The 132,494-nt window shown below is 36.6% G+C and overlaps 14 protein-coding genes and 1 non-coding gene across 20 annotated transcripts; 9 read left to right on the plus strand and 6 right to left on the minus strand.

The window, feature by feature from the left end:
- Nucleotides 1-7,628: 7,628 nt before the first annotated feature.
- LOC113758593 lies at nt 7,629-9,082 on the minus strand. Its single transcript, XM_027301377.1, has 3 exons — nt 8,549-9,082; nt 8,132-8,363; nt 7,629-7,975 (listed from the first exon to the last, which is right to left on the minus strand). The coding sequence occupies exons 1-3, from the start codon at nt 9,080-9,082 to the stop codon at nt 7,629-7,631; spliced, it is 1,113 nt and encodes a 370-aa protein (XP_027157178.1).
- Nucleotides 9,083-13,741: 4,659 nt separating this feature from the next.
- Nucleotides 13,742-31,072, plus strand: LOC113764051 (phosphatidylinositol 4-kinase alpha 1). Its single transcript, XM_027308086.1, has 27 exons — nt 13,742-13,876; nt 14,145-15,211; nt 15,343-15,684; nt 15,779-15,940; nt 17,289-17,474; nt 17,603-17,761; nt 17,864-17,991; nt 18,081-18,387; nt 19,485-19,653; nt 19,785-20,002; nt 20,638-20,796; nt 20,896-21,078; nt 21,714-22,229; nt 22,337-22,696; nt 23,777-23,991; nt 24,640-24,823; nt 24,969-25,105; nt 25,193-25,343; nt 26,673-26,939; nt 27,344-27,421; nt 27,538-27,585; nt 28,029-28,201; nt 28,316-28,511; nt 28,945-29,085; nt 29,710-29,918; nt 30,323-30,484; nt 30,565-31,072. Exons 2-27 carry the CDS (start codon nt 14,243-14,245, stop codon nt 30,821-30,823), a joined length of 6,078 nt encoding a protein of 2,025 aa, XP_027163887.1. The 5' UTR covers nt 13,742-13,876; nt 14,145-14,242; the 3' UTR covers nt 30,824-31,072.
- Nucleotides 31,073-34,153: 3,081 nt separating this feature from the next.
- Nucleotides 34,154-37,790, minus strand: LOC113761242 (polyol transporter 5-like). Its single transcript, XM_027304133.1, has 3 exons — nt 37,495-37,790; nt 36,843-37,205; nt 34,154-35,528 (listed from the first exon to the last, which is right to left on the minus strand). Exons 1-3 carry the CDS (start codon nt 37,646-37,648, stop codon nt 34,456-34,458), a joined length of 1,590 nt encoding a protein of 529 aa, XP_027159934.1. The 5' UTR covers nt 37,649-37,790; the 3' UTR covers nt 34,154-34,455.
- An 11,601-nt stretch (nt 37,791-49,391) lies between these two features.
- Nucleotides 49,392-54,676, plus strand: LOC113761392 (pseudouridine kinase). 3 transcript variants are annotated; one of them, XM_027304356.1, is made up of 9 exons: nt 49,392-49,511; nt 49,675-49,800; nt 50,279-50,381; nt 50,855-50,902; nt 51,757-51,854; nt 51,972-52,086; nt 52,680-52,762; nt 53,160-53,718; nt 54,257-54,676. In XM_027304356.1, the coding sequence occupies exons 1-9, from the start codon at nt 49,440-49,442 to the stop codon at nt 54,313-54,315; spliced, it is 1,263 nt and encodes a 420-aa protein (XP_027160157.1). In that variant the 5' UTR covers nt 49,392-49,439; the 3' UTR covers nt 54,316-54,676. The 3 variants fall into 3 exon arrangements, with proteins under 3 accessions (XP_027160157.1, XP_027160156.1, XP_027160158.1); XM_027304355.1 differs by lacking the exon at nt 54,257-54,676 and adding an exon at nt 53,925-54,105; XM_027304357.1 differs by lacking the exons at nt 49,392-49,511; nt 54,257-54,676 and adding exons at nt 49,872-49,961; nt 53,925-54,105 and having other exon boundaries at nt 49,717-49,800.
- On the minus strand, nt 54,665-57,237 carry LOC113758602 (putative pentatricopeptide repeat-containing protein At3g18840). The gene has a single exon (XM_027301383.1). It carries the CDS (start codon nt 57,235-57,237, stop codon nt 55,189-55,191), a length of 2,049 nt encoding a protein of 682 aa, XP_027157184.1. The 3' UTR covers nt 54,665-55,188.
- Nucleotides 57,238-58,505: 1,268 nt separating this feature from the next.
- Nucleotides 58,506-62,653, plus strand: LOC113761393 (HVA22-like protein k). The gene is made up of 8 exons (XM_027304358.1): nt 58,506-58,756; nt 59,558-59,616; nt 59,946-60,043; nt 60,645-60,696; nt 60,785-60,848; nt 61,530-61,625; nt 61,900-61,972; nt 62,214-62,653. The coding sequence occupies exons 1-8, from the start codon at nt 58,724-58,726 to the stop codon at nt 62,306-62,308; spliced, it is 570 nt and encodes a 189-aa protein (XP_027160159.1). The 5' UTR covers nt 58,506-58,723; the 3' UTR covers nt 62,309-62,653.
- Nucleotides 62,654-66,486: 3,833 nt separating this feature from the next.
- LOC113763416 (arabinosyltransferase RRA2-like) lies at nt 66,487-69,597 on the plus strand. Its single transcript, XM_027307228.1, has 2 exons — nt 66,487-66,902; nt 67,954-69,597. The coding sequence occupies exons 1-2, from the start codon at nt 66,720-66,722 to the stop codon at nt 69,067-69,069; spliced, it is 1,299 nt and encodes a 432-aa protein (XP_027163029.1). The 5' UTR covers nt 66,487-66,719; the 3' UTR covers nt 69,070-69,597.
- A 578-nt stretch (nt 69,598-70,175) lies between these two features.
- On the minus strand, nt 70,176-72,866 carry LOC113758613. Its single transcript, XM_027301392.1, has 6 exons — nt 72,759-72,866; nt 71,852-71,969; nt 71,601-71,701; nt 71,098-71,172; nt 70,691-70,816; nt 70,176-70,418 (listed from the first exon to the last, which is right to left on the minus strand). Exons 1-6 carry the CDS (start codon nt 72,864-72,866, stop codon nt 70,329-70,331), a joined length of 618 nt encoding a protein of 205 aa, XP_027157193.1. The 3' UTR covers nt 70,176-70,328.
- A 3,081-nt stretch (nt 72,867-75,947) lies between these two features.
- Nucleotides 75,948-80,339, plus strand: LOC113761559 (deSI-like protein At4g17486). 4 transcript variants are annotated; one of them, XM_027304608.1, is made up of 4 exons: nt 75,948-76,144; nt 78,159-78,413; nt 78,865-79,152; nt 79,648-80,339. In XM_027304608.1, the coding sequence occupies exons 2-4, from the start codon at nt 78,203-78,205 to the stop codon at nt 79,896-79,898; spliced, it is 750 nt and encodes a 249-aa protein (XP_027160409.1). In that variant the 5' UTR covers nt 75,948-76,144; nt 78,159-78,202; the 3' UTR covers nt 79,899-80,339. The 4 variants fall into 4 exon arrangements, with proteins under 4 accessions (XP_027160409.1, XP_027160411.1, XP_027160410.1 ...); XM_027304610.1 differs by having other exon boundaries at nt 75,950-76,054; XM_027304609.1 differs by lacking the exon at nt 75,948-76,144 and adding an exon at nt 76,672-76,720.
- Nucleotides 80,340-81,553: 1,214 nt separating this feature from the next.
- LOC113760381 (probable NAD(P)H dehydrogenase (quinone) FQR1-like 2) lies at nt 81,554-84,635 on the plus strand. Its single transcript, XM_027302935.1, has 2 exons — nt 81,554-82,408; nt 84,210-84,635. Exons 1-2 carry the CDS (start codon nt 81,843-81,845, stop codon nt 84,469-84,471), a joined length of 828 nt encoding a protein of 275 aa, XP_027158736.1. The 5' UTR covers nt 81,554-81,842; the 3' UTR covers nt 84,472-84,635.
- Nucleotides 84,636-91,564: 6,929 nt separating this feature from the next.
- On the plus strand, nt 91,565-98,568 carry LOC113763484 (dolichyl-diphosphooligosaccharide--protein glycosyltransferase 48 kDa subunit-like). The gene is made up of 13 exons (XM_027307313.1): nt 91,565-92,056; nt 92,652-92,788; nt 92,977-93,102; nt 93,552-93,605; nt 93,713-93,826; nt 95,184-95,239; nt 95,316-95,357; nt 95,644-95,719; nt 95,898-95,969; nt 96,059-96,184; nt 96,279-96,383; nt 97,598-97,681; nt 98,272-98,568. Exons 1-13 carry the CDS (start codon nt 91,777-91,779, stop codon nt 98,317-98,319), a joined length of 1,320 nt encoding a protein of 439 aa, XP_027163114.1. The 5' UTR covers nt 91,565-91,776; the 3' UTR covers nt 98,320-98,568.
- Nucleotides 98,569-100,201: 1,633 nt separating this feature from the next.
- LOC113764281 lies at nt 100,202-100,339 on the minus strand. The gene has a single exon (XR_003467560.1). It is a non-coding gene; the product is annotated as a small nucleolar RNA snoR83 (small nucleolar RNA).
- Nucleotides 100,340-108,068: 7,729 nt separating this feature from the next.
- Nucleotides 108,069-109,294, plus strand: LOC113758620 (adenylate isopentenyltransferase 5, chloroplastic-like). Its single transcript, XM_027301395.1, has 2 exons — nt 108,069-108,537; nt 108,933-109,294. The coding sequence occupies exons 1-2, from the start codon at nt 108,069-108,071 to the stop codon at nt 109,292-109,294; spliced, it is 831 nt and encodes a 276-aa protein (XP_027157196.1).
- Nucleotides 109,295-117,633: 8,339 nt separating this feature from the next.
- On the plus strand, nt 117,634-119,870 carry LOC113760445 (UPF0496 protein At4g34320-like). Its single transcript, XM_027303017.1, has 2 exons — nt 117,634-118,192; nt 118,473-119,870. The coding sequence occupies exon 2, from the start codon at nt 118,490-118,492 to the stop codon at nt 119,600-119,602; it is 1,113 nt and encodes a 370-aa protein (XP_027158818.1). The 5' UTR covers nt 117,634-118,192; nt 118,473-118,489; the 3' UTR covers nt 119,603-119,870.
- A 2,953-nt stretch (nt 119,871-122,823) lies between these two features.
- LOC113762463 (probable 1-acyl-sn-glycerol-3-phosphate acyltransferase 5) lies at nt 122,824-127,486 on the minus strand. Its single transcript, XM_027305922.1, has 4 exons — nt 127,186-127,486; nt 125,240-126,072; nt 124,766-124,896; nt 122,824-123,420 (listed from the first exon to the last, which is right to left on the minus strand). Exons 2-4 carry the CDS (start codon nt 125,809-125,811, stop codon nt 123,011-123,013), a joined length of 1,113 nt encoding a protein of 370 aa, XP_027161723.1. The 5' UTR covers nt 125,812-126,072; nt 127,186-127,486; the 3' UTR covers nt 122,824-123,010.
- Between the last annotated feature and the right edge of the window lie 5,008 nt (nt 127,487-132,494).

The raw sequence follows: 132,494 nt of genomic DNA on the forward strand, positions 1-132,494 counted from the left end.
TAGACAGTTGTTAAGAATGTTTCTCATCTTTACCATTTTTATCATTTTATGCAGCCGTTCCCTCGTTCTATGGTATTATCTTCTTTTCTTTTCCCCTACCTGGTGCGTGTAGTATAATTAGCCTTATTTTGCAACTTCATTTCAGAGTTTTGTCTTACCTTGCTTTGGTAAGCACGACAGATTTCAGTGCGGGGCTTGTTTCTCTATGACAGTTTTGGGTCTCTTTTGTTTAATTCTTATTTCTCTTGCGGAAAAGTTAATTCGAGGGTTATCGGATATACGCAGACAGTTTTTTGATTGTGGTTTGCACGCATGATAGGAAATTCGTTTGTTTTGTCTTAAATACCAATGATACATGGTTAAGCTTTTGGTACTTATTTTTGGGATTTAACTTTTGATCAGTACGTATTTGGGTTTTGTTTGTATGCATATCTGACAGGATAGTATTTGTAATTGTATATATACACTAAGGTCTTGTTTAAAAAGCTTTTTTTCATCAAACAAATTCTACGTTTTCAGTTAACAAATTTTCTAATTACCTTTTCGTCTCATTTATGTATATCAAATCGTTACAGTGCATTTTTTATATTCCAGAAGAAATTAGATTTGGAGCATCTACTTACTTTTCTAATTAAGACTAGTTTGGGAACTGAATTAATTGGTCTCATTTCGCTGCACATAAAAAAAGTTTATTCTGTATTTGGGTTTTCTTTTCTCTTTTTGCTGAAGGCCAATTTGCAAATAAATAAAAACTTTTTTGTATTATCAGCAATATTTTACAGATTAAGAATCAGCGGATGATTGTTTCTTATTTTTCACCGGAGGTACGATCCAAGAAAAAGAAAATGCATGAGATTTCCAAATGGTACAATATATATATATATATATTTATCAAAACGGCAATACTTTGTTAATAGTCTAACCTAGATTATATAAGAGATGAACAACTGCCCTTACAATCTGCTTTTGTGCTAACTCAAGCAGCCAGACTGGGAAGTCATCCGTCCATTTAGCAGATTCCTTCAAGTTAATAGCCATCTTAGCTAATTTATGACTGACAAAGTCGTTTACCCTTCTAGTAAAGGTAAAACAACATTCATCAAAGTTGGACTTAAGTTTCCTGATATCAGATGCTACTGTTGAAATGATTACATCATCTTTCTCTCTACTTATCCCATTCACAACCTGCATACAATCTGTTTGAAATTCCATTATTCTCCATCCTTGATGCTTCGCCACTAGCATAGCAATTCTTAACGCCAATTCTTCCTCTAGCTTTGGATTTTAACAGCTTGAGTTTGGAACTACCCAAGCTCCCAGTACCTTCTCTTGCCAGTTCCCCGCAATTATTCTTCAACCTACTTTATCAATTTTTGGGGGTAGAGCTGCATCAGAATTCATCTTAACCCAATTCTCCTTTGGTTTCTTCTAACCACTCCGCACTTCTTCTTTGCTCTCAATACATCCCCTAATTTTCATCTCTGCATCCTGAGCTTCTTGGTACTTCCTACGTTCCATTATCGCTTTATTAGCGGCTACCATTGGGTCCCTTCCTTTGTCATTAAATTGCCTCTCGTTTCTTGATTTTCAGATTTGTCAAAGCAAATTTGCATTCAGAACAATACGCTTTCTTCCATTCTCCTTGTTCATAGCCTCTTTTACTTCTTCCCATCAGTGCCAAAAGTTATTATTGTAAACCTCCAGACCCTTCCAGCTCAGTGAAACAGCTTTCCAGATAGGCTTGGCATTGCTACAAAAAAACAACATATGTTCAATGGTTTCTAGGCTTTCCCCACAACGCTTGCACATATGATCTCCTTTTGAGCATCTTTCCTTTATTACTATATTCACTGGTAAAATTTCTTGCAGGCATCTCCAGATGAAATGCTTAAATTTATGCTTTATGTTCAATCCCCATAAAAAATTCTAACTCTGTGTTGCACTTCTACTTCTGTAGCTGGATTCTGCACCTGATTTCCACTGACCCTCCCTCCTTTTCCTGTTTTTTGCCAATATGTATCTTGATTTTACTGTATACACCCCAATACTTGACATTACCCAGTATATTCTATTTTTCATAGGTTGCACACTGAGTGGAATTCTCATTATTTTTCTCCCTTTCTCCTCTTCAAAGACCTGAGCAATCAGCTCCTTATCCCACTTCCCATCCTTAATAAGCTCATCACTCTCTGAACCTTTATACCCTCCACATCCCTAGCCTTGACTATTCCATCCTCAGTTTCTGGGAGCCATCTATCCTCCCATATGTTTATAGATTTTTCATCTCCCACTCGCTTCCTTATTCCTTACTCCAGTAGATCCTTTGCATTCAAAAAATTTTTCCAACACCATGAGTCAGCACCAGAACTCTTTATCTTCCAAATAGATGTTCCCTTAAAGTATCTAGCTTTCATTATTTTGCTCACCAGTAAATGAGGCCTAGCCAAAATTCTCCAAAGCTACTTTGTCAACAATGTCAAGTTAAATTCATGTAACTCTTTAAAACCTAACCCTCATTCTGCTTTGACTTTTGTCATCCTTCCCTAACTCAACCAGTGAACTTTATGTTCATTTTCCTTCTACCCCCATCAAAACTTTGTCATTTCTGAACATATTTCCTTGCACAAAACCTTTGGTAAAAGACAACAGGACATGACATAAGTAGGCAATGCCATTATGACATATTTGAGCAACACTTCTTTCCCTGCTTGACTCAATAATTTCTCCTTCTATCCCTTTAGCCTTGCAATTGTTTTTTGCCTTATAAAGTCAAAAACTTGTCTCTTGGATCTTCCAATGACCAAAGGCAACCCCAGATAGTTACTTTGCAGAACATGTTTCATTCCCTGCAGCTCTTTCATCACCCTTTCTCTTTGCCTATCTTTCACATTCCTGCTGAAGAACAGTGATGATTTCTTTACATTGATCAGTTAACCAGAAGCTCGTTCATACACATCTAGTATTCTCCTCAGTTGCCCTGCCTCTTCAACACTTGCTTTACAAAAAATCAACGAGTCATCTGCAAAAAATAAGTGAGATAGGCTATGAGCCCCTTGAGCAATCTTCATTCCTATCAGTCTTCCCTATACATTTGCTTGTTTTAACAAGGAGGAAAATCCCTCAGGACAAATTAGAAACAAATAAGAGAATAAAGGGTCCCTTTGTCTCAAACCCTCGTTGGCCTAATGAAACCAATTTTCTCACTATTAATGTTTACAGAATAGGTTACACTAGTAGTACACTCCATAATCCATTATATCCACTTGGGACAGAAATCCATTTTCAATATTATTTTGGCCAAAAACACACATTCTACTCTGCCATAAGTCTTAAACATATCTAGTTTGATAGTCATATAACCATCTCTCCCAATCCTATAATTTTTTAGGAAGTGAACCCTTTCATGAGCAATCAGAATATTATATAAAATATGTCTTCCAAGAATAAAGACAAATTGGGAATAACTAATGCAGTAGTTCAAAACACTCTTGAATCTGTTTGTAAGTACTTTAGAAATGATTTTATAGATAACATTGTATAATCTAATAGGTCTAAATTCTCTGAATGTTCTAGGGGAGTCAGTTTTAGAAACAAGGCTTATCAAGGTCTCATTGATAGATTTAAGAAGATGACTAGAATGAAAGAAACTTTGCACTGTATTAACAACATCAGTTTTAATAATTTGTCAAAATTTTTGAAAGAAAAAAGGGGACATACCATCTGGCCCTGGAGACTTGTTTGGATGCATCAAAAAGACTACATGACTAATTTCTTAATCTGTGACTTTCTAGTCAACTTCCTGTTCATCTCAGCAGGGATAGTATGTGGGACTCATTGTAAAATTTTTACAAAGTTATATGATTTTTCTGAAGTAAAAATCTGCTTAAAATAGTCTATGATCTCCTGGCAAGTTTCCTCTTCATTCTCACACCAATTCCCATTCTTTTTTTGTAGCACACTAATCCTATTCATTTTCCTCTTGCCAGTCATTCTAGCATGAAAATAGCTAGTATTCTTGTCCCGCTCCTTTAACCACTTTACCCTAACCTTTTGACTCCAATATAGTTTTTCCCTTTTATAAGCTTCAGCCAGTTTCCTCTTAAGACCAGCCAACTTAATCCTGTAACCATTAGTTTTACTCTCCTTGATTTCTTTAATTTCCTTTTTAACCTGTTCTATCTGTTTCTTAGAGTTGCAAAAGCATCCTTTACTCCAATTAAGCAAATCCACTGATTTTTTTGATTTTACATTGAACTTTATATAACCTGGACCCCGGTTCGTGTTCTCTTGCTGTAACCACCTTCTATCAAACATAAATATTTTTTTCATTTCTTTCCCATTGGCTTAGTATCCAGAACTAGTATATAGTGATTAGATGCCTCAGTTTCTACATGTATATATTTTGCCTTATCAATCTTTTCTATCCAGCCTTTAGTTCATAATATCCTATCCAACCTCTCTTTTACCTCTTCCTCATTTCCCTAGTTATTGCTCTAGGTCCAAGGAATTCCTGCAAATCTAATGTCAACCAGTTCATCATTATTTATGAAGGAGTTAAAATCTTTGAACCTTACCTCAACTTTCTATTTACCTCGCCATTTTCACCATTAGAGGTGATGTTATTGATATCACCTATTATAGCCCAGTACTTACCCCACATTATGCTTCTTCTAGTTATAACTTTCACTGCTCTCTTTTAACATCTGCATCTGAACTAGCATAAGCACGTATACACCACCGGTCAATCTTAACTTCATTGTCCTCTATTAGCAATTCAATAGTAAAACTTGTAAACAAAACCTTTTTCACCTGCAATTCATTTTTTCATAATACAGCCAAACTCCTAGCCATACCAATTGGATCAACAACAAACACATTGTCAAATTTAATCCACTGTTTCACTTTATTCAAATAGTTTTTTTTCTTCTTTGTTTCTGACAAGAACACTAATGAAGGAGAATGGAATCTAATGACTTCTCTCAGTTGAGGAACTGTCAAGGGGTTCTCCACACCTCGACAGTTCCACACCATAGCCTTCATTTAAACCTTGGAGCCTCATTTAGGGTGAGCTCCAATCCCTTAGACAGTTCCATCCAGTCACTATTTTCATTCTCAACTCTGATTTTCTTCCAATTTTCCTTCCCTACTTGCACCTCATCTCTTTTTCAATCCATAATTTCCATCTTCCTTTTCTCTTTTTCAGTTCTAGTAATTCTTTGTTAGCCTCTACCTGTGGTTTTCTCCTGTCACCTCCAACACTAGTCTTTTCCACCTCTTACTTACCATTTGATTCCCTTTAGCCCTACCCTTTTGCTTTCCTACCTCCATTTTACCTTTACCACCCTCAGATGTTATCTCACCTTTCCTCCCTTCTATTATTTCCTTAGCAATCTTATCCTTATTATTCTTACTCTGGACACCATCAATCCACATCAAATCATCTGCTTCTTCCATTGTTTTCTCAAAACTTCCTCCATCCTGCTGTTCCATTTGCATCCTTTCTCTTCTACTCCCCTTTCTCTTTCCAATGTCCCTACCTCCTGCCTTACCTAATCTTTTTTCCCATGTCTCCCATCTCCCTTCCCATTCTCAACCCCTTCAGTCCCACTCTCCTCATGCGTACTCTTCACCTTTCTACTAAACAAACTAGTATTCATAGTCAACTCTTTCTCAGAAGTTTGTTTTAGTTCCTCATCCTTATAGAATTCCTCTGTATAGGTTAGCAGCAACTTATGTTCATCTCTTTTTACATTCCTATTGTCCTGAGTTTGGTGTCTCTCTTCTTTAGCACCCCCAGTCCCATTTCCATTTCCATGTTTCTTAGTACGATTTCGAGGATAACTGGCTCTCAACCAATTTTCATACTGAAGTTTCCTTCCTATATTCATTCCTTTTTTACTACAGTTTCGTTCACTATGCCTAATCAATTCACAACCAAAATAGAAATTTAGATATTTTTCATATTTAAATTCAATCCACCTCTTAATACCATTACTATTGGCCATAAACCCTCTAGGTAATGGAATAGAAAGATCAATTTCAGCCAAAATTTTTAGATGTTTACTTTCTTTTCCTCCACTCTGCGGAATGATCACCTTATTTACTTTTGGAAATATGCTGCCAATCTTCCTTCCTGGTTCCTTCGTGACCCAGTGTAAGGGTATATTCTGGATTTGGGCCCAAATTAATGTTTTACTCAGAGCTTCTTCATCTTCCTCCAAACTAGTTTTCCACTGCAGTAGAATTAACGGTTGACCATCATAGATCCATAGCCTCTTGCTCATCACTACCTCTATATCATTCTCCTTCTCAAAAATAAAGTGGAACAAATTACATCCAATCTCTATTACTTTTAGATTATTCACCTGTGATCACATACTGTTTGCGAAGCTCTTAACTCCTCCAATATTTGCCTGCTTTCCCCCCCAAACTTTACCAATCAAGCTCAGTTTGCATTCCAGAACACCTTTAGCCATTTCTTTGTCGTCCAAACGAACTCCATCTCTTTCCTCCTCTGAGAATTTGAATCTTCTTAATACCTCTTCAGTATTCTCCATGATCCTTCCCACAAACCTCACGCTATAGTTTCCAGTATGCTTCTAGTCCCACACAGATTCGGACCTAATCTGAGTCCTTGTAATACCTCCCAACAAGTTCCCAATTCCAGTTACTCCTAATTCAAAACAAACAAACCAAAAACAAGATTAGAAGCAGAAATAACTAAGGCTGCGTTTGGATTCTCTATTTTTGGAGGTGTATTTCAAAAACTCTACTGTAGCAGTTTTTGAAAAACAACTATAGTCGCTTGGATTGAAAAACTCCATGCATTTGAAAAAATCTGCGTTTGGATTGACCTGTATTTCAAAAACACCTTTTTTTTTTTACTTCAATGTCTCATCAAAATTGCATAAGAATTCGTGTCAAAATTAGAACCTTGTGAAAGCTATGCTACAAAATTTTACTGACCTGGAATTTAATACATCAAAACTCATTACAAATAAATACACTACACAATGGCTCATTTATGTGCCATTTGACTAGACTTCAGGGCCGGTAGCAAATAAACTACCAAGGCCTCGATTTACTTGAGCAGAAATTTGATGCCCTTGTAAAATCTCGCCATCTACATTCCATACGCTCTCCTTCCCGAAAGAAGTTGGGATGGAAAAATTTGGACTCGACTTGTTGAAATAATTTGGGATCGACTGGAAAGCTATTGCACATATTCGAACCATGATTTGCACCTTAGCTGGAATAAATATGGATGCACAAGATACAACCAATTCTGGTCTCAATGCCATGTCTAACTACAAGCTATTGAATAAGACATGGTATAGGCGCATAAAAAGCTGCATATTAAGTTTAGGCTTGATTATAGGTGCCACAGCTGGAACTAGGCCATTCGATTAGTACCTCCCCAAAGGTTAACCTTTGTAAATACAAATAAGACAACATGACAAATTGTTTGGTTGTCAAATTATAGGAAGCAAGCAAAGTTTCTACTTAGTAGTACTACACGCTAGACATAAGCTTCTTTAAGCACCATGCCGATTCACATACATATGAACTGCAATTGCCCGCCAATTTTCGTTCCAGTTCTGTATACCCTGTTGCGACATATCGATGGGTTAGGCTTCATGGATTTCATTTCCTCCGTCCTGGAGATCTAGTTGGGCTCCGAGGGCAGCTTCTTCATCGTTATGCGCATAATCTCTCATGAAGTTGTGGAGAGTACAACATGCAAGCACGATATTGTTCTGAGTTGCTATGAGGTAGTTCTGCATTGGACCCTTCAGTATCGGAAACCGTTTCTTAAGAACCCCAAAACTTCGTTCAATAATATTTCTAACAGAAGCGTGTCGTCGGTTGAATAAAGCTTTAGCGGCCCGCTCATGCTGCGTGCTCCTCGCTGCCCTAAACGGTGCCATGAACCCGGGCATGTTAGTGTAGGCAGCAACCACCATATAATATTTTCCTAACATGTGAGAGCCCCAAATCCATGTCAGCATATTTCAAACTTTATAACTAAACAAACCTTGAAGCAATACTAAAAAGTCTATTAATCTATTCAAGACTCACATATGAAAATCACTTGTTTTACTACAAACCTTTATATAAAAGAAAAGCATACCTAGAGGTGGCATTGGAAATCCTGAATTTGGATGGTGCAGTGTTTCCTGAAGAATTCTGGCGTCGTGTGCACTGCCCTCCCAACCGACTCGAACGTAAACAAAACGCATGTCATGATTACAAGCTGCAAGCACATTTTGAGACAGCCCACCGTGCCTATTTCTGTATCGCTCGCTTATCTCTGTTCGACACCAAGCTGAGATGTGGGTTCCATCTAAGGCACCGACGCAATCCTATGAATTTTGAGGCAAATTATTCAAAGTCATGGCAATATTAGCTAATAAACTATTCATATGGATGTTTTAGCAGGAATACAATGTTCTTTTCATATATATGAAAAAATTATCAAGACAAATTACCGGAAATCATAGATATGAACTTCATAGTCCTACCAAGAATTGGGTGTTTGTGTATTTACCTTGAACCACGGGTAAAACAGTCCGTTGTTCAAAATTCTGGGGTGTGTCTCACCAACATTCCTCGGCCTAACAAAATCACGACCGAGTCGCACCAATGCTCGCAGAACTCTTCTTACATGCCGATCAATTGTCTCCGTGGAATGTTGAAAACGCTCGGCTAAAACCCGATGACGCTCATCATGGCTCAAGCACATTAGAGTTAGGGCAACGGATTCATGAACCCCAACCCTCTGAGAATGATATGCGTGCCAGTACCCTCGGTCAACCAAGATGTCGCACAAGTGTAGGAACAGGGGCACAGAGAGGCGCATATTCTCGATAATTCGATCCGGATGGCCGTTTAGCACCTCAAGTACATAATCCCTGCCAGAGAGTGCACTATCTCGGATTCTTCTCCTTCTTGAAACATGATTCAGTCTAGGGTCAAAGAAAATCAGTCCCATGACAATGACCGCCATGAGTATGTTATCGATGTCAAGATCGTCCGTCTCATCGTCTAATTGTCCGCCCTGAACGTGGAGCTCGTTATCCATCAATTGAGATAACCCTTGAGAATGATGTCAAGACTAGTGTTATCCCAAGCACAAGCTGATATGAGTAAATGCAAATAAGAGAGACGAGAGATCAGGCTATCGTTTATATTCAGGAAGTAACTCTTGCTTTATTGACATACTAATAGGCAAGTTTATGATAGTCTCGAAGATGAAACCATAGTAAATGTTAAAAATCTCATTTTTGTGTAAGGACAATTAAGGTAGAAGTAGGCGTAATCACCAATACATGCTAGCTATAGTTTATAGGAGGTCAAAATGTAGCCTATTAGTTTAATATGAAATTTTGAAAACAAAATGCACGTGCTGCAGTTTGTGCATGAAAGGAGATATTATGAGGAGACAAATAAAGAGTGCAATCGAAACAAAGCACTGACAATTAGCAATCAATGGAGAGAGAGAGAGAGAGAGAGAGAGAGACTCGTTACTTTGCGGAGACGTACTGTTGCTAGAGCTCCAGAAAATAGCCAACCTGCATCCACATGGAAATGCAATATCAATCGAATACAGTTTTCCAAAAAATAAACTGGAAACACTAATGAATGTAGAAGATTTCGCCTCTAGACTCATAGTACATATGGATTACACCCAATAATTCCCATGCATGCAAGTGGATAGACATTTTCTATATAAGTGCAATATATTTCCAATCTCGATATTATATTTCCGTCAAATTACAAGTACATGCAACCATAAGACAACATAGTAATGGGATAGGAGTTAACAACATACAGTATTAGCTAATCAATGAAGTACAGTAAAAGTTGATATGAAAAACGATGTTAAGATTGATGGCTTCTACACTTTGAAGCACGGCCAGTTCCAAGATGGATTGCTGTGTACACACAGGATGGATACACAGGACACCTAACATCCATATGAGATATTACACAAATGCACCAATAAGCATATTAAAGTTATGGAAATAAACGTAACAAGCGTAACCCTTGCGTACATAGAAAAGTTTAAAACCCGAACAGCTGTAACTATAAGCAAAGCACTTAAATTCCATAAGTTAAATGCAACACTAAAAAAATCAAGACAATTAAAGGCAACATAAAAATCTAATAAACAATTGTTTCATACAAGCGTGTGCGAAAAAAATAATGAAAAACAGTTTTTCGGTACAACGGCATGATTGCTACTAAAGTTAAGGCATAGTCATACTCATACCAAACCTACTGCCAACTCAATACTCAAATGGCAGCGCAGGGAGGAAAACACAAGCATTTAACAAGCTCTAATAAGCGTAACTATAATAAAACTGGACTGGTCTCGATCTACTCAGGGGGTAAGAACCCTCTGCACCTCACAAATGCAAGACGAGCAGTATCAGTAGTGCAAGTATTCCAAATCGCCCGCTCTGAAGAATCTCGTAAAATATCAGCAACGCCCAAATGCACATTTATGTCTAGATTCAGGGCGAGGAGCTGTGCCAACGCGGCCTTTAGCTCAGCATCAGCATCCACAGGGCGATGTGTAGTTTTCGACAGTGAACAGACCGAACCAGTCATGCTATCTCCCTTTTTACCACTCAATTTTGTGTCAATGCTGTCTAGCACACGCATATACTGTTGGAATTCCCTTGAAGAACCTGAGAAGAATGAATCCTCTGACATGTCTCCTGATTTGCGCTTTTTTTTCTCCTTAGTCACTTTCCCTTTCCCTTTCCTAGCCGAGGGCAACTTAACATCTTCACCCGATGAACCAACGTTAACAACATCCGAGGGCTTAACACTTCTCGCCGCATTCTTCATTTCCAACTCCTCATCGGTGTTGAGGGGTGATTCTTCATGTGCCCCACTGTAGTCCCCTGTAGCGCCTTAGTTCATGAAGACTTCCTCAAGCAAATGAAATACATAGCATGATCTATTATAAAACCTTGTGAAGTCACTGTTCACCTTCAAAAAATACATCACAAAAAGCATTATATAATGCATAAAACACCCAAGACAGCGGCTATATTGCTTTGGTCGTCAGCCAGCAAATAATCGAAAGGAAATTGAAATGAAAAACTGATTTCGAACAGATTTATGTACTGATAAATAATAAAGGAAAATATCGGAACAGAGTACAAAAGGAATTGCACAACCTGGTCACATAGGCAAGTCTACAAAATAGAAAAATAACCGAAATGAAATAGGAAATATAAGTACAAGTTAGCCAACCTGGAGTAGATCAGCCCAGCGGCCATCATCCATCATGAAAGTGTATTTCGAAGAGTCCCAACCCATACCAGTACCTCGCCTCTTGAATGAAATATACAGTTTGGTCAGGCTCTGCAGGGCATAGTACTTCGATCTGATGGCGTTTTTGGGAAAGGAAGTGCCGAATGTAGCGTTAAGCGTAGCCATGACTTCGGGGATGACATGACTCCCGATGGTGGTAGGGGTTATTTCTCCCTTCCTATGCATACTCAATAGATGTTGGGCAAATGCAATTTCGTGTTGTTCAGTGAAAGTATTACGCTGGGAATACTTTGCTCGTGGTCGACTCATCTTTTTTGGATTTAGGATGGAAACAATGCATGGCAAAGGAAATTTTTTAGCTTAAAGAGTTTGCATGGCATAGTTTCTTTCTAATCTATGGCATTCAACCAGTTTGCATGGCTTAAACAGCTTTACCTTGAAGTAGTTGGTGATGCACAGCTGCAAATCGTTCTCTCCACAAGCTGACTTCGAAGAATAACTACCTAGGTGCCTACTTTTTTGAAAAGCTGGACAGCGAGAGAAGTTAGCGTTATCCATCAATGAATAAATACTTATATAATCTAATAAAGACCCCAAGCGTGGAAGTAGTTCATACCCTTCCAAGCACGTCGAGTAACAGGGGGCATGTAGTTGCAGTAGGCTTCTAAAAAGTATCACCTAAATGGTTCACCTCAAAGTGAAGAAGGTTAACCGTAGAAATCTGAGCTAAACTTAATACATAAAAATACTAGTATGAGGCTATTTAAGTTGCGGAAACAATTGAACTGCTGTTGCCATAAGACTCTTAACAGTGTCCAAAAGCCATATTAGATACCAGTGTTATGGGTTACTGCACATATTACCATCTATTTAAATGAAGAGACCCAAGCGGGAGCTTTTGAAATGAAGGCAGATGCAAGCTCAACCGACAATTTTTATTAATAACTACTTTCCAACTCTTAATTCATAGAAATTGTAGAAGGTGCATGTACAGAGGAACAGATACTAATGGATATCAACTTCCAGTGTGTGAAAACAAAATCCTTTCCCTCTAAACAAGATCTGTCAAGCAGTAAACAAGATCATTGCTAAAAAACAGACTTGAAATGCAAAACATACTGTCGAGAAGTCATTCTGATAGTACTAACCTGATGAGCTGAGACGACCGTTCAACACTGTAGAAGAAGGTGCCTCAAGTGATTTGATTTTGCCGTAGATCTGGAGCCGCAATGGTCGGACAACCTCGCCGCAAGTTGAATGTCCAAACACAGGTTGTTCGAGGGCAACAATGGCGGAAATAGTGCAGCTTCGGCAACAGTAGTCTTACTGGAGGATATCTCTTCACCCACCGTAGGTGGCCTGCATTAGCCGTACAATCGGTGCCGTCTACAGGGAGAAGCTCGGCTCAAGTTGAATGTGAGTTCTGCGGTTGTTCCAGAGCAATAATGGAGGAAAGGTGAACCTTGGGCAAAGACAGCGAGAGAAGAGGAAAGTGCTCTTTCTGACACTCGTTCTGTATTTGGGACACAAAAACAGAGGCGAGATAGAAATTAATAAAACGGTGTCGTTTTCTAAAATGTACACTGTAGATGTTTGAAATTTTCCTGCCATGTTTTTGGACTACAAATACAGTTTTTGAAATATTTGGGGATCCAAACACAGCCTAAGACTAGCAAAACACAACGAAGACGAAAATTGTGATTAGATATGAAAGCTATCACATCTTATTCAATAGGAACTGGAAAATAGAAATAGTTATGGCTACTGTCACTAGAAAATCCAACGCTATTCCAGAGATAATGGATGAGATCGGTAAATTTCCTTGAATGAAAAGTTTTAAGATTGGCGTCTAAATTGGTAATTCAATTTTTGAAGTTTTCAAGAAAGTATGGACATCCACAGAGGGAGATTTTCTCTCTCTAGGATAGAGAGAAAATTGCTCTCACAGTGAGAGACTCGTCTTCCAAATGATACAATAAAGATGAATTTTTTTGTGTCTTTGCATGTATGAAAGTTGTAAAAATTTTATTTCTCTTTTCTTTTCACCACAACTCATTAAAGTATTAAATAAAAATTCGTTATACCATGTTTTATCAATTTGTAACTGTATCTTTTGTATGTATTAACAATTATGAAACACTAGTTCAAATTTCAATCAATCATGAAAGTGGGCTTTTTTCCTGTACCCGTGGTGATTCATATGATTCCATCGAGCACCATAGAAACCGAGTTGGACCCCTTAATCATCAGTTATATTACCCGGGACCAAGGCCGCCTTGCGGCCTTCGAGTTTGTTAAAAAAAAAGGGCAGAAAATTACCAAAAAAAAAAAAGGGGCGAAAAGAACCAGAGGCAAAAAAAAAAAAAAAGGAGGAGGTGGAGCGAAAAAAAGGCATTCGAGACCGAACATTAGAATTTAGAAAGGTAGGAAAATATTAAAAAAAAAGGAAAAGAGCGAGAGAGACAGAGAGGGGCGCGAGACGTTGCAGAAACAACAAAAGGTTGCAGGAACAACAGCGACGTTACGACGCCGCATAGATCATCACGACCCAGTACCACCTCCGGTCGTCCCTTCAACTACAGCCGCTGTAAACCCTAATTTCACATCTTTTTTCTGCAATTATCCGACAGCATTATTTTTTTAAAAATGCTTTTTACGTGGATATTTTTTTACTCGTGTTACTTTGTCAATTCTCTCTCCTTTGACCCCTTGCAATCCGAATTTTTCCTCTCATATGTGATCTAGTTTCTCTGATGCAATTTCGCGGACAGCTCGAATTTTCTCTTCAATTGTGTGTAGTTTTGCTATTTATTCAACTAAGAGTGATTTCACCAAAATCTTTGAACATAATTCAGATGGCGATCATGGCGCAGAAGAATTCAATTTTGCAATGCGGGAATGAGCTAATTTATACGTTGATTTGTTAGTGCCTTCTGGTCTTAAATTTGCGGAAATGGAATCGTTGATCGAGCTGTGTGACTTAATTGCTGAAAAACCCGAGCAATTCGCTGACAAGTTGGTCTGGATATGCGGCCGGTGTCCTTCGGCGGAGTCTCTCCTTACCGGATCTCCTAGGGTTTCGAGATCTCAGCTCAATGCCGTCCTGGCAGTGGCTCGTTTCCTCTCCAAATGCCCAAATTACGACGATCAACGGCCTAAATCCCTCCTCCTTGCCTTCTATCGCGCAATTCCATCCTCTTTCACCCCTTCTTTCTGGCCCCAATCATTTGGCAATGACGCGATTGCCTCCTTCTTTAACGACTACTTTGCTTGTATGTGTAGAGCTGCGGAGTCAGCCTCTGATTTTGCAACTGACATTGCTGGCTTCACTGGAGAAATTGTGATCTCTGCCACAGGCAATGTCTCTGGGGATTTGGGGATTTCCAGGGTTTTCTTGAACGCCTTGGCCTTGAATTTCCCGCCTATTCTTTCGTCTGATGCTAACAGGTTAGTTTCGTGTCTTCTTGAACGGCTTGAAATCACGGTTCCCAATTCACCGAGGGAGCTTATTTCTTCCGAGGCTGCTTCAAGTCAGAGTTCACCCTTGAGTTTGAACCATTTTCCATATCACTCTAATGAGAGGGCAAGTCCAGGGAATGAGGTGAGTAATGCCTCCGGATCATCTGGCAGCGTTGCTGATGATGCGTCGTCATCAAAGGGAATTGTGACGAATGGGGGCAGCGCTGGCTGGAAGAGCAATGTGGATATCTTGAACGTAAGCACAGGGCTAAATGATGGCGGTGGAGGCAAGGGAATTCTTATATCTTTTGAGCAAGAGTCCTTGGAGAACCTTGAAAAACAGGAAATTGCTTTTAAATTGATAAGGCATGTATTGGATAAGGCCACGGTTGATTCCAAGCTTTTGGAACAAGTGAGACTTGTCACAAAGGAACAACTCCAATCAATGTTAGCATTTTTAAAGGTAGGATTTCTGAATTATTCATCTTTTAGTTTTTGTAACTCGTTACTAGGCCACAAATTGATTTTTAGAAGGAAAAGGGCAGTGCTAGTGAAAGAAAGTTGAGCCGGTTATCTTGTCTCTTCTCTGGGCAGATAAGAAAGCGTGACTGGTCTGAACAAGGGCATTTATTGAAAGCAAGAGTCAGTACCAAGCTATCTGTTTACCAAGCAGTGGCTAAGTTACAGATTAAGATTCTTGCATCTGTTGACCTTGACGGAAAGTCATCAAAGAGGTTCTTGCATGGAACTCTTGCATTGTTGATAGAGGCTGCTGAGGCATGTTTATTTTCAGTGTGGCGGAAGTTGAGGATTTGCGAGGAGCTATTTGGCTCTTTACTCGGTGGAATTTCCCAAGCTGCTGTTGCACGTGGTGGCCAGCTGTTGCGAGTTTTGCTTATTCGTTTCAAGCCCCTAGTGCTGACTACTTGTATTCAGGTTTACCATTTATTTGAGTTGTGATGGTCTAAGTTCTAGTGCCTTGAATGCGTCACTTACTGAAATGTTGGTGCATTTTCATTTTTTCAAACAGGCTGACACTTGGGGCAGCAGCCAGGGTGCAATGTTTCAGAGTGTCTTGAAAGCAACTTGTGAAATAATTGAATATGGATGGATCAAGGAACGGCCGCCTGTGGATACTTTTATAACGGGATTAGCTACTAGCTTTCGTGAACGTAAAGATTATGAAGAAGAGGTAGGTTGATATGCAACTCATTGACATTTTGAATTGCAAACTGTTTAAGTTGCTATCATGTACATATTGGACATGAATTTGCATTCTTGAAGTTGCAAAAGCATATGCATGTTTGTCCACTAGTCAACTATCCGTTTAGTGTGTGTCTTTACATTTTTGTCTTCATGCATGAGCTATGAGATGGGAGCCTAAATTCTTCATTTTCTGATACGTGGGCTTAGTTTGGGAGTTTGGAGAGAAACGGAAAGAAGCGAAGAGAAACGTAAACATAAAGTTATGAAAGAGAAGAAGGGAAGAGAAAATGATTTTGGATTGATAATACGTTAAATTTTTGTTCGTGAGCATTTGATGATTAAAGTTGGTTTTCAGAAAAATTTTACAAGGGAATTGTCAACTTTCTTTCATTTTCTCTCCATCTTTTGAGAGAAAACCTTTTGCCCATTTTATTCTTCCATTTTATCCCTGTTCTCTTTGTCTCTTTTCATTTAAAGGTTCTCAACAAAAGAAAAGCTTTCTCTTTCCCATTTCTTCCCTTCTAGGCTCTTGCCACAGCAAGGATGTTTTTTCTTCTATGCTGTCCTCATCATCGTTCCCCACCATTATTGCCTAGGTTCTTGATAACTTTTTAATTCAACTCAATAGAATTCTTCTCTGGTGCACTCAGCGGCAACTTTTGGTAAACATCCTCTTGCTCGTTTTCCTCTAAAAATCGAATGATGCGGAAGGCCATTTTCTCATTTCCCTTTTGATATTCCCTACTTGCCTTTTGGGATCAGTTTTATCTTTAAAGTTGAAGTCGTGGAGATACAGAGAGTTATTGGTACAAATGCTGTTATGTAGAGAACCCATTTGTTAATCATGACAGATCTGCAGATGAGGTGGTGCATGCATAGTATCAAGAGATATTTTTGTGAAACTAGCCCTTCTGGGCTCTTAATCCATGGCAGCTCTGTGTGCTGGTTGCCCTTTAGGTGAGCACATAGGACAGTTTCATTTATAGCGTTTTTTGTTTGACCTTTTACTGGTGCATGCTGTTAAAGCATTGGCAGCTATAAGAAGTGTAACATGTGCTTGTCAGGATGATAAAAACAGTAGGAAGGGAGCTGGGTTATCTTGGCAATTCAAGGTCATGTTTTCATATTTGAAAGTGTACTCAAACTACAATTGTTGTATTCTGCTGGTAGTACTATAATCAGGAGACTGTATAGGCATTAGTCATTCTTCCTCGCCTGATTTTCACATTGGCCTTGAAAAGTGGTTTATGGATATAAAGGCCCAATTCATTTGCTCCTTTACCAGAGTGATATGTTTTTGATAGATTATGTGGTTTGTCTTTTAATTGTTGTAGCTTCAGCAATCGCATGATGCAAAAGATAAGCAGGCAGCTTCTGCTGGGCAACTTAACATGATTCGCTTACTTGCGGATTTAAATGTTTCTGTTAACAAGCCTGAAGTGGTTGACTTGATATTACCACTATTTATTGAAAGTTTAGAAGAGGGAGATGCCTCGGCCCCAGGCCTACTGAGACTCCAGGTATAGGGTTTATTAGCGATCATGTCGGGTCTTTTAGATACTACATGACTAGCATTACTACTTTGCTAGCTAGCTAATATTGAACCTACAGCATCATCTCTCAACCTGTTTTTGTTGAGTTACTGCAGCTTCTTGATGCTGTTTCTCGCCTGGCGAGTTTAGGTTTTGAGAAATCTTATCGTGAAGCTGTTGTTCTATTGATCCGAAGCTACTTAAGTAAACTCTCTGCTGTTGGCTCTGCTGAAAGTAAAACTGTGGCACCAGAAGCCACGACAGAACGTGTTGAGGTACGCTGTTCCCTTTGGATGTGAGAACTTGTCCATGTATCTTTTTTGCTATGATATTTTGTCATCTTAAATGCTATGCTCACTGGTTCAATCACATTCTAGACTCTTCCTGCAGGATTTCTTGTGATTGCTGGTGGCCTAACCGATACCAAATTGAGGTCAGATTTTCGTCACCGTCTGCTATCTTTGTGTTCAGATGTAGGCTTAGCTGCTGAATCCAAAAGTGGAAGGTGAGACATTCTGATATTAGATCCAAAATAGTATTGTTTGATAAAATGTGTTTGGATATTGTATGACCACTAATGCTTCACATTTGCAGGAGTGGAGCAGATTTTCTCGGTCCTCTACTCCCTGCTGTGGCTGAAGTATGCTCGGATTTTGATCCTACTATAGATGTGGAACCTTCACTCTTAAAATTATTTCGCAATTTGTGGTTCTATATAGCTCTTTTTGGGCTAGCTCCTCCAATACAAAAAGGTCAGGTGACGACAAAGTCAGTGTCCACTTCTCTAAATAGTGTAGGTAGCATGGGTGTAATTGCAGTCCAGGCTGTTGGTGGACCGTACATGTGGAATGCTCAGTGGGCTTCTGCAGTTCAGCGCATCTCTCAAGGGACTCCACCCCTAGTAAGTTCATATTTTCTTTATACACACGCGCACACACATCTTACCTCATTTGATTTCCATCACATCCTGTATTATTTCACAAACTTAGCTAGAACTCTTTGGATTTTGGCTGAGCACAGCTCAGTTATTAGTTCAATATATCTGCCTGTTGCTTATTGTTGTTTTGTCAAAATTTTTGGATGTATGAACATTTGAGGATGTTTGTTGTGTTAAATGCGTGCAATTTCTTGTCAGTGTAAAGGTGTCTTCTATTTGTGCCATTATGTAACCTTTAAGCCAGGGCCGTTTACTGGGAATTTCTTTTTTTACTGGGTTGGCATGATGTCGGTTCAGACTACCTAGTGAACACATTTACATCCATTTTGCTTAAGCTTTAAGCATGATGGTCTTGATATCATATTAGATGGTTCTTCATTTGTGTTTATTGTTTATAAGACCCGTGCAGCTATAATTCAATTCATTAAGTGTAGGGCAACGCTCTCCTACAAATTGTTCTTGAAGTATATTCTAGGGGCTATTTTGGTATTCACAATATAGGGTTTTAGGCTTGATCTGATCATTAAAATGAGGCTCTTTGCATTCAAAAGAAACAGCTGGATTTGAGAAAGGAGGTGATAGAAGAACAGAGCATGAGTGGATAATGCAATTAAACAAATGGAGAGTGCCTTATGTCATTATTCACCACTGTTCTTGAGTTAAGATACGTCTTCTGAAAGTCATAGTTTTTCTAAGATTAGTTTTTCTAAGATTTAATAGAATATAGTTAATAGACCACTAATTGTCTCTTGTAGAAACATCTAGGATGTCAACTACACGTTATGTTACTCTTGAACTTGACAATGGAACTGATTTACTCTGGTTTATTTTCAACAATAAAATATTTCAACACAAAATCATGCTTAAAGTTAGTTTCAAATTTTAGCTTATAAATAAAAAGTTACTGCATTAAGAGGTGATTCTTAAGATCTTTCAGTATATTATTTTGAGTAGCTCTTGAAAGACCCTTACTTTTACACTTTTTGGGTTGATCTTTCATCTTTCGTCATTTTCAATGCTTTATGTTTGAAAAAGGGTCAACGATTTTTTTTCCTATCCAGGTTGTTAGCTCTGTAAAATGGCTTGAAGATGAGTTGGAACTTAATGCTCTTCATAACCCGGGTAGCCGGCGAGGTAGTGGCAATGAAAAAGCTGCTGTAAGCCAAAGATCTGCTCTTTCAGCTGCTTTAGGCGGGCGCGTGGAGGTTTCGGGAATGGGCACAATCTCAGGTTTGATGAAATTCAGTGGTACTATTAGCATCACTATCCCATGTTATTTGCCAATCAGTATTGAGAAAAGTTAATGGCATTATATCCTCTTTTGTATGCTCTTCTGATTCTTTCTGCTCTGAGTTCTACAGGTGTCAAGGCAACTTATCTTTTAGCTGTAGCGTTTCTAGAGATAATCAGATTCAGTAGTAATGGTGGCATGCTCAATGGTAGCCCTAATTCAACGGCTTCTCGAAGTGCCTTCAGCTGTGTCTTTGAGTATTTGAAAAGTCCAAATCTCATGCCAGCTGTCTCTCAGTGCTTGACAGCAATTGTTCACCGGGCCTTTGAAACAGCAATACTTTGGCTGGTATGCTCTCTTTCATTACCTATATGGGTTCAAACCCCTTTGTCTTGTCCACCATTTATTTCTTTGTATATATTAGTGTGTTCAATTTTTTAATATTCAAACTAATATATTTATAAATGAAGCTATATATGAGTTTGCATTCATTTAGTGTGGTAGTAATTCTCGTATCTTAATTTTTTTGATAGTTTATAAGTTTGGTAAGTTGTATTAACTTTTTCTGGTGAAATATGGTTAGCTCAAACGAGTCTATGTGCAAGGTTGAGAGATTGGTAGTTCTGGACCATTATGGGAAGATAAGAGCAAGGGAAGAGGAAGCAAGTTTTAGCAAGGGGCTTGTGTATTTTGTTATTTCCTGTTTTGTTTTCAGAATTTTTTTTCCCATTTTTTCTATGCCATTGTGTACTTATGCAGCTATATCTATCTTAGTATGAAGGTTTTACCTTTTCAGCACTTCTGTCTAAGTTTTTACTGGAATTTTAAAAATAAAACTTGGGAACTTGGTCTCTGCCACCTGCACCTATCCCTGCCCACCCCAACGGATATATCCTAAAAAGAAAGAAAGTTGGAAGAAACTTTTCTGCATTTACATGACAGACTGAACGTCAGAAATATCTGTTCCTTGCTTCTGGATGCAGGATGAACGGGCTTCTGAGACTGGTCATGATGCTGAGATTAGAGAATCTGCCCTTTCCATCCATGCATGTTTTCTTATAAAAAATTTGTCTCAGAGGGACGAGCATATTCGTGATATTTCAGTAACTTTATTGAATCAACTCAGAGATAAGTTTCCGCAGGTTAAAGTTTTTGGTGATATAGATTGAATAAAATGTTCAGCATTGCATGATTTTTTCTTCAGATTCTGAGATTACTTGAACCTTTGGTACTTGTTACAGATTTTGTGGAATTCTTCTTGTTTGGATTCCCTACTTTTTTCTATCCACAATGATCCACCATCAGCTGCCGTTCACGACCCTGCTTGGGTTGCTACTGTCCGTTCTTTATACCAGAAAATTGTTCGCGAGTGGATAGTTATTTCACTCTCATATGCGCCATGCACGAGTCAGGGCCTTCTTCAGGTTTCTTTTATTATGAACTTTGATCTTATCATTTATCACTTCACATGTTTGCCTTTCAATTGTTAAAATAGTTCAGCACTATAGTTTCTCTGGGTAGTGGCATGCATCATTGCAGTTATATTATGTCCCTATATTGAACTCGGCTATCTTCTTAATGTCAGGAATATGGTTTTCTTTTTTATCACAATTCTGTAGTTGATATAACTGATTTTAGCTGGTTTCCCCCTGACAAAAGAAACAAGTGCATCCTTAGAAGCACCAATACTTTTGTTCCTTTCAGCTTAGTGGAATAAAATATTAAGAATGTGATTTATCACCTCCATACTCAATGTTAACAACTTTGTCAAACTTATGGGTCGCTTCTGATTATACAGCACCATTATCGCTTTGGGAAAAAAAGTTGCATATCTGTCCTTCAACTTATTAACAAATTGTTTTCCCCATCTTAGTTCTATTGCTGCTTACGCTGATGCACATGGTTGTGTAGTCCTTGAAGTTGTTTGTCAAAAGTAGTCATATGGTATTGCATCAGAACACAGGCTACTTCTCTAGTTAATTTCTTGTGACCTTTGGTATAATATTTCTCTAGCCACTTCATTAATAGATGTTGTTTTCATGTCAATTGGGAACTGCAGGAGAAGATCTGCAAAGCAAACAATTGGCAGAGAACACAGCCCACTGCTGATGTGGTTTCTCTATTATCTGAAATTCGGATTGGTACTGGCAAAAATGACTGTTGGAGTGGAACGAAAACTGCAAACATTCCTGCAGTCATGGCTGGTGCTGCTGCAGCTTCTGGAGGCAACTTAAAATTGACAGAGGCATTCAATTTGGAGGTTCTCAGCACTGGTATGGTCAGTGCAACAGTTAAATGTAACCATGCTGGTGAAATTGCTGGAATGAGAAGGTTATATGAGAGCATTGGTGGCCTCGACCCTAAGCCCGTTACAACTGACCTTCTAGCTTCTGATTCTGGAGTGCTGTCCCAAAATTTACATCCCAAAAATGAATCCTTCAATGAAGTATTACTTACCAAATTTGTGCGTCTGCTTCAACAATTTGTCAATACAGCTGAGAAAGGTGGCGAAGTGGACAAATCATCCTTTCGGGACACTTGTTCTCAAGCGACTGCATTGCTTCTTTCAAATCTGGTCAGTGCATGCATCTTCCCTCTTTACATTTTTTCTTATAATACTGGGCAAAATAATGTTCATATTTCCTTTTGGTTGTGTTATATGACAGAATTCTATTTCTCCAGGAATCTGACATGAAATCGAATATAGAGAGCTTTTCACAACTTCTGCGCCTTCTTTGCTGGTGCCCTGCTTACATTGCCACGCCTGATGCCATGGAAACTGGTGTGTTTGTCTGGACATGGTTAGTTTCTGCAGCGCCTCAGTTGGGTTCCCTTGTCCTTGCTGAACTTGTTGATGCATGGTTGTGGACCATTGATACCAAACGAGGCCTTTTCGCTTCTGAGATGAGGTGTGCTGGACCGGCTGCAAAGCTAAGGCCTCACCTTTCTCCAGGGGAGCCAGAACTGCAGCCTGAAAAGGACCCTGTTGAACAAATTATGGCTCACAGAATATGGCTTGGTTACTTTATTGATCGTTTTGAGGTATGTTGCACCTTTGAACCTGCACATCTGTGTGCTGATAGCACCGGTATACTCGGTATCAAATCTTGTGTTTTATCTTATCTGTATAGATGGTTAAGAGTATGGTTGTCATGTGTATGCTGCTGCACATTTTTATCACTACTAACATATGAGCCATATTGGATAGCTTCTCCTTTATAGAGGCATTCAACTTTACACCTGTTCCCTAAATACCTCACGTTATTTTAATTGCTGTTTTGTCCTGTGGTTTCCATGAATCTCAGGTGTTTAGGATAGACTGAAGCTAGGGCAGTTTATATTGGCCGGGAAAACCACCCCTACCTGAACCACAAAACTAGGATATACCCAAACTGGTTTTAGCATGTGGTTTAGGTCATGTGTTGGGTCACTATTTGTGCCAGTCGGTTCACAGTTCAAAGATTTAAAAACCTGTGGGTACCTGACCCGGTTCACATGTAAGAGTAAATTTGTAATTTTATACATTAAAACTGAAATTAGGAAAGGATCTAAACATTTTTCATCAAATTTTCATATTTGAGATGCTGTACTTTATTATTTCAACAATCTATGGTTGTTAACTTCTTCTTCTTCTTTTATTTTTTTATACACCCACCCACCTCTCCCGGCACCGCTCCCACTCCCAACTGTCAGGCATAGGATTTGAACTTTGAACCTGACAGCGGGGAAAGACTCTAAGAGCCCTTTCCTGCCACTGGGCATATGGTTGTTAACTTGTTAAACTTGTCAAAAAATGTGTTTTTAATTTTTAGTTATCGTGAATAAATGTTAGTTTAAAAACTTGTTCACTATATGTATGTCATTATTGATGGTTATGTGATGCTTTTTAAAGAATGATGAAGTAATAATAAAGTCTTTGGTGGTCCAGTACAACTTAGTTTCTTCCTAGTGTCACAATTGGTACCACAATCTAACTCAAATTTAAAGCTCTATGAAATTAAGGAGTAATGTTTGCCCCTGATTATCATATTGTTCATTGTTTTAATTTCTCTCTTCTTTGGGACAACTTTAATTTTATTAACTTGTTTTGTAAAGGTATAGTGATATGTTTTATATCTGTAGGTAGTTCGGCATGATAGCGTGGAGCAGCTTTTGTTACTTGGTCGAATGTTACAAGGATCTACAAAACTTCCTTGGAACTGCTCACGTCATCCTGCTGCTACTGGAACCTTTTTCACACTTATGCTTCTTGGGCTGAAATTCTGTTCATGCCACTTACAGCGCAACCTTCACAATTTTAGAACAGGGCTTCAGCTGCTGGAAGACAGGATTTATCGGTAAACTCTTTTGTTTTAACTTCCTCTTGCTCCATGTCAGCATATCTTTAACATGTAATTTGTCCTCTCATTTTTTTTTTTGAAAAATTGCTGATGAAATTGATTTTATGATTCAAACTTACTTTTGTGTGTGTGTGTGTGTGTGTGTGTGTGTGTGTGTGTTTGTGTCTGTGATTGAGTACTATCTTCATTCAATTGATGGTTCATCTTCAAGATGGAGCAGTATGGTGAGATAGGATATAAGTTAAATGTTGAAATATCTTGATAATGACAGGTTCACAGCTAGTAAGTATAGAAATCCGAGTTAGTTGGAAGTTGTGGCTAGTTTTTGTCAAATGGAGTGTTTTTTTTGGGGTATTGTTATTCTATAGGCTGCATATTGCTCTGACCAAGCCTCCAATGATGTATGCTATAGTATGTTAAATGAAACTTGTAGAAAGATGGACAATACATTCTGCCTCTTGTTTATATTTTGCTTTCATGTTTCTTTTATTTGGCATCTTTTCCTGTTGTTTTCCATTTTGTATGGGGTTAGATTAAGTGCAGCTGTTTGCATTTTTTCATTGCCATTATATTGGGAATTCTTTTCTTCATGATTTGTTAAAAAAAATTCACAACTTTGTTTTACTGTGATTTGTGAATACGCAGGACTTCATTGGGTTGGTTTGCTCATGAACCTGAATGGTTTGATGGGAATAACAACACCTTTTCCCAAAGTGAGGCTCAATCTCTTTCCATGTTTGTTCACCATCTTTTGAACGAGCGGATGGATTCTACCCAGTCTGATCCTAAAGGACGGGTGCCTGAAAATGGGAACTCGGTAAATGGCGTGGTATTGTAACTCTGACCATGAATGTATTTTCGGCTCCTGCATTGAGTAGCATTAAGAAGCCAGATATGCTAATTTCCTGAAACCTTATATTTTTATGTAGCTGTTGATCCTGGAGTTGCCTAAATCAATTTGTGTTTTTATGTAGAAGGAACAGTATCATCCAGTCTGGGGCCAAATGGAGAACTATGCTGTTGGAAGGGAAAAACGAAAGCAGTTGCTTCTGATGCTATGTCATCACGAGGCTGATAGGCTTGAAGTTTGGGCACAGCCTGTTGGCTCAAAGTAATTGTTATTCAGTTGCTGCTTTTCTTGTTGACTTTCTTCCATTTGGTTGATACTCACTCATTCGTCTGTGTGCACTACATTCAGGGAAAGTGCATCTCGTCCAAAAGTTAGCTCTGAAAAATGGGTTGAATATGCGAGGACTGCCTTTTCTGTTGATCCTCGAATCGCTTTATCCTTGGCTGCAAGATTTCCAGCTAATGGTGTTCTGAAGTCTGAAGTGGCACTGCTTGTTCAAGTATGCACATTCATCTCAATCTGATAGGAAATTTTTTGCATTTGTTGCATGTTCTGGTGGGAGCCTTATATTTGTGGATAGATAGTATATTGCATACTGATAATTTGCTGGAATCAGTGTCTTTCTATACCCTGAGGTTCTAAGTTTTGTAACCAATAGTTGCACTGATGTTCTATTTGTGTCTTTGAGTTTCATAATGCAAAATCTGTTATTTTTTCCTGGAACAGCCTGTGTGATAATCCTTCATCGCGGTAATGCATGACTAAGATGCAAGTCATTGCTTCCTTTAGTCATTTCAGGAAGCTCTTTTATGGTAGATTTTCAAGTTTAAGATATGTTACAGATCTTTGGTCTGGATTCATTGAAGTTCTTTGCTCTTTTTTATGCTTCCAAAAAGTTATTTGACTTGTGCCCTGGTGTTCAATTATGATTTTTACTCCTTGTGACATGCAACTGTAAAGCATTCGGACTGGAAAAATTATTCAGATTATGAACTTTCACAAGTGTTGTCTCTTTGAGGTTTAGAACTGTTGGTGAGGAAAATACACACAATATTTTGGCTGGATTTCTAATGACTTCTAACGTCAATTTGTTACTGAACTAGTGTCTCCCAGCACTTTGGTGTAGATACCAATTTGTTGTTTCAGTTTTCTTCTTTGAGAATTTGCATAAGTTTATAACTGTTTTGATAGTGAATGTCAGTAGTCCTCTAATACTCAAGAAAAACTATTACACCATTTTGATTTACCAAGAATTTTTTCTCTTTCCAATTGGGTGTTTTGATAAGTTTGTACTATTTTTTTTTCTGACTATACGTATTTTGGTTTGAAGAATATTTTGAAACCCTTTGTTACTGATACTTACATATGCAGCCACCCCTTGTCCTTGTTCTTGTTTGTGCAGGTACGATTCATTATCCTCAGAAGCTCCTTCCTCAACCCATCCCTATTACCACTTTTCATGCCCAAAGAATGTGACTCAAATTACAAAAGATTTGCAAGAATCAAACATCAATTTGCTTACTTTTAAGTAATGCTAAAAGTGATTGAAATCATCTAGGTCAGCAAGTTTGTAAGGCTTGTGACTTGTGTGTAGAATTTCAGAAATTTAATCCAGATAAAGAACTTGCACACTGGTGTACATTTGATGGATGTAACCTAACTCTTATTACTTAACAGGGGAAGGGTGAAACTGCAATTGTTGGTTGGCACTCTACTTCTGCATGAGATGTCTATAAAACTTTGCTTTTTAACCTCCTCTTTTTGCTTTTTAAGTGCTTATTTGCAGTTATCTCAGACTAGTATTTCATCTATGCTTTTCCTGTTGCAGACATATATATTGGAGATCCGCAGCATACCTCAGGCATTGCCTTTTTTTGTTACCCCAAAAGCTGTAGATGAAAACTCTGCCCTTCTGCAACAGCTGCCTCACTGGGCAGCTTGTTCAATAACACAAGCTTTGGAATTCCTAACTCCAGCTTATAAGGGACATCCACGTGTTATGGCTTATGTTCTTAGGGTGTTGGAATCTTATCCTCCTGAGCGAGTAACATTCTTCATGCCTCAGTTGGTGCAGTCTTTAAGATATGATGAAGAGGTAGGTCTTTCTTGCATTAGATGTTATAGTTTTTGTTGCTTAATTGTTAAAAAAAAAAATTATGATCGGGGCCAGAACTGGAGAATAAATGTAATATATGGTCTTGAAAGAGCTGTTTGAATTGCTGCCATGTTGAACCTTTTGGGTCTAGGATTTTGTATTACTCATGACTTCAGTACATTTATAGCAAAGGCAGTATATAACTAACCGTAGGAAGAGTTTTACACTTGCAGATTACTGGCGGAAGAACTTTAAAGTTTTGTAAAGAGTGCATGATTTAAAATGTACCTCAAATCTTGCACCAATCTAACTGTTTATTAAGCTGTCATGTCGTGTCTATTTCTTAGAATGCAGCCACATAAAATCTCTTCTGGTTGTTTTGGTAACAATATCTTATCTTGCAGAGGCTTGTAGAAGGATACTTGCTTAGAGCTGCTCAAAGAAGTGATATATTTGCGCATATACTGATATGGCATTTAGAGGTGCGGGAGATATCACTTTTTTCAATGTGATTAACATTCAGTTATGAAAAGTGTGCTTGCATAATATGGAAAAGTTCTGGATCTACGTCACTGTGATTGTGTTAAAAATTTTGCAGGGGGAGACTAGTGTGCCAGAATCTGGAAAAGATGCTGTTTCCACAAAAGTATGACTGTACCTTCTTTATTCTTCAGCAAAATTGGGAATTTCTATATTCTCCTTGAAGCTAAATGTTGCTTTTTTTGGCAGTGTTTCTTGTCATCTTCTTTTGACTTGTTTTAGGGATGCATGTCTCAACTTACTTGTATGTTATTTTAATTACAGTGCCATCCTTAGTTCAAATTAGTGATGTAGCCTATGTTATATGACTCCTGTGGAAAAGGATGGTGTTTGTACTCTGTGGCTGTTGACTATGCATCTCTTACTAACTTTCATTTACTTAATCTTGGAGTATAATGTTGCTTCTGTACCACAGGAATATATGCATGTATCTTTGTCCATGTCTTCTCTTTGTACTTTGAGATCCCTTTGTCATGTCTTGGTAGTCTTTCAAAATCCCTTTTGTGTTATGTTCGTGCTTTCAATGTGAGTCTTTTGCTGTGTTTTCAGAATAATTCATTTCAAGCGCTGTTGCCTGTTGTGAGGGAAAGAATTATTGAGGGTTTCACACCTAAGGCCCTGGACTTATTTAAAAGAGAGTTTGATTTCTTTGACAAAGTCACATCTATCTCTGGGGTCCTATTTCCTGTTCCAAAGGAGGAACGACAAGCTGGTATTCGGAGGTACTTTCTGTTTGCAGGCACTGTTTTAAATTTTGGGAATTTATTTTTGGTTAAATATATAGGTAGACTATATTCTATTTTCGAAGTGGAATTTTGAATTTCTATGTTAAACAGGGAGCTGGAGAAAATTCAAATGGAAGGGGATGACCTCTATCTTCCTACTGCCACAAATAAACTTTTGAGGGGTATTCAAGTTGATAGTGGAATTGCGTTGCAGTCAGCAGCAAAAGTTCCCATTAAGATCACATTTAATGTTGTGGACCGGGATGGGGATCCCAAAGATATAAAGCCTCAATCTTGCATATTCAAGGTAAAACAGTTGTGGCACATTATCATCTTACTTCTTTTAATTTCTTGATTGAGGCAGAAGCTATGATCTCAGAAGTGCAAAGTTTCCCTGAGATGAGTGTATATGTCTTTTCCATTGGGTGTTTCCTGCATTCTTGTGTTTGGTCTTTTCATGCATTGTAGTTGGAACTTGCAAAGTTAAAAAGGTAGTTCCAAAGTTAATACCTGATAATCTAATCACAAAAGAATGCTAAAAACTAAAAAATTGAGGTAGAATCTTATACAGCTCATGATTTGGGTGTGTCTTTATTTTTTATTCTGTTTGTTTATTTCTTTGAATTTCACAAGTCATCCTGTGTATGGTGTAAATATACATTAACGGTTTGTTAGCTGTTTAATCTTTATGAACTTGGTCTATGGTTATGTATAGCTTAAACAAGTTTGCTTCCATATAGGTTGGAGATGACTGCCGGCAAGATGTTCTTGCTTTGCAAGTTATATCACTTCTAAAAGACATATTTGAGAGCGTCGGAATCAATTTATATTTGCTTCCCTATGGAGTTCTTCCTACTGGCCCTGAGAGAGGAATAATAGAGGTAAATACTTGTCAAGTGGCTTTTTCTGTTTTTGCATGTGAATGTGCACTCTTTGTTCATGTATGATGGATGGAGGTTTGTACAGTGAATCATTGTCAATGAAAATATGATTATTCTTATCTATATTTTTCATTTTAAAAAAAAAATTCTTTTGAAGTGTTGAACAACATAGTATGAAATTTATCTGTGCCTCCTTAAAAGCAAAATATATCTTAATGGAGTTGTACAAAATAACCCAGTGGAGTATTTCTTTCATCATGCAAAAGTGCTGATAGCTCTTTCATTTTGGCTACCTCTATTTGTATGAAGATAGAGAAGATCCCATCTCTTTGCTTTCCCGGCATAATGCTACTTACCTCAGGAACTCATAGTGTGTAACTGCAACCCTTCAGTGCTAAAGTCTAGGTTCTTAGTAAAACCTGCGACTCTTATATACCATACTTCATATGAATTATCCAGGTGGAGAACATAACGTGAAACAATTTCTTGTCAATCTTGGTCAAGATGCATCACTTCTTGTCAGGCTTTATTAAACTTCCTTGGACTCTATGTTGTTATTTGTTAAGCCAGTCCTTATTAAAGTGTTCTGTATGTTATCATGTCATTATCGTTGGATTTTTGCAGGTTTGTCGAAATACACGAAGCAGAAGTCAAATGGGTGAGACAACTGACGGTGGTTTATATGAGATCTTTCAGCAGGATTATGGACCTGTTGGTTCTCCGAGTTTTGAAGCTGCTCGTGAGAACTTCATCATCAGCAGTGCTGGTTATGCAGTAGCAAGCTTGTTGCTTCAACCGAAGGATAGACATAACGGCAATCTACTCTTTGATAAGTAAGCAGCTTTATGACCTGTGGCCAGTGTTACTGTCCAGTTATGGTCTTGTTCTGCAAGTCCTTACCATTCCATACCATTCCTGTGCTTCCAACACTTGCTTGTTATAAGATTGTTTAATTTCCCTTTTCTTTCTCAGTCTGACTTGTAATTGCATCGTCATTGTCAACATATTTGTATTATTTCCTGCATCAGCTTGTTCAAAGTTAATTCACTGTGCTTCCTTTAGCTTCCCTGCTGTTTTCTCCCTTTATGCTCCACCTCCTGTCCTCTTCTTGACCACTGGTCAAAGAGTGAAATAATTATATCACGCTTCAAGCAAATCAAGAAGTTGTGACTAGTAGTGTTACATAACTTGAAAGTTCTACTGGCATTTGTTCTCAGCCAAACTTTCATTTTTGCAGCGTGGGGAGACTTGTTCACATCGATTTTGGTTTTATTTTGGAAACTTCCCCTGGTGGAAATATGCGATTTGAAAGTGCCCATTTTAAATTGAGTCATGAAATGACTCAATTAATTGACCCATCTGGTGCAATGAAAAGTGACACTTGGCATCTTTTTGTGAGGTAAGAAAGGGTGTCAAATTTTTCAGTTGCCATTTTTAAGAGATGTTCTTACGCCACAATTTGGTTATTATGTTTTGCAGATTGTGTGTGAAGGGTTATCTTGCTGCTCGGCGTTACATGGATGGGATTGTGAACACAGTCTTGTTAATGTTAGATAGCGGATTGCCTTGCTTTAGCAGGGGTGACCCTATCGGAAATCTTAGAAAGAGATTTCACCCTGAGATGAGCGATCGTGAGGCTGCCTATTTCATGATCCGAACGTGTACAGATGCCTACAATAAATGGACAACTGCTGGTTACGATTTGATTCAATATTTGCAGCAGGGTATAGAGAAGTGAGGAATTATTGTGTGGATCTTCTCCGCTGTAATTTTCCTATCATTTTGTTGCTCAAATCGTACAGGCAAATTTTTTGGAGGGATTGCGAGAATGTGTGTTAATGCGGTGAGTCTTTGTAGAGGTGTGTATATTCCTATTGTCTGTGAAAATGAAGAAGAAGATCTTGCACATTTTGTTATGGAATCGCTAGCTATAATCCTAATCGCGATTTCGATTTGAAGTTCTATACAAGTATTGGTTTTTTTTTTATATTTTATTTTTTTTTCGGGGGGGGGGGGGGGGGTTGTTTTGTTTTTTGGGTGGTGGGTGGGTTCAGAAATGGTTAGTTATATGCGTGGAAAAAAATTAAAGTGTTTAATGGTATATCTTTTAGTCACATTTACCTGTATTCTATCAATTGTCTGTTTTTGGTCACAATTAAAACGTTGGTGACTGTATTTGTCTCTGTATAAATTTTCGGGACTAATTTGGCTTCCCTCCCAAAAACAAAGGGTATGACGGACCCATATTTGTTTCAGTTGAAATTTTAAGAATAAGTTTGATTGCGTGCCTAAATTTACTTGCAGAAGTGAACCGGACTGGAAAAAATATACTTGTATACAATTTTTATTTATAAATCATTAAATATTCAAAATGTGAAATTCGAAAGTCCAACTAATGATACTCCAGTCATTTGATTAAATATTGCTATCAACTTGTAATACTGAAACATTATTGTAGAATTAGCAGAAAAATTTTTGTGTATTTGGGTTTAGAATAATTAAAAACTTTCCTTTTTTTTTCTTTTATTTTTTCCTTTCTCTTCTTTTCTTTTTTTATTGTACTTTTTCCTTTTCTTTCTTTTTTTTTTTCCTCTCTCTTCTATCTTCTCCTACGTCCCCACACCAAACCCTTCTTCCTTCTCTCTTCAGCGCACCTACTCCTAGCTGTCACCATCACCAATCCTTCCCACTTTTTTTTCCCTCTTTCCCCCTCCTCCTTCTTCCCTCCTCTCCTCTCTCTCTCCATTTTTCACCCCTTCTCCCGACCTCTCTCATCCCGCCTTAGCTCCTCCTTTGTTTCCCCCTCCTTTTGGTAGCGCGACCAAATCCAGTCACGCGACAAAAGGCAGTGCCTCTTGGTGATGCCAGAGGTCTCGTGACTAGGAGGAGATAGATAGGGAGGTGGAGCAAGGTGAGGGAGGTCAAGAGAGGAGGTGGTGAAGAGAAGGGTTGGAGGAGGAGGGAAGGACGGAGAGAGAGAGAAAGAGCAAAAAAGGTGGGAAAAGGATGGCGGTACTAGCTGGTGGAGATGCGACAAGCGATGGGGGTTTGAGGTGGGGAGGATGAAGGAAAAGAAAGGAAAGGAGGAAAAAATTTTATGTGTTTTTGAGTATCTTTGAGGTGTACAGTTTAAAATTTTTGGAGTGTTTATAGGAGTTATTATACATAAATTTGTTAAAAAACAATTTGTCTAATAAAAAAAGGTCTCAAAATTAAAAAACATGCTTCCAAGCAAACCCACAGATCGTCCATGAAGTATGAAGCAGAGCCGCATGATCTTGCTTATTAGTTGACGTGAGCATGACTGCATCTACAGGATGCCAAAAGCGATAGCACCCGGAACCATGATACCATGTAAGGGTTGATTATACATTTGACGAGGCTCCATCTTTTTGTATTCACATTTCACTACCCTTTGCCAATGATCTTGTATGTAGTACAGGCTGGGTGCTACAAGAACCAAATACTCGATTTTCTAGTCGTGTAAGCCTAAGGTCAAGACCCTTTTGTCTTTTTTTTTTTTTTTGTTTTTAACCCTTCCACTCCCAACTGTCGAGCGTAGGACTTGAATCCTGAAAAGACTCCTAAGTGCCCTTGGACTAAACCCAATGATTAGACCCTTTTGCCTTGTTAGGCACCTGCCTGCAATTATTAAATTTCCATGAGGCATTTTGTTTTGGGTTTTTTTTTTTTTGCAGTTTTAACTTTTATCATGGTTATTGGAACGTTCTGTTAAGTTAAAGCCATCTTATGCACGTCTATTATATAGACTCGTCAAAAGTTTGTGCTCGAGATGATAGAAAGAAATCATTGTAGAAAACTTGAAATTAGTCTCTACAATCAATTAGGATTTTGAACTTTTAAGATAGCAAAATAATTAGTTAGACTTTGCCAACATCAGATGAATAGAGTTTAGAACGGCAAGGCCTTTGACGAAAACATGCCTAGGGCTACTATGTACTCAAATTGCTCGCAAGCTACTCACGAGCACCTCGATCAACCGCTGCTGAGCTCGAGCAACTCATTTGTCAAATTCGAGCCGAGCACGAGCCTTTGAGAAGGAGACTCGAGTGCTAGCTCAACGAGCTTATTCAGACTATTAGGTTTTTTAATTAAAAATAATATATATGAAATTACACTTATAGGTGTAGAAGTTGTTAAATTTATCACTTAAAAATCGAGCTCGAGTTGCTGAAACTCGCCATGACTTGCAAGGATCCCCGAGTTTATTTAAGTTGAACTCGAACATATATGCTACTTGCTCAAGTCGAGTTCAAACTGAAGAATCCTTACTCATTCGAACTAGTACAAGTTTGACTTGATTCGAATGTACCCTCGAGAGTTCAAACTAGATATGGCTCGCAGGGATCTTCAAAATCATTGAAGTTGAATTCAAACTTATATATTACTTGCTCGAGTCGAACTCGAATTTAAGAATATTTACTCATTTAAATTCGAGTTTGAATTCGTCTCAACTTGGGCGCACTCGTAAACAAGCCAATACTACGAGTTAGAGCATATTCTATTCACGTGATAAAATAGAAGGGGAAACGGAAAAAAAAAGAAAGAAAAAAAGAATGGCCACAAAATTTGGAAAAGTTGCCGTAGACAACACGAGAGCGCGCAGTGGCTGCGGGTTAACTTTTTAGAGTTTTAGTAGCGTCGGGGGACTCTAAAGTCCAGCGGATCCAACGAAGAAAATGGGTCCAACTATAACACAACAAAATGTTGCTTTCCTGATCAAGATTAGTACGAGAGGCTCCAGTTTGCAGTTGGCACCGTGTGAATTGAAAAGTAAGCCATTGTACGCTGAAAAAATTTGCTGCCACTAGCTTTTGAGCCAACTAACACAGCTGTGCCACATGTTACGCTATCCCTCAGGCCTCAATCATATTCTCCTCAATTGCAGTTGGAGACTGTACACCAAAAAGCAAAAAACACCACCCCGCCGGCCGCGCACTTGCTTGCTTTTGGTTTTTTTCCACTTCTTCTTCTGGTAAGTCTCGACATTCATTAGCACAAAGACCACTTCTGGTAATGCTATTCACTTTAGAATTTGCATAGGGCATGCGTCAACAAAAGTAGATCCGCCGTCCTTTTATTTATTTATTTATTATGTTGAAAAAAAAACTTTTTATCTTATCAGCTGGGTAAAATCTGAAAATACATACCCTTTTCTCTTTAGCGGCCTTCACTTCATAGTTCATACACGACTTTAGTTGTGTTGGAAAGGACCCCCATTCTTTTTTTGGTACGAGGCTCATATTTATATGCTTTCAAATTACATCAGAGAGACCCCAAACGTTATCCGGTGCTGTAGCATTAGCACCACTGATGATAGTAACTAATTTTTGAAGCTGAGCTAGTTCTCTAATTCTTGGCAGCAGTTGCGGTGGTTCCCATCTGAAGCTGCTGCCCTGTCTTTTGTTTCTCCAACTCTCTCATTTTCGTCCTCCACTGGAAGAAGGTTCCAAACAGTTCTTCCATCTCCTCGAGGGTTCTACCCCGCGTTTCTGGGAGCAAGGTATAAAAGAACGCAAAGGCCACCGACGCGATTCCGGCGAACAAAAAGAAGGCCCCGCCTGTAGTAATCGCCTTGGATAGTGACAAGAAAGTCATGGAGATGACCCCACTCGTCACCCGATTCGCTGCCACGCCAATGCTGCATCCCTGAGCCCGCAGCCTCAGAGGGAATATCTCGGAGCTGTAGACCCACGTTATGGGCCCCAGCCCGATCGAGAAGAACGAGACGTAGGCTAATACCATGATCAGGCACAATGCTATGGCCCACACCATCTTATGGTCCGAATGATCAACGATGGTCAAGCCAACGCCCAAAAGTGCAAGCGAACCTATCATGCCGGCGACGCTGGAGAGAAGCAACGGGCGCCGTCCGACCTTGTCCAGGAAAAATGTAGCCACCAAGATGAACAGCGTTTTGGTGAATCCAACGGCCATGGTGGCGAGTAACTTGTCAGTGTCGTTAGTTATGCCTGCCTTGTCGAATATTCTGGGGCTGTACAAAACCACAGCGTCAATGCCGCTGGATTGTTGGAAAAAATGGATACCAGCGCCCGCCAGTAAAATGTGAAGGACCGATGGAGTGGGGTGGACCAGCAGATCCCTCCAAACTCCTTCGCCGTGGCTTTTTTTAGAGACCGCCACGACGTCGTCGTTGCAGTGCTCGGGAATACCCGCGGCTTCCTTGATGTCGGACAATCTCAGCTGCGCTTCTTCTAACGAATCCGAGGTTTTGTCCAAAACTCCCTTGGCTTCGCCGAGCCGACCCTGCATGACCAGCCACCGGGGCGACTCGGGCATTGCCAGGACTCCTAAGGCCAGGAAAACAGACGGGACTGCTCCGATTCCCAGCATAAAACGCCAACCCAAGTGAGGTGGGAGTTTGGAAAATCCATAATTTGATACGTAGCCCAGCAATATGCCTGTCGACAAAAAACCACTGATGAGTCGCTACTAGTAGTACTAGTTACTTGCCATTGTTTGATAGATTCAAATCTCAAACTTTTTTAAACTGAGAGGTTTTTTTTTTCAGGCAATACATACAATCCAATCCATTCCCCTTGCTATATACATACAATCCAATCCATTCCCCTTGCTATATCCAACCCAACATTTCCCTTCTCTTTTTTTTTTTCCCTGTAACGACACATCTAATCTAACTTAACTTACTCCTATTCTTACACGAACCTACTTATTCTAACAGGAACCTACTTTAGGAAGTGGTCCAACTGAACCGAAGGAACCTAACGAAACTAAATCACTGTCAGACCAAATTGATGCACCATACACCCTTATGAATTTAGAACATTTCCCTAATTTAAGTTACTAAGAGTTTTTCTCCTTCCGTGGTGATCTAATTTAAGTTCTGCGGATCGGTGTGGTATTAATTATGTCTAGCGTAATAATTCGATCGGTCTGGTATTTGATGTTTGACCGTTGCTCTCTTTAGTTTTTACAGCAAGACAAGGGGTTTGTTTGGATTGAGGATTATTTGCCAAAATTTATTTGTTTACATCATCATTACAATTTTCAATACACTTTTTTATATTCTCAATTACCTTTTTATCTCACATACATCACATCACAAAAAGTGTTACAGTAAAAATATCTCAAATAATTTACAATCCGAACAGAGCCAAGATTAACGCATCATTTGGTTTATTGGTTTGATTAAGGATTAGGAATTAAGAATATTTGTTCAACTTCCAAAGGTGTTGGTTTGTGGCTAACCCCTATGTGGAGCGTGGACCCATATGTAGAATTTTCTTTCCCATAATTAAAAACTAGTACTAATATAATAAATGATTGACAAAAATGATGCTATCTTACGACCGCTATCCCTTGCTGAAGCTAAATTCAACGAGGGAGGGAATCAGTGACGGGCTGGCAGGTGGCGTGAAAATGAAGCGTATTATTTATTTTTGTAAAATTTGGTAGGGATAGCAACTTATTATGCAGAAGAAACGTACTTAGTCCCACCTAACAGGTAACGTGTTACTTGTCAGTATTGTATCGTGCATACCCAATACCGATGCATCAATAAAAGATTTAAAAAAATGAAAAACGAAAAATAGGTTGCGTCAAACAAGTCAATTATCATGTGTATAACCTTTTACTCCAGAGGTTTTTTTTCTTTTTGTTTTCCATTTTTTATTTGTTCCTATCTATTTCTAGTGAACTATGCAAATCAGGATATATATATATATATAGTATATATTAAAGAGAACACAACACACCGGCGTTAATAAACACTTCAGGGAAGGAAGTAAGGAAGCCGCGGGACGACGCCGGAGAGACCTCAGCTGTATAGACGGGAGCTATCATGAGTGCATAACCGACTCCAACGCCTGCAACGAACCTGCCAACCATTAGGAAGGCATAGTTGGTGGAGAAGCCCATCAACAGTGCACCGGCGAAGAATATAGCCGAAGCAAACACTATTGTGAGCCGGCGGCCAACCCAGTCGGAAGTCCGCCCCGCAGCAGCTGATCCCAGGAGAGAGAAGAGGTTCAGGATGCCTACCAGGATTTCAACCTTGACGTCGCTTAGCTTGAAGTCTCTTTTGATGTAAATTGCTGCGCCACTCATTACTCCAATATCTGCATGAATACCAAATAAACCCAAAACAAAAACAAAACAGTTAGAAAAATTTATATTTCGCTCCCAAAAAAAAAAAATGACACTTATTAATGAACCGTGCACGAACGGATTGTAAATTTATAAAGCAGTAAAAGTTCTTATAGTTAAGTTTGTTTTGTGTGTGTAATAGTAGCACTTGATTTGCACGTACAGTTATTAATTATACATGCAAGTAAGTAAATAAATGTGATGATGATTGTAGTTGTTAACTCCAAAAAGAAGTCATGGATGCTAAAAAGGAACACGTACCATAGCCTAGCAAGACAGAAGTCATGGATGCTAAAAAGGAACACGCCAGGGCATACTTGTTTCGTTTAGGTTTCTTGGGTGGGTCGAAGTCTGCAATAACTTTTGGGGTTTGGCCGGAGAACACATCATTCCCTGCAGGTTTCCGGGTGCCCATTTGGAAGAAAGAGATAAAAAGAGTAGCTCTAGAAATATACTAGTTTGGAACCCGAATTTAAGTAACCCGAGAAAAAAGAAGAAGGGGGAATGCTGCCTGCCCAATGTTCAAATGACGATGGGCATGGGCATTTGAGTTGAAAGGATGGTACCCAAGTTCGAGGGGCCTATATAGAGAAGTACTGGAGGGTGAAAGAGACAAAGCACAGGACACTTCACCCCACTCGATTGAGTCTCAACTTGGGAGCTTGTTTTTCCTACACCACATACTGGAAATTATTGATTGATTGATTGGAAAATAATGGTCAATTAGTCTTCCTCCTCCTTCACGTAATCCTAGCAAATCGTACGGGTGTCATTTAGCTTTACGTATCCAATTGACGTGGGCTTATAATTGGGGTACGCCCTTGTATTTTCAATTCAGCATAGCACCTAACACTCGCACATGCACCATCATTGTTCATCCAAATAATTTCCCCCGTCTTATTGGAGTTAGGGAAGATTTTGATGCTGCATATCTAAATACAACAACCTGTAAAGTAAAGAGTTTAGCCTAACCTTGTGCAAACTCATGTCTCTTGATATGTGCTATGGGAGATGTTTGGATTAGTGCATAGTGGACCTCATACAAGTCAACGCGAATGGAAGAAAAGTCAACGTTGGGTTTCTTTTAAGTTGCACTAAACCGCCGACAAAGAATTTCTGCCTAAGTAGTGGTATAAATTTTAGAGGGGGCAAAATGGATGCATATCAATTTATCCATCTAAATAAACCAATGTTAAATGGATATGGATGCTTAGGAAAAAAAATTTATGACTTAAAATGGATAATCATTTAAACCCATTTAAGTAAGTAGATTTAAGTGAATTATTCGTGTCATTCATATAAATCCATTTTTCCAGAAAAAAAAAAAGAAGCAATTGGGCTGGTGAGTAGGGACTGAATTTAACCACATCCGGAAGATTGCTTTCCTTGTGGCTCTATACTTTTTCTTTTTTTTGCTGACGGAGTGGGTGTTCGGGTCAATCCTTACAGGGCCCAACTAATCCCACTCCGACCCGGGAGGAGAGGCCCCATCCCCCGAACACGATAACCACGAGACTCGAACCCTTGCGGGCACTGGACACCAGCTCCTAAGGAAGCGTGCTGAGACCAAACGAGCTGCCCATGAGGAGCGAAACCACACAATATGGCAATTTGGTGGGAGGCATGGTTTGAACCCTGCCTCCCACCCCACCAAAGCCTTAAAGGCTAGGTGGCGGCCACCAGTCTAAGGCTGGTGGTTTCCTTGTGGCTCTATACGATCAGCTTTAATGATAAACCATAAGGCTGGTGGTTTCCTTGTGGCTCTATACGATCAGCTTTAATGATAAACCATCAGTGCCGGATCCGTAGGCTCTAATTCCATGAATTTCTTCTTCCTTTTTTTTTTTTTTAAACTTACTTTAGAACATACTCTCTCTTGAAGAAGTATGATTGTGGATGTATCTGTGTTTATGCTAATCTTTCCCCTATTAGAGAGAAAGCTTCCGACTGAGTGGAGGAAATGAACTCCTAATCAGTATGCAATTCGCAAGAGAATTTGTAGCTAGCTAGATTCTCCGTAGCATGCCGAGTCTCGGAGCTACATACTAGTTATTCCTAACATTTCTCTTTCCAGTTTGTTTATGGTGCAAATGATGCATTATCAACATTGAATTGATACTCCTTTTGCGGCCAATGCAAAAATAAGCTCCATCTCCATCATTCCTCGTCATTATCTTTGTTATTCACATCATGAGCATGATTGTCAGCTTCATTGTAATTTTTTTTTTTGTGAATTTGATAATTATCTTGGAAAAGCATTAATTTGATGAGAAAAGGAAGAGACAGGGATCGAGACTTTTTTTTTTTTTTTTTGAAGGAAAGACAGGGGTCTGAGACTTGAGAGCAAAGAAACCAAAACTTAATTAGTACTGAGTTAGTATTAAAAACTAAATGTGCTTGATACAACCACAAACTGTCGACATAAAATCCAACTGTCTTGGTTTTAAAACTTTTAGTAGATGATAGTTACTTTATTTTGCCAAAGACAAGTTACCATGGGGATAGGTCAAAAATAAGAATTTTATTTTGATATGGACTTGATCCGTAGGTAGATCATATCACAATCATGTATGTATCCATTTGCTTGTGATATAATGCACCAACATGCAAATGAATCTGCACATACTATAGCAAGTAAATTTGCAATAAAGCCAGGGTTACAACTTGCAAGGAGGGGTAGAGCTACAATCGAACCGAGCTGCTCGTGTATAATCGAACCGAGCTGCTCGGTCAAAAACTCAATTTTGACTCAAGTTGACCGAGTTCAAGTAGTTTGATAGGTCTAACAAGTCGAGTTCGGGTATCTAACAGCATGGTTTGAAAACTTGTCGAGTCTTATCAAGTTTTTTAATTTTAATTCTTTAATGTATTATAATTATGAAATTATCCTTGTGCTCATAAGAGTGATTGAATTTATGAAATGTTTCAAATCATATGAAATTTTTGAAGGTCAATAATGTCTTTTCACTCAAATTTTGTCAAACAAAATGAAATCTCAAATTCTTTCTAACTCGAGCTTGTTAAGGCTCGTATTGACTCGAATCCCATAGAGTTGTGTTCGAGTTTTGTGAGCAATGTATCGATCTCGAGTTCGAATTCTAATAATACTATTCGCTTGAGTTTGAGCATCCTTCTTGCATGTCGAATTGTGTTCGAATATGGTGATACTCGAGTTCGATTCAACTCGATTATATGGGGGAGGGGGGAGACAAAAAAAAAGAATGCGACACTCACTTCTTGGATACGAAGTTACTATTTAGGATGAAGTTTGGCACAGACAGTAGTAGTAATTTAGAAACCGCACACAGCCTTAAAGAGTTAGATGCGGGGCCTCTCAAGTTCCATTTTACTCCTTTTGTGGATAAAATGGTGATTTTGACTTTGTTTAACACTATAATGCACTTTATTTATATTTTATTTGTAATTTATTTATACCTTTATCCGGAGTCATTCACATTCAAAGACATATACTTGTTTGAAATCAAAGGTGTGGAGTGAGGCCCCATCCACGATATGTACGGCGTTAACCTTAAAATGCAGAAGCCGGTTATGACTTAAGAGGGCAGATTCGCATCAGCAGAACCGGTGCCTTGCTCTCGAGTGTGGTATACCGCATACCTCTCAGTTGTATGTCTTGAATTGAGATTAATCTTTTTGTTTTGTTTGTGTAAATAAATATAGGAATATATACGTGTAAATATGAGGTCAATACTATCCTCTGTGTACAAACGCTCTTTCTTGATGTGAATGAAAGGTATTATTCGTCTGGGTAAGTGCATTTTCAAAGTAAGGTTATGCCTTGGTCGGACCGCAGTTGTTGGCCGGTTAGGTAATGGTCAAAAGGCATCCAACTTCGTCATCAGTACCAAGGGTGACTCGACAATTATGGTCGGTAAGTATTTGAGAAACTGAATGATTACCCATGATTAAAAAAAATCATTATATTAAGAAAAATATCTGGTCGAGCACCGAAATCAAAATTCAGACGCAGTGTTGAAGTAGCCTGTAAAACCCAAAAAATGTAAAAAAAAAAATTAAGCCCTTCTTCTTTTTTTTTTTAAAAAGCAAATTCAAGCCCTTCATTGTCTTTACTTTAACCTCTAATTTTAATACTTATGTGATACCATTGGAACTATATCACAAACTAGGGGAGTTGCAGGAACGCCTCTACGTATTCATTAACATGCAGGCGCACACACTTGCCATATAAACTCTTAGAACATATTTTTTAATATGTCATTTCATGTATATATATGCTCCATAAATTGGTGTGGAGATGTCGGCACCACAAATATTTGGTTTGGCTGCTTATCCACCTTCGCCTGTTGTTGCTTCATTTATCCAGCAGGTCTACTGCAGAATTTGTCTGGTCCAGAAATAAGCACGACATAGATTGCTCAACCTTATCATCTAAAACTCTACCCTACTTGTTCTAATTTGTTTACCACAAAGATGTGATGTAAAGATTTAAGGGATAATTTCAGAAACCTCTCCTAAGGTTTCTAACTATTGCACTAACTTCCTTCAGGTTTCAAAAATTACACTAATCTCTCTTGAGGTTAATTATCTCGTAACATTTAGACCCAATCAATACTTAAAACGTGATATTATACTAAAAAAATAATATGATTTCATCATTACCCTTGATCTACTACATAATTTAATTAATTTAATATCAACCTACACATTAAAGAAAAACACTAAAATCTGTTGTTTATCATTATGGATCAAATCACATACAGTATCAAAAAATAGTATGCTATATTATAATTTTCACTTAATATAAGATCAAAATTACTCGATTCAGTTACATACCTATTATCAAACATGATCAACAACAAAATAATCAAAAAATTTGCAATCAAAATATTATACAGAATAAACTTTAACATTATAAATATTCTTGTCAATAAATTAAGTTTAGTTGTTGAGATTTTTATGGTATTAAAATTCGCTCTTCATAATATTTTGTTTACACATTTTTTTTATTATTTGTTGTTGATAATGTTTGACGATGGGTTTGTGATTAAAAAGAGTGATTTCGATCTTACATTAAGTGAAATATATAAAATGATATACTATTTATGATGCCACATGTAATTTAATCTCTGATGATAAACAATAAAATCTAGTGTTTTCTTTAATGTTTGGACTAGTATTAGATTAATTAAACAATATAGTAATGAGGGGCAATGGCGGAATCATATTATCTTGTCTCTCCTAATATCACTATTTTATTATTAATTGGATCTAAATGTTACAAGATAATAAATCTCAAGGGAGGTTATTGTAATTTTTAAAATTTGGAGGCAACTAATGAAATAGTTAAAAACTTTAGGAGAGGTTTTTGAAATTATAAAAAAAAAAAAGATGGTAACCCTCTAATATTTTTCCTTCTTTCTCCAGTAAAGTCAAACACGTGTTGTCAATGATTAGCTACGTAAACCAAGTATTTGGTAGGGTGGGAGGTCAAAATCCAAACCTTGCCTCTTACCACCTACCACTGTATGTGACTTGTCAACTTTAAGTGATTTAAATTCATTAGGGTGCGTAGTGTATTCGTCTGATTCGATGATGATTCAATTTCCATCAATTTCTCAATAGGCCTAGTTGGATCCTATCCTTTAGAATAATTTAGAGTAGAAGTAGAAGTAAATATACTATAAACAAGTGACAATTGAAAAAAAAAAAAAAAAAAAGCTACGCATAGCAAGCACAGCACAACTGCATAAGCCGATCAAACTGCTGGCCCATTCAGTCTTTCATTTTCATGCCCAGATTTCATTTCAGCTCCGTCCAAATCCAGACTGATACCAGCGTAAGCTTTTCTGCAGTCAACAATGATGGGCTTTGCAATATTGGTGGACCCCCACGTTCCAATTTCCACAAAATTCGTCATCTATGTATATGGTCCACGTGATTTTGTGAGTATGTGCTAGGCCACGACTTCTAGCTTTTTTACCAACACCAAAGGAAAAAAGGCATTCTGGCTTTTCTACTTTTGCGATCGAGCATACGCATGTATGGAAAACAACAACTAGTATATTCCTTTTGAAGAGTTGAATTCTCTCTCACTCTTTCCTTTTTTTTTTTTTTTTTAAGTTCATTATCACCATCTACTCTAATTCTATTGTATCTTAGTCTAAGAAGAGGTCTAACTGAAATAAAAAAAAAATTAATTGAGATTGAACTACTATCAGACCATACAGGTGCACTAAACATTGATATAAATTTTAAAAAATCACATAATGACAAAGCATGAGAAATCTTTACGTCCCACCCTATTTCTTTTTGCGGTAAAATTAAGGTTTTGTTTTGGAAATAGGGGCCCCATTTCTTATTCAGCTGGTATGAGACGAAAGACAAAAAAGAGCAATATATATATATATATACCTAAATGAAGAAACAATAAAAAAAAAAAAGAAATACAATTCAATTGATTGGATTTATTTTCCTGGACATGCGTGCATGCACGCGTGGTCCAAGAATATTCTACCCTAGTATCTAGGTAGCGTACAACGACTATGAGTGCGGGCAAGATACGAATACTACGTTAGGAAAAAATTTACAACTAATTTAGCAACGCGAGTGTAAGAAGGACCATCAGTTCTTCGCTATTTTTTTTTTTTTGGTGTAAACGGCGTAATATAAATAAAAGCAATCAGTTCTTCGCTATGACTAAAGGAGTTGGAGTCCACACAAGAAACGTCAGAGGTTTACTCGTTAATGTGACTGTGAGCAATAGTAGTCTAAGCTGATGACCATCATAAAAAATTATTCTTCCTTTTGGAAATATTTGTGTGTATATGTGTATATATATATATATATATATATATGCCTTTTTGACGCTATTGTTGACTGGCTTTAATGGAGGTAGACGTTTGAGTTTGCGTATGAGAATACATTCGATTCATACGTACACATCAGAGACTCCGTATGCTGCATGTGATGCCAAATTTTGAAACGGAAGTTCCAAACAAGAAAAAAAAAAAAAAAACAAAATACTTGCGCTACTTACTACTGACTTTTTAAAGATAGAGAGACAGGAATGACTTCTTTGTGCCAACTTCAACGATTATCTGCCCAAGATTCTTTCTTACATTATGTATGTGTATATATAGACATGTTCATCCAAACTTCCCTCTATAATAATTGTCAACAACCGTTGGACAGGTGTGTGAGCTAAGTTTGCCTCCGTGTTTGGACAAACATAGTAGTAATTTTTTATAAATGGATCTTTTAATTATAATTAAAGAAAAAAAAGCCGCCGGATAACGGATCATCTGCTTGCACCAGCAGAAAAAGAAAGGGAACGTAACAGAGAGAGAATGCTGTCCAGTGGAAATCATCAGTCTTGACTGGCAAAATAAACCACAGTAAAAGAGAACAATTATTAGGCCGCCGGCCGGCGTTCTTGGTTTCTTGTAGGATTTGAAGATGCGAAGTAGTAATTCAAAAGATTCATCCGGACGTTTGTAAATTGACATCTAAAGAGGGGGGGAAAGAAAAAGGAAACGGCCAATCCCCATATAGATTATAGTTCTGCAAGGACAATTATGAACTGTATATCCGTTCTGCATTAACAAATATGCAGTACCATTTTGATGATTAGTTCTGAGGACGTGCGTAGGGAATTTGCCCGAGTTAATGATTCGGCCTGCTTGATCTTGAGCACTTCACTGCATGTTTGTGGGCATATATTATTATTTACACCCTGTACGTTTGGTATACGTAAGGATAATGTAGTCAGGTAGAAGACAAAATGTAGCTCAATTTGGTGACTATTAGAGCGTCAATGATCAATGAAGAATAATCCAGGGACATCAGGTTTAAAATTCAAGCCCGGTGAGATCAGCTTCTAAATTATGAACGAGTGCTAATTACGAGAATCAAGTTTGACGTATCTTTTAGTCCGCAATGGATTTTCTGTCTCACTCTCTGTCTCGCTTTTTATTATATTACTATTTCTCCTTCATAAACAGTTTTTTTTTTGTTTCCTTAAGATTCAATAGCTATTAATTAAGTAAAAAAATTAATACAACAGTCTCAAAAAAGTAATATATAATAGAAAATTTATAAAATTCATTAAAAAAACTCATTTTTTATGCATTTTGATTTTTTGAATTCGTTAAATTTTATGTATTACTCAGTTAATAGTTATTGGATCTTAAAGAAACAAAAAAAAAATTAAAATATGATATTTATGAAGGAGAAATAACAATATAATAAAAAATGGGACAGAAATTGACACAGTGATGATTAGGACAAATAGTCACAAGGTTGCCCTGCCTCACACTATATAGATATGCACTTTGCCTATAATATTTGTTTGGATTGAGGATTATTTGCCAAAATTTATTTGCTTACATCATCATTACAATTTCCAACACACCTTTTTATCTTTTCAATTGCCTTTTTATCTCACATATATCACATCACAAAAAGTGCTACAGTAAAAATATCTCAAATAATTTACAATCCAAACAGAAATATTGGGCAACGATGAATTTTAGCTGCAGCCTTGCTGCAGGTCTTGCATGATCTGTAGCAAATAATATAATAATTTTTCTTTTGGCAATAATAACAACATGATTCTAAGTCCCAAGTCGTCAAAGGATTAGACTTGCATCATCCATATCATTCTTTAGCTTCTTACACAAAAATGTAATTCGTGGGGTCATGTACTCAATAATGTCTTCATTATATATCTAATTTAATTGCCCCGTAGTCTCTGCAAGTGCCGACTGCATAGTAGAGTATGACGTACATATGTTAATGTTAATTTATTGGTTGTTTCATGTGTGAAAAGAAAAAAGAAAAAGATGAAGTACTAATCATTGTAGCTTTCATACCACGGTATTAAAAGAAAACGTCCATGTCTAGTTTCTGCTGTGGGTTCCAGGAGGTAAATAAAACTTGCATATTAAGTTGCAAAATAGTCCACTTCACGTGCCATCAAAATCTGAATTCGGACTGAATTCATCCATCGATCGAGTTTGACCCAATTGCACGAGTCTCCTTCAACAATGACCGCTGGCATTTTGGCAAGCAACTTTTAATTATTATTTGTTGAATGCCAGTCGATCATTGAAGAAGAACATAACATATAGTGTGATATATGGGCCTCACTTTTCGGGGATTTGATGGTTGACGACAGGGTCACAAGATGCCCTTCATTTGCTCAATCGTACGTAGCCACAATAATGCACCTATTCTCTTGTTAATAGGATGGCCGCGTCAGGTCTCCGTCAAGTTAGACTTTGCATTCTTGCTGACCGGACTTCAACGTCTCTTGTATTCTTGAACAATTTTCCGATCACCGTCTCATCACTTAATTGTTACTTGATCTGATTTACAAACATGGTTCAAAGACGCGATCGTGGCTCGAACTATTTCACATCGGTTTCAACATATTGGTCACGATCTCGACGAGACGCAAATTTTTGAAACATTTAATATTTTAAAAATTATTAAAAAAATGATAAACATAAATAATAAAAAATTAACAAAAATAATAAAAATTCAACTTGACTCGCAGTGATTCGAGACGATTCGGCCGTTTTTATCTATCTCGAAGACGTCTCGACGATCGATTATTTCGGAGTCATGTTGTCCTGGTATCGAAACAGAAAGCTCCGTTCCGGTGACTATTCGGTCGAGTCATCTCAGTCTCGACCGAGTCTTTGAACCATGTTTACAAAAGCAAAAGGAAACCGGAAAAACAACCAATTTTTGCGACTTAATAATGTGCTTTCTGTTTTCTGCCGTAGAAAACTCCACTCATAAACACCACCACAGCACCCCCGGGCCGCGGCGGGGCGAACCTAGTCATTAATTACTAGCTGAGCTTTGAATCCTACACAAACAACACAAGATATTTATTGGGTTCTCTTGATCTGGGCAATAAATGACCAAATGGCCTGCGGACATCACAAATGTAGAGCTCTTCTTTCGGTTTTCTGAAGTTACTTAAACAGTCCCGTATCCTGGTTTTCTCATCTGTTTTGTCTGGGCTTTTGCTCAAACAACTTTGGGATTACAACAAAAATTCCTGGTTAAAAAGACATCTATAAATTACCTATGTAACTATAAAATACGTTCCCTATCAAATGTGATGGACCCAAATTGATAATCAAACATGAATCCACAGAAATAAGCACAAAAAATTGATAAGAGACAAAGGAATTTAATTCTCTATTGATGAAACTACCCTGAAACATGGACGACACCCGAGCTCATTGATGCCCTATGCGACTACCTTCTACTAATACGTCCACTGACAGTCCGAAGCGCTACTGATTGATTACTAATAAGACTAGTAATTGGGGATGAAACTCGTGAACACAATTCACTGTACAATAAAATTAACCAATCACATAATGGCATCTGGACTAACTAATAAATAGTAATGCTTGGTTTAGTTATTTTCTAACAAAATGTCCGTCTCAAATGCATTTGTTCTTTTTCATCCTTTTTTTTTTCTGGGTAAAAGCCTGGATGCATATCTGAAGTAGAATTAGGGCACCCTGAGAGTCAAAGACGACTCCTCAATAGTGCCAAGTGGCAACTACTTTGGGCGTAGACTAGACCACAGAATCGTTTGGATTAGTACTTAGGAGTGGGACAGAAGACCATACGGCTTTTTCTAATTCTTCTCCATTCAGTCGCCAGCTTAACAATTTTGGACCTTGTCCCAGTGGACTGGAGCACCGTAGGTCTAATATTGTCTAGCCATATTGGTCAGGCAAGCAAATGAACCTAGCCTTACTACTAAACACTGGCCATAACATTGAATTGAATGAATGAATGAATGAATGTGGTCATTCCATTTTTGTTAATTCTCATGGTAAGATTCTAAATATATTTAGTTTCATGAATATTTTATTTCCAACCAAATATCAATCAAACTTGTTTCCATGACATATTACCAACTACCAAATAGGATATTACATTTCCAACTAAACCTTGCTTTCTCCGGAACAACACTACTAAAGTTAAGTATGAGATTTACATACCCTAAATATGAAACTAAATCCCAATTCTTTGTCGGGCGAATTGACAACACGCGCACAGGTAAGTTTGAGGAGGAGAGTGAGCAAACTTTCGGAAGAGAGACAGAGGGATCTTTGAAATCAAATAATAATCCGCGATTACAACGTAAATAAGCCCTCTTTCATAATTTCAATGTGTCTTATGATTTTATATGAAGATTAACAATGACCCTAAAGTAGAGCATGAATTTTTTTAAACACAACTTGCTAGATGTTAATTATACTAAAAGGGACCGCAGACTATTAACTACGTGATTGTTAAATCGATCCATGTTTTCATTCACGGTTTGCCATAGTCAAGTACCTAGTCATTAAAAAGTCCAATTCTATTTCATGCTATGAGCTCACGTCCCGAGTAGTCACTGCTCAATAGTCTTGATGTCTCCCAAGTGGCTTTTATGCACCAGACTATTTGTTGCCTCGGGGAAAAATTATGATGCCCACGACCTCGGCACAAGTACTTGATGCACGCAACTACGTTGAGCAATATTCTTTTAAAAATAAGTTTCCCCTTTGCTGGCATGAATTAGAGAAATCTTCTTTTGACAATTGGAAGATACATTTTGTCATTCCACAACAAAATTGCTCTGGCATTAAATTACGAGCTATGGAAATATCATTTATGCAACCCTTTGGGCTTGGACATTAGAATCGCGAGTTTAGACAAATCCAGCTACCATGGAACAAGGGAATGATACTCCACAACCAAACGGTGAAAAATAAAGAAAAAAAATAAATGCATAATTATAATTAGTACCCTAGAGAAATGCGTACCCCCCCCCCCCCCCCAAAAAAAAAACCCTGTACTTCTCTCTAAGTATTTCTCTTTTTTTTTTTTTTGGGAGGCCCGGAAAAAAACCCGACCTTCCTGTGCTGAAAGTTGCAGATGACGGCTTTTAAAGCCCAGATATTAACTTCTGGAGTAATTTGGGCCCAATAGATCTGCCACGGATGGTTCGTTTTCTTAATGCTCCAAGTCGAGCCACTCTTTGAGTCATATGAAGCAAGCCTGCGGCCGACATCTGGAGTCAATTGGGCCCAACACATCTGCCACGTATACTTCTGTTTTCTCGATGGGTCCAAGGCTCTAAGCCCAGTCACTCTTTCAGTCAATATTGCCGCGAGGCTGCATCAGTAGTAGTGGAGAAATCGTAAATGGAGGGTAACAATTTTCAGCGTATTTCTCATCAGCAATCAGAACCTGCTCGCCGGGGTCTTCTTAAATCAGTAAGCTTTCTTGATATTCTTTTTTTTTTCCTCTCTTTTTCATGAGAACATGAAATCGGATGACTTTGTTGTTTGATGGAAGTAAGCAAAATCTTGAACCACGACTGCTGCCAGTCTTGGCTTTGTCTTGCGCGTTCGTATTACAATATAATAGTTCTTCCAGGATTTGGCTGCAAAGGGGGAGGTGAAGGATGGGGAGGGAGAGGCAGTAGTGATAGGTGGTATGGTGTTGGACATAAATGCCACCCCTTCTGTACCTGCCAAACCCAGGACTACTACCCCCGGAAAGGTATGAATAATGTCCTTTCTATTTCTATCCAAATTTACCTGTGTTTTTTTATTTTAGTTTTGTGATTGTAGTTCTCTTCTTCAAATTCCGTTTGAGAGGCTGCTGGCGATGTTATTGTCTTCACTGATTGGAGGAGTAGCATGTTATTGTCTTCACTGCTGGTATATCAATACTTGTAAAGATGACATTAAGTTTATTGGAATGTCTGTTTGTTGAGTTCTGAAGCGGTATCGTGCTCTACAACAGCCAAGTTAGGTTTTTGAATTTTTTTTTTTTGGGTAGTTTTCAACTTCTGAAACGCAATCAAATATTGTCTAATGTGGTTTTGCGTCATTGTCATATCTCTTCATCTTTTATAGCCGCTTTTTCAGCATTCACCTATATTTTCCCCGATGATACCGAGTTGGACCAGAGTTCTCCTGTTATTGACAATTCTCCCATATTTACGACTTTACAATATCTGATATTCGTCATCCAGGTCCTTTATGCATTAGGTGGTGTAGCAAGGAATGTTGCTGAGTGCATGTCCAAGCTTGGAACAAAGCCCTATATGATAAGTGCTGTTGGACTTGACATGGCAGGTATAAGTCCTGGGTGGTATTCCTTATTGGAATTCGCATTACCTCTCTTTGTGATCCACCTCTTGTCAATCACTGTCAGAATTGCATCAATGCAGTTTCGTGCATAATTTGTTGTTCTTCTCTGACTAAAAGTTATAGTGCTGCTCAGTTCCTGGATTTTTAAAGTCTAGACACTTAAACATGAGACAGCATGACGAGCATGTCTACAATGACAAACTCATCAATCAAGTTGTGCATTTGATTCAATTGTTTCTCTATGCAAATTTTATTCTTCTGTTCGGTATTGGCACTAATCTCTGTGTCTACCTCCGGGTCTACTTGAGATATGCCTTTTTGCACTATGAATTTACTGGAATATGTCATTCTTTAATGCATGAGTGGAAATGCATTTCCTAATTATAGTGGAGTTAACAATTAGCCGGGATTCATTCTTCTTCCGTTGCAAATGACAAAAGTTTTGCTCTTGTTAATAGGAAATTTGCTGTTGGAACAATGGAAATCAGCTGAATTATCCACAGAAGGTAGGGTCCTTTATGCTTCTGATCTATAATATTTCTTTTGCAATGGTTATCTCTGCTTCTGATAGAACAATATCTGGAGGGATTTAGATAGAGAAACTGATCCCACCACCAGTGAGAAGTTAAACCTTTACTTCTAGTCCCATTATTTCACCCTGAAGAACATTGGCATTCATCTGCTCCTTTTTCTCCAACAAATACGAGAGGGAAAATTCCATACTCTTCTAAGAGTGCCATTTCCATCCTCCTTCTTGTTCCTATTTTGGCACTGATACTGAAGAAACGACCAAAGCTAAACCCGTTTATGATGTGTGTGGGAAAGCTCCTTTGAATTTATACATTTTTTTTTTTTGGCCTCTCAGAGAGCACTTCAACCATGAAGTAGTTTGACCTATTTGTCTTGGATACAACAGCATGTTCCTTTTGGCTGCTTTGCCTCTATAATATTTCTGAATCTGCCTGCCATTTTCAATAGGAAGTTGGAATGTTTATTACTTGTAAGGACTAATTAAACTTTTGAAAGAAAGATTGGTTTGGAAAATTGGGTGAATCTTGCTACTTAGATCAATTACATGTGTCCATATAAGATGCTGCCTTTGACTGCTTTTATGTTTTGTTGAACGTTTTGGTGATTCATTCACTAGTCATGCCATAGCTGGAAGCCCTTATTAATAGTAACGGGAGGGCATTTTAACTTTGCAACAAGTAGAAATAATCTATTTTTTGTCCATGCTTTCAGATGTAGATTTCATACTTGTGATTGTGCTTATTCTTTTCTTGTATGTGGGTTAATAAGAACTTAATAGTTAGAAAGATGGTCCTGTCCTGTGAATCTGACTTTCGCAACTGATTTTTAGGCATCCAAAGGCATCAAGATATTGAGACAGCTGTTGTGTGCAACATCTTTGATGGTAAAGGAGAGTTGGCTGCTGCTGTTGCTAGTGTGGATGCAATTGTGAGTTCTGTAAAAAATTAAAATAGCTAAATTTCATGGTTAAAAAAAATGTCGACTCTTTCTTTCAAAGAAAAAAAAAGCCTACTCTTTAGAAGTTTGTTCGATATGTCAAAACAGGAGAAATTTCTCACTCCTGAATGGGTTTGGAAGTTCAGTTGGAAAATACGTTCTTCTCCAGTATTGATGGTTGATGCAAACTTAAGTTCTCCAACTTTGGAAGCAGCTTGTCAATGTAAGTCTCTGTTTCCATCATTGCATTTTAATGCACTAGTGTGGTTGTTTGGCTAGTGGTGATTTGGGTTGGAGAGAGGAACCTGCCCTTTTTAGGGTGATTATACGGTAGCATGACTTGTTTCCTTGCTTGTAAATAAGCATTCACTAAATGAAAGAGAGTAACATAGTTATACATGGAATGGAAGCCAACAAGGGTAGGGAGAAGGGAAGAGCTTAAGTTTTCCATTTTCTGTTAAATAAGAAGAGAGATTGCACACAAAAATGCAAAACGTGTGTTACACTAAAAGCCAGGTTATCAAAGCATGCTTAGAAGTAGGCACCAAGTTGTGCAGTCCGGAGTTCAAGTGTCCATTTGAAGTCCATTGGATGGATGGATGGATGGATGGATGGTGGATAACTAAGCAGCTCTTACTGATCTATCCAACTTTCCACTTTTCAGTTTCATACTCGTTAAGCAAGTAGTTTCTGTTACTTTTTCTCCTGAAAGGTATTTAATTCATGAAAAGCAAAGTTTGCAATCACTAATTGCCTCTTTTCCCAATTTTCATTGTTTTACTTGTTCACGTAGGAATTTTTATAACTTTTTCACAGTGGCAGCAGAATCCAAAACTCCAGTGTGGTTTGAGCCTGTATCGGTTGCAAAATCCAAACGAATTGCTTCAGTTGCCAAGTATGTGAGTTCTGAGATACTCTGCCTTATGTCACTGAATTAGAGATAAGCCTGCAATTTTTCTAAAATTTATCTCATGCTGGTGTTTGAATCGGTTTATACTTGATTAAATAAACAATCACCTGTCATGGTAAACCACAATATGATTGGTTTGTGTTGCTGTTGATCCTTAAAGGAAAACAGAGACATGAAAAAGATTATTCTGTTAGAAACAAGAATTTGTGTGGCTCCTATGTTTTTAAACTTCATTCTATAGATCTTGGAGATAGATAAAACTTAAGATTTTAGTATGAGAAATCTTAAATTATATTTTAAAATAGAAAAGCAGTAAGTTTATGTTATCAATTGTATGATTTTCACCAGTTGCATGCCAGTAAGAGATATCTGTTGGAATTTCACAGGTGAGTTTTGCTTCACCTAATGAAGATGAGCTAATAGCCATGGCAAATGCTCTGTCTTCAGCTGATGTATTTTCCCCAATCAAGAGGGAGGATATCCATATCAAGCTTTCAGTGAGATCATTGTTTCAAATGCTTAGGCCTGCAATTCAGGTTTTGCTAGAGAAAGGTATTAAAGTCATAGTTGTAACTCTTGGATCAGATGGGGTATTCTTGTGCTCTAGTGAAAAGCATGAATTTGACAGTCTCAACTTTAGGGATGTAAAATCTCATTCTTTCAGCAGACAATTGTATGAAATTGTAAATTCAAGTTGCCACCGCAATGGGATTCTGAATGTTACAAGGTCCAAAGGAAGCTTCTATGCCTTACATTTTCCAGCACTTTCTGCATCTGTGGTGAGGCTTACTGGTGCTGGAGACTGTTTGGTTGGTGGAACAATAGCGTCATTATGTGCTGGTTTAGATGTCATGCAAAGTGTGGCTGTTGGTATTGCGTCTGCAAAAGCTGCTGTTGAGGCAGATAGCAATGTACCTGCAAAGCATTGTTTGACCAATATTGCAGGTAGATATCTTAAATTTTCTTCAGTTTCATTGAGGTTGGAGGGAACATGGAGTATTTGATTGTATTTGTATTAACTGACTGGCACTTCATGATATTTGTCATGGCCAAAGTCAGTTTTCTTCTGATATGGTTGATGGCAAGCACCAACTAATGAATTAACCTCTTTTTTTGGTCATCTTGCCACGCTTCCCTGTCCCCGGAAACAGCCTTCATTTCCCTAGGTCCAATAGCGCAGAGAATTGAACAGAACATTAACTTTTCATACTGTATCTGAATGGCACTGGTGGTTGATGAATCCTATCTAATAGTTACTGCTTCCTTGTGGTCCTCAAGATATCAATGTTGAAAACTTGCAAAAGATTTTGGGCTGGCAGCTGCACATGTATGAATGCCTATATCTATTGCTGTCTGTAGTATTTTGAGTAGCTTTCTGTTCTTTTTTTTTTGGGGGGTTAGATTTTAATCTTTGGCCTTGAATCTTTTGGTGAGGAAAAAGCTCTCTTCATGAATTTGATTCTGATTTCCATTTTTCCTCCAGATGATGCGAGATTGGCGTATTTTGGTGCCAGACCTGTGTTCTGCCCATCAACGTTGTGAGTTACATCATAATCCAGTTGTGGTGTAAATAGCTGCAGGTGCAGAATTTATTCTCTGTCACTGATTAAACAGAAAATGAACTCAAGCGGGTCGAAGGATATGCAGTTCAGAAGGGAGCGAGTTATTTACCCCAATATTATAAACACTGTAAAACTCAAGAATGGGTACATTTTCCTCTTCTCGTGTTCTCAGTGTATTTATACACTCATTGAGCAATTGTATCCCATTTGTATTTATTACCAAATTCATAAATTTCTCCTGATTAACAGGATGTATCCCATCCGTAAACTTCTGATTGCATGTGATGCATCTCATCGGTCCTCAGTTGAAATGTTCAATGCTGGGGTTATTTATTCAGAAATTTCCTATCTGATTAAGTCACAGGGTTTAGCGGACCAATTACATGTTAAAAGAGGGGTGCAGAAAAATGGCCTCTAGCTGCCTCATTTTGGGGTAGCCGAAAGTCTGCTGGAACACAAACTTCCGTGTTTGGTGACTTTAGTCCAGCCTTCCTCATCCAAGCATATCAACTGCTTTTATCTGCGTCTAGAATACGCGCGGCATCTGTCTCCAGCGTTCAATGCTTCGAAGCTAATTCAATGTCGTGAGGTTTGGAGTCCAACATGATGGTATATTATCATCTGTTGCGCTGTCCTAATAATTAAAAAAAAAAAAAAAATCGGAGGTCAAGAACAAAAACCTTCTTCCACCAGTAGCACCCATGCGATGCTAATAGATGTTTAATTCATCTCATGCATTAGTGGTGATCCACATTCCATAGAAGGGCACCTCGAATCTCTTTACCCACTTATAACCTGCTCACATCTGGGCAGATCGTACACGGCCGTTGCAGCACGTTGGCATTCAGATAGATTACTGGCTGAGCTCTTCCTCCTCGTGGATACTGGCCTCGAGTTCCTGAATCAAGCAGTCTAACATGGCATGCACAGCCTCTGTTTCCGAATGAGACCTGTCATTGGAGATAAAAGTATGACGTCTATTACCAACTTGCAGCCAACTACAACCAGCATGCTTCCTGAGTTCTTTCCCTCTCATCTTCTTCATTATTCTCCCCATCTCGTCCCATCTTCCTTCTGAGGCATATACACCAGCCAATTGCACATATCGAGCCCCATTGTCTCCTTCAATTTTCAGTAGCTTCTCCTCCGCATCATTCGCAAGCTTCACGTTTCTATTCATTTTGCAGGCATTTATGAATGTGCCCAGAATTATAGCATCTAGTTCCATTGGAATTTTATCCATGAATACTGTAGCCTTTTCAAGTTGATTAGCCCTTCCGTACAAGTCAATCATGCAGGCATAATGGTCCCTTTCTGGTAGTATCGAGTAATCTTCAGTCATGGAAGAGAAATAATTTTCACCCACTTCAACTAAACCACTGTGGCGGCAGGCAGATAGAATTGCAACAAAAGTCACTGCATCAGGTTGAAGCCCTCTCTTTACCATCTCCTCAAAAAGCTGGAGTGCTTCGTATTCATACCCGTGGTGAGCATATCCAGCTATCATCACATTGTGAAGGATAAGGTCTCTGGAGGCCAAATTTTGAAATATTCTTTCCGCAAACCCTATGCTCCCACACTTACAATACATATCAACCACGGCAGTGACTACTTTCTCATCAATTTCAATTCCAACTTTCATTATGTACGCATGAATTTGCTTTCCAGGATCCACAATGGCCTGTGTCGTGCAGGCACCAAGTACATTGATAAATAGTAAAGCATCGTAATCTCTTACATCCCTTTCCATGAATTGCCTGAAAAGCTCAAAAGCATCATCTGATTGCTGGGTTTTCACATAGCCGGATATCATAGCAGTCCAGACAACAGAATTCTTGTCTGCTAACGAATCAAAAAGCCTCCTAGCTTCTGCCATGTTACCTTCTGCTGCGTATCCTACAATCATAGATGTAACAGCGAAGGAGTTCTCAACCTTCATCTTTAAATAAACAAATTCTGCATAGTTCATATTTCCACACTTGCTGTAAAGATCAACAATCCCACTACTTATGAATGGATTCGAATCAATCCCTTTTTTTAAAACCCAAGAGTGAATTTCCTTCCCCATCTTTAAAGCCTTGAGGCTGGAAAAAGCGCTCAAAACACTGGCGAATGAGTGTTCATTCCAGCTAAATCCCTCCACCGCCATGCATTTAAACATTTCAATTGCCTTCTCCTCCTGCCCATTCTGGGCAAACCCTGCAATCATCGTATTCCACGATACATTGTCATTCATCTCGTGCTTACTCCAGAAAAGATTCTGTGCCAAATCCAATTTGCCTTCTCTACAACAAGCCGCCACCATTGCATTCTTTGAAACCAAGTCAACCGCCGAGGAACTGCCTCTCTCAAACACCGTCCAAGCATCAGGAAAGCTCCCAGATTTCGAGTACATGTCAATGAGAGAGCTGACAGCAAACCCACTCAAATCATTAGCTGTCTTCAACATGAAAGAATGAAGTTGCTGGCCCCATGACAAAGCGCTTAACTTGGCCGTCAAATTTAACATTGTAGTCAGAGTAAACTCATCCCTTCGAACGCCATCGCAGTCATTTTGCATTTGAAGAAATAATCTGACAGCGCGATCCTCAAAACCATCCCTATTTGCATAGCCAGATATTAGGGAATTGTATGTAACAGAATCTTTTTCCGGGACGGCGTCGAAAAGATTTTGCGCATTTGACAAGTTCTGGGCTTTTATATAAGCATTTATAACAGTATTCCAAGAATAAACGTTTCGTTCAGGCATTTCATCAAACAGCCTATAAGCTTCCCGGATAAGGCCATTTTTGGAGTACAAGTGAATCAATTGGTTGCTGGTAAAAACAGTCGGTGTAAACCCAGATTTTATAACTTGGGCGTGAAATTGAAGTCCGTCCTTGAGTGACCTCGCCAACGACATGTAGGCATTTTAATGTTCCCTTACTTTCCCCCGCGCATGGCCGCGCCGGACTTAATCAGTTCGCAGCACATCTTTTACGTCAATATAAAAATGATGATCCCGGCTGGGGGCAGCCGATCTGTTTTGCTACGGACAATACTTTTGCTGATGACAGACCACCAATAGCTCAAAAGGCAAAACTCTGTCTGCGTAGCGGATGAGTTTAATGGGTCGGTCAATAATGGGCTCATAACTAGGGTCCCTTGACGGCAGACTTTATTTTTAGTAGGTTGATTCCATGCCAACAAACAATTTTTTTTTTTATAATTACCATATTCACTCTATATATTTTTTAAACTAATAGTACTATGTTTGAATTAACTATTTTTGGAGGTATTTTTAAAAAATTTTACTGTAGCAGTGTATATAAAAAACTTTTACTATAAATATTTTTTGAAATATTTAATATATCATATGGATGAAATGTTTTTTAAATTATTTTTATTTGTAGATTATTGTTGCATTGTATTTGAAAAACTTATTTTTGAAAAAATGGCCAATCTGAATATTTTTCTATTCCCTTAAATACAGAAAAACTGTGAAGTTAGATCCGTAATTAATTTGAAAAAGTGTCTAAATATAGGGAGCATTTAATTTATTTTATGTTAAACTATATGTAATTTAGGTATATTAACGAGAGTGTTTATTGAGTATCCTTTAAGAAAATCGTTCATAAAAAAACTCATTTTTTATAATAAAACAAAAACTCATTATTGTGCACTAAGTATGTGATGGCGAAATTGATTTTTACATTATTTATATCTTCATATTCATGAGCAAATGTCAGGCATGTTTTTTCAAAAATTTCAAACGCATTTGCTAATTTATCTTTGGTGTCATATTACTAATATTTTTGAAAAAGCTGTCATCCAAATCCAATTACCAATAAATAGTAGGTGTTTTTTCTATAACATGTGGCATTTTCATCCAAATCCAATTACCAATATTTTTTTTTTAGTCAGCAACAATACATTTGTATAACATACTTTATCCCAATCTCAGGAAGAGGAAACCTAAGAAGGCTGTGATAGGGAGTTAGTGGATACACAGATTCAACTAAACCAAGAAAATGCTCTAGAACAACCCTTAAATTTTTTTTCGATGCAAGTGCCTTATCTACAGCCCGAGAAGGGACTTGAACCCCTGCCCGTGACGACTGAGCCATTGGCCAAGTGGTTAAATCCAATTACCAATAGTTGGCGTTTTAATTTTCCCTGCTGTATTAACACTGGGGCAAGAAGCGAGAAAAAGGGGTAGGAAAAGGAGGGGCGAGCGTTGGCAACAAACAAGCCGTCTTTATTGGGGAAATTTCAATTTCGTATATTTCCAGGAGTCTCAGACTCTGTGTATCTTCTGCTCATAACTGAAACTACGAATTGCCGCAGCAAGTGAAGTAAGTGATAAAGGAGGAGTATCTGTAAGATCGTTTGGAAAATAGGCCCTTCTAATGGCTATGTTCGGATCAAACATGGCCGGCGAGGTGATTTTTCCCAACACTTGAAATCTTTTCTTGCTTTTTACCTAATTTTAACTTATTAGGTTTTTTCCTTCTCCTCCTTTGCAGTCCGTTTATCATTTTGATCCTGAAAGCTCCGTATTGTTTTCCTGAAAATTCCCTATTGTTCTTTAGCAGAAAATGTGAAGCTTAAACAGGGGAAAAAAAGTAAACTATTAGTAGGATTTTCTTTTCTTTTGTACTTTCTGACTGTAATTATCTGCTCTTTTTTTTTTCTGTGTGTTAGCGAATTTTAGAAAGTTAGAGAGAGAGAGAGAGGGGGGGGGGAATCGCATATTATATTATTTAGGTAGTTGAATTTATGGTTAATTTGGATGATATGTGGAGTTAATACTAATATTTTAGCTTAGCATAAAAAAGGAAGACATGGCTCGGAATATTAGGGTAAAAAGGTTGATAGAGCCCAGAACAAGGTGAATCTAGTGGTATTCGAACTAATTGGCTCCTGAATTCGAAATTTCTTTCCGCTTGTGAACTTCGTTCTTGACTTCAAATTAGATCTCTTCATTTCATGATCAGGCTAGTCAATCCCCATTTGCCGGGCTTGGTCCCGATAATCTCCAACTCTGCACCTCCTTTTTTTTCTTTCTTTTTTTTCTTTTTTTTTTTCAAATCCTGGGCTTGTGGGTTTTATTTGAAACTGTTACTCAATTTTGTAGAGATGTTATCATTATTGATCCTGAGCGGCCCTCGAGTTTCTTGTCGTTATTAAATTACATATGTAATACACATTCCAAGTGCTAGCAACTACTTCATTTTATGCAGGTTGGGTTGCGGTTACTTCTCTGTCCCCTTGGTTCTAATGTTGTCACCAGAACAGCGTGGTGAGTTTTTTAGCTGAGTTGGTAGGTTTTGTAATTTCAGTGATTTGCATTCTGCCAAAAAACTTAACCATCCTATTATGCTATTATGGTTCTTTTGATATTCGGCTGTAATAGTTTGAGAAAATGTTATCACCAAGAAAAACTTTTACTTGCAACATCAATATTCCTTCATGTTGCAACAATTACCTCCCGTCTACTAAATATTTAGTACAGTTGTTTGCATATTATAACATTCTGATGAGACTGTACTTGCTCACTGCAATTTGTTTGTGAAACAAGTTTATGACTGGATGTTATATCCTTTTGCCTTCCCTTTTTGACTTGCACAGCTGTTCTGTTGGAATGGTTTTGCCTGTTTACTCTACTTTTAAAGCAATTGAAACAAGGGATCAAAATGAGCAGCAGAAGTGGCTATTGTACTGGGCAGGTTTGTGGTGTTCTTGAAACTTAAGCTAACATGTTTTTGGAATATATCAGTATAAGTTTAATCTTAACACCCCCCCCCAAAAAAAAACAAGAAAAAGTGTAAATTTTTTGTATGCAAATGTGTGTTTCCATGCCTTGAATTACAATTATCTTGCAACCTGGTTCTTTGGAAGTGTGATGGCATGAGGACTCCATTGGTGGTGGGGGAATGTGTAGTTGTACAAGGACCACAACAAGTACATTATCATGGATTATTATGTGCTTCATCAGAGAGCAGTTGCCTTAAGATTATCTAGGTTTATTTAGTGGACTAGCTGAAGTCGTTTGCATCATGATATTGTATGCTCCATAATAGTGAATGTGATATTTTTGAGCTTTTAGAATTATTGACCAGTTGACCATTTTGGTGGAAGCTTTCCTCCTCCTAGCAATTGACTTTTAAATTTATTTAATAGTTGAGAAAGTGAAGTGGCCCAGTTCAGTGCATTGAATATGCAGATTTTGCTTCTTTCTGCCAAATTGAGTGCGTTTAATTAATTCATTCTGTTCTTATCCTTTGAGCTAAGTTTGAACTAAAATGGTTTACCTCTTAATACTTGCAGCTTATGGATCTTTTAGTATTGTTGAGATGTTCACAGATAAATTTCTCTACTGGTATAGTTCTTTCTTTAGATTGCATATTGTGCTGCTACTGCTTCCTGTTAACGCAATCTGATATAGCTTCTTTTGTCTCTTTTCACAGGTTTCCTCTCTATTATCAGATGAAGTTTGCATTTCTTGTTTGGCTTCAGCTTCCTTCTGTTGAGGTAAGCGTGTGCCTTCCAATTTGCTTATGAACTCCTTTTTTCCATTTCTCTTCACTGTTCTGTTTAGTTTTTCCCTTTCTAAGTTTCTGAGGGAGTACCTCACTGTTACCCTTTCTTTTGCACTTTATGATAATAGCAATGTGCTAGAATGGTAGGTTTAAGTTGAAAATTTTCTTCTCTCTGGATTCATGAATAGCGTAACCTTTCTGGAGAAACTGAAATTAGGTTGCTTTTTTTTTTAATAAAAAAAATTCAGAACCTTGCATGCTTTTGGATTTGCAGAAGGTTTATTTAACAAGCTTGTTCTGTGAGGTGATTTGGTTTTTCTTCATCCATTTTGGGTTTGCTTCAGGTTTTATACTAATGTACATTGTGTCTTTTGATTCTTCACTCTGGTGTATATCTTGGTACTTGCTATCAGTGGGGGGAGTTATGAAAAACTTTCAGGTTTATTATGTCTGATCACTTAATGTGGTTGTATGCTAGTCTTTTATAGAATGTGATTTAAGAAATACTGAGGTGATAGGGTTAAAATTTGATGCTAATATTTGCTTATTTGAATCTTTGCTTCAGCTTGCTGGGAGGTGAAGTCTGAAAAATATTATAGACAAATTTCCTGATCTTCTGAAATGCTGATGCACCTTGTTTATTTTATTTTATTTTATTCTTTTGCTGTTTTAGGGTGCAAGGCAATTGTATGTGCATCATCTGCGCCCATTCCTTGTCAGGCATCAAGCTAGACTTGATCAAATTGTAGGATGCTTGTATGGTGAAATGGTAAAACCTCTATTTTCAGGTGTTATAAATTGACTGTGGACTGTGATTTTGGCAAAGAGATGAAAATTTTATGAATCTTGTGTGCTAAATTGTTCATGGAGAATGGCGATTATATCTTCTCCCTCCTTTCGAGAGTTTTAGTTCTGCTTGTAGTCAAATTGGTAAAAAATCTCAAGCAAGAAAATTTTGCATCTTATCTAAAGATGGACACTTTTATTATGAGTTTGGTCTCTGTGGATTATGAACGCAGCCTGATTATTATGTGAATATGCAGGCTAAATTCGTCAGTTCCCATCAAGCAGAATTCCAATTTGCTAAGACACTTCTTACAAGGATATTACTATCAGGTATGAATGTGATTGACCATGAATCCATTTGGGGTTTGTTGCTACCTTCTTTTATCATTTTGAGTTCCAGACCAGGATGTATGAGGTTAAATTGATGTTTGTCAAATAAGTTGAAAATTTTGTGGTGATCTATATGAACTGTCAAGGGTTCGCTGTAGTTTGTTTACCATGATGTTTTACCTTCTGCTTGTATCACTATGACCGTCTGATTATTGTTGTTTCGCCTTTCTGCGTGTAACAGCTCGGAATATCATTCGCCCCGGGCAACAAATCAATGGTGCAGTTGAAGGTCCAAGAGAGCATGTAGAGACTTCAGAATCAGAAGACGAGGAATAATGATGAAGTAATATGTTTCGGCTCCCTCAAAGCACACAAAAACTATTGTTGATTGTGTTCGGATCCATTGCGTTTTTAAGCTCCTGATAGCCTGGGGCACACTAGTATTAGGGCGTTTCAAAGTTCAAACCATGATGTTCGCGAAGAGTTGGGACTCTGGAGCTGACTTTTTTCCCGCCCTTCCCCCAGAGAAATGTATATCTAGTTGCTTTGCAGTATTTGGTCTTTCCGTGGTGCGTCTGTAAATTGGTCGTTTAGATGTTGTATATACTACGGATAACAAACGTTTGGAAGCAAGTCAGATATATTTATGGAAATACGCTGCCCGATACGCACTTGTAAATCGTTGACGGGAGAGAAGCTACTACTTGTCGCTTATTTGTGCAGATTTGGAGTAATATATTGATGTCCCATCTAGGCCTGCTCACGACTCGAGCGGCTCGCGAGTAGCTTGAGTCAAAGCTCGACTCGAGCTCGGTCAACACGAGTTCGAGCCGTTCGTTAAGACACACGAGGCGAGCTCGAGCCTTCATTTCTTAAGCTCGATAGCTCGATGAGCCGCTCGTTTGGCTCGAGTAAATGTGAAATTATAAAAATACTCCTGAATCAATTAAAATTTACAACTTTCTGCACACTTGACTCGGAGTCTAAGCTACAATCGACTGTCCCAAACTCCTTCGATTAGGTTAACTTATCTCCGCCGACTGACTGTCCCAAACTCCCACTGCCATCGCTGCTACTGCTAGCTCCCTCTCCACTTTCTCCCACCTTGGCCACTGCCATTGTTGCTACTGCTAGCTCCATCTCCACCACTTCCTCCCACTTCCCCCACTGCCATCGCTGTGCAGTAGTTCCATCTCCACCACTTCCACCAGCACCACTTCAGCAACCTCCAAGCCGCGCAAGAATCTGAGTGCGCAACCCACTGACGGAGGCTGACTGACGGACGAGGATCTGGAAGGCCATCTCCGGGCTTTGTTTAAGCTTTTCCAGCGTCGCAAGTGTGCCACCCGCTGAGCCCATCTCCACCACTCCCTACCGCCATCCTCATATCAGTCCACTGGATTTTGTACCTAGATTTTGCAGGTATGTACTGAGGTTCTTTTCCTTTTCCTTTTCCTTTTTCTTTGGAATCTGGAAGGTGATCCACTTTGCTCTGCTTTGAAGTAGTAATAACAAGGGGTAAATGAAATTCGTTGTCATGCTTTTTGGTACTGTCTTGATGATAGTTTGATCTGCTGGTTCTGTTTTTGTTTCCAAGTTGACTGATGGTTCTCTCCGTTCTTATCCTTTTTGGGTTTTCCAAAAATATGCTTTTTAAAAGCCAACCTCAGCTGCCCCTTGTAGCCTTTCATTTCTGTTTCCGTAGGTTTGGTTTGAGTTTGGGGATAAGAAATGTGGGGTTCATGTGAACTTGATTGATAGGTCTTACTCGAATTTTTGTATAACAAGATCTGCGTGTAATATTGAAAAGAGTGGTGAAACTGAAGTATTTTAATCTTATAAGAAATTTTTATTTTTTGAACTATTGCTTGCAATAGATTCATGTCAATCTTGAATATCTTTAGATTTTGGTGGAATGTTGTATTTCTTTTTTGTTTTAATTGCTTTCGAGCTTTTGTGGGGCAGTCGGCAAAATAGACAATAGGAAAAACAATGGAATCCTGTTACCATGTGCTTCTTTGCTGCTTTAGGTGAAAAAAAAAAGAACTATTTTCGTTTGTCTTCACATCCTGCTATCCAAATAATTTATTCACTATCTCGTATTCTTGTTATGCAGGTATAAGTTCTTTTCCTGGCAGAATGCAATTCCAATTCTTCTGCAACTTCTTGCATTAGTGAAATGCTTGTTTAGCTGAATTTTATATTGCTTGATAGAGGTTTCAAAGTGTGGTTCTTTTCTTCTTATGATGGCAGAAACTATTAATTTGTATTAGTGGATAATTTTGGAGAATTTGTATTAGTGGACATTTGGAGAATTATGATTGTATTAGTGCTGTTTCATGCTTAAATTTTCAGAAATTTTCGAGCTATTTTCGAGCTCCTAACGAGCCAGAAATCGAGCTGCCTTCGAGCTTTATGCGAGCCAGAAAATCGAGCGCAACTCGAGCTATTCGCGAGCCAGAATTCGAGCTAAACTCGCGAGCCATAAACGAGTCGATCTTGAGTTTTCCTTTTCCTACATCGAGCTGAGCTTGAGCTCTATTTTTCGAGCTCGAGCTCGCATATAAACAACCCTAACTCGACTCGATAAATTCAAAACTTGACTCGACTCGACTCGACTCGTTTGCACCCTTTCCCATCTTTGAGCATCATAATGTTACGAACTTCGTAGTTCCCGTTGTCGCCATAAGCCGGCAAACGATTTTCTGTACAGAAAGCAAGAGAATTTTCCATGTGCTGCTAGCCTCTGTGAGCTCATTTCAAAAAATATAGTATTTAAAAGCTTATTTTTGGAAAGAGAAGATATTTTCATTTCAAAAGTACCATTTGTCATCCTAATTTAATTCTTTTCCAAAATTGAAAGCATGTAATAAAAGGCTGAAAATAAAGGCGAAGTGTACAAATGTGTAATTTTAATGGATATAATATAACAATAGGTATTTTAATATACAAAAAATGGTTTTAAGAATGTATTCAAAGTGTTCTTAGCCAAAAAGGATTTTTCCTTTATTATGCAGTGCTTTCGGTCAATTTGAGAAGTCTTTAAAATTTTATAATTGTTTAAAAATTTCAAAATTTTCTTGTTTAGATCGGTGGCTTGAAAACTAGAAAAAGAAAAAAGACAAAATGTGTATGTTTACAAACTCATTTGAGGTTTTTTCGAAGAAAAATTATTTTTTAATTCAAAAAGTCCTCTTGGATGAATTTAAGGATTCATGAATTGCATACAAGTTTTTAAAATTTTATATTTTTTTTTGTCTAGATCAATGGCTTGAAAACTTGAAAAAAATTCTTTACTATATATTTAGAAACTTATTTGAGGTGTTTTTAAGGTGCAAAATGTTATTTTCTTCATTGTAAAATACTCAATTATTGTTTATGGATTTTCTAAAATATTTATAAGCTCAAAATTTTATTATATTTTTTGTGTAAACTAATGATAGAGAAATTATTAATAAATCTTTCAACCTTTTTAACACCTTGTGATTCCTAATTAATAAAGCATATCGGCCAAGCTTTCAAAAGTTAAGAGATTAACTAGATTTGTTACAAAACTAAAATGGTTCACAAGAAAAGGGGCAATATTGGAATGAAAATGTATTCTCCATCTACTAATGAGTTTCTTAATAATATATTTTGAAATGGCTTGATAATATTATAAAAAGTTAAAAAATAGAAGAAGCAAGCAATTTTTCAAAGTTTAGGGGTGCTAAGTGAAATTATCACAAACCTCAGAGAAGGTTTCTAAAATTATCCTAAAGAAATACAGTAAAATTTCTATAAATTAATAATTCACGACCATACAAATTCTATTAACTTAAAGAGATATTAATTAATCCCTGATCAATTAATAATCTATTAATTTATGAGTGTACTTATAGTTCAAAGAAATATTCATTTAATCAACTAAAGTTTTATTTTATTTTATAATAATATGAATTATTCTATCATAAAAATAGGGTAAAAATCTAAGGAATATAAATCAATATATATCTACTTGATTTGCAAGTATAATTTAATTCTATTAATATCTTCAATATACTTGATATTATTTTTTATTATCAAGAGGTGAAAAAGATTTAGGAATACTAAATAAGAGATGTCGACTTTTATTTTATTAAATGTATAGAATGAATTAGATTAATAAAAGTGTTCATAATCAACCAATAGTCAATTACGTAAGTCATAGTGTGAGTATAGAAGAGAGTATCTCGTAATTGTAGCAATCGGTTTCTAAAAAAAATAATAGAATCATATTTTTAAAAAATTATATGTAATTTTAGTAAACTATTAATTTATGATATGACTGGATCAAGCAAAATTATTAATTTTAGTGAATTATTAAGATTTTCAAAGAAATTATTATCTCATTATTTTGTCAACATTATTAATTTATTCCCAAGCTGGGATAGAGGGAAATTAGTGTGTAATTTATGGAAGTTTTACCGACTTAAAAATGGAAGTTTTACTGACTTGAACAGAAACGAGAACAAGAAACAGTAGTGTGTGTTGTTTACTCTTAAAATTAAGGTCGTTCTTACAAGAAAAATCCACCTGCTCCAGCTGAAAAAGGCAAGCCTACTTTGGATTCAAGACTTTTCCATTTACACATAAATCTGTATTGATGTACAGATAGCGCCGCTTTTGGGTTATTGATATATTCTGGGGAACAGGAGGTGCCACTTTTTTTTTCTTCTTTTTTTCTGATAAGCGAAGACTGGCAGTATAGATAGATTGAGAGATCAAAATGATGATGGGGGGTCGTAGAGACGGCCCTTTGATGAGAAGCAATGAAAAAGGGCGGCGGTCAAGAATTGCAGCGGCTATAGCAATTGGGGTGGTGTTTGGATGCGTCTTTGCCTTGTTGTACCCTCACGGCCTCTTTGTCTCCATTCCACTCCACTCCATCGCCTCTAAATCCTATTTGCAGGTTGACTTGTTATCCTTATTTAACAACATTTTTATCTTTATCTAGTAATTTTCTCTTCCGACCTTTGAATCTGGTGCTGTTTGATTTAGCATAGTTTGTTATATGTTGCAGTTTCTTTTTTTTTTTTTTGGAGAATGGGCTATGTGTGGAATTAAGGCTCTAGGATTATTAAAGAATGGAAATGTAAATGAAACGGACTCCGTGTTTTGATTGATAGTCATTTGTACTCACAGTTAGAGATAGGCGCAATTTTTGGTTGAGCTTATCTTTACCAAATTTTTTTTTTTAATCTTTATCAAAGTTATTATCGAAAAAGCTCTTTTTCTTTTTTCACTAACCAAAAGAGATTGTTTCACTTTCATTAATGGTTTTGGATATATGTGCTGACTTCTTACAATGTAATCACTGAAGTGTATGTGTTCTGAAGTTGAACTTTGGCAGGAATCATCCATGATCCGATTGCAAAGTGTAGAGTACAATAGTATAAGCTAGTTCATGCTTTAGCTACCAATTAAATCAGCTGACAAAATTAGCTAGTGCCTATGTGTGCTGATGAAACTCTGATACCGTGATATGATGTTTACTTTGACATGTATTATAACTAATTTTTTGTACTTTGGCTGCCATTAAGATATCAAACTATATGTCAGGTGAAACTGCAGAATATTAATGGAATATCAATTGTTGCAAATCAAAGATAGTCCTGCCCTATCCTGTTTTCATGGCTTGATTACTGTTTTAGATTGGGACTTGGACGATTTTGATGTGGAACAATCTAAATCATACCATGCTTGGAGGATTTTGGAGGATATTTATGTGATTTCAGTTGGTACACTGCTTATATATCTGACAGAAATAATTCATAGAACCATTTGAGGCTAACATATGCTATAGGACTGTTTGTTTTAGAAGAAAAGCTGCTCTGTGGCTGAAGGAACTTTGTTTTTTCCAATATTCAACAGTATTAGTAGCTGTCTTTTCTTAGCTGAATTAAATCTCTGCCGGAAGTCTTAGTTTATAGTGCTTACTCTTCATATTTTTATATGGCTAGTTCAACTTGTCTTCATGCGAGTCATCTGAACGCATCAGCATGTTGAAGTCAGAATATGTTGCAGCTTATAAGAAAAATGCCGAGTTGAAAAAGCAGATCCAAGAATTGACTGGAAAGCTGTGGTTAGCTGAGCAAGGAAAAGACAATGCACAGAAACAGGTGTTGGTGCTGGGAGAACAGCAAAAGACTGGTCCTTTTGGCACTGTTAAGAGTTCAAGAACAAATCCTACTGTTGTCCCGGACGTATCTGCGAACCCAAGATTGGCTAAGATACTGGAAAAAGTTGCTGTTAACCGAGAACTTATTGTTGCACTTGCAAATTCAAACGTCAAGAATATGTTGGAAGTTTGGTTTAGCAGCATAAAGAGAGTTGGAATACCCAATTATTTAGTTGTTGCCCTGGATGAAGAAATTGCCAACTTCTGCAGGCACAATAATGTTCCTGTTTATGAGAGAGATCCAGATAATGGGATTGACCTAGTTGGGAGGACAGGAGGAAATCATGCTGTCTCAGGGTTGAAGTTCCAGATATTGAGAGAGTTTTTGCAGCTAGGTTATAGTGTTCTTCTCTCGGACGTTGATATAGTTTATTTGCAAAATCCCTTTGAACATTTTCACCGAGACTCGGATGTGGAATCCATGACCGACGGTCACAATAACAGGACGGCTTATGGTTATGACGATGTATTTGATGAACCTTCGATGGGTTGGGCTCGTTATGCTCATACAATGAGGATATGGGTTTATAATTCTGGTTTCTTCTACATAAGGCCAACAATCCCTTCAATAGAGCTCTTGGATCGCGTTTCTGATCGGCTTTCCCGGGGGAAAGCTTGGGACCAAGCAGTCTTTAACGAGGAGCTTTTTTTCCCTTCGCATCCTGGGTATGATGGGCTTCACGCCTCAAGAAGAACTCTGGATTTTTATCTCTTTATGAACAGCAAGGTCCTCTTCAAGAAAGTAAGAAAAGATGCTCATTTGAGCAAGTTTAAACCAGTAATTATTCATATAAATTATCACCCTGATAAGTTGTCAAGAATGAAAGCAGTTGTGGAGTATTACGTCAATGGAAAACAAGATGCTTTAAAATCCTTCCCTGATGGTTCAGATTGGTAATTCTTATTTTGGTCACTAGAAACACTGCAAAACTTCCGAAGTTGCTGGATACACAGGTCAATTTGGCCCATTGTAACATTCTGATTTTGCCTACTTAAAGAGTCATATCAGAAGAATTTGTTGGTTTACCAAAGACGTACTGGAATCTGTAGCACTACCTCCATCTATCTTTGACCTATTTTCCTTAACGGCTATTGTTATTGCCTGGAATTTGAGAATGGACTGCAAGATATATGGCGAAGCTTATCGTGAACAATTTATTTCGCTGCTGTGTTGCTGAACTGTGTTGCTTTTGCTAAAGGATTGCTACTTGCTCTACACAGAAGATTTGTGTGGGTGTGGGTGTGTGTGTGTGTGTGTGTGTGTGTGTGTGTGTGTGTATATGTTTGGAGTAGTTGGAGTTCCTTTGTACCTACTAGAGCTTCCGACATTTCTTTGGATTGTGAAATGTTGGGTGAAAGCTCAACGTTCATCCTCTATTTGACAATAAATTTCAAATGATTCAATTCAATCATTTTCCATTTTTCCCTTCTTGTCCTGCCTGGTATCAAACTGGGTTAAGATCCTCTCCATTGGTCTCTCCATTTATTCATATTTAAATTTATATAATGTTATAAAAGTATGCAATTTTGTCATTATTTTTCTTTTGATCTCTAGATCAACATACTAAAAAATCACATTTTTGTAAAAATATTTTGCCATTCAATTTACATGGAACATTTGAACAACGAAAAATAAATCAAAATTGTAACAAAATTCACAATGATTAATCAGATGGCATAACTTGATCAATTACATATGAAATTTTGTGAATAACTAACACAAGTGATGAAACATATTATGAATGGAGTTGATTTTCAAAAATAAATTATAACTTAATTTTATTGAGGTGTAATGGAGAGAAATTCTCTCTGATGCAATGGAAAGGGTCTAGCCTCACGTACTTTAAATCAAATAACATGTTATCTATTGACTTATTGACCAATCACACAATTAATGCAAATAATCAAACTAAATTTTGTGATGGGAATCAAAAATGAAAAAACAAAGTAATCAAAAGCAACTCAAACCTACCTACTCTACAAGCAAACTAAAGATGAGCATTACCTTCTTGCCTATGGAACCATTGATATATGAACACCTACGCAGACAACCCCAGTCTAAACTAGTTCTATTATCTGCCTGAAAATTTCGTTCTATACGTCATTTAAGGAAGAAAAGTCGCAATAACTTCCGTTCCTCAGCTCTCGCAAGTAGCTTTAACTATCAGTAGATTGAGTGGTTTGATCTGGATTTTCGGCCTCAAGGGAACTGATGATATCTGGTCCGCATTTCCGCTTCAGCTCATCCTGTTTCATCAGAAAACGAAATTATTAGCTTAATGTAATATTTTTCCTTTACACAAAGTGAAAAAAAAAGTGTTTTCTTGCTTGAATTTGACAATCTTATTTTTGCCCAATCTAGTTCTCTCTGCCATTTTTTCCACTCACAGCTATGTTGAAAACCGACTCTGAAAGATTGCCCAATCATGTAGAGGTTGTCTAGTCAAACAAGTGTAGCTGAAAATTAATGTAGTTGCGATAACATGGAAGGAAAAGAAAGCCGGCATAAGATGGCAAACCAATAGAATCCGGTTTTCTTCTTTAAGCTGCAATGAAAACTCGGCCTCATCCTGCAACTGGCGGTAAAGCCTGTGATTCTCTTTCCTCAATTCCTTTACCCTGGCTTTCAAGTCTAGATATCTTTCCTGAAAACCAGAAAAGGAATAAAGAGAGAACTTCACCATGAGAGAGGACTCGAGGCACATACTTTTCGAACGTGTTCACTAATATTAAAATTGAAACTCTTTGATTTTCTAAGGATTGTCATCAAAGACTCTTGGATTTGAAATACAATGAAGAAAACCAGTCAACTAAAAGCAATGTGCATGAAGGTGTACCACATAAACCTGTAATCGACCATTTTTTCTTCATTCTAACCTAATTGCACTCGCAAGTTCTGAAAGAAAAGTTGCATAATTGCACTAACCTGTTGAGGAATTCCCCGTATCTTGGCTGGTTCATTTAGACGGAAGGTGTTGGTTTTGGGTTTTTCTTCTACATCCTACCCAGACAATATTACAGAAAACAGCATCAGCAGAAGTACAGGAATAGAAATAAATATTATAAGTAAAAATCATTAAATTGCATTGGTGATTAATAGGACAGACACGGAGAGAATCCTAATCCAGGTTCAGAAGTGAAACAGAGGACAACAAATTATGGCATAACCCTTGAGTAAACCACATTATCACCGCAAAGGTGGATGTGAACGAAATATGAATCATGAGGACAGAAAGATCCAAAGGCCTACTCAACCATCTTACATGGTAGACAATATTTTGAGGACTACCTTTTGCAGTTTGCAGCAGGAAAGACATTTAATTAATCAATCTGCCATAACACGTTAAGATTTCCTCAATTGTTGCCCCTCAACAGACCAATAAGTTATACCAAGACAAGATGATAAGAAAAGTACCATTACAAATATACCTGATCATTAAATTGTCCATCTCTATCCTCTTCATGTCCAACTAATATGACGGGATTTGTATGAAGGGGTGCATTCGAGGTGTCCACTATGGATTCCAATCCTGGATAGAGACCAAATGCCAAATGATAAGAAGTTGAAGCTGAATCAAGTCATGCAAAACATATAACAGTGAAGCAGATGATCATGCCAAAAATGTTACCAAGTATGTTGAACCAATAACATCATTTTCCAGGACATGTAGCTTTCTCACCGTATTCTCTGACACTATTGTCAAATGCTACATTTTCAGAACCACTCCTGGATATTCTCATTCTATCCAAGTCCTTTTTGAAGGATTTATCTTGTAGAATTCCTGCCTTTTTCCTTCCCTGCCATAAAAAGTTGAAGCATTAAATAAAGAAAGCTTGTATAACCTTGCAACTCATACTCAACATCTTGCATCCTGCAGCTAGACCTTTCCATTATTCACATTTTCCGTAAGGAACAGTGAGCCAATTGTATACAGTAGATTGCATAACAATAGTTCCAGATCAAAATATGATTAATAAGAATATGGGAATGTTTTCTTAAGTAGGCGTATAAGATATACATAATCACTAGCCACAGTACTAATACAATTTTTAATGGAGGTAATCTGGTCATTTTTTTGGCATTGCTGCGTAAATTTCATCCTTTGTAAACCAAGCTCGTGGTTGGATTCTGTGATCTGCATCCAATTTCTATATACGCCCGTCCCCAAATTCAACTATCCAACAATGTTCTCAATTGATTGAAGGAAAGCAGGGCAGAAAGGGTCCTTTGCCGCGTAAATCCAGCAGTCTTTCCACTTTGACGTAAAATGATCTGATGTTGGTCTCAAACAGGAGCAGTCATGGAACTCAAAGGGGAGGAGAGCAGGGCTTAGAAAAGTAATATTCAAGATTTAAGTAGGATAAACCAGATGTTTGGACACTTTATTCTGAGATAAACACAATTAATCCTGCAGTTAATCTGCATATGCCCATCATGCAACAATATACGAAGAATTTTGCACACAAATGTACAACAGAAGGATTACCTTTTCTTAGATTTCTATAATCGTTGGGAATCCACCATTGTGTCAGAAAGGTCAATATTTATACTAAGTATACTGGCAGATACACACAGAGAGAGGGTACCTTAGATAAACTAGCTCGTTTTGAAGACTTAACAAGTTTGGTAGTATTGTTCTCAGCCACAAATGCCTTTGAAAGCCTGTTAGTTGCAGTGGTACTCCCAGCTTCCATTGAGCTCTGTAGATGAAGGAGCTCAGCCACCCACTTAACTTAAATCAAGCTGGTAAGACCGAAAGAATAATACTAATAATAGTAACAAATAATAATAATTTTTAAACATCTTAGCATGTTAGCCGCATTGATAATAGTTAGTCTTGAAAAAGAATAACAAATTAGCATGAGTCACCATTGTTTAACAGCCGTTGCATTAGAAGAATATAAGGCAGTCTTCTATATTATCTTTGGCATCAGTGAAAACTCATATCTGGAAGTTTGCCCTCATCTTTGACAAGATTTAATTAGTTTGATATACAGTACATTTACCAGAATACTAATTGCCTTCGGAAATTACATGTATATATGAAGAAATTTCAGACTGCTAATGTCTTGGTAGATGAAGCACCATTTTCATGTACCTTCATCAGTTCATCCCAACACAAAATTCAATTAAAACAAATACACTTGCCGACTTTTGAAGCTCCCATACCTCAAATAAGGCAGAAATCAAACCAACAAAAAGAACTTTCAATGGTCCTTATCGTCGATCAGAAGGTGCTGGTATGGCTACTTAATTTTTTTTTAAAAAAAAGAACATAAAATTTACACAATTGCTACTATAAATATTTAAACAAAAAAGGCTTCCACATAAATTACGCTATATAGAATAAACAAGTAAACTACTACAGTTGTTTAAATATGCAAGGAAATTGTAAAATTCACAAGAACTAAATAAAGGGAAAGAAGGACAGTGAAATTACGAGCTTGAAGCATATTATTGACGTACGGATAGATAGCTGTATCAGCAGGAGCGAGTTCGTTGCTGAGTTCTTTTTCTTCGGGAGGGTTTTGAGAAGAGGAAGCTGCGATCTTTTTTTTTTTTTTTTTTTTCACTTTTGAGCTTTTGGCGCCAGTTCTGGTAGTTGGAGTTTTCGGGAGTTCTAATTTAAATACGAAAGAGAAAAGCAATCCAAGATCTATGGGTATGATCTATTGGTTTATTTGATGTGGACGGTTGGGATTCTTTTTCTGCATCCAGCGGTCTTTTTGTCTACCATCAACTCCTCCCCTCCTTCAACTATTAGATGAACTGGAGCATAGAGATTTGACCCTTGATCTAGGATCGGACCTACAACTTATGATTAAAATTTAAAAGGAGTTGGTTGCATCTAGCAATATAAGAATATAACTCGCAGAGCATTTAAATTGCACCATGGATTAATTTCTAAGTAGATGTAAATTCTACTTTGCATCCTTCAAATGTTATTTTATTCCTACTTTGGTCCCTAAATTCTAAATTGGGACGCTTTATTCAAATTATACCTTGATTTCCTTTTTAGCCTATAACTTCAATTTATGGCACTTCAGCCCCTAAATTCTATCCAAATTCATACTTTGGTTTCTCAACTCCTACCTTCTCTCTAATTTGACATTTTTTTCCTATAGTCGCTATACACTTGACTAGTATTCCATTAGTTTTGAGTATTTTGTTAAGGATTGTACTTAAGTAAGACGCGTTTTTTTTAATATAATTTTATGATTATAGCTACTTTGTCCTAATTTAAAATTTAGAAACCAAAGTAAGTATCAGAGCGAATTGAAGTGTGCAAGATGAAATTAACCTAATAAGTAGATTTTAAAACAATGAATGGATTTTAATTTAAACCAAACCTATATAAAGTGTTCGTTTAAGGTCAATCAAAATCAATCACTTATGCATTAAGATTTGTTTATGATTAAAATCCTATCGCTATGAAGTTGCCAATCATTCTATGGGTTTTTATCAAATTCATTATTATTCCCCATTTTATTATGTCTATGGTGAAAGTGATTGTGGAAATAGAACCATAGTATACTCAATTATGTTGCTAGCATGGCTAAGGCTTTGTTTGTGCGTTGTGTTTTTTTTCCTTTTTCAAACTTAAATTTTCATCCAATATAATCTAACACTAATCTAATTTGTATATACGGAAATAAGATTTTCAATTAACTATTTTATCCATAAAAATTCATAGGTCAATTGGAATCAAAATCATTTTTTCTCTTCTAACAAATCCATCCCTTCATTCCAACAATATAAAAGCACATATTTTGGTAAATAATAATACATATTACAAATTATTAATAATAGAAATTTAATACTCACTTTAGTTATTTGTTTGATTAATTCTTATAAGAACATTTATCCACTTAATTAAAATATTAAAACTTGAAATGGCGATTATTTTAAATATACGTGAATGTCCAATATGTAACTAAGCTAAAATCACATTTATTCATAAATTTTGAGCTCGTTTTGAATTAAAAATCGTAAAACATTTTTAGACTATTATGAACTTTATATCATAATAAATATCCCGTTAACGTTTTTTGATTAATGATCTTCTTTTGGCTCATGATTGATGAGTAAATAAGACCAACTGTGTACACAATCTCCATTCGAATGGTGATTTTTTCAGATACTTGTAAAAGAGAAGTTTACAGTAACACCCTCGCTTCCCATTCATTTGCGTGTCTGGACCCAGAGTCCTTTTTTTAAAAATTTTTTTTTTTTTTCAAGTTACACTGATAAATTTATCTGTAAGATAAAAAATGGTGGAGAATTGTGTTTTAAATTATTCAAAAACAAGTACAAATAATCTGAATCATATCCCAAGTGCATGGGTATCCACTAAGTATATATTCATTCCAAACTTCACCGAAAAGTTATGACAGGATTTGTGTTTGCAACAAGAAAATAGTCAAACATATAACAAAATATATACTCTCCAGCAATTGTTGTTCTGGTCCAGAGAAAACCAAAAGCTGATCTCTAAAAGGGACAAACAAACGACCTCCTTTTTCTTTTTTTAATTGTTGATTTGTATGAAAGACTTGGGCCATATATTGGAGATTTGGAGTCTTGGAAGATTCGAAAGATTGGCTTTTACCTAAGAAATTTTAGACTTGTTACAGCACTGCAAATTTGTTGTTGTTTGTACTAAAGAATCGGGAATAATCAAATGCCACATCACCCAGAGAGTAAGGTTTGCCGTATAGCATACAATGCAGATTCCGCTTTAACCTTTGGACCCGTGAAATGTCATGTCTTGCTTTATCTTTTTCCGCCATTTCGCTACTGTATCTGTACACTCTTCCAGTCTGCCAGCCTTATAATACTATTGGAACAAGAATGCGGGCATTTCGAGCACATATTCCCTACTGTAAACTGCTGTTTCTGCACTAAGAATGGTTGCTTTCTGGGCGGCAGAGCCGCTCAGCTCATGATCTGATGAATTTTTCCTCAAAGCAAGGTAATTGGGGCTATTTATTTTCCTAACTTTGCCATTCCCCACATACTTTTGGATTGAGGGTTTTCAATCTTCTTTCATGGGGGTTTTTTTTTGCTTGATTTTGGTTTGGTATGTTCTATAACCTGAATTTGCTTCATCTCCTTAATGGGCTGCGTTACGCATGGGTTTTCTTTTAATGTTAGTTATTCTATACTTTTCGGAGAGCTTCATAATAATGGGTCCAGGATTATTTTCACTTCAGACGAGTGATTACCAGCTTGTTCGGAATTTTGGCGTCTATCGGGTTGTCAGATCTAGTTTGGCATTTTCTCATATAGCCCTTCAGATGTGTTCTTACGTGAAAGGCTCCGTCTTTTTTTTTTTTCCTTCTTTCCTTTTCTCTAAAAGATTGTGAAAGCATAACATGAGTTATATCCAAATCCACATCTGTAGGGGCGGTTACATTACTTAATCCCACTTCTTTGGCTTTCATGTCTTCCTAAAGCTTATTCATGGCAATAATTTTCTTCTTATTTTTGTTTTAGAGGAAAGGAATCTCGCCTTTTTTTGTCACGTGGAAAAGGATTTTCTTTCTCGGTATGTCTATGAGTGGCAGATGCACTGCTTTATTGGTACATTCCTGAGAAGGGTGGCGGGGGGAAGGTTTGCCATGGAAACTTGACATTCGGGTTGATGAATTTGATTAGTTACTAGTTTTTTCTTTTATTAAACTATATAATATGAGCTTTGCCTGTACAATGAACCTATAATTGTTAGTGGTTGAGTTGCTCAATCTTGATTATGCGTTCATCTAGATAGCTGAGGGTCTGGCACCTAGCATGCTTTGATCTACGAGAATGTAGCAATTTGTTGGCCCCCTTCCCAAAGAAGAAATAAGGTTCCAATTTTGGCTTGTATATTGTAGTAGTTTGGTGGTTTGAGTACCTTGCTTGAGTTTTCCTTCTATTGTAATGCACTTGATACTTTTTCTTGGGGCTTGATGGTATTGATGATTTTGATTTATTTGATTCCCTTGGCATTTACTTTAAGCTTTTGTGTCCTTCATATACTTTTCTTGTTGAACCTGTCATGAAATCGTTAAGAGCTAGAAGTTGCTGAATGTGTTACATCATATGTGCATCTGGACCACGCATGAAGTTTTGGTGCTCCACTGTGATTCTTCTAACTGCACATTCAATTTCCTGTGCCATCACCTTTAAGCCTGGAACTTTGAAGAGGTTACTGCATAATTACTTGTTCCATAGTCTGAATATCCGTACCTCACTGCACCTCTGATGTAGAAACAAGATTGGTTTTCTGTTTAGACATTTTAATGTTGTTCATCACACTCTTTGGTGCCTAATATAGGGATAACTTTTTCATACTAAGCATGACCAAGTTTTCTTCCTAACTTGTAACTCACATTGATTTTCACTTTGCTTTATGCTAATCATTGCAAGTTCAGAACCATGTACCATCCTTATAAGATCTTAGACTGAATGTACAATAAATGAGTTTATGTCATCCTGGCACTAGAAAGGCATTCTGGCTGTTGACCATACCAGCTTCCTTCTTGGGTTTTAGGCAACATGAACTGTTTCTCAAGATGATGCAGGACGTAATGTCCTGCCTTGTCAAAGAGATTGTCAAGTAACTTTGATTTGTTCATAAACCATATTTTTTCATGGTATAATATGGTCATAGTAAAGATTGTTGCCTTTCATTGTATAATTTAGATCATGGTAAAATCTTTAACCTTAAATTTATATAATGCCTCTGGTGGTGGACTTCCTTTTATTATTTTCAGAATTTAAAGGTATTAACTTAACCACTTAATAAACTGTCAGCCTTCTTCTATCTGCTGAACAAGTGCTTTCTAAATTTGTTTAAGAGAATGTCACAATACTTAATCTAATTAGCTAATAATGCAGCCATCTCATACCATATCATTTTATTTCATGTAACAGAGTAATATTGTTGTCACATCCTTGTTCTTTTTAATGGATTTACTTAAGCCTGACATTCACTTTTTCAGGTTGGAACTAGGTATTGAACTATTCCTAGCTGTATCCTTGAAACATGAAACCCAAATTAAAGAAAGGCTGGCGCTCAATCATTCCTTTTAATGTGCAAGGAAAATCAGCCAACTGTTTTTGCATCTTTCCCAGTGTAGATTCAGCAGGCTATAGTCCAAAGGATGCACCTGTTTATCTCAATGTGTACGACTTGACTCCTATGAATGGTTACTTTTATTGGGCAGGCCTCGGCGTATTCCATACTGGAGTAGAAGGTTAGTTTACACTCTCAATGCTGATGCATGTATCCCATCATTTTATAGCGAATCCCAAGTTTCTTGATAGTTTTCTCACTTTTGCGTGACAAAGGTTTGTTTCAGTCAAGATGCATATTTCCTTTGAATTTAAAACTCTTGTGAGTGAATGTTACTGTCTGAAAATGTAATTGACTTTAATTAATGAACATTGCATCTAGGTGGAAAATTAACTGGACACCCTCCACGTCTAACATGGTAGAACGACCAAGTAGCTAGACCTTTAGCTTGTGTCTTAATGTTGAAAGCTGAATCTATTACTTTAAGCTTTTAAATTTGCATTAGTGGTTGATGAATGCATCTTCATTTGCTTAATCAGACAAAAGGTATCTGGTAAATGCTTAGTATGTTATGCTTGATGCCCCATTAGGCAAATGTCCAGGAGTTCTGATTTTCATTTACTTACACTCAGTGCATGGTGTTGAATATGCTTTTGGAGCCCATGACTATCCAACAAGTGGTGTCTTTGAGGTTGAACCTCGCCAATGCCCTGGATTTAAGTTTAGAAAGTCTATTCTCATAGGGACAACCTTTATGGATCCCATCCAGGTTAGAGAGTTCATTGAGCAGCAATCCGCATATTACAGCGGTGATACGTATCAGTTGGTTAGAAAGAACTGCAATCATTTCTGTGAGGATATATGTTACAGATTGACGGGGAATCGCATACCAAAATGGGTGAATCGGCTGGCAAGAATAGGTATTGTCAGAGCTTATTTCATTTTTACTGTTTGATATTTCTCTTATATGTAGCATTTCAATTACACTCTTGAGGTTTTGGATGTTCCTGTCAGTTTACCGTTCAGTAGATATTTAATCTCAAGGATAGTCTCTCTTGCATTCCCATTGCTTTTTCGTCCTCCAATTTTATATATTAAGAATATCACTTTATGCTTCTCTCGAAAATGGGGATTAGGCTAGCCCAAGCGAACGTGCACTACCATAACCTAAAAACAGCTCTGAGAGTCTGCAAAAATTGCAGAATTTCGTTTTTTTCCTTAAAAATCAATTGTGAAGCTGGGTAGAATGCTTTTGGATTCTGATTGAAAATTCTTAATTGTGCGTCTCTCTCTAGGAATCTAACCTTATGACTACTTACCTCTCGACTTTTAACCCCAAAAAAAAAAAAAAGACTACTTACGTCTCAGTAGAAGATATAACTTACCTAATGTTCTTTACTTTCTCCTCCCTGTAGGGTCAATTTGCAATTGCATACTTCCTGAATCCCTGAGAGCTTCTACTGTGCGGCATGATGCAAATTTTCAAGGCTGTGACAGTGAGAAAAAGAAACTGAGGAGCTCTTTTGGCTGCCTGTCTTCAATTTCCTTGCGTCAGAAGGAGAGAGAAGTATCAATATCGTCGTTGTTCTTACATTCTCATTACAAAGGCTGCTTGACCCCATGGGAGCCAAAAATTTCTAAAAGTGGTTCTTTAAAGGATGGATAACAACTCCTCTTTAGTTGATTCTTTCATGCTTACTAAATTCTCGCGTGTTTATCGCTAGTGGGTTCTCCTTTTTGGTCCAGATGCTTTTGGAGGTCAAAAGCAAGCTTTGCTTTTTGGTGACACACGATGCTTGTCCTTCGGTCTTTTTGGCTTGTATATTAGGGCATTCCATGTAGTCTCTAGAAGATTATATGCCAGTTGAATGGCATTTCAGGGATGAGATCACATTTCTTGGTTGTAAAAGCCAGCAAAAATGTGGCTGCATTGATGTCCAAGCACAATTTATCTGTCTCGGGCATCATCCTCTTCACTTTTCGTGGAGACCCAACAGCATGGCTCCAGGGCTCTTATAGTCGTGTGATCACAGGATCATTCTGCTCTTGATCCGTTTGCAACACATTGTTTTGTTACCAGATTGGTTAAAGAAACGATTTTTCCGTAGTTAAGCTACACCTCCTATGGCAATAGAAGTGAGGGGCAGCTGACTAGTTGAGGTAAGGCAGGATGGGTTTGGAAAAAGTCCATCAAGCTCAGGTCTGGCTGATATATTGAGGGGAAGATGAATCGCACATTGTTATTCTGGAACAAAACTGGCCAAGATTCCCTGCCCACCCTATTCTTTCTACCCTAAAGTGTTTTAACTGCAGTCTCCCCCGATTTCTCGCTCGCTCTTCTCCTTGTCATCCCAAACAGAAACCGTAGCTCTAGTCTGCTAGTCTGATAGATTTACTACTCAACGGCCTCTTGATGAGTTGATCCAACAAATCCCATGAACATGTAGGTTTCGTTTTCTTTGAATGGACATGGCTCTCTGGAAATGTTTCTTTAAAAAAAAAAAAAAAAAAACTTTTCGTGATGGCTGAGATTCTGGGATTACAGAGACAAATGCATGCTAATGCAATTTAAATAGAAAATATTATGAATTGATCACGCTTCTTGTAAAATTGACCAACGATATTTACAAATAATAATGTGAACTAACAAAAAAAAAACTAGAAAATAAGTAGAATCGAGGCAAGGCAATTAGAGAGAAGAATGTAAGTTAACATTTCTCATTTTATTCAGACATTTGACCATATCCAAATAAAGCTATACTTAATATCATAGGTACATGAATCAACATTAATTGTAAGAAGAAGTTAAAAAAAATTACTTTTGGAGTGTCATTACTGCGTTAACAAGTACTTATGGGAGGTAAATATATGTTGAAGACGTGAACAGACATCAACATTTCTTTAATTTCATAACAGGAATGAGTTTCCATACTATTGAATATGATGGTTTTGTAATTTCATAACTTACCCTAGTGGTAAAATATAAATATCCAGTTTTTTTTTTTTTTTTTTTTTTTGTCGACACAGGGTGTCCGATCAATTCTTACGGGGCCCGACTAATCCCTTGCGACCCGAGCCCGGCGCCCCAACCCGGCCAAGACACGATAAGTGCACAGGCATCCCCGTAGCACAATTTCGAACCCGGACCTGAAGATCCCAACACCCAAAAAAAAGGAAAAAGTAAAGTACTAGTACTACTGTTTCTCTTCTACCGACACCAAAAAAAAAAAAAAAAAAAAAAAAGGAAGAAGAGGTACAGCCATAATTTGAATTTGTGACAAAGAAAAGTGTTTGACGACCTGACATTCCCTGAGTGGTTGACCATGACTGCCAGCGAAGCTCACGGTGACGGCAGTGACAGATTCGAATCATCAATGCAATTAGCTAATTTACAGTTTCACACATTCCTCCTAATAAACAACTAATACTAACTCGAAACGGTCCCACTCCATCCCATCATTCGCATGTCCAACTCTTCCATTTCCAATTCTGTCGAAAACTTGTACCATTTGTAATCTTGATTGATCCGTATTTGTCATAAAATTTCAGTCTTGGGCAGTTAAAATCTAGGGGTTTGATTATTTTTTTGATTGATGGCATAGTTTATAGCATGGGTAAAGGAGGAGGGTGTTTGCCAAGCAAAAACAGGCAACCTTTGGTTGCGTCTGAACAGGACGAGCCCACCAATCCAGTTGGCGACGAGTCAGTCTCAGTCACAATCGAGGGCCAAAGCCGCACCACTGATGCAGCAGCAGCTCAGTTCCAAGATGGAGTTTTGCAAAGAACTCTGACCAAGAAATTGAGGATTTTTATTGTGTTTTATTCCATGTATGGACACGTGGAAAGTTTAGCAAGAAGGATGAAGAAAGGGGTTGATGGGATTGACGGAGTTGAAGGGGTGTTGTATAGAGTTGCTGAAACTCTGGAAACAGAGGTTTTGGAGCAGATGAAGGTGCCCACAAGAGATGATGGGATTCCACTGATCTCTGTGGAGGAATTGGTGGAGGCTGACGGATTGTTGTTTGGGTTTCCTACGCGGTATGGATGTATGGCTGCACAAATGAAGGCATTCTTTGACTCAACTGGGAAGTTGTGGACCGAGCAGAGGCTTGCTGGGGTGCCTGCGGGATTCTTTGTTAGTACTGGTACCCAAGGAGGTGGACAAGAGACTACCGCGTAAGTGTAATTCTGTTTTCACTCTTTTTTTTTTTTGGGGTATTGACCGGTTCAGTTGCAAAGTGATTTTCATGGATTCCAAGATATATCATATGACATCTATGATATTATAACTAGTCAAGCAGTTTTTTCTAGTATTCTTTGGCTGGGTTGTATATAATCTGAATGAACAATTGTAGCTGTGGTTGGTTGAAAAGCAAGACCAACTCATCTTAGCTGCTTTACCCTTAGAAACTTGACATCACATTAGGATTACATCCTAGATTGGTAAATTGATCTTTGAACTGCTTAGGAATGTTGATATCTGGAGATTATTTCGGAATCTCAGCTACACGAACTTCCTGCCAACACTTAAACAAGTTTTCATCAGAGTTTCATTGGACCTGTCAAAACGATCCTCTGACACTGCTCCAGAATCTACTTATTCCTTTATCTGATTATGCTCTTGGCTTTGTCCATATGCATATCTAATTATTGATCTACAATAATGCTTATCTATCTATGAATTTTGCTCAAATAGGATGAGGTTTTCTTAACTGCAGTTTTTAGTTCTCTTGTGAATTATGTCTTAGATACATCTGCATGCTCAGATTGGTGCGAGACGAACAGTCCTCCTTTCTTTGACTTGCATCTTGTTAAAGCACCAGGCCTCTGTCCTATATCTGTTTATAAGGTGTAGAACGTTAACAGACTAATAGAACGTCCTCATAATTATTGGGAATATCTGGTTGAGCTCCTATTTGGATCATGGCTTGGTGATAAATAAGGTCCCTTGGTTTGAATGGCAAGGGTTTTCTTCAGGTGACTGAAGCAAGATACAGTTGACAACATCTGCAAATTGAGATTGATAGCCAAGTAACAGGGCTTTTATTCTTGGCTATTATGCTTAACGGGGTGTTCATTTGTATATACTTGTTTGAAATGCTTCTGCTTTTAAACATCAACTTTCCTGGTCTTCCAGTAACTGTTCCCATCTCATTTACTGATCTTTGCAAAGTTTCACTACCAACATCTCTCTCTCTGATCCTTTTTGCCTATTTCAGAACCCTCTGGCACCTCAAAAACCACCAGAGACAATGTGCATGAGGTTTATTTCAGTGTCTACTTTAGAGTACAAACTCTATACGGAGACAGCTTTAAGTTTTAGTTGTAGCAAGTCTCAGTCTTGATCTTTCAGGACTGCCACCATTGTTCTTCATTGGCAGTAATAGCCACTAAGTCTTTTCATAAATCTGTGCAATGAAGGATATGGTATCTAGCCATCTAAAGAAAAGAAGGCTATGAAGGGTTTCTGTTTCATTGGTTGTACTTTAATTGCATGATATTTGGTTAAGGGTGGCTCAATTTTACTGCTCAAGCTTGACCAATCCTCCAGTTCAGTCTTTATAGTTTTATACAACCTGCTGCATATGCCTTTTCTCCACGAATCCCAGTTTCCAAGGGTAGGATGGTTAATCGTTTTCTGAAGAAGGGGTTGTTCTTTTTTTTTGAATACAAAGGAGAGGCAACTGCCAAAGAGAGCTAAATCGCAGGAGAAGTTATTACAATGATGCTGTGCCTCTAGGTTGGGGACCAGAAAAGTGGTGCGAAAAGGCTAGAGAAGTTTTTTCTTAATGACAAACTTCTATCTGTTGACCCCTTGCTTTTGTCTCTCTTGAATTCCAGGTTGTTTACTCTACCTCCCTACCTGCTTAACCCCCTAGAGAAAAGGATGGGTATATTCTTGCTGTCCTCAGTGAATGAGTCCAGAGTTGCCTTTTTTACAATAAATGCTGGTTATTTACTGCATTTTATTTTACAGGTGGACAGCAATTACCCAGTTAGTCCACCACGGTATGATCTACGTTCCAATAGGATACACATTTGGAGCAGGAATGTTTAAGATGGACGCCCTGAGAGGAGGTTCCCCTTATGGAGCAGGAGTTTTCTCAGGGGACGGCACAAGGGAACCCAGTGAAGCAGAGCTCGCACTGGCGGAGCACCAGGGAAAGTACATGGCATTGATGGTGAGGAGGTTTGCCGTGCCTCATTCCTTCCCAAATGATCATAAAGACGGTAGCTAGCCCCTGCAGAACCCTTTATTCATGCTATTGTATATTGTAATTCCATTTTTTTTTTTTGCTAGGTATATTTGCATTTTTGTCTATTGTACGTTGCAGCATCTGCTGTGATTGTTTTCTGGAAATTGTAACAATAATAATAAAAGTAATGGCTTGTTATCGTTCTTTACTCAAAAAGTTTTTCTTAGTCATTGCCTCCGCACCATTTTGCTTATTGAGACTTGACATTTTTTTCTTTTCTTTTACATCATGAATTTGAGATGTGGATTTCTGCTGCTTCTACAATAACTTGCTCAGCGTTTCGAGTACTGCCATTTTCGAATTTTACAACCCTCAGTGAGAAAAAATTTGAAGCAGAAACATTTTTCTGGTGAAGCCTACTCCACGAATATGTTTTACTGACTTCAAATCCAAAGACGAAAAAATGGTTAACATACAATGCATTTCAAACAAATATATAATCATGATTGGAGTTTCAATGATCATAAAACTCTGAAATATATAATTTTGCTACTTTGATTAGAGTTTCTCAACTTGGGGTGCAAACGAGCCAAGTCGAGTTGAACTTTAGCCTAATCGAACCGAGCCTCCGGTTAATTTTATGAAGCTCGATTCAAGTTCGAGCTCAAGATGTCAAGTTCGAGCTTAAAAAATAAAATAATAATTTTTTAATAAATAATAAAATATTAGAGATATATATGTAATTTTACTATTAAAATAAAAAAAAAATATATATATATATAATCAAGCTCGCGAGCGCTTCATGTTTGTGAATTCGAATTCGATATTGATCGAACTCGAACGAGCAGCTCGATTCGTGGACAGCCTATCTCAACGATGATAAAGCATGTTTATAAGGCACTTCACTTCAGCTTGAATTTGGGTACGCTCACGCTAATCAGTTATAGGGAAAAATGCCGATTTTCATCCCCAAACTTTGGGGTAAGGACACATTTCGTTCCTCAACTTTTGGGCTCGACACATTTGATGTCTGAATTAATAATTTTTGACCAATGTTATTCTCAAACGGCAATTTTGCCAATTTTGAAACGGACGGTTAAGTATTCTTTTTTGTCTTTGTCTGAACAAAAGCAAAATCAGGTGAGTATCCAACTGTCTCCACTTTCCCTTGTACGAAACCAAGTTGAACTTGATTTGCTCTCTTTTAACCCTTTTCTTTCACTTCGGCAACAATAAAATCGCATTCCTCTAGATTTTAGAAGATCGAAGAAGCTGACCTGCTACCCTGTGATTAAGTAAGAAAGTGGAGAAATATGTCGGTGTGAAAGAAAGAGTTGGAAAATCGTGCACCCCCAAATTATGGTAAGCTGTCCAGGTTTAGTATTTGTTAATTAAAGTGTTAATAATGAAAAGTTTGACCTTTTTTGGCATTGCATGTAGATGTGGTCTGTTTGTGATGTTTTATTGACTTCGTTTGGGTCCAACTACAAAGTTTGACATTTTTTTTTAATATGATACATATGGGCCATTTTCCCCTGTTTTGTGGATGTAATCTTATTAATGTTTGGTCGACATTGTTTGAAAAGATTAATTTTTTTAATGGTTAGAACATATATGCTTGAATAATAAATTTGTGGTCCCTTTTGGATGGTTAAGTTATAATAAAAAGTATGATTCTATTAAACTTGTGGTCCCTTTTATTGACTTCGTTTGGGTCCAGCTACAAATTTTGACATTTTTTTTTTAATATGATACATATGGGCCATTTTCCCTTGTTTTGTGGATGTAATCTTGTTAATGTTTGGTCGACATTGTTTGAAAAGATTAATTTTTTTAATGGTTAGAACATATGGTTTATCCAATTCTATTAAAATATGAAAATTATGGTTTGTTTACTTATTCAGTATTTGAAATATACAATTTTTTTTTAATTATCAGAATAAAGTAGCTCACTGATTACACTAAGATGTCACTGTGGGAGGTTGATTTTTTACACTCCTCAACCACATTATCAGGGTGGAGATGTATGTGTCCTTGATTACGTTGAGAGTATAGGTTTGAGTATTTTTGAAGTGGATAGATTGATTGAGGCTGCTGGTGACTTTGGTCACAAAGTGTACTATGGTTGGGAGAACAATAGCTTTAAAAGGATAGACAATAGTAGAGAATTGCATGGATATATTCAGAGGACTGCTGGTTCAATTAGGAATCTTGTACCTTGAAGTCTCATTCCATGAAATTCTGGTTCACCAACTTGGCTATGATCCTTATGAGGTTGATGAGAATGAAAAAGGTCCTAGTAATGGTAAAGATATAACTGCAAATGATGACCATGAAAGGGGAGGGAATGATAACAATGAAGCTGATTCATCCAGTGAATCTTTCTTCTCAGCGGTAGATTCTGATTATAATCAAAGTGAAGAAGATGATGCTGATTTCGATGGTAACATAGATAAAAATGCTGAATGGTTGGGTGTAGAACACTATAAGGAATTGCAAACTAATTCGGCAAAACAAGGACAGGTTGAGGCTGATTTGGTTCAACCTGAAGATGATGAAGTAGCCCCTGATTCTGAATCAGATTTTGAGAGTGTACATGGGTCTGATGATGAAAATGGTAGTAATAGGTTTCTTGTGTTCAATCCCAAGCACATGGATAATCCAAAATTGGAATTAAAGATGTATTTTAGTACCATCAAAGAGTGCAAGTTAGCTATTATAAACTACAGTGTGAGACAAGGTAGGCCTTGTAAATTTGTGAAGTAGGATTTGGTTAGATTGAGGGCAAAATGCAGAAGCGAAGGCTGTAATTGGCAGATCTATGCTAAAAAATTGGGTGGGGAGGGAAGTGTGCAAATTAGGACATTTGAGGACATTCACAAATGTGGCTTTACCTATGAAAATCCACTTGTAAATTCTGGATGGGTTGGTAGAAAGTATTGTGAGGAGTTTAGATCCAATCCCAAGGTAGATGTGAAGCATTTTAGAAAAACAGTGATGAAAGATAACAAATGCTCCTTCTCAAAAAAAACAAACATATAGGGCTAGAAAAAAGGTTTTGGACATTATTCATGGTAGTGAAAATGACCAATACAGCAAGTTAGGAGCCTGCATGCATGAAATTCAGAAATCTAATCCTGACAGCTCTATCATATTAAAGACTGTGGATGACACTCCAAAAGGGCAGCAAAGGTTCCAAAGACTTTATATGTGTTTTCATGGAGTGAAACAAGGCTTTTTAGGTGGGTGTAGGCCATTGATTGGGGTAGATGACACATTTTTGAAAGGAATAGTAAGGGGGTTCTATTGATTGCTGTTGGACTAGATGCTAATAATAGCATTTTTTCAGTTGCATATGCTACAGTTGAGGGTGAAAACAAGGAATCCTGGACATGATTCTTCAAGTTGCTTAAAGAGGATTTGAAAATTGAGAGAGATTATGAATGGACTATCACGAGTGACAAGCAAAAGGGACTAATTCAAGCTTGTAGTCATGTTTTTCCAAATGCAGCCCATAGGTTCTGTGTAAAGCACTTACACAACAACTTTTCTACTTCTGGGTTCAAATGTGAAGCTCTAAGGAGAGCATTGTGGGCTGCTGCAAAGGCAACTACACCAGCAGAATTTGTTAGGAAAATGGAAGACATGACAACAATTGACTTGAATGCTGCTAAATGGTTGATGATAAACCACCATCTCAATGGAGTAGAGTACACTTTAGCACCTATTCGAAGTGTGATGTCCTATTGAATAATATTTTTGAGTGTTTCAACAGTAAAATTTTGGATGCTAGAGAGAAGCCAATCATTGAAATGCTGGAAATACTAAGGCTGTATATGATGCAAAGAATGCAGCAGAATAGAGACATTGCTAGACAGAAATGGAAAGACTCTCTGTATTTCCTAGAATCATTGAGAGAGTACAAAAAGGAATGGATAAGGCAACACAGTGTTTTCCTTTCAAGTCGAATGATGACTTGTATGAAGTTTTCAACTCATATGATGATCATTATGCTGTGAACATTAAAGAGCACACTTGTTCATGTAGGAGATGGGAGCTGACAAGAATTCCTTGTCCCCATGCAATTGCTGTACTTTGGTTAGCTAAAAAGGATCCCATGTTATATTTATCCAGCAGGTATACAGTTGAGACATATCTAAAATGCTATGAAGGAGCTATTTATCCAATGAATGGAGAAGAAAATTGAGAGAAGACTGATGTTGATGGTCCAAAACCCCCTTTATACGGTAAAGCAGCTAGAAGACCTAAAAAACAAAGGAGAAGGACTGTTGATGAGGAACAACAAGAAAAGGAAAAAAAGGCCAAGAAAATGAGTAGAGTGGGGCAAGTAATAAGATGCAAATACTGTCTGCAAAAAGGTCACAACGTGAGATCTTGTAAGTTCAAAAAAGCTGAAAACAATGCCTCAGGATCTGGTATACAGAGCAATGAAGCTGCCAATAATGCAAGATCTAATGAAGTTAACAGTGGAGACTGCAATGAAGCTTATTGCACTGAGGTTCTGATTACATGTACTCCCCAAATATTTGACAAGAATCCAAATAATAAGTCTATCAAAACAACAGTAAGCCTTTCATTACAACTTTTTTTATGTTACAGTTTTATTTTCTCACCTTCTATTCAGTAGTTTATAAAAATTGAGTCACTGACTGATGTTTTCCTTTCTTTTGCAGAAAAGACCACATGCAAAAAGTAGAGTTTAAGATGGGTCAATGCATGATGCAACAGAGTTTGCAAATTCAACTGTGAGTTTGGTACATGTTCACCATAGCAACAAACTTTATCTTATCATAGTATTTCTAATTATTTATTTGGATGGTGTAGGGGACTAATCATTTGGAAGATGTTCTTGTTACAAGTTATGTCTCAGCTTCTCCTAATTTATATGAAGTTTTCGGTCTAAAAAGATCTCAAGTGAAATACAGCCAACCACTACATTCAAGAAAAGAGCAGGAGAAAGTGCAGATGCTTGTCAAGGCCAAATCTATCCACATGGAAGTTGTTGCTGCTGCTACTGCTGCTACCAAACGAGTTGCTGGTTCTTCAAGAATAAAGGGGAAAAATAAACTACTATAAATGTTCATAGTAGATGCCTTGCATGGATCTTTTATTTTGATGTAGATTATGGATTGAAGTTGACAGTAGGAATTGTCCTTTTTTGATGCTGATATCTTATTTTTGTGGTGGTTTCTTTTTTATTTATGGTGGTGGTCACCTTTTTGTTTATGGTGGTGATCCTTTCTCTCGTTTAAGGATCGGATATTGCCATTTTTACTCTTTCATCAGCTGAAAAAACTGACAAAATGATGGTCTATATTTTGAGTATTTGCTTACTTTAATTACATGTTTGAAGTATTTTAAGGATCAGATATTGCTATTTTTACTCTTTCATCTACTGAAAAACTGACAAAATGTTGAGAGTATATTTTGAGTATTTGCTCACTTTAATTACGTGTTTGGAATATTTTGAGAGATTCATGTTTTCTTGCTTTCTCTTGTTCAAGGGCTTTTAATCAAGAGTCCTTGATTTAGTGATGACAAATTCTACAAGTCAAACGTATTGAACTTGAGAAACTAAGTAATATAATATGGAAGAAAAGAAAACTCTAGTACCCCAAGTAAATGACAAAACGTTAACTCATTACATATAGTGGTTAAGTTTAAAACTAAATGTACATAATATACAGATAATAAATAACCTTCACATTCTAGTGTCATAATTAGTGACTGTTGAAACCAATAACATTGACTCTTGAGCTCGGATGCTTTTCTTTGGCTTTATCTCTTCACACACACACACACAAGGAACAAGCAGTCCTATAGGATCATCTTCATCTAGTCATGCCATCATTCTGCTCAGGACCATCTTCGTCAAGAAATCTACAAAAAAACTACAAAAGCCTCATCATAATCATCTCATTCTGTTTTATCATCCTTGTTTCTCTGATCATAAGCACCATAATCTTATTCCAGCCAATGCTAGTTCTACTGCTGCTAATCCAATAAAAAACAGTACAAAAACTAAAATGAACAGATTTAGCAGCTCCAATTCAATAACTCACTCCAAGCTTAGCACTAACTTTCGCTCCATTGCATGTCCAGTCTTTTTTATAATAATAGACATAATCAACAGCATAGCCAATAGTATGATGATGCCAATCAATATTTTTTCTCTTCTACGGCTTTTTACAATTGTTTTTTCCATCCGATTCACCCTTCTTAGCAAACCCGGTATAATCATCCTTCCTCTTGTACAAATTGGTTCATCATGCCATTCAAAATATTTACACTTGTCAGGTCTCTACAAATATAAATCCATTTAGAAACATCAGCAAAACATAATTAATTTGGGGCAAAAGAGTATTAAAAATAAAAATTTTCTTATAGGCCATCTCGAACAACCACAGAACCGCCTCCCAGGATTATCATCCCACCATGATGTTGCCATTTTTGCCCGCAATCCACAGCCACAGAGCCGGGTGTTGCTGTTTGATGTTGATAATAATGACGACTCAAGACTTCTCGATTTCATTTTACGAAAATGCAGCCACAACGCTGGCTGTTGCCTTATGCTAGTTTCTTCTCGATTTGTTAATAGAATTTGATTTGGAAGAGGGGGTTTACTCTCAGAGAAATTTGCAGACAAAGCTTAGTCTTGGAGGAATGCGATTTTGTTGTTGCCGAAGTGAAAGAAAAGGGTTAGAAGAGAGCAAATCAAGTTTAGCTTGGTTTTGTACAAGGGAAAGTGGAGAGAGTTGGATACTCACCTGATTTTGTTTTTGTTCAGACAAAGACAAAAAAGAATACTTAACGGTCCGTTTCAAAATTGGCAAAATTACCGTTTGAGGATAACATTGATAAAAAATTATTAATTTAGACATCAAATGTGTTGAGCCCAAAAGTTGAGGGACGAAATGTGTCCTTACCCCAAAGTTTGGAGATGAAAACCGGCATTTTCCCAAGTTATAGAATAGAAACTCATCCAATTGTATTCAAATGACTGGATTAATTGTATGGTTTGGAATCTTTCCTCCAAAAAGAAAATTACAAAATTTGTGTTTGCATGTACATTCTTGTTTATTACAGCAGGCTCAAAGTGTTGCAAATGGGGGCACTTTAGTGAATTTGGAAACATGCTCAGCTGGTGGCGGTGGCGGTGGCGGTGGCGCTGCTGTTTTGCGACTATAACGGAAGGAGGAGGAATTTTCCCATAGAATGAGAAAGAGTCTGCGGAAGACTGGAAGCTCTGAACTTGAGCAGAGCTGAGTGTAGTCTCCGATAATCCCTAGTACAGTTCCGATATTAGTTATAACAACCACAATAATAATGTCGCTCGTTTTTAGAATATTAGTTCTGCTCGGCATTGCAATTCCATTTCTGGCGATTCTCTGCCACTCGTTCTCCCTAGAAAACCCCACCGATCGCCGGGTTTTGGTTTTGGTCGATGACTTAGCGATTAAATCCTCCCACTCTCTTTACTTTAAATCTCTTGAGAACCGAGGGTTCCAACTGGACTTCAAACTCGCCGGTGACCCCAAGATCGCTTTACACAGATATGGCCAGTACTTATACGACGCGCTCATCCTCTTCTCTCCTTCCATCGAACGTACGGCCTCGTATTATCCCTCCTATCTTCTAATTTAAGAGCCTTTTTCTTTGCGATTATATATCATTGTACACGAGGATATTGATTTGAATTCAGTAAGTATCCCGTTAGTTTTCGCGTATGCATTTTTAGACACTGAAGCGGATTGGAAATGCGCGACGATGGTACTTAACATACCGTTCAGCTCCCTGTTGGTTGGTTCGACTTCTGACGTGTTCTCTAAAGTTACTTGATATTTTGACTCGAGCTACTATGATATTGAGTTAACAACTGGAAAAATCAAGCCCCGGGACTATCTAGTGTTTGTTAAGCTTGAAGATTGTGACACACTAAATTTTTTGCTCAGAACTATATGCAGTTGTGTGAAAAAATTGGTATCACTTGCAAGGATATGGGAGCTTATGCATATTTACTGACATGAATTGACAAGGAATTTTTTTTTTTTTGGTTATTTTGCTGGTTTCTAGGATCGTATGGCTTTTTCTCTTGCTTTTGTGGATGGATTTTAATCTAGGATTAGGGGTTTTTCCTGAAATGACTTGCCTTTTGATATTGCTTCGAGATCAAAGTCTTGACATTGTTCCTATGCTTTTAGGATTTGGTGGGTCAATTAATACCGCTGCAATCATGGATTTTGTTGATGCTGGTCATGACTTGATTCTTGTGGCTGATGAATCTGCCTCTGATCTGATTCGAGAGGTTGCCACAGAATGTGGAGTCGATTTTGACGAGGTAGTCAAATCTTTTATAACTACATTTGTATAATTCCCATGATTTGCTTATTCTGTTTGACATAGTTGTCTGTGTGTCGGTGATGCGATAAACCAGTTTAAGCAAGTCATTTTGAGATGAATGATATTTCAAATCCTTAAGGAAGCATGACTCGAGTAGTTGTGTTATATGTTACCCAATCATCCTAGGATCCAGGAGCTGTGGTTATTGACCACATTAACTATGCTGTTTCAACTACGGATGGAGATCATTCTCTAATTGCTGCTGATGATTTCATCAAATCCAGTATCATCTTGGGAAGCAACACTATAGAGGTGAATTATAATCTTGTGGTATTCATCTGTTAATTGTGTTGTCATTTAATGATTACTGGTAGTACTTTGTGCTTTCTTCACGTGATTAAGTTGCATTAACTGCCACGATTCTTTCGCTTGCAAGCACAGATGTTTAACCTCTATTTTCATGGTACTGTATAGATGTACTGTACTAGTGACTGTCTCTGCTGGATCTCACCAATTTAAATGATTCACATTATAAGGGACCTTAAGTATGTTTGCATCCTTTGGTTGTTTATTCAGTCTGAACCTGCAAAATCTTTAATTTTGCACATTGAGGTTTTTTGGATATGTATATTGACCTTATGTATTTTTATGGGTGACAAAGCTGCTATTATTCAATTCATAGCCTCTAGAGGTATATAGATACAGCGCTATAAACAAACAGATGTTTCTGGCCTTTACCTTTTCTGTTAAATCTACCACAGGCCCCTGTACTTTTTCAAGGTATCGGCCAGATGGTGAATCCTTCCAATGACTTGGTATGCTGCCCTTGTGTAATTATAAAGTTTAGTAAACATGACAGTGAGATTGTGTATCCAAAGTGATTGTGAGATGAAGGAAAAGCAAACGTGTGGTATTAATGCAGGTTTTGAAGGTTCTTTCAGCATCTCCCTCAGCATATTCAGCAAATCCAAAATCTAAGTTATCAAATCCTCCGGCAATCTATGGATCTGCCATCTCTTTGGTTTCAGTCGTGCAGGTACGTTACATCTCTAGGTAACTTCCTCTGTTTCTATGATATATCTGTTGATTTTTCATGGGGCGGAAGGGATGGTTTTGTTGGCTAGACTTTTTTGATCTCTGGTTGCTGCAGTACTACAAATAATCATATTAGTTGTCTGCACTGCTACATATTATGGAACGCGATATCAAACTGGAACAGAAGTTAAATGAAATAACCTGAGATGTCAATCATATTGAAGTATGTTGACTGGGTACTCTCGAAAATCCAAGTGTATCATTTGGGTATACTTTATCATTTCAACTTGGCTTCTCACAGATTTGGATGCTGGTACTAACATTTTATCATCTTGATTTACTTTTTTAGTGCAATTGCATACTTGTTCAGCAAGAGTTACGTCTTACACTATTGAGCTAATCCACAGTTGCCATATTTTGGCTGGTTTAAAATGTCTATCCACAAATTTCTGTTGTGAAGTTTTTCTGGTTACCATTCATTTTGGTTTTCTTGTTCAACTTTATTATTTTCATGTGTTGTATGGGACGATCAATAAAGTACTGATCCAAACTGAATCTATTTTCCCTGTTGGACTGGGTATACTTCCTTGAGATATGATGCCAATCAAATTGCACTACAAAAGTGAATGCATGGAAATAGGTTTGAAAGTAGTTAGTTGTATTTTATCTTCCTAACCTTTATCATGACTCTGAAGCCTGTCTAGTTTTTATTGCTACCAGCTGTTGTTCTTAGTTTTAACCCCTTCTTCTTGTCCTAAGACTTCTCTTGTTTTCCCTTGTGGGGTTTGTATATTAGTTCCTCTTGCCGCTTAAAGCGCTATCAGTTTTATTATGCTTATTTCCACAAGTAGTGTATCAGTTGTTGGCCTCTTGACATCGAACAATCTTCAATCAAACAGGCATTTAAACAAGATAAATCTCAATGAGGACCCAATTAATTGTATTGCAGCCCTCAAATTACCATAAAGACTGAAGATAAGGTGATTTTCTAAGTTATCCTTGAGTTGGACTTGCTTTGTACAGAGACAGAAGCTTATCAATGTATCAAATACTCCCATGAAAGTAAGAACCTGAGAATCAAATCCATGACACATGACATAGAAAGCATAAAGATGATGAATAATCTCACAGTGGCTACTTAGGAGAATTATGATTTTAAGAAGTTCAGATGATGGTTGTCTCTTGAAGAAACACATTGAGAAACTTTGGTGGAGTTTTCAATGTCTTGCAACTAGGACATTCTTTTAAAATTTCCCTAAACCTCATGAAGATGACACAAAAACTGTATGTAGTATAACATACTTTGTTTCGACCTGATAACCTATCATTATGATTTCTGCCTGATTTTTGTATTTTAGGCCAGAAATAATGCTCGGATATTGATCTCTGGCTCATTAAAAATGTTCAGCAACCAGTAAGTATTTTTCTTGTTCTGGCTGCAGCTGTATAAGTTGATAATTCTGGTTAATCAAACTTTGTTATTTGTTCAGATTCTTCAGATATGGGGTACAGAAAGCTGGAAGTCCGACTAAGTAAGTTGGTTATTCTTTTCATTCCTCAATCCACTGCATTGAAATTTATCTATTTTATAGTGTATACAAAACTACTCGTTGCTAGACAAAAGTTTCTTTGGAAACCTGAAAATGCTTTAAAAGTTTGAAGTTGTGGTGGACCTTTGATGTATTTCTGCAATTATTGTTCTGATTTATTGCAGACTTCTAAAAGGAGAAAATGTTTGTGAAATGGAAATGGTAATAAGTTTGTCTATTTTCTTCAATTGTAAGTAAATGTACTGACAGCTTCATCTTGTGATACTAGACATGACAAATCTGGAAATGAGCAGTTTTTGACTGAAATTAGCAAATGGGTGTTCCATGAAAGAGGTCATCTAAAGGTGTGGCATCAAATCTCTGTTTCATTTGTTTTTTAAAAGTAAATGTAAAGGCTTTCTGACAAGCTACCATGAAAAGCTTAAAAAAAAGGACTCCAATCTCAAATGGCATCAGTTTCTTCATCTTTCTGTTATTTTCAATCTATGATGTTTACTGTGCACTTTTTTTTTTAATTTATAGGCTGTTAATGTAAGACATCACAGAGTTGGGGAGGTTGATGAACCTTCTATGTACAGGATCAATGATGACCTGGTAAATTTTATTTTCAATTTGTCCAATGCTCCTTTGCAGTATGAAAGCTGGGTTTGGAGTGGTTTGCTGACACTTAGATGTATCTGAAGGAATACTCTGTTGAGATCTTTGAGTGGACTGGAGCGAATTGGGAACCATATGTAGCAGATGATGTTCAAGTTCAGTTTTACATGATGAGTCCGTATGTTCTGAAGAATTTGTCAACTGATCTGAAGGTACACTCTTGTATTCCAGAGCCATTAAAGTCTAGACACTTCATTCACCAATTAAAATGGACATACTTATTGAAGTATTTCCCTCTCTGCGCAGGGTGTATACCATACATCATTCAAAGTACCAGATGTTTACGGAGTATTCCAGTTTAAGATTGAGTATCAGAGGCTTGGGTACTCGAGCTTGAGCCTATCAAAGCAGGTTGTCATCCACCTCTTTGTTTACAGCCTTCAAGTGAAAGCTAGAAGAAGATGAATTATCTCTCTGGACCAAATGCCTTTTACTGCAACTTTTTTTTTTTTTCTTTTCTTATACCCTTTAAACTTGGATATACATTTGGTTTGGTGCATAGGGTCTGCCAGTAATTTGACAATTATTTTTTCTTCTCTTGGTAATGCAGAAGCTCAGTGCTCGTCTTTATCTCAAACGTGCTATAGTTAATGAAAAGATACTGTGAAAAGCCTTCGTAAGTTTTATAGAGGAAAGTTCATTTTGGGGAGGGTGGGAAAGACTTACAAGGTTCTAGGCAAACTGTGAGGGAAATTCAATCTTTGTGGGGCTATTTGTCATCTCCTCTAGTTGTTTCATTTTTTATTCTTCACTTTCAAACACAGAGCTGCTTGGAGCTTTATCTGATATTGATTAGTTGTTTTACAGTCAAACTTAGAAATATTTGCAGTAGAGATTAAATGTTCTAATCAAATTGCAGACTTCACGTCTATTGTAGTATGATTATATCTGGCCAAGCTTTTTATTTACTTTGAATAGTCAAACAGTTACTTTCATTTTTGTTTCTTCTGCCCTCAGTTTTCCCCCGAAAAAAGACATGGACCATGGACCCAAGAATGTATATGGCATTTGCACAGATCTTTCTGCTCGTGTTTACCTTCCAAACATGACTTGAAATTGGATTTCAGTTTCAGTTTCACCTGAAACTTTAAAACTTACTTCTGTCATTCACAATTTTACTAGTGTTGCTATGGATCTAGTCAAGCAACTTGTGTTTGTATCAGGTCTTGGTTGGTGCTTGTTCATTTTATTGCTGCTAAAGTTTGCCTTGACTAGTTTACTTCAGGATTTAATTTTTTTTTTCTTCTTTCCATATATCTGGAATGTATTGTTTGGCCCCACGGTGACATTAATTTTTTCCAAATATATGTAAACACCGTAAATTTGCTAATTCACTTGGTAAAGGTTGATCAAAGAGAAAGCATGTAATAAAATAGATTTGTCTATTTAGATGTCACAATGATGGGTAAGATTGATTTTTCTAAATCCTATTCTTGCATGGAAACTTGAAGTCATAACTGTTCTTTTTTCTCTCTCTTGTTGGTTCAGTAAAACTAAGAATCATGAGTTGTTGGTCCTTGTTATTAACGTTGGCATTTATTCATTTGTTACTTGGTTGCTTGCAGATTCCAGTTCGACCTTTCAGACATAACGAATACGAGAGATTCATAACAGCTGCTTTTCCTTACTATGGGGCATCGTTCTCTATGGTACTCTCTCTCTCTCATCTGCGAATGCATATGCACCCTACAAGTATTAGTAGAATTGCATCTTTTGCAGTAGATCTTAGAGGGGATATTTAAATGATAGAGCTTCTTTCCCTGTGGATCATTGACATGGCTCATGCTGAAAAGAGTAATAGTCACTGTGCTTGATTTAATATCTGTATACAGTTGCCGCTTTTGAGGGGGGAAAAAAAAAGGGGTTGATTGCTGCTGCATATTGGTTTTGTTTTTTCCTGATCTTCTTTGAGCAATGATAAGGTGCTTAGTTTATTGCGAGTTGTTTGTTTGGAGGTCTCTTTCTTCTGAATTGGACTTTACATTGGGCTTTATGAAAGTCGTTCTTGTAATGGACCAGTGTGAGGTTCCTGACTTTGTACCCGCCTAATTCTACTCTACGGGAATGAGATTAGTACCTCGATGATGGAGGAGAAAGTGCTTCTAGTCCGTTTCAGCCATTTGCTTGCTCTGTTATCTTTTCTAGTTCGTTACTTTTTATTTTATTTTTTTTTAAATCGTTGTTGACAACCTTGAATGTGTTGTATTTCTGATTTTTCTTAAACTTGTAAATGTCTCAGATGGCAGGTTTTCTTCTTTTCACCATTTTCTACTTGTACAACAAGTAACAAGGGAACCAAGCCAAAGTGGTCAAGATGCCGAAACAAAGGACTGCATTTTGCATGTTGAAGGGAATGTGTCCCTTATTTTATGTCCGTCCTGTAATATTTAGGAGTTAGAGGCTCTTGCGATCTTTAAATTTAAGACGGAAGTAGGAGTAGATGTATAGAGGTTCAATAGAAACTTTGTCTATTTAAATCGTTTGGTAAATTCGTAGTTCCTTGAAAATCATTTTTCTGAATAGATTTTATTTTCTTCTTTGTTTCCCAGTCTTTGGTTTAAAGTTTAAACACCCCACCCCCCCCCCCTTTTTTTTTCAACCAAAACACCAAAAAAAAAAGAGCAAATGCTAGCTACTTCCCTTGTAAGATGGGTGGAGCCTATGACTTTCAGTTTCATTCACGGCCAATATCCATCAATCGCACGCTACCACATGCCTTCCGCGGCAGCATCGCCTCCGCCAATCTCTGGCCTGACTTCTCGAAATGGAGGTTTATTTTTTATTTACTACTCTAATAAGATGTGGATTTAATTTTGCAAATATCTCGCGAGGGCGCAAGGGTATATGTATGGGTGGCATGGGAAGCGGACGCAAGCAGGAAGGCAGCGGACTGGGACGGGGTCTGGTGATCGTCAGTGGTAAATTACTCGGTAAAGGATTTTCACCTGTTGTAATTCAGCCAATCACCGAACACAACACCAGCTGATATGATATTCACACTTCTCCTTTTCAGCTTTCTGTACTATCTTTTTCACTTTTTATTGATACAAAATCTTTCATTTCCGGTGTAAATATCGTTTCCCTAATTCACAGTAGTATTATCAAAACTTTAAACAAATGAGAATAACGAATGGTCTTGGCACTCCATAAAAATGTTTTGGAATTGGACGTCCATTATTGGTTAATTAACTTGACAAAAATGTGTAATTACAGCACCGACAGCCCTTAAATGTTTACTTTTGAAAACAATAAAATTCTAACGGAGGGTCAATCCCATTAAACAGTACCTATCCCATGGATAGCGACCGCTTGTCAATTCATATAACTTAAAACTAGACTTGGAGAAATTCAGGAGGATTCAAGTTGCCGGCTTTTGAAGTTACTGTGGGAATTAGGTTTATTTGTAAAAATATACTTACTTTCGTAAGAAAATGTATGAGAACAGAAAATTCATTACCAGGGGCTTGGAAGTAGTTACTTCTTAGCAGTAGCGCACCCTGTGGAGTTTTCTATCCCACATCGGATTGGAGGGGTTGGATGTTTGGATAGATAAGTCCCTCGCGGGACTTTAAAAGTTGCCGTCTTTTGAAGTTATTATTGGGATTAGATTTATTTACAAAAACATGTTTACTTTCGTGAGAAAATGTATGGAAACAGAAATTCAGGAGGATTCACCAAAATCAGCAAACCAGGTGGCAAATTTAGACTAATCTTTGCAAGCTGGTCAGCATTCCCTCTCTCCAACAAACGTGTTGTAGTAAATGGCATTCCCTTTACTATGCAGCATTTTCTAACACAGTAACGAGCAAGTATCGTCGTGAACCAACAAGACAAAAGCTCCATTTTTAGGGTTTCCAGATTAAGGGCAGTCTTCGAAACCTTCTACCGATGACATTAGCTATAAATCCCCAATCCGATTACAACCAACTCAAATGCTTGCTTCTCACACTTGAACAATATTAATTTTAATAGAACTCAAGCGCCGTCACTCTTTAAATCCAACTTACCCCAAATTTTCACTCCGTGGCTTTCAAGCAGCGGCAAGAATGGAAGAAAGTAGCAAGAAAAGGAAGAAAAATAAATGTTTAAACAAGTAAACATATTCATTCTCACAGCCTCAAAAAAAAAAAAAAAAAAAGAATTCATTGGAAATACTAGTAATCGCAGTATGGTGTGTGGCAAAGCTACTAGTAAACGCCTTGTCTGTGAATAGAGAAGAAAATGGCGCTATCAGCGAAGCTTCCACGGCGTCATTATTGGCCTCCCATGAATCAGATAAGCACAAATCAGATCAGCTTATCTGGGATTAATGAAGGCACCTACTTCCATATCTAACGGGGATTTACAGGCTTCAACCCTAAAACCTAATTAAATTAAACCACAATCACCGACGAGTGAGTGTGCGAGTGAGTGAGTGACATCTCCCCTTTCCCCAAAACTCCACGCCGACACACTTCCACTGCCACTCCACAGCCCTCCAACTGCTACCTCCTTCCCCCTCCGATAATGCCCTTTACCTATCTATCCATCCATTTAATGGTGGCCATCTTCGGCTGGAATCCTTTTATAGGCGGCGGTACAAACCCTACTTCCAAATTTCAGAATAGTACACTCTTTAATCCCTCCCGTATTTATTTATTTATTTCTTTTGCTCGCCCATTAGAAATAGAATGAGGTGTTCCTTTCCACCACCCAATTAAAAAAAAAAAAGAGTTTTTGTTTTTAAATTTTAAAACATTAAGGAGACATTTCAACGAAACACACTTTTTTACCCCTTTCAAGCAAACAAAATATTTATTATAGTGGATGGTTGTCTCCAGGAATTTCTTCGTATGAACTTAAAAATTTACTATTTCACTTTGATTCTTTTTAAGGAAAAGGAGATACCACTTTTTTCGTTAAAGCATAAGTGAAATAAAAAAAAATATTTGTAAATTTTGATAAACATGTATATGGAGATTTTCAGAACTAGAAACGGACTCTAATATAAAAGAATATGTTTTTTTTATTATCCACATCATGGAATTTTATACTTAGGCAAATTATATAATTTTAATAGAGTAAATTTTATATGCACTGACAATTTATGCACTACCACCATTGGATATCCCTGACATATGTGTAAAAATTAAATTTTAAATTCAAATTTTACATATTTACCATTCATTCAACGCTACACTGTCAGTATAAGAAAGATTAATCTATTTTAATATGAGTTTGACAAACTTAAGCATACTACTTTAAAAGTCCGTGCTACGCACGTTCATAAAGAATGTTATGAAAATAAATAAATAAACAGCTATGGAAATACATAACACATAAAAATTTAATAAACAATAGTTTAACCTATGAAATATCAAACAATTCCCACTTTTGACTTTATATAAATCCCACCTATTTCTTGCTGAAAAATCTAAAAAAAAAAAACAATTTTTAGCTAACATCTATCTAGTGCAAACATGCATTACAAAAAAAAATGTGGTATAACATATAAAATATTGGGTAAAAAACAAAAAGAATCCCCTGTGATAAACCTAATACACAAAAAAGCCCCCAATGGTTTCAAAATATATAACACGACACCTTATACTTTGAAATAAATTGTAAAGGTGACGGAATCCGTTAAACTTAACGGAAATGGACAAAATGACCGAAATGCCCTGATATAATTAAGCAAAAGACAGCTCAAAAAATCATTTGTTTTATTCTCTAAATAGAGAGAATTGAGGGTTAAGGGATATAATAGGTATATTTGATAAAAATTAGGTATAAATTTTTTTTTTTAGGTTCCAATAAGTCATTTCCGTTAAGTTTAACGGATTCCGTCACCTTTACAATTTAGTCCAAAGCATAAGATGTCGTGTTATATATTTTGAGATCATAGCATTTCTGTGTTTTAAACTTACCACAAGAGACTTTTTTGTTTTTTACCCTATTATATTTGCTAAATGTCAATTCATTTCACAACTATTATGTCCAATATTTAGAAATTTCAATAAAGCATTTGCCAAAATGTCAAATTCATTACATTGGGCATAAAATCCATTGAGTATCATATTCTTTCGAGAAGAATAAAAATAATTATCAAGGCTCTATTTTATATAATTTTAAATTTTAAATTTCAAAATCTTTGTTTGTTTATTTGGCCTAAAATAGTAAGTAGTACATGATGGCTTTATATTTGTAAAACAAGAATATAATGCGTTAAATATATGCAACTTAAGTAGGAGAATATTGGTGAATAGAGGTGAGTAAATTTTTTAGGAAAAATCATTCAAAACGTCTCTCATATTTTGTGAAATGACTTTTTTCGTCCCTCACTTTTAAAAGTATATTTTTACGTCCCTTACAAATTCACATTGGTCAAATTTGGTCTCTACGTAGGCTTCCGACTAGTTTTTTTGTCGGAATTTATCACGTGCCTTGCAGGTGATCATTTTTAGGGGCAAAATTGTCAAATTAAAATTTATATAATCTGATCTATAATCCCTTATATTTCACAAAATGAATTATTTCGTCCCTTACATTTCACAAAGTAAATTTTTTAATCCCTCACATTTCAGAAAATGAATTTTTTTCATTCATCATTGACCATGTATATAAATAGTTTTTTTTTAAATCTATGTATATATCTATTTGATTTCACATAAACAGTACGAATAGCATGTAATATATCTCTATTTGATTTCATCTAAACAGACTAATTGTAATTGTATACATGCTACTCAATAGATGTATACATGAGTTTAAATCTAACAATTTTGTTTTAAACCCATATATATATTTATTTGATTTTACCATGTGAATCTATTCAATTTTTATAGCATTTCTCTTTTGATAATAATTCATTTATTAAGTTGTATAATAAGATCATCTAATTAATCAGTCCTAATTCGAATTCTATAGTCATGCTAACAAATTACAATTTAAATCTGAAATTTTTACTCACCACCTTTAAGACCAACAGTTGAATTTCTTATTTTTGATTGTCTTAAAATTTGAAAGTGTTAATCACTTACTTCTTTTTGTTATACTTTTCCTTTGTTTATTTTTTGTCCAAATTTAATTCAATATAAATACTTGATAATATTTAGAATTAAATATCTTCTTTATTTTCAATTTTCGAGCAAAAGAAAATGAACATTAGTGAAAAATTAATAATTTTTTTAAACCCCTATATATATCTATTTAATTTTACTTAAATAGTATATTTAGGTGAAATCAAATAAATATATACATGAATTAAAAAAAAGTTATTCGTACGCATGATCAATGAGGGATGAAAAAATTTATTTTGTAAAATATGAAGGATGAAAAAATTCATTTTGTCAAATGTAAGGGACAAAATAATTCATTTTATGAAATGTGAGCGACAAAAAAATTCATTGTATGAAATGTGAGGGACTATGGATCAGATAATGCAAATTTTGATTTGACAATTTTACCCTTAAAAAATGATCACGTATAAGGTACGTGGTGGAGTACGATAAAAAAACTAGTCAGAAACCTAGATATGAATCATATTTGACCAATGTGAATTTGTAAGGGATGTAAAAATACACTTTTAAAAGCGAGGAACAAAAAAAATTATTTTGCAAAACGTAAGGGGCGTTTTGAACGATTTTTCCAATTTTTTAAGCAAGATATAGAATACAATGATGAATAGGAGCATGCACACTACATAAAAGATAAAAGTATTGTTATACTTTAATATTCATAAGAGAAACAACTTGTGTCATCTATGGACCATAATGTGTAACAACTAAATTTATTACTACAACCTTTTTTCAAAACCCCATACTTTTCCAGACCCTTCCCATCCCCTAAATTTATCAAAACTAATTATATATATAAACTTTAAATTTGCCACAAATTCTTAAGAAAAAAATACTATTCATACTTTTTTATTGGAATTCACTTAACATAAGAACAAGAATTACATTCTTCATTCAGTGAAAAACTCTTTTTTTTTTGTTTACTATTCTTTATCACAAATAAGCTTTTTAGATAAAAATGATAAAAAAGTTTAATCTATTTATTGTGTAATAAAATTTAGACTATTGGTTGACTACATTTTTATATTTTTTATTTTGAATGGGAATTGCATATGTTACTTCCTATAGCAAAATTTAAAAATTGTAAAGTTATTCTTTCATTTAGTAAATTTATTAGTGATTTTTAACCTAATAATTGGATAAATTGTTTTCAATCGTAATGATTTAAAATTTTGTTTCAGTTTTAATTTTATTATTTCACGTACTTGTTAGGTCTTTAGATTGTAAATTGATATATTTTTTATTTTTGAATTGCATATTTTTAGAGAAAGAGAGTTTTTAGGAGCTTTTTCGAATGGCCTAGAATAAAAACTAGATGAAGAATTTATACATATATAGAGAGACATAGATGATAATATGTAAAATATAGACATTTGTCTAGATAATCTCAAAATTTGAAAACACAGATAATAGATATAAAAACCAAATAGATTTTGGGAATAAAGGAAAAAATTCACAATAGTAATTTAGATTAGATTAATACATAACCAAAAATATATGTGGACTAGAAAACTCATTTTTCCTTTTGAATGTTAAAGTCGTGTGTATCGCCAAGGTGTTAGGATTTCAAATAATTTAAATTTTAAAACGATGAAAATATAGTCTACAATCAATTTCTGAGATCAATTCATTACATTTTAGGAATTAAAATAAATAGAAAATCTACAAAAAATAAGGATTGAGAGTTTGAAGGTATGGGAAGACTTTTGACCGAAAACTCCTCCTATAATTTATATAGATATGGATATCTATATTACATATAATGAGAGAGCCTCCTTTTAATGCAAACAATTTATGTCACCTAATATTATACCAAAAATAACCCCTAAAAATAATTTTAAAATATTCAAGTTCCTTCTTTTTTCTATGCCATGATCTTGAGTAAGGATGTAAATGAATATAATCAATCTGAACACCCTAGTGTAGAGACTTGTTTGATTATTTTAATAAATTTAAAATTTTGTTCAAACTTGGCTTGTTTGTTCATCAAATTGAGTTTGAACAAGATTCTTATCAAACTTGAATGTTGTCAAACCTAAAATGCTGTTTCGATTTAGTTTGACTAGTTGGCGAACCAAGGTCGAACAAGCTTTTACCAAATCGAACTCGGTTCGAATATCAAATAGTTTGATTTATTTTTCAACCCTAATTTTGAGTACATTTACTCACATTCCCTCTTTTTCTCTACCATCATTTTAAATACAACAACTTCCTAAAAAATAAAAAGAAATATAGTAGTATCTATAGATTTTTCAGAAAAGCACATAAATCCCCTAACGTAATTTTGCATATAATAGTTCATTATAAAAAAAATAAATATTTATAAATTTTGAAATAAGTACATAAAGTGTGTCAAAAGCATAGTAGATGTTAAAGTGCATATCATCTTGGTGTTAGGATTTGAAATAATTATGAGAATATAGTCTATGGTCAATATTTTGAAATTAACTCTTTATATTTTTGGAATTAAAACAAATATAGATATAGATATTAAAGTCGTGAGTATCATCAAGGTGTTAGGATCTGAGATAATGATGAGAATATAGATGGTATTGAAATCGAGTCATTAAATTTCAGGAATTAAAATAATTAGAAAATCTATAATAAAAAAAAAGGAAGTGAGAGCTTGGAGGCCTAGAAAGGCTTCCAACCAAAAAGGCAAAAACTCCTTCTGTAACTTATACAGATATAAATGTTTGTTAAAGTCGTGTGTATTATCAAGGTATTAGGAAATAATTTAAATTTTGAAATGATAAGAATATAGTCTACAATCAATATATTGAAATTAACTCATTACATTTTAGAAATTAAAATAAATAGAAAATCTACAAAAAAAAAGGGAATTGAGAGTTTAGTGGTCTAGGAAGGCTTGTAACCAAAAACCTGTTCTATGATTTATATAGATATAGACATTCTGGTACTTTGTTTTTAAATTTTTTTAATCCTCCCTCCCATTTTTCACACATCTTTTCACTCTCAACTGTCAGATGCAAGATTTGATCCTAAATCTAACAATAGAAAAGACTCTAAGAGTTCTCCCTTGATCATATATATATATATATATATATATATACTAGTATGTGAATGCTAGTATATGTACTAAATTACTGAAATTTTCAAAAATAGTGCTACATTGATATCAATTTTAAGTCTTATTCTTCCATAAGAGACATTGGGTTATTAAATTTTCATCATCTTATTAGTTTTATATTGTACAAATCAATAGAAATTATGATATGTGCTGTATTAAACTAGAAAGATGTGTTATTATCCTTGCCACAAATATTAAATTATGCGAATAAATTTAAATATTATTCGTGTAGTACAATACATCAAAAAAAATTCGTATTTTATATAGTTAGTCAAAAGGTACAAATTAACTCTTTTTTTTTTTAAATATATATGAAATTCGAAAGTTTTTTTCTAATCATATTGTTGTAGCATACAACATTTTACTAGCTATGGTCGTTTGAGTAAGAATTTAGATTTGACATTTAAGTGAGTCCAGACTCCTTAAAATAGTATTCGAGAAAATAGCGAGTTGGTCGAAGAATACGGTCGACTCATTGATTATTGAACTTTTGCTTAGATTTAGTGTAAGAATATTCTTACTCTATATTCATGAGGGAGTGCTGATGAGAATGAAATGCTAAGCATTAATTATTTGGTATGATGACATTATAAAAGCGTTCACATTGGTGAATATATACCGTCTTTATTATAGTTTATATATACATGGCAAGTGATTAAAAAAATTGGTCATATGGTGGATACCGTCTTTATTATTCATGGCAAGTTATTAATTGATTAGTTGAACCGATCCATGGAGAGGATGAAACAGAGATAAGTACTAGGATCCTCACGCACTATATATATATGCCTGAGTCGGGTGCCTCCTCCAGCACTGTTGGTCAGTTCTTCCAATATCCAACACTTACCACCACTTTCTCCACCAACTCAAAAAGTTCTCCTTAGACCAGGTAGGTTGACAAGTTTCCCCTTTAAAATCCCATTTGTACGTCTTTTTTCTTTATGGCATAGCATTTTTTTTTTTTTTGTTCAGCATTTTCTGGCCAAACATGAAATCAGAAAAAATTTGTTTTTATATTTCGAGAGCACTTTTTTTTTCTTTTTCTTTTTCTTTTTTTTCCCAAAAGATCTAACGAACCTTGAAAAGTTGGTATGGAATCTAACCTACACATGAGCAATCACACAACGAATCCCTGCCACCTGGTCCTCTATCCATACAAAAAATTTCATGGTCCAGTCATGATCAAAATTATGGCTTATATTATTATATTGTTGGTGGATTAATTTTTGTAGAAGAGAAATTTGCAACGGTGGATTGTCTGTCATGAACTGAAAAACAAAGAGTAGGAGAAATTTGTTCATCCCACCTGCTAACAGCTATGGTAGCTATAGTTCTTCTTAAATCCGCAAATACTCTTTTGAAAATGAGCTTTTTTCCAGAGCATGGGTACCTGACTGCAAGTTCGAACAGATTTAAGCTATAGAATGCTGCAAAAATGGGGTCTTCAGCAGTAACGGGTAAATATAAACCCAGCCGTAGTATTCCATGGTAAATTTCTTTCTTTATTTTTTTTTTCACTGCTACCCATATCCCCAAGACAGCTTAATCAGTAAATCTGTTGCACCTGATGAAAAGGATTCAGTCATACATAACCCCTCCAAAAGACCATCAAAAGGAAACTAACATCTTCCTCTCTAATTCCTGCATAATCTCGTTTGCTTTTTTGAATTTGTCCATGACACAGAAAATTTACTCTTCTTCTTTTCTTTTCTATTCTGTAGAATCTGTACTGATGTTTGCCGTTGCAGATTAGGGCCTGTTTCTTTTCATATTACCGAGCAATGGGAAACATTTTACAGTTAAATAATCGTTCTTCTTCTTCTTCTTCTTTTTCTTTCCCTGTTCCAAAAAAGTTTAATTGTGGTTGGAACTTAATGGTTGGGCAGCTGCATGGGTTGCTTTGGCGGTATCTTCAACAAGAACAAGGTGATCTTCATCATGGGAGCCACAGGAACTGGAAAATCCCGTCTGTCAATCGACCTGGCAACCCAAATTCCTGCTGAGATTATAAACTCGGACAAAATACAAGTGTACAAGGGACTTGACATTGTGACCAACAAGGTTACCGAGAAGGAGAGAGAAGGGGTGCCGCACCATTTGCTGGGAGAAGTGGAGCCTGATTCCGACTTCACTACTCGTGACTTCTCTTACGAGGCACTCTCAGCCATAGACAGGATTCTGGACTCTGGTCGATTCCCAATCATTGTTGGTGGATCCAATTCGTTTCTCGAAGCACTTGTGGAGGACCCTCTTTACAAGTTCAAATCAAGATTCGCTTGTTGCTTCATTTGGATTGATGTTTCCCTACCCGTTCTTTTTTCCTATGTCTCCAAAAGAGTTGATCAGATGGTGGATGCAGGTCTATTCCCTCTCTCTCTCTCTCTCTCTCTAATTTGCCCCTTTGGTGTGTGTGTGTATATATATATATATATGTGTGTGTGTGTGTATGTAACATCCATGCTTGTATAGTATTGAGTTTGATATAGATTAGGTCTGCATTTGTCTTATCTCAAAAAACATATAGTATATTATGGTCGGACAAAGTAGATTAGATGTGCTTTATTGTGATAAAAGGATGCGTAAAATAATCAAACAATTTTTCATATCGGATTATTTTCTGACCGAAATTGAAATTACATCACGAATTCGCCACGACTGTTAGTGAGTTGGGTCCTTTTTCTTGATTTATACGGCTCAAATAAAGGTTGAAATCAATCTAATACTAGAGATTAATGCTTGCATCACTATAAGCAGGCCTAGTTGAAGAAGTTGGAGAAATATTTGATCCGGAGGCAGATTATGGCAGAGGCATTCGACGGGCAATTGGAGTCCCTGAAATGGACGAGTACTTTCGGGCGGAGGCAAAAATGGACGAAACAAGCAAGGAGACGTTGCTGGCTTCAGCTATTGAAGAAATTAAGAGCAACACTTGCAAATTAGCTTGCCGTCAGGTGGAGAAGATTCAGAGGCTAAAGAACGAGCTTAGATGGCCCATAAGCCGCATCGATGCTACAGTTGTGTTCGAGAAAACAAGCGGAGAAGAAGCTGATAATGCATGGAATATGTGCGTCCTCGACCCATGCATGGAGATACTCAGTCCATTTCTCAATGCATAGCAGCCAGCAGCAGGAAGATCATGTCCAACCCCTTCCCCCAAAAGAAAAAAAAAATGAACAACATGTCCCAACCGAGATGAAAATGGCTTGGAAGTTGCAAATTAGCTAGCTTACATCTAGATATATATATATATATATATCGCAAAAATTTTATGGATGGTTTTCCTTGGCTATGGTGTGTAGGAAATTTAAGTTTGCGTAGAAGCTAGATTTTACATGGTTGGATTAAATCTAATTGTGTATTGGAAAATATTATAACCTTGGTAGTCTTCTTCATAGCCATAATTGATAATACCAGTCGCATTCTTTTTTTTTTTTTTTTTTTTTTGGGGTCAGAAACACAAGAAATTAAAAGGCTTAACTCACCCTGTAAATCATGTTCCCACATAAACCAGTTATCTCAATTCTCAAATTCAGCTCCAACTCATATTAAATATGCCCTAAACAAGTAAGAATACAACCATCTGGTGAACACGAAAGAGAGCACAAAGCAAACAAACCAGACTAACTAAATCACCAAATCAAGCAGAGACGACACTGGAAAAGAAAACCAGTCACTAGCAAATGGAAAATGTGAGCCATGCACGTAGAGAAAGATCGATCAAGATCAGAGCGTGGTGGTGCAGGATCCAATTAGCAATGGAAGGAGTCGGTAATATGGCATTTGACAGGGAGTTCCATGGCGTGGTCGGGATCAATTCCAAACATAGGCATGTAGCTGGAAAATGAGCAAAGGCAAGTCAAGTCGGCAAGCTTGAGAGCCGTGCAACAACGACCCTGTTGCGGGACCTTAACAGCTGCAGCCGCCACAGCTGGTTTGCAGGACATCAGATCATCAATGCTTATCCCACAAATATCACTGGGGTGTACTACAGGGACAGCATTGGCCCCAATGGCGGCTGCAACCACCACCAAAGCAGCCACCACGGCAAGCTTGCCAGTATTACTCGCTGCTCCCTCCATTGATAACCGATATATCCTGTCGGTGTTCAACTAACTAGCTATGCTTGTGTAGTTAACTTGTGGATATAGTGTTGATGATATTGTGGTTTCAGGGATATCGACTGGAGCTTGTATTTATAGTAGTGGAAATGTAAGACATGCAGAGAGGAGGTGGTAATAACTAATTGTGAGTCGTACCTCCCGTGATTATGCATGTGAGTGTGAGTGTGCGCGGGCTTTTTTTTTTTTTTTTTTGGTATTGGAAATGGTGAAAGAAATGCGAATAGTATAATTCAAATTAGAGTGAATGATTAAAAAAGTCACAAAACTATTAAATATGACACAAGTTTGTAATGAGAAGAGTCGCTAAACTGGCAAAAATGGGTCATGGAGATTATTTTGTCAAATTCTATCGGTAAAACAATCGATAAATCATTGAAATTTAACAATCTTTTTGGTAAAATAGCCATTCGATTGTTTTACCGGTAAAATTTGATAAAATAACCTTCGTCGTCGACCCCTTTTTTCAATTTAGTGATTTTTGTGGCCATAAAAAAGTTTGATAATTGATCCGTGCCAAATTTAATAGTTCAGTGACTGCCATTCACTCTTCAAATTATCCCATCCTTTAAAAATGTAGCTGCTCTACTGGCTAGTCAAACTCTGCCACCCTTTTCTCCAATTTCATGCATGTTGTTTTTTTTTGTTTAATTGCAACGTCTTTGTATAATTTCCCATCATATATATATGACTATGCATAACATACCTTTTCGCTTTGACGTGTATTTATCAAAAACGACTGAAAAAAAACCTACTTTTGAATGATCATATGACAAACTGCAAGAGTTGTTAATTAGGAAGTCATTGAACAACCAACGTACTAAGATTTACTTAATTTCTAGTGGATGTCTCGTGACTAAGTGCCACATCTGTTGGCTTTATGCACCAATTTGTACACCAAAACCTCACGGGCTTGCTTTGTATGATGGGGTGGACTATTTTAATTAGCCGCTTCTAAACAGGATTAACTTTTACATCTTGAATCGCTTAATTCCTTCGTTTGATAAATTTTACTAGTAAATTTTATTGAAGAGGGCTGTGCCGGTTTGCACTTTCTCTCTGTCAGTAGTGTCATGTGGACTTGTAACTTTCTTGAAGCTTTCTGCGGGTCTTCGGAATTAGGTGAATCTCAAAACACTGATTAAGACCGAAGCCCGTGGTATACACTGCATCGCAACATTAAACAACTCTTATTATCTTAGTTCAGTTGCTAATTAGTTCTATTCTATGCTCGCAAACACTTCTGCTATTTTGTGACAAAGTAATAATTGCTACATTGTTTGAATTAATTTTAGGAAAATTGGTAAATTGGTCCCTAACATTTTCACGAAAAACTTTTTTAGTCCATAACATTTAAAATCAGCCAGAATAGTTTCTAAAATATAAATTATGAGCCAATTTCGTCCTAATGCTCGTATTTGCTCTTTTTTCCAGCTAAAAATAGCACACCGGCATAATTTCAAGGGCAAAATCAAAAACATTCGTTAATTCATAATTTTCCACCATTCTCTTTCTTTTTTTTTTTGATGGTTTTAGCCATTTAGTAGCATAGAAGAGGGGAGTATGATTGTTCACATCCCCAAGATAAGGCAAAATTGGATTCTTAGTCACCATTGCTTTGGTAGCATCCACATCTGCAGCTAAGGCCGCGTGATGAAGAGCAGTTCGGCCAAGTTGGTCTGCAGCTTCAAGCTGCTCCTTAGCGAACTCCTTCACAAGCTTCTGCACAAACTTCGATCGGCCACAGCTAGCTGCTACATGAAGGGCTATCATGCGGAGGTTGGAGATTTTTGCTGTCTTTGCATTTTGATTGGAACGAAATTGGCAACTAGCTTCTTTCCAATAGCCTTCCATTGCTACTCTGTAGAGTTTTGGGAGCTTGGTTGTATCAGCTTTAACAATTTGCTGACCCCTTCTCTTGCTGCTTCGGGGACAAATCCCAATGTCTCGGGATTTAAGCAAAAAGAAGAATGGAAACTGCAGTAGGAATTCAAGAATAAACAAGAAGAAGAAATTATGAAGTAGCGATAGGTTGAGAACCAATTGAAGAAGCGGTGGAAGAGTTTGAGGGATGCAAAATTATGGATTAACGAATGTTTCCAATTTTGCCCTTGAAATTATGCCGGTGTGCTATTTTTACCCTGAAAAAAGAGCAAATACGAGCATTAGCACCAAACTGGCTCATAATTTATATGTTAGAAACTATTTTTAAGTGTTAGGGACTTAAAAAGTTTTTTGTGAAAATATTAGGAACCAATTTGGCAAATTTTCCTTAATTTTATACACCGTGATAGTATATACGTTATCACGGTTGAATATATGTAAAGTTTGAATTTCAAATTCAAATTCAAATTAATTATCATGCATTTAATATTATTAATGTATAGAGTGCCAGTCTAAAGAAAATTATTATAGCATATAATGTTGTATTTCGAATTATTGCAAATCCACCCATGTTTGGGAACAGGTACAGCAGAGTAGCAAAGGTTTTATGGAGCTGTATTAATATTTTGATTGCAATGATTAAGATAATTTAGTGGGATTAGGTATGTCACATGAGTTAGCGCAGCAGCTTTAAACACTACTGGTAATAGATAGTATATCACAATGTGAGGAAATTATCAGTATATAATAAACATGAATACTTCTTATTATTAACAACTAGTGGCTTATCAGAATTGTGGTGCTCTTGAAGTTTCAAAAATCAGAAATATTGGCTTCAAACCTCCATTCTCTCTCACTTCATTTTTTAGATCCCACTCATTTCCTGTCAAAAGGAGACGAAAAAAATTGGTGATGCATGTATACAGGTATTAGATATAATAATGTTTTTACTTTTTCCCCTTCAATTTACCAAGGCAATAACAAAAAAAAACACACACACACACACACGACATTTTTTGCTAACAGCATATCTCCATGGATGATTTATTATTGAATTGTTTTAAAAGCTGATTTTGGAACTGATGCGAGGATGCTTTGGGAGCTTGATTGCAGGGTGAATTTAGTTTAGTTTCACGACGAAAGCAAATATTAAACCCCATGCAAAATCACGCAGATTAGACGGTGCCTTTTCAACATATGACATTTGAACCCATGGCCCATGACTTCCATGACCTAGGATGCGTAACACATGCTGAATGACAAGGCCTGCCCATATCCATCCAATATGACCTACTATGTTCAAGTCCAACAGGAAACACTCAATTCAATTGAGAACTCTCAATGAAAAAAAAAAAATGATTAATCTTTCTTACATTAACAGTGTTTATGCTGTCAGTCAGTGTTAGGTAAATGATAAATATATAAATTTAAAATTTAAAATTCAATTTTTACATGCATATCATAAATCTATTATTGATAGTATATATATTGTGAGTGTATATAGAATTTACTTAAAAAAAAAACAAAAAAGAAAAAGAGAGAGACATGTGAATGACAAGCGTCACGAAGCACGTGACGAGAAGAATCAATTGACGTAGCGTGGAATCATCTTGGAACGATCTACAGGCGGCAACCAGTGTGGCGGTGCCACGCATTACCATGTGACGTGTCACCTGGGAAAAAGAAACACCCTCTCCCGCTCATTTTCTGGAAAGCGAGCTGGTCCAACTCCAACCACGCGTCCTACAAAGATAACCACTTCTTGCCGGATCTGCCTTTGCTTCCTCCTCTAAAATGGTGTGTTTGGACAGGGGATTATTTGGAATAATCTTTTTTAAGAAAATACTACAGTACTTTTTGATATAAAGTAAATTATTTGGATGGTTACTGAACTTTTAAAATAGTTGAGTTTTGATCATTAAACTATTAAAAAATTAATTTTGGCTACTAAATTATCTAAAGTTTAAATTTCGGATCATTCTATTAAATTTAATTGTTAATTATGTCCTTTTTTTTGTCTCGTGAATCGTGCAAGCACTTAAATCTGTTATGTTTAATGATTAAATTTAACAGAATGATCAGAAATCTAAACTTTAAATAGTTCGATGGGCAAAATCAGATTTTCAATAGTTCAATGGTTAAAATTCGACGATTCTAAAAGTTTAATGACCATCCAGATAATTTGCTTTTTGATATATTACATGGAGATAAAAATATATTTATGATGTAAGTAAATAAGTTTGTATAAATAATAAACTATCCAAATAAATCCAAACGGCTATTTTAAATAAATAAATTTGTGCAAATAAAATGTATTTATTTCCATTCATTTTGTTCCGCTATTTCAGCCCTTGTCACCAGCTATTCTATCAATATCTCCATTCCAAACACCCCTGCTCCTCACCCAAAATCAAATAAACATAGAGTATTGTTCAAAATATTATTTAGATCAATTATTAATATTTTCTTGTGATATGATGTGCTATCTCCATTCCGTTGATAGTCTCATGTTTCTTTTTCTTTTCTTTTTTTGAATTGTCTAAAAATGTTTGTCACTTATGCAATATAACAAAAAAATATTCTTTGATTACCCAGTTTATCCTTTGAGTGTTGTCCCGCTCGATTTTCGATATCTTCTTACACATAGGAAGACACTAAAAAATCTGTTTCGTTGAATGTGTCTACCAAGGGTAAAGTGGGAAATAAGCAACATATGGCCTCAACTTTTGCTACTACACATTTATAAAAAAAAATCCACTAAGAACACAAGCAACGCTATTTTTTTTTTTTTGCATGACGAAAAGAGCTTCAAGTTGGTAAAAACCCGAAATATCAAAATTATTTTTAATGAAATAGCCAACTTAGTGACTTACCAAAGGAAAAAATTATTCATGTAAGCAGTATTACAGCATACTTTGTCTAAATTTTAGTGATGATAATAAGAGATCAAGCTAATAACAGGAATAGAAAACGTGATTGAGAATGATTAAAAGTAAAGATATGATTTGATTGACATAAAAATAAAAAATGTACAATTAATACAAACTTATATATGGCAGGTCATTAATAGATTGGATTAAGTTGACTATAAATAAGGAATTGTGAAAAAGGACTATAATTAATTGTAAGCCAAAAAAAATGAAGGAGTAAAATCCACAAAGATATAAAGTGACACACTTTTTCTTACAAAATAATTTGCCACTTGGTGTGAAGATAAAATATCTACTTGATAGAATATAGAAATGGCCAAGTTAGTAGCCTGCCAAAATTGGAATTGAACATTGCTCTCTCTCTCTCTATATATATATATATGTGTGTGTGTGTGTGATACTTGAAAAATGTGTTTATGATATAAACAAAATAATATTTGAAATTTCTTTTGTATCTATTAATTATATCTTTTTTGCTGCAACTAATTAGTTTATGGCCGATCAAATTGTTGCCACTAGTTCAATTCCTCGATTTACATGTTCTTTTGTATTGTTGTCAAAAGTACCAAATCTTCATGTTTTACTATACAATTGAAGAAATTTTCACAAAAAAATGTACTTCATTTCACAAAATATGCATTTTTTTTCTTTTTAATGATAGAACATTTCTTAAATCATAGAGGAACTCTTGACTTGTTCCTCTTTCTTTTTTTTTTTTTTAATTTCAAACAAACATATGACTCCCTTAAGGTACAACGTATTTACAATTTTGTATTTATTTTATCATTCAGTCCCTCTTCCTCTTATATATAAGTCACACTTTAACAACTACCCAACTCGTATATATATATATATATATATATATATAAATATTCAAACTAATTATTTTATATTGGTTACTATAATTAGGGATGACAACGAGGCGGGGTTGGGACGGGTGACCCCTCCCCCATCCCCCGCCCCCGCCCCATCCCCCGTCCCGCAAAAAAAGTGCTCACATAACACTTTACCTATTTTTGTTCTACATTAAAAAATAATAAAAAATTTGACAGTTTCTACTTCTATTGTGCGTATCCTAATTTCACTTAGCCACGTACAAAAGAAATAAATTATCCAAATAAATTCTTATCCAAACAAACTAATGACTTTGCCCAGGTTATGACAAAATTCACTTTCCAACTTTATTTGAATATTGTATACTTTACCCTTTAGCAACTACAAAACGAATACACAGAAAAGTTTTTCCATGTCGAGTTTATTGATTTAGATGATTAAATGCACTCTAATAAGAAACAGAATGGGTAATTCCACTTACTTTATGGCCAAGAATAGTAAAGAATAATCAATAATATATAGTAATTCCGTACAAAAGACTTGGCAGCTTTTCCATTGTAGATTTCCTAATAGAGTAAAAGGTAGTATATCAGGATGATCCTGATTACCTCTTGAGTACACCCGCCAATCCAGACCTGCCATATTTAGCAAAATTTTATTCAATCTCCATCCTGTTAATTCCGGGCAACTCCCAGTGCTAGCATGCCTCTCTTTTTCATTAGCGACATCATCTTCTTGGTTTCCTTATTTTTTTTTCCCTCTCTATATCTATCATTTCGTCATAGCTGTAATTGTACATACCTGCAAAGAACTCAAACGTGGCAATGGTAATCTCTAAAAGGAACAACAATCAAACAAGAGAGCCTTGGTTTCTTTTTTCTTACTACAAAACTACAACTAGTTCTCTCCAGTAAAACTACAATTAAACACTGTGGTAGATTTTGGATTTGGATTTAGCATTATTTATGGCTCTATACTCCTTGAATAAAGTATATTCTACATTCTCATGTCCTATGAATCAAATTTCTAAAGTTTTTTTTTGTCAGAGTCTTGTTGAATCATATCATGGTTTCTGTGGTCTTGTTAGTTGACCTGTGGAGAAGAATCTGCAAATATGGCTTAAAGAACCTTTCTTTGCTTTATTTGAGCTTATTTGGTCCATATAGATGAAGTTTAAGAGGGGGGGGGGGGGAGACAAGAAGTGGTTGTAATAACCACTTCTAAAGTTATGGCGGTGCAAGGAAGCGAAAGTTGGCAGGAATTAATAAATTAAGATTAAGTGAAATTTTGTTGATGTGGCAAGCCTAGATTGGTAAGTGTACTTAATGAAGGGGTCCTCAAGACCACCTTGATATACCTTTTTATTGATTTAGATGATTAAAAGCAATCTAATAAGAAACGGAATGGGTAATTCCACTTACTTTCGGGCCAAGAATGCTGAAGGATAATACAAACAATTGCACACAAAAGACTTGGCAGTTTTTACATTGTAGATTTCCTAAAATCCGTGATAAACCCTTTTTGCCTCAGCTTGTTTTATCCCGATCCTAGGTACATGGCGTAGGAATAGTGGTGTGTTTTGTTGTACATTAATTATAAGAGTCTTCTCTATCTTTGATGAAACTTTTCCCCTTGACTACCATCACCACCATTTTCTTTCTTTCTTTGAGCTGAAGTTTTGAGGTCTTTATCATTATTGTTATTCTAGTGACCCTTTTTGCGCGTTACAACTGTAGTTTGATCACCTTTTTCCTGTAAATCTGTTTCTAGATTTAGGGGAACAGATAGAAGAATTGTGGAGGCATAAGAGAAGAAGCGGTGGAGGTAGACATTGCTTCCCGCGTTTTCCATCTGCAATCCGGAATTAACTCATGCGTGCAAGCTATTCTTTATAATCTCAAGTAATCCCTCTTCAGCCACTACATTTCTCTTGGTCCTAAACGGTTTTAATTCTCTTTAAGCTTCTTCATTTCTCATCAGCCCCTGGCCTTTACTCTATCTCTATCTCACCTTCCTTTTCACGTATCACTTTCCTCTTTAGTAGTATAAATTAAGTTTCAAAACATCCCCAGTATCCCCCCAATCGTATCAGATAATTATCCAATCAACATTATTGTTTTCTCTCGACTATCTGCTTTTGCCGTAACCTATAGACTTAGTCGTCTTCAACCTCGAAACAACTAAAAAGACTCGATCTTTCGTGTATATTCAGTACCCAATTTGCTGTTTCTTCAACAGTTTCTATCAAGTAAGAATCCCTCATTAGTAAAGTTTCTTCCTCACCCTTCCCCCCTCTTGCATTTTCACGACTGCTTGCTGATTTTCGTGGAGGTTGTTGCATCTGGGCTGCCAATGATTTACTTAATCTTCAATCCCATATATCAAAGCTTCTTAGAATTTGGGTGCTGAAGATTGAAGCAAAGATTTAAACTTTCTGTTTGCGTAGCTTTTAACAATCAAATTGAAGGGATTTTTTGAACAAGGAATTAAGGGAAGAATTTTAAGTTGGTTTCCTTGTTTTTGCTTAGATCTGAATTTGGAGGCCATGGGAAGTCATATGAGTAAGAAGCCTGGTGAAAGTTCATCTGCAATTAGCAACATTCAATTCACGACTGAGCTTAATTCATATGAAGCCGCTTGTAAGATGGATGAGGATTTGCAGTCCTTTGACACAAGTCTCCATGCTAGAACAAACCATGTTATCAGTACTCTTGCTGCTGGCGTAGAAGTTAGGGCCGTCTCATTTGATTCTTTAAAGGAAGTCACCGGATGCCTTCTGGACATGAACCAGGAGGTTGTTAAGGTTATCTTGGAGTGCAAGCAGGATATCTGGAAGAATCAAGAATTGTTTGAGCTTGTGGAGGAGTACTTCGAGAACAGTCTCAAAACTCTGGACTTCTGTGCTGCTTTAGAAAAGTGCCTAAAAAGAGCCAGGGACAGCCAATTGCTTATTATGGTTGCTCTACAGCAATTTGAAGAGGAGGATGGAGTTGAAGGGAATAGGTACAATAGGACTTTGGATGAGTTGAAGAACTTCAAGGCTGCCGGTGATCCTTTCACTGAGGAATTTTTCGAAATTTTCCAGTCTGTGTATAGGCAGCAAATTCTGATGCTTGAGAAGCTGCAAATGCGAAAGAGTAAGCTTGATAAAAAGCTCAAGTACATCCATGCTTGGAGAAAATTGTCGAGCATTATCTTTGTTGCCACATTTGCTGCTGTTCTTATATGTTCAGTCGTGGCTGCTGCTATGGCTGCTCCTCCTGTTGCGGCCGCTCTTGCCGCTGCTACTTCCATCCCACTGGGATCAATGGGGAAGTGGATTGATTCTCTTCTGCAGAGCTATGAAAATGCTGTCAAAGGACAGAAGGAGATCATCAGCTCAATCCATGTGGGCACTTATGTCACCATCAAGGATCTGGACAACATCCGAGTGCTGATTGACAGGTTGGAAATCGATATCGAGTCACTCCTGGCAAATGTTGATTTTGCTATTAGTGAAGATGCTGTGAAGCTTGGCATAGAAGAGATCAGGAAGAAGCTGGATGTATTTATGAAGAATGTCGAGGATTTAGGGGTGCAAGCTGATGTTTGCAGCCGGGATATTCGCAGGGCCAGGACTGTTGTTCTCCAGAGGATCATCAAGAATCCCAACCATTGAGTGAAAGAAGTGAGTGCCCATCTTCATTGCTACTGCTATGTTCCCAATGCGGTTCAACCTTTCGCTGACACGCTGATGATTGTCAATCTTGTTATTATGTATTATCTAGCCTCTGTCTTTAAATTCAAACTTGCCTCCTCCGCAATGCTGATAAGGGCTAGTGATTCATTCATTATCATGTTAATCTGCTAGAAGTTTGTTGATTCTTTATGTAATTACGGTTCCACAAAGCTCATTATTGTGTTTTTCCTCTAGAATTTGATGTTTCTGCTTTGGCCTCATCTTTCTTTTTATATGTAATGAGTTTAGGCCGAGGACGTCGTTACTTTTGAAATTAGGAATAGAAAGGCTTTCAAATTCTATCGCTGCTACGGACGCACTGACTTTTAGGCATCTTAGATTCTAATCAACATCAAGAAGTTAAAAGCATCATAATGGACGTTTCTGCTGTGGCAATCACACCATTTTTCGGTCGATCTCAATCAGCTGATTGCAAGGTCGACCAAAACTTTGATTGATCTAAGCCGTTGATCTTCATATAACCTGGGGTTCATGTTGCGGTTTATTCGTAAAAAATATGCCACCACAGCTTCTTTGTTCTTCTAAGTGGTTGTTTTCTTTGGGTTAAACAAGAGGCGTAGTCGTCTGAAAACGACTAATTCAGCATCAAACAAGGTTCCTAGCAATTGGACTACTATTGCTAGGCTTCTTCCAGAGCCTTTTGTCTTTGCTCTGTTGGGTTTGGGGGCTGGGGAGGGGTATTCTTCTCGGATGCAACTGGTGTTGTCTCCTGTCTACAACCAGGTTAGTTAAAGACAACGTCATGAGATAATGTATATATAATCTACCTCTAGTCTTGGCTGAAGTGAAGTTAGAAGCAGAGGACTAGGTCGTGCTTCTTTCCGCGTCCGTGGTTCAATCTTTCAGTCTCAGTTTGGGCAACAACGCCAACTTCAATATGTGGTTTGATAATCTGTCATTTAGGGTGCAACCCAACACAACACCCCTTGAGTCTCCTGGCTAGTGACTGTACGAGCATGATCCTGAGTAAAAGTCAGATAATAATACTGCAAAATTGCAAATGCAGGAATGCGCCCTCAAAGAATGAAACTGATACAGCAACATAGGATCTGCTCCTGTCATCGAGTGAAATGTTGCTCGTTTTGTGAAAATCCCACTAATCTTTTCATTCTGGGTAAAATGTTGTGACATAATCACCTAAAGACTGTTGTCATCAACCAAGAGTGTTGATGAATTATAACAGTTTGGCAGGGGAGGGATGAAAAGTTGTGACACCATTCTCAAACTCCTGATTTTTGTTGCCATCTTTCCTTGCAAAATTCCTGAGCATCGGCTATTAGGTTGGTTCCCACTGGCTGAACTCCTCCTCACCTGTATTCATTAGGGGAAGGGATAATTTCAGAAACCTCCCCCCGAGGTTTCTGACAATTTCACAAACCTCCCTGAAATTAAGGTTTTGATAACAAAATTAGTCCAATTAGAAAAAGTAACATTAAAAAGTATTTTAAGGAGAGAGATGAAATTTTGATTCCATAAATACTCCTTATGCATGTATTTAAATTGTATTAGTAAAAAATAAAAATAATTAAAAGTTAAAAACAATTAAGGTTTTGATAACAAAATTAGTCCAATTAGAAAAATTAACATTAAAAAGTAATTTAAGGAGAGAGATGAAATTTTGATTCCATAAATATCCCTTATGCATGTATTTAAATTGTATTAGTAAAAAATAAAAATAATTAAAAGTTAGAAACAATTAATACGCACATTTCACCACTCAAAAAGTTCATATTTAATAAATTAGACAACAAAAATAAGTAATAAGACTACACTAATGATCACAAGATTCAGCAAAACAGACTAGTCATCTCTTTTAAGTTTTAACATGATGTTTGCTATGATTCTTATAATTTTGAATAGAAAAATTTTAAAATTTTGCCTTCCTTTTCCCTCCTTCCTCCATTAGGTATATCAATTGATGTTATTTTGTAAATACAAGTCATCGTTCATTATTAAAGAAATTTTCAACAATTATTTTCGTTAATTAGTTACTAATAGTTTACTAGTGCTCTAATTACTTAATTGTTAGATATTAGTAAAGGAGAATGGAGGGAAAAAAAAAGACAAAATTCAAAATTATCCCTTAGAGAATTTTACGGATCTCATGGATATCTAATTTAATTACTTTTATAAACTAATCTAGCCAAGTTTTATTTTCTTGATACCAAGTTATCCAATTTAAGAATTTCACAACGCTAAACTTTCTTGGGGATTTTTTTTTTTGTGTTTCTTTTTTTGTTTTTTTTGGGGGGGGGGAAGGGAGGCAGTCGTAAGTAGGGTTGCAAACGAGCCGAACCGAGTCGAGTTTTGAGCTAATCGAGTCGAGTCTCGACTAAATTTTACCAAGCTCGAGCCGGCAATTTTCAAGCTCGAGCTCGACTCGAATCAAGTCGAGCCGAGTTCGAGCTCGAAAAAAATAAAAAATAATTATTTTATTTTTTAAAAAATAAATAAAATAATATTTTTTTATTAATAAATAATAAAATATTAAGGATATATACGTAATTTTACTATGAAAATAAAAAATAAAAAAATATATATAATATACGTAATTTTATTATTAAATAAAAATAAAAAAATATATATATATACTCAAGCTCGCGAGCCGAGCTAACGAGTTTAATATTTGAGCTCGAACTCGACTCGAGCTTGACTCGAGCCGCTCGCGAGCGGCTCGATTCGTTTGCAGCCCTAGTCGTAAGGAGGGCCTGTGGCCCGCCCATCACATGAAAATTTCAGATAATTTCTCGGCAGAATTTAACAATTTTACTTAAACACCCCAAAGTTTTCCACCCTCTGTTTCAGTTTCAATATAATGAGGTTAGTCCGTCTGCATGCAATTTCACCAAAAAAAAAAAAGGCACCTATCCTCCCTTAGTGAAGAGTTGTGTTAATACCAACAGGGGTTGGTCCGAGTGGTAAGCGGCTCGGATTCGCTTAAGCAGGTCTCGTGTTCGAGTCCTAGTGTACGCAGACACTCCTGTTGGGAGACTCACCCACCATAGTCAAGTGCGCGACGCGGGTCGGGTCCGGATTAGTCGGGGCAAAGCTTCGGATACCGGGCGGGCAACCAAAAAAAAAAGAAGAGTTGTGCTAATTAGCACCATTATCGCTAGAAGAAGATTTTAACCAAAAAAGCATACCAAGAATCTCCCATGTAGAGTTTGTATTGATTTATTCATCTGTCTGTTGGGTGGAGGCTGAACCCCATATTACATGAATGTATTTCGGAGAGGGTAACACCCCTCAACTCTTCTGCTCATAATATCATAATGGCCTAACCAAATCTTGAAGTTTCTCAAATATACAGATGGTATAAGAGAGAATTTACAAAGCCACAATAGGCCTAGGCCTGATATTAAAGTAAGTTGCTGATGCCAGATATGCACAGGCTAAGGAAACGTACATTTTGAACCAGATAGAAGAGAAGAAGGTTAAGAATGTACAGACACCTGTCAAGACAATTACGAATGTACAGTTCACCAGACACTTCACCATAGAAAGGTCGCCTTCTATCCCTTCACGTGGAAAATGACCTTTTGAATGAAAATCCGAGAGCAGCTGATCCTTGAGGCTGAATGTTTCCATCAACCACGAAGTTACCTGCTCTTCAGATATCGGGATGTCATTAACATCAACACGGCGTACATGAATGTGAACCTCAGCAGGGTCGACACCAAAAGCATTGTCCAAGAAAGTTGGACAACGTTGTTTATAACCAATTGTTATGTCATAAACTGCCATCATATTAGCATACTGCGGCAAGTCAAGCATCAAGAATATGGAAAATAACAGCAGGACAAAAGAAACCACATAAAAAAACTACAAAGCGCAAGATGATAAGGACTTCATTTGGTGTATTATTTACTCTTAACAACTGTAGGGGAAAAAAAGCACACTTATTTACAGTTTCAAGAGTTCAGGTACATTGTCCTCGGTCATAATTCTGATAATTAGATCGGAAGTTGTAGTAGCAACTTCATCATGTTTTGCAAAATTGACCAGGTAATACTTTAGCTGTTTTGTTAGGAATCACGCTAAGAAACTAGCTCAATCCAGTCACAAGTTATTTATGCTGATCAAGTAACAAAGTGCAATGAACAGATGAAAACAGAGAGCTCGTTGTGAGACTGCAGAGCATGTTGAGAAGGCAAATAACAAAAGGAACTGAGAACCAACTAAAACTTCTGGACATAACAAAACTCCTTACTCATCTTCCAATTTACACATCTTGTTGCTTAACATAAGTACGGGAATTTGGCATCTTTTATGGCTCTTAGAAACGAAGACAACAGGGTACAACTTTGGCAAGATAGCAAGAGATTTAATTCAGTCAGCATCCAATATAACGTAGCAAGAGTTATGACTTCTCTTTGCACAAAATGATTATGTCTCAAGTTTGATTCATGATATTTGTTAAACTGCTAAGAGTAATGACCCTTAGTTTTTCATACCTAACAGTTGCGGGACTCTCTGTAGACATTTCTCCCTTTGGAAGGGACAAACAGGAATGACCATAGAGAGGCTACCATTTTGTTTCCCAGAATTCTATCAGTAAATTGGGTATTGGGAAGGAAGGAGGGGAGGGGGCGTGGTGGGGATGATAGCCTAAGATTAAGAATGTAAGAAGAAGAAAATGGTAGGCAGGCTGGGGAAAGGAGAAATGCATTTTAATCTCTGGGAGTACTATTGAGAGGTACAAATGACAATGATGGCATCACTGCATCAGGAAAGAAACTTCCCATTTTCCAAGACAGAAAATAATTCAAAAAACAAATCCCTGGAAATCTCCTTTAACTATTTTCAGACACAGCAACTGCAATTGTACCCAAATGTGAACCATCAAAGGATGAAAGGATTACATCATCAAATCTTTAACAACATGGGTCAGAGTGCTATGTAAACATGCACGGTTTCCAAATGTATTTCTTACACCAGCCATGTAGGAGGTTAAACTAACCAACCGTGTTTGATGCACCATCATGCCAAAAAAAGTTTCAAGTCTTGAGATTAAAGGATGAAACTTTGAATCAAATTAATGCTGATCCAAGGAAAGCCGCACAGAAAGGACAGAGAAATAACCTGCACCCATCGAGCCCCTCAAAGACTCTAACGAGGCAAAAAAGCCCTTGGATTTTGGAAGCAGCACATTCTTTAGGATCGGAAATCCTTTTTCGGCAGCATACTTTTGACTGCGTTGGCACTTCTCTTCTCTGCATTAAATTAATTAAAAAAAAAACCATCAGAAAGGATCAGTCATATGGAAGGGCCATTTTTGGTCACGAATAATTAAATGATAATAAATTTTGATACTGCTGGGAATAATTTCTTGAAGCAGAATATGTACTTAAAAATATACGGGCGCAAAAGCTTTTTTGAGTGCTGCTTTCATCTTCAAGTCATTATGCACAAAGCTATGGGCTTCAGGGGAAAACCAAATCATTGTTGAAAACATGATTATGCTGACAATTACACTACAAATCATTTCTTTAGGGAGTAAAAATGAAAATAAAACAATGTCTGGTCATCAATTTTACAAGGAAGAGGCAATAGTACGTGAAATCTGTGCCTTCAGGAAAAACAGCAAGCCAGAGTGGATCTTGAGGATCTTTGAAAGTTGAAAGCATCTTATACATAACTGCTTCATCAGCCTCCCATCTTCTCTCCACTGGAATGAACTCCACGACATGAAATATCCAACCAAATACAGGCAATTTCATCAAACTGCTCTTAAGAACGTATTTAATGTAACCATGACATCCCTTTCGCAGTGCAAGGTCCCACAAGTACATCCAATCAACCTCGGTCCGATGGTTCGCAATAAGCAAGGCACGTTCCCTTGCTGCAACACAGTCCCCTGAGAACACCACTTTAGTCTTGTTTATTTTTTCAAACAGAAAAGGCCACAAAGCAATCCAGCTTCCCAGAAAGAATGATGTTGCTGTCCTGCTGTAATGTAAGCTGAAAAATCTTAAGACAACAGCTGTCCAAAAACCACAAAACACCAACAGCATAAATGCTGTCAAAACTAACACAACCAAACACAAAACACCTCTAAACGCTTTCCATGGAGTTAAAGGACGGTGCCTTGGTCCATTTCTTGAATTAACCGATGTACACACTTCCATCTAATAAGTTCAAATATCCACCAAACAATTGGATTCCTTAATCAAAAAAAAATTCTGAAAAAGATGTCCCAAAGAGCAACACAACCCAGAAAGAATTAGCATCAATAAGTTCACCGTCATAAAGTTAGTTGTGATGTGTCATCAAACAAAAGCTTCAGCTTTCCAAGATCAGAAAATCCAGCACCACACAAATGCTTAGTTCAGGACTCTAAGAAAAATCACAACGGCATGACTGGCGAAATGGCAGGTGATATATTCGATCTGCATAACAAAATTGGAAGATCAATCGCGGAACATCCTTTTCAACATAACCAAGCAACAACCAAGAACTTCTGTATGGAAAAGTTGCTATTAAACTGAAGAAAGCCTACATACAGGTTATATCTAACATTGGTTGTAGACTTGGGAGATCAAAGGTACATTAACATGCTAGAAAGATAAAGCATGAAGATATATGTGATACTTCACAAATAACTCTTGGACGAGCTAATTAATAATCCATTTGTCCATTCATTAGAAATAAGATGAAGCATAGGTTTGTTGGATATTGTAATTACTACCACTTGTCTTTTCCTTTAGAGCATAATCAACAGAAAGTTCATCAAGGTGAATGAGGTTGAAGATTATCAGATAGATTTGGTATGAAAGCTTGTTTTCTCTGGTTTTATTTTCTCCAGTTAGACTAGGAATAAGATTTTAAGGAATCAATCACAGGCACTCACGGGTGCAGAATACAAATATACAACGTGAAAATAAGTTCCACAAATTACAGAATAAATAATATTGCACCAACTTTACATCAGGAAATACTAGTAGTACCAAAGTTAAATCAGCTGACGAGTCAATTATCAGTTGCCAGAAAGAAAAGCCAGTACCACAAATTACAGAGTAAATTTTAAAATTGAACCTAGTTTTGCAACAGGAAATACTAGTTCAACCAAAGTTAAAAAGCTAATTACTCAATTATTAGTTGCTTGGTCAATTATCAATCGGGGCCCATAAAACTAAAACCAACAACTTTTCTCTGACACCAGTGTTTGTCCTCGAAGAATACAAGATAACATATTCTTGATCAGTATAGGGTTATTCTGACCAATAATCTCAAAATTAAACAAGATTATCACTTTCCAGATTAATATCCAATCCGATTGCATTTTATGAACAGTCAGCCCAAGCCTCATTAACCAATAATAGTAACCTACAGCTGAAAAAGCCCGGATGATTACAACTCAACTTACAGAGTTAACTAAATTGAGTACTACCAAACATACGTTTTTTTCGTCTTGAGCTACTGATCTCGAATCAGTAAAATCACAACAACAGCGCTATAGACCGGAGCACATCTTGGATAAACAAGGGAAAGAAGAAGTTTACCTTAATTCTTATCCTAAATGGAGGACTTTCGACTTGATGATATCCGGGATGGGGCATTTAACGATCGAAAACAGTCCATCTGCTTTGGTTGGGATTGGAATGCAACTTTTGCCAGAGCTTCTTGGAGGAGTCTCAACGGTTTGAAGATGACGAGTTCTTGCGACTTGTGAGGAGTACGGAGGAGTGTTGGACTAAGCTCTTGTAGAACTGAAGTAGCGGGCCGCAGTGGCAGGGGTATGCTTCTAAACTCACAGCTAGGGACTTGCAAGTTATCAAGACTTACACTGAACGCCCTCGCCAATACATGCTGACCATTAGAACATTGAGTAGCGACAAAAGACCAGTCGTGGACTGCTGTTGTAACGTTGATGGCTGTTGGACGGATACTGACTTCAATCAACCAACGCCAGCCCAAGTTGATTGAGTTGGCAAAGTGAATCACTTTTTGACAAAATAATTTGAATGCGAAGGTTGTTTTGACGGACGATTTGTAAAAAAAATCTCTTATAAATCTTGGATTCCAGACCCCTGATTTGACCTGCTAATGTGAGTGTAGCACCGTGAATAATTTGTAACAACTTTATAACATATCCTGATCAGTGATATTAAACAGAATTGTATTCATCTAAACATTTTTTTTTTTACCAGAAAAAAGAGATTTCAATCAACCGAATCAAGATCCAAAATTTTCCTCCAGGAGGGAATGAAGAAATGGGTGTGTGTGGATAGGCATTATTTGTTTATATTATAAACTCATTTCTTCAACCTATCTTTTTATCTTCTCAATAGTATTTTTATCTTATATACGTCACATCACATCATAAAAATTACTACGATAATTATTCTAAATAATATCTCAAACAAACTCCTATCCAAACACTCTCATACCACATTCTTCTGTGAATAATTAATGTGGGTTAAAAGCATTAAACCCCCCTTGAACATTACCCTCAATTGCACTTTACCCTCTCAACTTAATAAATGGGCACTTTACCCCTTATTTTATGATTTAGGACAAAAGTGTCCCTTTATATTAGTCATTATTTTATTTTTCTCTCCTTTTTTCCTTTTTCTACTTGTCCCTTTCCTTTATATTTTAAAATTTTTCTCTTTTCTCTCATGTGATCAACTATTTTCTTCTCTTTATTATTATTATTATTATTATTATTATTATTATTATTATTGATATATTAATTTTAATCTTCTTAAATTTGTTCTTTATTTATTTCTATCTTTTTTACTTATAATAATCATAAAGTCTTTGCTAAAGACAAATTCGTATATCATTAAATCTATATGTCTAGAGTTTAGAATAAATTAATTTTTAGTAACAATAGTAATACATATTGATTAATCAACTATACAATTAAAAAATACATAAATATATTATTTACTTTATTTTTCTAGGATATACTTTTAAATATTATGTAATTTAAAATTCTAAGATGCTAATATCTTTTTTAAATAGTTAAATTATTATAGTAATATACATTTTTTCATTTTGACAGGCATATATCAGTTTTTTACATTATGTAATTTGTCTTGAATTTTATAAGAGTGTAATAAATAAAATAAGAATGAAATTATAAGTAAAAAAATACAATATTATAATAAGCACAAAAAATTATTGGGAAAGCTAAACAAAATAGTGACATGAGATAAATTTAAAAATAGTAAAAAAAAATTAAAAAAAGCAATAGAAAATAAAAAATTAAGAAATAAATATATAAAAAAGAAACAACATAAAATATTAAAGGCACTTTTGTCTTAAAATATCAAATTGGAAGGGTAAAGTACTTATTTAATGAGTTCAGAAGGACAAAACACAACTAAAAATAAAGTTCATAAGGGTTTAGCACATTTAACCCAAATTAATGTTAGAGTACAGAACCACATTCTTTTTCTAGTAATCAACCATCACTTCATATTTGTCTAAAATCATCCACTATTAATGCATGATGCATAGTTTGGAACTGTATCCTTATCTAAAAATTTTAAGGCAAAAAAATAAAAGAAAATTTAATGATGCTGAGAGGTGGGAAAAGGGAAGGAATTAAAACGTGAAACTTTGAAATGACCAATGAGCAAAAGCTTGTGACTAGACATGTCAATTGATCTAAGTTTACCCAAATCCAATCCAGACCCGATATACTTGGGTAAGATTTGGATTTAATTTCTCAAATTCAAATCATACCCAAATCCTGGCCCAGACGCTGTTAGAGTGTCATGGGTTCGAGTAGGGTTTAATTTCCTATGATCAATACTCAAATCCGAATCCAAATTCAAATCAAATCCTATCCACACATATGTATAAATAAATTAACTAAATTTATAAAATAATCTAATGTTTTATGGCTGTTGGATCAAATACAGTAAAATTTCATGACTGTTAGATTAAATGATATGCTCTTAACCTAAAAAAAACCACCTAATCTCATCTATATATTGTGAGTCTCTGTGGATGCATATGAAGTTTTGAAAATAAATAGAATTAATTGATAATAGTTCTTTCTTTGAGTTCATAATATTACATTCAACTTCTTGAATATTAAGTTTATTATTTAAAAACAAAAATTGGACGGTATTCATGTTATTTTTGAACTCTATATATTTTTAAAGTGAGTAAATTTTATATACATTGATAGTATATACACTATTACCGTTGGATCATGACACATATGCAAAAGTTAGAGTTCAAATTCAACTTTTACATGGTTGTCATTCATTCAATATTAACAGTGTATACAATGTTAATGTATGAAAGATCAATCCTTTTAAAACAAGTTTACTTTAGTTCTTCGTTATATGTTCATAAAAATACTCATGAATACCTATTGGATACCTACACCCATGAAAGTTTGGGTTTGAATTTACTTTTTTGGATCCATAAGGGTTTGGTTATAGGTTTGGATCTAACTAAATTTAATAGGTTTAAACCTGGATTAAATGAATCCAATCTAAACTCTACCCATTGATATGTTTACTTGTGGCCCTTTATTTGTAATTTCAAATTTTTTTTAGTTTTTCTCTACACACGAAACAAACTGTTTATATTTTGTTATTGAAATGCTAAAATTCTAAAATATACGTCAATGGTTTTTATAACAAATGATGGGCTTCCCAAAATAAATAGAAAAAGGTTATGTAAAATTGTGTAGCGTCAGTAGTGTACTAGAGATGACAATGGGCTGAGTTTGGGGTTGGAGGAGCCTTGCCCTATCCCTACCCCATTGTCATATAACTCTCCCCGTCCCTACCCCCGGCTGTATCTCACTTTCCTGCAAGTATCCATGGAGGCACCTTTTTTTTTCCCTCTTTTGAATCATTTCTTGAGGGATAAGCTGTTTGTAGTTGAATATGGTGCATTATGAAGGGATTCTCAAAAGAATCATCTCTAGTTAGAGTGCTTGTTTGTCCGTTGATGGCTGGACTAAGGTTTTGTTTGGATTGCATTTTTCTTGATTTTTTGTAGAAAAATTACTATAATAATTTGATATATGTGAGGTAAAAAGGTGATAGGAAAAATTTGTTCACGAAAAAACGTAGCAATTTTTCAAACCAAACAACTGGAGGAAATAATTATGAAAAAACTCGAAACTTCATGCAGACCTCTCTATAACTATCATTTGAGCATTTTTGTGTGATCGAAACAAATATTGAACGTTTGAAAAAAAAAAAGAAACAAATATCGAACTTTTCTATTTGGATTCAGGAGATGGACCAAAAGCTTAAAGAAATAAATAGAGAGAGTGAAGTAGAAATGCACAAGTGAAATTTAAGAGAAGAGGTTTTGAGCTATGTTTTCAGAACCGGACCGGATAGCGACTCGGCCGAGGTCAGGGGTCAGGGGTCAATGGGTTCGACCGGGGGTCGATAGGGGTTGAACCGGATGACGTCATAAATAAAAATTATTTGAAAATTAAAATATTATATATAATATCTAATAATATATTGATATTAATAAATGTATATTCATATATATTTGATGTTTCAAATATATTTAACAAGAAAATACAAAGAAATTAGAACAATCAAGTAGCAATTTATATTATTTAATAAATATTAACAAGTTTAGAAATAAAATTATGAATTTAATTGAAAAATAACATCAAATTTTAGGACAATATTTATAAAGTATCAAATATTTGAGGTATATCAATAAGTTTTAACAATTTAGGGGGTCAAAACATAATATTAAAAAGTTTGAATTTTTTTTAAAAAAATTACTGTTGAACCGGAAAAATCGGTTTTTGCCCAGTCAAACCCGGTTTTTGACCGGCTTTGACCGGATTTTAAATTTCCGGTTTTTTAATATGGCTCGGACCGGTTACTTGGCCGGTTCCCGGTTCGACCAGTTCGACCAGCCGGTCCGGTCCGAGTTTCAAAACAGAGGTTTTGAGGAACAAAACATGGTTATGGCTGCTAAATTCTCTTCACATAGCTATTGACAGACTAGTTTCACAGCCCATACGAAAAATAGCAAACATTAGTATTGTTATTAGGAAAATTAGTACTACTAATAGTTTAACGTAACAAAACACAAAAAAAAAAGTTTAACATTGAAAAAATAGATATATTAATTATTTTATATATATATATATTTAGTTAATACTAGAGACGGGTGAGGGATGGGAAGAAAAGTTCCCTCTCTCTCGCCCCACCCGTCTCATGCCTCCAAATTGGACATCCGCTTTCATTGCCATCCTAAGCTTCTCCGCTAAACTAGTTTCTTTTTCCTTTCTTTCTTTACAAGAAAGAAATTGGACCAAAGGCCAATTGCACGGCACCTGAGCAGAAAAAGTTGGTGCCGAAAGGTATAGAAAACCTCTCTGATGGTCCTAAATCCAGGCACTTACCAATAAAGAATAAATGGGAGGAAGCGGTTATTTATACCTAGTTTAACCAGTAGAAATGTCATGAAACGAAAAAATAAAAAATTCTCGTTGGTCATGTACGGATTGTATTGATGGTTAATTTGTAATTACAATCAATAAATAAATTATAGTTTTGAGAGCAAGCTACAGCTCATAGTCACGAAGTTAAAATCGTCCAAAGGTTTTTCACATAAGAATAACTAGTAGAAATGTCATGAAATATTTCCTTTTTTTTTTCTTTCACCATCAAAATTTTCTTTCTCATGGCCCCTTTTTATGCCTTTAAAGGTTAGTAGAGACTAGAATATTTTGAGAGGAAAACAAAAAGCTATTTTACATTTTTTATTTAAACTACACCTACTTGAAGCTTAAATTGATTATCTGGTAGGTTTGTTTGGATAGAACAATTATTATATACATTTTTTGGAATATTAG

Source organism: Coffea eugenioides, chromosome 2 (assembly GCF_003713205.1).
Source record: "Coffea eugenioides isolate CCC68of chromosome 2, Ceug_1.0, whole genome shotgun sequence".
NCBI classification, from domain to species: Eukaryota; Viridiplantae; Streptophyta; class Magnoliopsida; order Gentianales; family Rubiaceae; genus Coffea; species Coffea eugenioides.

Coding starts and splice junctions, on each gene's coding strand:
- LOC113762463 (XM_027305922.1), bottom strand. CDS start 125,811: ATGGAAGTGTGTACATCGGTTAATTCAAGAAATGGACCAAGGCACCGT. Junction 124,897..125,239: donor CCTGAAGGCACAGATTTCAC/GTACTATTGCCT, acceptor AATTTAATGCAG/AGAAGAGAAGTGCCAACGCA. Junction 123,421..124,765: donor GAGGGGCTCGATGGGTGCAG/GTTATTTCTCTG, acceptor ATATGATGGCAG/TTTATGACATAACAATTGGT.
- LOC113760445 (XM_027303017.1), top strand. CDS start 118,490: ATGGGAAGTCATATGAGTAAGAAGCCTGGTGAAAGTTCATCTGCAATT.
- LOC113758620 (XM_027301395.1), top strand. CDS start 108,069: ATGGGTTGCTTTGGCGGTATCTTCAACAAGAACAAGGTGATCTTCATC. Junction 108,538..108,932: donor TGATCAGATGGTGGATGCAG/GTCTATTCCCTC, acceptor CACTATAAGCAG/GCCTAGTTGAAGAAGTTGGA.
- LOC113763484 (XM_027307313.1), top strand. CDS start 91,777: ATGTCGCTCGTTTTTAGAATATTAGTTCTGCTCGGCATTGCAATTCCA. Junction 93,606..93,712: donor TGAATCCTTCCAATGACTTG/GTATGCTGCCCT, acceptor GTATTAATGCAG/GTTTTGAAGGTTCTTTCAGC. Junction 95,240..95,315: donor TTAAAAATGTTCAGCAACCA/GTAAGTATTTTT, acceptor TTATTTGTTCAG/ATTCTTCAGATATGGGGTAC.
- LOC113758602 (XM_027301383.1), bottom strand. CDS start 57,237: ATGTCGTTGGCGAGGTCACTCAAGGACGGACTTCAATTTCACGCCCAA.
- LOC113758593 (XM_027301377.1), bottom strand. CDS start 9,082: ATGGATAACGAGCTCCACGTTCAGGGCGGACAATTAGACGATGAGACG. Junction 8,364..8,548: donor TGTTTTACCCGTGGTTCAAG/GTAAATACACAA, acceptor CAAAATTCATAG/GATTGCGTCGGTGCCTTAGA. Junction 7,976..8,131: donor ATTTCCAATGCCACCTCTAG/GTATGCTTTTCT, acceptor CTCACATGTTAG/GAAAATATTATATGGTGGTT.
- LOC113761392 (XM_027304355.1), top strand. CDS start 49,440: ATGGAGGGTAACAATTTTCAGCGTATTTCTCATCAGCAATCAGAACCT. Junction 51,855..51,971: donor TTGCTAGTGTGGATGCAATT/GTGAGTTCTGTA, acceptor ATGTCAAAACAG/GAGAAATTTCTCACTCCTGA. Junction 52,763..53,159: donor TTGCTTCAGTTGCCAAGTAT/GTGAGTTCTGAG, acceptor GGAATTTCACAG/GTGAGTTTTGCTTCACCTAA.
- LOC113764051 (XM_027308086.1), top strand. CDS start 14,243: ATGGAATCGTTGATCGAGCTGTGTGACTTAATTGCTGAAAAACCCGAG. Junction 20,003..20,637: donor AAACAGCAATACTTTGGCTG/GTATGCTCTCTT, acceptor TTCTGGATGCAG/GATGAACGGGCTTCTGAGAC. Junction 27,422..27,537: donor TACTGATATGGCATTTAGAG/GTGCGGGAGATA, acceptor AAAATTTTGCAG/GGGGAGACTAGTGTGCCAGA.
- LOC113760381 (XM_027302935.1), top strand. CDS start 81,843: ATGGGTAAAGGAGGAGGGTGTTTGCCAAGCAAAAACAGGCAACCTTTG. Junction 82,409..84,209: donor GGTGGACAAGAGACTACCGC/GTAAGTGTAATT, acceptor TTTATTTTACAG/GTGGACAGCAATTACCCAGT.
- LOC113758613 (XM_027301392.1), bottom strand. CDS start 72,866: ATGGAAGCTGGGAGTACCACTGCAACTAACAGGCTTTCAAAGGCATTT. Junction 71,970..72,758: donor AACGAGCTAGTTTATCTAAG/GTACCCTCTCTC, acceptor TTTTTATGGCAG/GGAAGGAAAAAGGCAGGAAT. Junction 71,173..71,600: donor ATGGACAATTTAATGATCAG/GTATATTTGTAA, acceptor TTGTCTGGGTAG/GATGTAGAAGAAAAACCCAA.
- LOC113761242 (XM_027304133.1), bottom strand. CDS start 37,648: ATGGGCACCCGGAAACCTGCAGGGAATGATGTGTTCTCCGGCCAAACC. Junction 37,206..37,494: donor TTCTGTCTTGCTAGGCTATG/GTACGTGTTCCT, acceptor GTATTCATGCAG/ATATTGGAGTAATGAGTGGC. Junction 35,529..36,842: donor TGAAGTGTTTATTAACGCCG/GTGTGTTGTGTT, acceptor TTTTGTCGACAG/GCATATTGCTGGGCTACGTA.
- LOC113761559 (XM_027304608.1), top strand. CDS start 78,203: ATGAAACCCAAATTAAAGAAAGGCTGGCGCTCAATCATTCCTTTTAAT. Junction 78,414..78,864: donor ATTCCATACTGGAGTAGAAG/GTTAGTTTACAC, acceptor ACTTACACTCAG/TGCATGGTGTTGAATATGCT. Junction 79,153..79,647: donor GAATCGGCTGGCAAGAATAG/GTATTGTCAGAG, acceptor TCCTCCCTGTAG/GGTCAATTTGCAATTGCATA.
- LOC113761393 (XM_027304358.1), top strand. CDS start 58,724: ATGGCTATGTTCGGATCAAACATGGCCGGCGAG. Junction 60,697..60,784: donor ACAGATAAATTTCTCTACTG/GTATAGTTCTTT, acceptor CTCTTTTCACAG/GTTTCCTCTCTATTATCAGA. Junction 60,849..61,529: donor TTCAGCTTCCTTCTGTTGAG/GTAAGCGTGTGC, acceptor TTGCTGTTTTAG/GGTGCAAGGCAATTGTATGT.
- LOC113763416 (XM_027307228.1), top strand. CDS start 66,720: ATGATGATGGGGGGTCGTAGAGACGGCCCTTTGATGAGAAGCAATGAA. Junction 66,903..67,953: donor CCTCTAAATCCTATTTGCAG/GTTGACTTGTTA, acceptor TTATATGGCTAG/TTCAACTTGTCTTCATGCGA.